The sequence below is a fragment of the Lonchura striata genome, chromosome Z (genome assembly GCF_050655825.1).
Source record: "Lonchura striata isolate lonStrDom1 chromosome Z, ASM5065582v1, whole genome shotgun sequence".
Lineage (NCBI taxonomy): Eukaryota > Metazoa > Chordata > Aves > Passeriformes > Estrildidae > Lonchura > Lonchura striata.
In genome coordinates this window covers 10,797,866-10,928,826 of record NC_140740.1, presented here as the reverse complement: position 1 = coordinate 10,928,826, position 130,961 = coordinate 10,797,866, and the positions used below count along the sequence as shown (strand labels likewise).

Genomic DNA, 130,961 nt, shown 5'->3' with positions numbered 1-130,961 from the left:
TGAAATGAAATGCACTGCAATGGAATATGAAGAGGCATTTGAGGAATCATGAAAAGAATGGAAAGGTGAACCTTCTTGCACAGGTATCATTCAGAGGTGCTGTTAATGACTATATGAACCAAATGATTGCATTTTGCTGGACTATAAACATTTCCATGTCTTGCCTTCTTCGTTCTTTCCTCCTTCCTCTCTGTCTTCCTTCCTCTTTCAACAAGGGAGCTCTTCTGTTGTGTAGTAAGTGCTGACAAGTGCTGACAAGGAGACATATCCTTCCTACAAAATGGTCTCCCAAGCACAATCACTATCCAGAATCAAAATCAACCTGCCAGACACCAGGCTCTGGGTTTCCTATCCCTCATGTGTGCATAAGAATGCCTGGGGGCTCAGTTCATGGTCACCTGGCAGAATTTAAGGACCCACTATTTCCAATAGCATTGATGATTAGAATTGGAGCTATGTTAGCCACTGGAATAATAGTAGTAAGGTAATGGTGTTGACAATGTTGTAGTTGATGTCCCATGTTTAGAACAGACGCCAACTTATCTCAGGAGACAACAGCTAAAGTACTTATATGATAAACATCAATGTTTACAGCCAGTATCTTCATGTGAGGTGTGACTGAAACAGTTCTGTTGAGACACTGCTGTGACCTCACTGTTCTTTTGATTGCGACTGCAGGCTCCATGTATTAGTCACTGGATTCTTACCTATGGGCTTGCATGATATGTGTCCTGAATTTTGTGACACTTACACTAAATATTTCAGGTGGTGCCACACATCTTTTTTGTAACTACTTTAACTGCAGTATTGAACTGCTATTCAGAACTGGGATTTGAAACTCAGCCTTTTGAGATTAGTGTTGCCTCTTTCAAGACTAGAAGAAAAGCCTAGAAAATGGAGGCTGCTGAATTGAATAGCGTGCCAGCTCCAAAAACTAGCTCAGGAATGCAACTTCTTGCACCCAGAAATTTATGGGTACTGAAGTTGAGGGGATCAGCCTGTATACCTTAATTTTTTAACAATGGTGGATGTAGGCTCAAAAACTGCCAGCTCAAAACCCTTCAGACAGCAGCTTAGTCATTCTTTTTTCTGCCCATTTTTTTTTGCTGCAGATTGAGTGGCTGCCTCTCCCGTGCTTTACTAGATGTCTCTCAAAATCCTGCTTGGTAGAAGCTCTCTACCTTATCTACCTCCACCTTGTCAGTCATAGCAGCATGCTGCCTCAGTGAGATGTGTGTGGCCTAGAAGGTAAATGAGAAGTAGACCTTAAAAAGCCAAGGTAGATGAGAGAGGAGCTGATGAGTTGGTAGTGAAAAGAGACCCAGAAAGGGCTTGCCAAACTTAAAGCAAAGCCTGTAAATTTTACCTTAAATCATGCCTTCTTCACACCTCTTTAAATCTTGATTTGGTGGTCCCTCTGTGGTTTATTAGTGTGAGTGAAGAGATATTGGTGATTTTTGATGTAGGAATGTTTTGTGCATACTCTTGAAATATGTAGCCTAAATAAACCCTTGAAAATAATGTCTGGCTGACCTACACATCGTCATTCAGGCATGTACTGGTCATTGGCCCATGTTTATGACAGATTACTTTTTATAAGGTGAATGCATCTATGTTAGCTTATTTTACGTAGATATCACAGGCAGGTGGCAGATAATATTTTCATTCAAAAGCTACATTCGATGTGAAGGAGCAGTCTAGACATGATGGTTATATGTCATTACAATGTATTTAATTCTCTTTTAAGGAGCTCTAATGGAGATAGATTCTTCTACATTGACAACACAGTGTGCTAAGAGGAGATACAGTTTACTTACAAGGTTAAATATTTACCTCCAGAATAGCTGCACTACTCACAGCTTTGCCTTGCAATGTTCTCACTAAGCAATAATTTTGATGCTTATATAAAAAAAATCAAGTTACCAAAACACTTATTTATGTGCCTAATTTCCATGGAGGTCAGCTGGATTTAACTTGATGTCTAATGTCTCTGTTTAGCTTGAAGCATTTAAGTTATAATGGAATTCCAGTTTGTCTGGAAGAATCAGGTAACTAGACCAGGCCACTGCAAAGCCATTCCCTGTTCAAAGTGTGCAGGCAGACACAACACCCTGTTCGTGTCAAAGAATTACGTACTTAGTAGTACTAAGTGAGTCTTGACAGATCATAGAGTTCTGGCTTAATCTGAAGTAGGTGTACTTAAATAAAAATTTGCAACACATGAAGAACTTGCTAACCACTTTGATTAGGTGTGCTGCTCCACAAACATTCAGAAGGCTAGATGTTTCAGTGTATGAAAAAGAGGAACACTTACTCAGCTTAAAATTTGTTACATATTTAATGGTAGTATGCAATAGCAAAAATTTTAGTTACATATGTTAACACTTACTCAGCTTAAAATTTGTTACATATTTAATGGTAGTATGCAGCATCAAAAATTTTAGTTACATATGTTAAACATTATTCTTTGCTTTATACTGAAGTAAAAATTCAGTTTTTACAAGATAATGTTTTAATATTGTCAAAAAGAAATGAATTTGCTTGAAGGTTCTTGTTTGCTATGAGTCTCTGTTTAAGACAGAGACATGAATTCTTACATTAATTCCTTAATGTCTATTTCAAGTAATCCTCACTGTTGCCATAAGGTGGTGCTTTTAGTCTTCATGATCAGAAGTTTGGGAGTTTTTCTGCTGGCTTTCACTTACTAAGAATATCAATGGTCTCGTTTTATACACTTGCTATTTTAAATCTTAAATTTTAAATATAAACTTTTTACAATAATATATTTGATCACCTAGTGGAGAATTGATTGATGATATTTATAATGGCAGTATTTCAAACAGAAGTCCTCTGACCCTTGATAGGTTCTTTCATGGTTTGTGTATGTTCTCATTGCCTATCAAGCAGTTAGAATAGTGAATTTACAACAAAAGATCAAGTGCTTAAATTTTTGAGAAAGTACAGATTTTCTCAGCAATTTATTTTAATTCTCTACACACATCATTATATTATTAGTGACTGTATCTCCTTTTTTCTTTCCACAGGATTTTTCTTGTTTACTGGAGGATGGAAAAAAAATTAATAAATAAACTTTCATTGTACGGTTTTCCTCACACATTTGCAAGATTTAGGCCATATTCCAGTTTTCAAATGTTTTTTGGCCAGTGAGCTAGGTGGAGTAAAGACCCTTGTCCAGACATGTTTGTAAGCGTGGTAAGTTTGAGGCCCCTATAAAAAGGGGTGCCCAACAATAAACCTTGGCTGTTGCTGCATGAACATCTGTGTGTTCTTGTCACACTCCTGTCTCCAAAACTGGGACAAAGGAATTATGCTTTTTCTTTTCTACAAAGGACATTTGTAACTTAATTGTGGTAGAATGATGTGTGTCAACACAGAAACTAAAAAAGTCAGGAAATAAAACTGGCTGATGTCAAAAAGAGATGGAATGTGCAAAAATTGGCAGTATTGGGGTAAAGATTATTGAGGCACCATAGGGAAATATCTAGAGAGGGAAACTTAATTACAGAGAAATATACAGCATCTTAAAGTCTTCTCAGAACCACTGCCTATTTCCCACCTGTTTTAATTTTTTTTTGCCTTTTATGGCAAACTCTTTCTAAAATGAGGAAGTAGAAGTGCAAAACTTACTTTATGCAAACCTGCAAATAACAAAAAACCCAGCGTTTGCTTTTAGTAAAATACATCAGGATCTAAGAACAGTAAAACCATAAACTGTGTTAATTATAGCATTCATAATTCTGCAGTTTTCATATATATCTAATCAAGCAACTGATATAGAGGCAGGCTACAGCACTAAAAGGTGATTTTAAGACAAGCCTGCTGGTTAACATGAGCATTCAGAGCAAGAATGCTAGAGATAAAAAGTGACTCTATGCTTGCAAGTAGAAATGCTTGGACATGGCTGAACCTGTAGCAAATCACCAACCAATTATGAAATTCTGCATTGCTTCCTCAAATGGTATAAATCAGGGTGCAGCAAGCACTGTGCAACTGACCCATGAATATAAAGAATACTTTTTTTTTAGTTTACAACTCTTTCTTTGTTTTGGGAAAGATGAAACCACAGAATGCACATAAAAGAAAATACATCAATAGAAATATAACCACCTTAATACTGTGTTGTAACCAATATCATATTGTAGTTACACTTGTCACTAAAATGTAATCGGCTTGATGTTTATCTACCATTGTTTTAACTGCTCGACTTTTTAGAGAAGACTTGTTTAAGCCTTATGCAGAAATTGACATCCTTTTGTTATCACTAATTATTATTTCAATTTTTCCCCCACCAGGGTTTGTGATTTACAAGGTTTTTCCTCAGGAATATATAGAATGGCCTGGGTTGAAAGGGATGCTAAAGATGACCTAGTTGCAGCCATCCCATCATGGTCAGGGATGCCTTCCAGTACCCCAGGTGGGGGTATCACCAGAGTGAAATAGAGTGACAGAATTCCCTGGACACTGCTCATCTCTGCCTAAGGGTGCATAACTCTGACATGTATTTGGCAGTAGTAACTTTCAGACATATGTAAGAATCAAAGTGCAGAAATACAGAGAAAGGTTTTAGGGACAAATGGAGCTTGCGTTGATGAGACATTAGTAGGAGATCATATATTCAGAAAAATGTTGGAAAAGCTGCTGACTGCCTGAACTGAAATTATGTTCCTGAGTTCAGTCTTATAGAAGTATCCATCTTAGTTCTGGCTCTGAAAAAAAATTCAAGCTGAGAAGAAAATGGCCTGTCTGTTTATTTCATATTTGAAACCACTGAGTTATGAAAACATTGTAAGGCATCTTACAATGCTGCTTTCTATTTCGTATATTTTATTGGAAAAGCTAAATGATATTTGATTTCTGTTCCTCTAAAACAAGTAAGTTGCACGTATCAATCTTCCTGAACCTTGAAGTAACTACAGATGGGAGGATATTACATAAAAAGCATTTGATAAATTGCTCTTTCTTCTCATTTGTTCTCAAGTGAGCACTCCTTTACTATCTTCAAATTTAGAAAAAGGATAGAAACATCTATCTGAATTATGCTGTATTTAGTGCTAAAAGTATGCCATGGTCAAGGATTCATATAAAGTTCCCTGAGTACAGAGTTCTTCAAACACCTTTTTAAGATTCTTTTCATCTCAAACACTGTCTTTTCTCCTTGCATACAGTTCTTTATATTTTATAACTGCAGTCACAAAAATTGATGGAAATTTCTAATATAACAATTCTACATATATAGATTAACTCCTTACAGACTCTTCTCTGAAAGTTCATCTTTCCAACGACATGTGCAAAAGTGTTTTTTCTGGAGTAGCAAGGCATGTACTCAAGTAAATATTAGTATAAGTTTGCATGGAAAGGAGTTTGCCTAAGGAGAATTTTCAGCTTAGTAAGGGCAGGTTTAACCAAACCTTTGTGGCTGTAGATGAAAGAGGAGTTATCTGAAAAGAATAATTCCAACAAAACTTGTGAAGGGAGAGAAGGTATCACATTTATATTATAGTGACTTCATAGTTCTCAAACCTATTTTGAATTTCTCTTCCATGGTCTATCCAATTTTCCATTACCTTTTGTCCTGGATCTGCCCATGACAGAGTTAATTTTTTGCAGTAGGTTTGGAGTCTTGTTGGGACAACTACGTTTGGGACTTCCATTCCTAAACCATGACAGTGTTTTTAAAAACAGTCTCATAATTTCACCCTCAGGGTAAAATTCTTTCTATATTTTGCTTTCATGAATGTTGACAGCAGAACAATTATTATTTGTGTGTACTTTAGCTGCTAAGATATAACTCAAAACAAATCCATCAGGTAGATTTTATAGAACATTTGCTTTATTTGTTTTATTATATTTGTAACTTTCAGTCAGTGTGTTTACATTATTAAATAACTTAAAAGTACAACAACATCCAAGTACATATCTTTGCCAATCTTCATTAAAACTGTTATTTCAGCAAAGAATAAAATTTCTCTGATTTGAAAAGATGCATTTTCCATATAAGAATTAAATTTTTATATTTCAAACTGTTTACTAAATTATTATTGCAAGATCTTATTATTTGTGTGGATCTCTCTAGTCCTTTGTTATTTAGCATATCTGCTTTAGTGTTTTTTGTTTGTTTGTGAGTTTGTGCCCTTTTTTTCTGTGTGTGTGGGTTTTTTGTTGTTGTTTTGTTTTGTTTCTATATAGTTGGCATAATCTTGTTATTCTTTTTTGAGATTTTATAATTCTCTTTAAGAAAACTTAGGTGCTAATTGCTCCAGTCCAATAATTAAATAAATATTTTTTATTCCTTTCACAATAAAGCATAGTCCCTAAGAATAACTGAACTTCATATCACTGTGATATCAAATCATCCTCATTCATAAATACTTACAAGAGAAATATCTACTTCTGTTTTAATTCTTCCCTTTCTGTTTGATAAATAACAAGTTTCTTCTTGAAACTTCTCTAAACTCCTCCTTTTCCCTATCTAGCTATAGAGGTTTAGCTGAAATCCTTACTTTAGCAACTTCTTTTATTTCAGAACCCATCTGCACCTGTTGCCATTTGATGCTATATTTCCTATTGCTTACATATTTCCCTTTAATTATATTAAATTTAAATTAATTATACAATAGTCTTTTAAATTCCTGATTCAATTCATAGCTGACCCAAAATGGCTTATCAGCAAAGTTTATTGATTTAATATTGAGCAGAGTTGGAATTCAACACACCTTATATGTGTTTCACCAGGCACTTTTCATTTATTTTGGTCTCTTAAGAATTCAGGAAAGGGAATTAGGATTTCAGAATGGAATCTATTTTTGAAGAAGGAATTGATGGAATGATTAAGCAGCTAAGACATAAAAAAATAATTCCAACAGCTGGGGAAATTCTTCCCAGGAATGCATGTGGCAGAGATCTTTTTCTTTAATGCACACATTGATCTAACTAGTAAGGCTGAGAGAAAAATTGAAATTTGTCATTACACAGTATTTAAATATTTAAGAGATGAAATAAAGTCAAGGGGGAAATTAAATAACTAACCAAACTAATGATCTCTATATCTTAGTTAATGGAATTAAAAGGTGTTTAAGAAAGTTATATTATGGCTTAGTGAATTTGAAACGAAACAGTAATACAGATTTATGTTCTCCAGGACAGAGTTTTCCCATATTAAACTGGAGTCTCTGAACTGCAAATGTCTAAATAAGTGAAAAAACAAAGATCAAAAATAGATGGATTTGAAAATGAAGGCAGCATAAACAATCTGTCATCCTGACCTGCCTGAAGGACTAGGGAAAATAAGAAGAGAAAGTTAACAAATACCTCTTTAAAGAAAACTTTATTAAAAATTTTTATGTCTGCATTCTCTGTTCTTGCAAAGAAGAGTGAGTAGAGCACCTGCTGGCATCCACAAAGAAATGATAATAAAGTTTCTTAATTACAGAAATACAGATAAGCTGTTACAGCTGGCTATACTGAATAAGTCTGATTTATAATTCAGATAAGTACTGCCAATCCTTGATTGCAGTGTGAAGATACAAAGGAAGCAGAATCCATAGAGACTGAGAGGAAGCTTTGGGATTTGAAAATTGAGTTCTTGTTTTATGCTGCTAGGCTTGAAATTGATGCACATGAAATCAGACTATTTCTTTTATAGTACAGAAAGATTATCACTCTTGATTTACACAAGAGAGGAATAGACAAGATGATTGCAAATAAAGGAGGATTGATATTCTGAATGTCCTAACACAGCCTTTCACAAGTCCTCTCAAGAACAAAGAGTACACAAGGCCTATTCTCAGGGTTACTTCTGTTTTAATGGTAATAGCCATGCAGGACACAAACATTTCTTGCTTCTCTCACCTGATTTAATATTAAATTATTTTAATACTATGATTACTCTTTCTCAAATACCTGTCCCTTTTTGGAGGTGCAGGGTACCTACTTGGCATATATTTCAGTAGGCTCTTGGACTCCTATAGAGTATGTGCATACATGCATACACCTGCATGTGCACACAGAGAAGAGACAAAGTCTCTTTCACAAGAGAATTTAAGCACATCCATCTCTTCAGCATTTCCAGGTATCAGTTTTAAGAATTTTGGTGGTCAGTGTGTTGGTTTTTGTGAACACATTTATGAATGTCTGTATCTCTCAAATTTCCATGGAGAATTTAGTTACTTGAACTCAACTTAGTGAATTTTACATCTGAGCAAGGAATCTGTCTTGAAGGTATCACAGTAGAAGGTATCACATTTAATCCTTCCTTGGTGTTTGATCCAAGACCTTCACAAAGTCATACAGTGGGAATTATCTGTTTTGGAGTCTCTCAGCCCAGCTCTTTCATGTTCACAAGCTGTCTCACTGGGTAGTGGTACCATTTTCAGGTATAGGTATTTCCATTTCCAGTTCTATTTAAGTTTTCTATCTAAGAATAATGCAATTTGAATAAATATCTTTGCCCTACAATTAAATGTGGAGTAAATAGTCTATAAATATTTGGTATTGCTCCTTTACTTGAGTAATGTTTTGACAGGGAGTTAATGGAAAGAGCATCTTTCTCTGTGGTAGCTGTGGCAGTTCTCCTATGGGTCAAATAACTGGAAATGTGATCAGATAGATGTCTCTGAGCAATTTCTTTTGAGCTCTGTCCTGGCTTGGAGCTCTGTCCTGGCATGGAACATGCATTTCTACGCTTTATACCTTATCATACCTTAAATCTCTCCAGGAGACAGGTAATATAATGGTCATTATATTCTTCTGTTTTCTATGTTCACAGGTAAATTGCTGAAAGTCTCCTTGATTTCCTTACAGAAGTAGAACAGATTAATTATATACAAAGAGTTTTAAAATGAGAAGTCCATTCTGTGGCAGCTGATAAATGAAATTGTTGTACCTCTTGTGCTGGTGTAGAATTTCCAAGCATTATGAACTTGCGATAATTTTTGTGTTAAAGGAAAAATAAGAAAGGGAACAGAGAATCAAGCAAGTGAAAGCTAGTGAAACTTCCTCCTAGTAAAAACTTCACTTGCATTACTACAATTTTACTAAGAACTCCCAAGTCCAAACAGATAAGCAGATTGAAAGGATCAAAGAGCTGGACAACATTGGAAAATCTTGTAGCAGTTTGCATCCCTTGTTGTGCAGAAGGCTATGAAGAAAAAGCAATCACTTTATTTACAATGAATTTCAACATTTAGATGTACCAGCTGGACTAAAAAGCATGTGTAGACATGACCTTTGCAGTCAGGATACAACAATCTAAAAGATGAACAAAGCTAGGTTCTTTCATTGTATGGGAAAGCAGCTAAAAAGCCCTAAGAATGCCTTGGAAAACACACTCCTCCAAAATACATATTCCAGATTGGCAAGTGTAATATACCCCAGTCCCACAGATCACTGAGTCAGCTCTGCATCATCTCTGAGCTATTTATTATACTGATTCTAAAACACACGTGACATGCTAGAGTCAGAGTTTCTTCATGTCAGTTAATGTTTTATGCATTGCCTTCTAATGAGGCAGAACATTAAATGTGATGGCTCAGGTATTGTACATTCACACAGTGATTTTTCAGTACACAACATACTATTGCTTTTATCGTCCAAGTACAAATACCATACAAGGATTTTGACAGAATATTGAGATAGGAGTTTTAGCAATAATTTTCATGAAAGAGAAGAAAAAGTTCAGCATACATTATCATGATTTGGTCCTAAAAGACACTGAGGAAATGCATTAGACACGTGACAGCTATTTTAATTACCAGTTTTAAAGCTTCACTAGTTCTTCTATACTTTGTAGTTAATGAGCTTTTATAACAGTTTTGTATTATCTCCAAATATTTTTTTCTTTTTTTTTAAATAAGAACTTATGAAGTAACTAAGATATTTTGTTTCCAATATACAACTGTTTAAAAAAATAATTCTTACCACAGTATTGTTCATCTGAATAGCTGGTAAATAGGAAGAGCTTCTACCACAAGACCAGTATTTCTCACTTAGTTATCTTTAGCTCTTAAATGCAAATAAAATTGGTTTGATACTGTGAGAGACAATAACAAAGTCTTTACTGAAATTCATAAAGATGATTACATCAACTGCTTTCCCTTGATCAGATTTTTAACAACTTTTTGAGAGAAGCTTCATGTGTCTCCCTAACCTAGGGATGCCTCTTAGTTGATTACATCAACTGCTTTCTGTTTCCTGATCAACAAGATCAGGAATCTTGTCGTGAAAGAAAATAAAATTTGTACAACAGTACTTTCTCCTTGTAAAGCGGTGCTGGCTGTGACTGATGACTATGTAATATCACTTATTTCAAAGCTATTAAGATTTATTCAGTGTGAGTGAGATCAAGAGTAAGATTTTAGTGAATTCCCAAAGAACTCCCTTGCCAAAATTATTTTCTGATCCTTTTCATGTTATTATTCTGTCTTTTCTTGAAGTGTCTGGCAAAATCTAAACCAGTGTCACTTCTTATATATCATAAGCATAGCCACAATGCATATCATAACCTGAAAGGTAAAGATCATTAAAATAAAATAATGTAAGGGTCTCCCAGGTTCTTAGGCTTACTAGAAGGCATCCAATATCTTTAATGTTTTGTATTACTGCTTAGCCATTCAAATTTTGATGCCAAAAGTGACTTAGATGCTGACAATGTTACTTGGATCATTCCCAAAGGTATTAAGCATATAAGATCTTTCCCCCATCTAAAATTGCTGAAGTATCACAGCCCGCATGTTTTTTCCATCCTGATATGCAATGAAATTTCTTCTCCGTGGGATATACTGTCTGACAATTAATATGTTTTTGTTTCCCTGGATAGCAAGGGAACATTGGTACTTCAATTTCTGCCTGTTAATGCAGAGGAGACTCGCCCAAGAAATAACAGACTGTGGTAGTGCGCGAAAGGTGAAAGGCTTTGTGAATCTGAAGTTAGAAAGTTTTCTTTCTGTAATCCCTGGAGCCTTCACCCCTCCTTGAGTTATTCCCATTGGATTTGACCTGTAATGTATTCAGGCTGGAGACTGTCCCTATTGGCTTCACCTTTTTACCTACACCCCCTATGAAAACTGTAACCAGACACCTGCCCGGTGTCACTTGTCCCTGCGGGGTTCGAGCAATACAACTTTCTTCGAACTGCACACAGGTGTCCTCTCTTTGTCTCTTTGTCTCGGGTCCTAGCAGTGCTCTCAGAGCAGCACTGCCCCTGTCACAGGGAACTCACTGCTACCTGGAAATCTCAGCAGAGACCCAGGGGCAGCGGCGTGTGTTGCTGACCACCGGCCACCCACGGGCGGCTGCGCCTGGGGCGCGGGGCGCGTGTGGAAAGCGAGCAACACCAGACTTGAGTGGCTGGCCTGGTAAGAGTCACGTTCCTCTACCTCCCAGTTACCCATGTGGAAGTTACAATCCAAAAATCGCATCTGGAGTTGATTGTAGTCTACCATATGAGCCTATGAACAAACTTGCAAGAGCAAACATTACTATGAATCCTACGGAAAAGGCAGCCAGGAGACATCTGTCCCTCCTTCCACAACTCTTGTTCTACGCTAGGAAGAAAACAGAAATAATCAGAATTGTTAGTCTTTCTTTAGGATAGCTTCACAACATTGGTAGAAATGCGAGTCTATATAAATTTTCCATGGTATTTTTTTTCTTCCATCTTCATTTGTCTCCTACATGAATTTCTGACAGCAGGTTTTCAGTAACACTCACTCATGTAATTACAATAAGGACAAAATAGCCATAAAAAATAAAAGTAATTCTGTGCTATTTTAGTTGCAAATACTAAATTTCATCCCTGTATAATCAGTAGTTTTATGAATAACATTGCAAGCAAGACTGTCATTCTGAATAAAAAAGTATTTTGAGGACTTAAAGTAGAATGGAACAGGATTAAAGCTGGATGTATTTGTGTTTGTTAAGAGCACTGATCATGAAGTCCCATGAACTACATTATCTTCTTTTCTATTTCTACGATGTGTGTGATTTTAATTTTTCTAATTCAAAGAATATAACTAACAAAACCCCCTGTTGCCTAAGCTTGATGTTTTGAACTTTCCTGGTCTGCTTCAAAAACGAAATCACTTGACAAAAGTGAAACAACATTTGACAAAAATGTCAAATACAAAATTCAATCAAATACACAGGCATCCAAGAAATCCACTTTGTGTCTACAAATTTTAGGCTCTTGGCTGCTGAGACAGCAGTGAAAGCTGTAACCTTTAGAACACTTTTCCTCCACTATGGTCAGAATAAGTTTTAAAACAATTTATCCAAGGAGTGCTTCTAATCTTCATAGTTTTTCCTAGATGCAGATAGTATAAATGTGACCTAAGATTGGTTTAGTCTTCTTTGGTTATCACTATAATCTATCACTGCAGTCAGAAAGATACAGTTTTAAAACCAGAGGAACAACAGCAAATCAAGGTTTATTTGAAAAGGCCCTTAAAAATAACTGTGACTGCTTGGACTCATTAAATCTATTTTTTTACTGTCTTTCTCTTAGATGAAAACTTTTAAGACCCATTTATCTGGAAAATTTTAATGTAATTGAAATAACCACCAGAACTACCAGGAATGAATCCTTTATGTTTTGTCTTCATTTTGATTTCTTTAGCTCAAATGGAACAGATTGTCAAAGTTAAGGGGCACACGTGCTAACTGTTTTATTTAAATTAATTATTCTTATGATAATAGGGCTGTCTGCAAAGCCCATTTTTTGTGCATTGAGAAATGCAAACAGCAACAACAATGACAGCTCTTCAGTAAAAACTATAACTCAAATAGCAAGATGAAGCATTTTGCTGGTGTTCACACTGTCATTGTTTCCAAAATGGTACTTCTTCTTATGTTTAGAATCTTCTGCTCACTTTCAATTTTTTGCTATTATCATATAAAAGCCCCCAAAACACAGGATGCAGAAATTACAATGAATTAACAGTCTAGTTCTGCTTCTGAGAAATGTCTTTTAGTTTCTTCCAGAGTTTCACTGTGTGAGAAGCATTTTCTATTTTGATACCAGAAGTACCAGCTGTATTTTCAGTCATTCACAGTTCTTGGTTTCTCTCTGAGCTGAAAAATTCTTTCCCATATATACATGTATTACTGTAGATAGATAGGTATAGATACATATCAATGTATGTGGAATTCTCAACTCCTTTCTTTCCTGATTTTTGATATTCTACCTGCTTTGTCATCCACAAAAAGGAATGAAGGAGGGAGGCAGGCATAATGAGAAGCATAGATATTGCAAACTGCATTCTAAGAGAATGTGGCTTCCAGCCTGGTGTTTTGTTATCTTTGTCTGACATACAGTGCCATGAACTCTTCCCAATTCTATGATTTTGTTATCAAGACACAGCTGGTCAGCAATGCCTACTTTGGAATTGTGAGGTAGGCATGGAGCCTGAGGGAGCCTACAGTATAGACAGGTGGTACACTTTTCTCTAGCTGAGTACGGTTACCTTGAAACCTGCAGCATCTTTGATGCTCAGTTCCCTTCCTTGGAGTGGGTCTATAGGACTCAGCACATAGACTTACAAGTCACCTGAGAAGACACCTGGCAGCAGCATTCTCTTCTTCGTGAGCAGATCCTGTCTCACAAAGTGAAACAGATGTCTTCAAATGCCTTTCAAGGAGAGCAGTGTGGTTCCCTCCAGGTTTAATTGTCATAATGTTATGTGATATAACCTCACCTGCACAAACAGAGGAGTGTGGAGAAACAAAGCAGGTGTGGAAGCCCAAGAACACACTGCACTGCCATTTCTAGGCCCATCACAGGACTCATTAACACATCATCTTCCTGAGCCCAGAAGAGTTCAGGGGCACAAATACAAATGGGAATCCAAGAACACAAAAAGGCCTCCCATTTTGGTCTTTCCCAGAGCTGTTTCAGGAGAGGCCCAGGTGCTTTGTCCAGGCATTAAATTCTTTAGTGTTCAGACATGAAACCCTTCAAGAAAAATCAATTCCAGAGCACCTTTCAGACTGCATGGTCACTGCCAAAGGGAAACAGGACATATTACAGAATGCACAACAGCATTTTGGGAAAAGTCTACCTATGGGATATATAGTGCAGGAACCACAGGAAAGGAAAGGGAAGGGAATGGATTTTAATGATTTGGGAGAAACAAGTGTGGGAAAATAGAGGAATAAGTTTATGGAAAAGCATCAGTTAAGTGTAAACCCTTTGCTGGGAAAAGTGAACTAGGAAACCTACTGTACCACAAACATTTACATGCTATTAAGTCAAGGGTTGGAAAAAACCTTCAAAATAAAAGAATTTACAATATGCAACAAGTCTAATAAGTTATAGAGGATAAGCTAAATGTATGTTTTCCTCTAAAATGGGAGAGACAGGACTGTGTTGGTCTTGTGAGTTACTCTTAGACAGCAAATGCTGTTTCTGTAATCCACTTCTTCAATTCCCCACCTTGTGTTAGTAGGTGTCTTTTCTTTGCAGAGTTGGTTAACTGGTTGCCCCTCTCAGCCACAGTTTGATAAACTCCATTTTATGGATTGAACTCCATATTTTGCAAAACCAAAGCAACAATTTCTAGTGCCTTCACTGAATTCCCTCTGGGTTTCCAGAAGAAGTAGAAGTTCTCTACAACCTACATGCAAGAGATCAGAAAAGCTGACTCTGCAGCATAAGAAACCAAGAACTGTATCTTAAAGATTGAGCATAGCAAGGGCAAATTACAATCTAACAGATTGCTGTTGTGCTAGTCTAACAGATTGCTGTTTCATAAAGGGTGTTATTGGTTTAATCCACGTAGTGTAATTTTATCCCCGATGTAATACATATGCAGCAGAAATAAAACTCACTAAATGTCCTCACTCAAATCAAGGTATGCAAATTTAAAACAGAAATGCAAGTAAGGGTGAAAGGCATTTCTTATAATTCATAGCTTGTCTTTGTTGAATTTTGTTCTAATACTTAAAGAGACTGGCCCTGCCAGATTCAGCAGAGTTTTTAGGCATAAGAAAGACTGTTTTGTTTTTTTTTTTAATTTTAAGATGCTACTCCATTTTATTTCATGAAGAAAAATGTCTCACTTTCCCATTATGGGTTGCAGACCAAGCTCTGAAGTACATTTCAGGAGTTTTTATAATTTTGCTCAATTTGTTCAATATTAAACCTATAAAGATAAATTCAAAAGTAAGAACAAAATGGTCATAGCACTTATTGTTACAGCCTGCTGCTATATAATTTTATACAGTATAAACCTATTCATATTAGGAATGTTTATTGTGGATTTTGCAAGCACTGTATGCCACCCTTTCCCTCCCCCTTCCCCCCTCTCCCTCTCCACCCCCAGAAAAAAAAGACATTTAAAGACTGAGTTTTATGTTTATATAACTACTACCTAAGAAGGTAAATTTTATATATTTTATATTCTTGGGCATTTTCCATTTCTAGTGTTTCTTCTGTTCATATTGCTATTATAGTGACCTCAATATAATGTCATGAAGACATTACTTTTGCACTTCCACACACACATCTAGTAAGTTTCTAAGTATGTGCACTCATTAAATCATATGATTTAGAGAGTATCACAAATATCTATAATACTACAGACTAATCACTTTCCTCATACAGATGTCCTTCTGTCATTTCTTACACTCATGACCACAATGGCTTAGCTGCAGGTGACAAATCATCTAGTTAAAGAATTTCAAGTTGGTAGAAGGTCCTCTGAAAGGGCCAGACTGCCAAGTAGGAAACACCATACTGAGGAACCCAGAAGGAATTTAAGCTATACATAATTTTTAAAACACAGACTTAAGTTTTGAGATCCTTGAAGTTTCAACTCAGAAGCCTTCATTTACATAATGAAGACATTAAAAATAAGCAACACCTTTTATTTATCTAAATTTCTCATCCTATGTCTTAAGCTTGTTCTATTGACAACAGTGTACACTAAACCCACATTTACTGGAAGTTCACATTTTTCTCAGGAGATTCTCTTTATGCTTTCTGGAGTCTATACATTTCTGTGTCTTGAATGCTATGAATATGTTTAAGATAAAAATAAAAAAGCTTCATTTCAGAACTAAAGACTGAGTTTAATTCCACTGTTATCTGAATTGTCAAGAGTACCTATAGAATATGATAGATAACTTTCAAGCCTTCAATTTTTCATAAGCTTTTAGCTGATAAATTCATCTGGAAGCTATTTAGAATATATAAAAACACAAAGCATGCTTTATAAGTAACTTATACAATCAAAGAGCAATTTAAAAAGAGAAAGGAAGCTATAATATTGGAGTATTGCAGTAAATTGAGAAAGACAACAATATACATTTGGAATCCAGATCAGCTTTCCAATGTACATATGGCATCCAGGTCTTAGAAATTAAAAAAATCACCTAATAGTTGTAAATATTTGTTACAGTCTTTGTTATATATAGTAATAAAGATAGATATGTATTTTTGTCATTGTTCTACAGAAAATTGAGTATCTGTTTCTGTGCATAGCTTGAAATTCTAGTGAACTAACCAATATAATTAAAATGAAAAAATACTGTCTTTTAATCTTGAAATCAAATCAATATATCAATATATGAATAACAAATTGTAATGAGTCAACTCATTCAAATACTGGAAAATTACAGGTAATGATGTTATCTGAGTTAGTATGACCCTTCTGAAACAGAAGGGCAGAGCTTGACACCAACATGAGGCTACAAATGCATGATTTTAGGCTGTTGTTTCCCAAGCCACAGGTACAACTAACTCTTACGCTGCCTAAATTTTCCTTTTTGACATGGAATGTCTTGCAATCACTGTTACTTGATGTGGTAAAGTAATTTCACACTGAGCAAGCACGGATTAGGCTGTGTTAGTCTTTGTCAGAGTTGGTATAGTGTTTAAAGTAGAACAAAAAAAATAGCATGATTCTGAAACGCTCTACCCCAAAGCAGCAAGGAAGGACCAACAGCTCCCTGCTGCTGCAATTAGGAGGGATCACAAGCTGTTCTTTTGCATGCCACATAGCACCATTTTTAGTTAGAATCTTCAGCTGTGGTTATCCTTTGGCTTTGGGCTTGGTACAAGGAGAATTTCTCACATTTTTCTCCTTTTTAGACTGTAAGGAGAGTAAAGGCTTCCAATATGATGTAGATGCTGAAGGAAGACATGTATTTTTGGTATTTAGGAATACCTAATTTAACAGGTTTCCATTTTCTATCCTTGGATACTTCCAGAGAATTCTTCAAAACAAAATATATGCTCAGTTGTTTGCTCTGGATCTTAAATCATATATTTCATAGTTTAATGATCTCTTATTTCTACTGTTTATTCTGATTATCTCTTGTTTATATCAGTAAAAATTACTTCAATGATATTATGAGCAACACCTGGAAAGGAGATGTCATCACACGCACAGCGTTGAAGTCCTCTTTGTAATCCTGAACCTGCCTAATTTTGTCTCTTTGTTTTTATTTTTTCACTGAAGAAACAACTAATATTTTCTCCACAGCCACAATTAACTTTCTTTACAGTTTCTTTACATTTCCATTACCCAAACAAATTGAAAAGCAATCATAACCTTTCTTGTTTATTTTGAGGAGGAAGAAGTAATTTTCTTTATTTGAACAAATAAAACTAATACTTGGGAATATATGTCGTACTTGTGAATTTATATTCCTTAGTTATCTGTTAAGTAATAAATTAAGAAACAGTTGGCTGATTTAATTTTACCTAGAGAAAGCCCTGCTGCTGTATGTCGGCGTTGTTATTGTAACAAAACTTGCAAAGCTATGTTATTCAAATATCAAATATGCAAATATTCATTTCTGTGGAATAGTTAGATTTTATTTTGCAAAACTGAATATGCGAAAATGAAAATGGGATATTTATAGAAGATTTTTATTTAACTAGTTGCTATAATTCTTCTGTGATTTTTTTTACAAATAACAGTTTACTTTCATAGTTTTAGTCAATATTTCTGAGTGCAAAATGTGCATTTTACCTCTGCCAAGACTTCAAGACAAGAGCATAAACTGTAGGGATTTTTCTTCATTCTGATTAGTCAGCATAAAATAGATATTTTTATTTATGAAGAAAGACAGAATTTCTGTGCTGAACTTTCCGCTACTGATCTGATTAACATTTAGGCTTCTTTTCAAAGTAAGGTCATCTATTCTTCATTTTTGCCTGCTGTGTTTAGGAAGTAAAATCAAGCAACATCAAATACTATACTACTTTCAAATATGCTGAAGAATTCTCAATTAGCCAAATTTGTTAAATCAGTTTTAAATTTAGATTTAAAGATCAATCTTATGAAGCAGGCAAATTTTCAGGCATCTGTGCAAGTGCTGATATGAACCCTATAAAAATTCTACTGCTACAGATCAGCACATTTTTAAAGTTTTCTCAAGTTAAATAAGAACAACTTTCATAAACTGAAGACAAAAATAAGTAATCTCACTCTCAGATAAGATGTGTTTTTAGTATCAGATGGAACTTCCAAATGCAAACTCTTGCATCATACGAAACCTCTCCTCCCTCACTCTGGTGTTTCCACATCATTCAGGTAAATACTGGTGGAGGAAGTGAAAGAAGGAGCAAGACTTTCATTTCTCCTATGATCATGTGGACCTTCTTTTGCAGTCTGATCTGAAACTGTTGACTTCTCCCTTTTGTTATGTTTTTTCTTCTCTTGGCGTAAAATCAAACAACAAAGAAGCAAAATGAGGTGAAGTCTGTCTGTGGGAAAGCACATATGGAGATTTTAACTCAGCTGGGGTAAATCAGCCCTTTTTCCAGGAAATCTCACAGTGCTCTGGTAATATACCCAGGCTGAGTACCCTGACTCCTCTGTTTCGAATAAAAATGTATAGAGAAGTAGGCGCTTAGCTAACAAAGGGGCACACCTGCTAAAGTTAAAACAACTGCCTTAGTAATGATTAACAGTGCTGTAGACAATACACCCCTAATGAAGTATTGACTAACAGACAGTATAATAAAAGAGTTCCTTTTTCACCTCAGTTTACACATAAGGGGATTCTATATCCTTGATGATGAAAGGAAGATAAAGCTTAGAAGGAAAAAATAATATCTGTTCTCAGACAATTAATTATCTGAGAACATGTCGACATATAAGACAAAATAAAGAATTGTCACTGATTTATAAGTAACTAAAAAATTCTGTGAGGAATATATATGCATTTCACTAGTTTTTATGTATAAATATTTAATATATACATATTTATCTGCAAAATATTAGTATTATATATGTGTTTTTATTTATCTGTGTATGTGTATGTTCTAAACCTATGAAACACCATAAGTGGAACAGCACATTCACAGTCAGTAAAGCAAGAAACTAATTCCATGTCAGTTGGGAATTAGCAAAATGTAGAACCTCTGGGGTAAAAATAGAAAAATATTTTAAAAAATGCTCTGTGTTATAGAAATCTTGATCTGAAACAGACTAGCATCAGCAGGAAGTCAACAGTTCTCGAGTATGTCATAATCCTGAGGTTAAAGAACATTAAAAATCTTTGCTGTCATGCATGTGCTGTCAGGAAATCCCATAAGTCCCTGTAGATGGGCAGGAGAAAAAGCAGATGTCAGATACGTAGTCAAGGGTCACAGATAAAACAAATTAAGAAAGAGTTGGCCATCAAAGCACACAGACCCTGCTTAGTCCCATAATTATTTGCCATTAATCATGGAGAAATAGTCTGCAATTACAGAGAATGGTCATCTTACAGTTCCCAGAATTCACCTTTTTTCCTTGGGATAGCAATGCTCCAGAGACCTGTCAAGTTAGATTTTATTCTAGTCCAGCTCAACTCTTTTGGGATCTATTCATTCCCTCCAAAACCAAAGCTAATCTCTGAGGCAAGAGGGAGGATTGTAGAATATTATCATTCCAGTCTAGAAAGCCATTTCTTCTTATCACATTTCATCTTATAAATTGTTTCATTTCTAGGTTTTGAGGGCCGTTAAATTTGGAGAAATGGAATAGTCTTACTTTAAAACTTAACATTTTTGGTTCAGGTCCTTGTACAAGTATTCATTACAGACCTAAATTCAGGTATGTACAACCAAAAGCTGAGCTGACAAAGAATGATTATAATATTTGGTCCCTGAAAACAGAAGGATTTTTGGAGTGATAAGTAAATGCTACCGTGTTTAAGTTTTCATTTGTATGATCTGTTTTTTTGGAAATATTTCCTGCTTATCCATGTGTGAATAAAATTCAGGAGTTTGTGAAGAAGTAAGAGTTATACATAATTTGGTAAAGGTTATGTAATTTTTTGTAAATTTTTCTTTTGGCACAAGTGAGGCTAGGGTGATAATGACTTCTTTCTGGCTTGCTGCAGATGGGTGAAAAGGCTTTGGAGACTTCAGAGATAGTGTTTAGAAAGGTTTTTAGCCTTGTGAATGTATTTCCTTTCTCATGCGCACAGTTTGCCAGGCTGTCATTTATCTGAAGAAAAGTTCTTTCCCCTTCCATCTCTTTTGGCTTATGCATACACAAAATCCACACAAAGTCTGAAGGGAAGTGAAGAGATTAATTCTGTTGTTATTGTGTGGCATGACCCTCTTGGGGTCTGTGTTGAGTCTGACCTCAAGAATGTAAAAGTCCTTGTTTCCCAGCCCGTGCAGCCAAAGGAGTTTGGAATGTGCAGGGTTGGCTTCTCAGAGTTGTTTATTTTTCTTTATCTATAACATTCTTTCTTTGACCTACTGAGCTCTGTCTAACAAGTCATCCATGGCATTCTGTCTGCCCTCTAGGGTGGTGTTTACATTTTATATTAAAAAGTACGTGTTCTATGTTGCCAATACCTATCACCTATGTTAGGCAGTGTGTCTCTACCTTAAACCAACAGAAAAGTATCACCATCACACCAAGACACAGGGGACAAGAAGAAGCAGAAGAAGGACAGGACATGCCCAAATTTCTCCATCTTGTCCCCTTGAAACCCATTCTAAAAAGCCCCAAACTTCTACTTTTTCACCCTGTGTTAAGTCAACTATCAAACTACTCAAACCCTTGTGGCTTGTAATTCCTCATACAAAGTTGACAGCTTTTTCCAAAGGCTAAAATCGAAGCCACAGGTGTTTTTGACTTCTTGCCAAGGTCACCAAGCCCCCTGCCAGGGTCTTGAGACAGCCAGGGCAGCCAGAGGGATGTCCTGGGTTCCCACATGACCCCTGTTTTGTTTTTTTTACCATCCATGGCCTCCTAGAAACTCAATTTCTTCTGACACTATAAACAAACATGTTCAGTCTTGGACAGCAGCACACATTTGTCACTGATGCCAAATAGCCACTTTTCCTTTGGATTGCCTAGCAGTGAGATATAGGACCTCTTTTCTTCTCAAATAGCTTGTTTCCTTTTATTGTACTTCATCTTGTTTCTTGGATCCCATTTTTCATTAGAATTCCTCAGCAGAAGTTAAATGAGCTTAAGACAAATCTGTAAAAATCAGCTAAAGTGAAGAAGTAGGAGCAACATCAAGATTACCTGATGTTCCAACAGAGCAACTTCATCTTAGTACTCAGCTGAGAAAGCAATATACTTGGTTGCAAAGCTAAACTAATTATAAACAAGCAAAAGAGAATTACAATTTCTTTATATTTCAGACACAACAGGTATTTTAAAGTATCATAATCTGGTAGAAATTACTGTTCAAGGCTTACTTATGTTCCTATTACTTCTTTATTGTTGTAGCTGTTGAGTAAAACTGGATTGAAGAACGATTTAAATTTTTTATGTACTCTTTAAGAAGAAAATCCTGAATACTCTCATTCATGCCTCTAACCACAGCTCCTAATAATATTTTTATTTAAAGAAAAAACAGACATATGAAAATTAGAATACATTAACACAGAAAGAAAAATTAAGCTAAGGAGATAGAATTTTAAGGGAAATAATCACACTAATTTTACACAAATAAATATGAAATAAACAGATTTAAAAATAAAAAAATAGATACACAATCCCAGACTCTTGAATGACGTCAGCTACATATCTAACTAAACCAGAGTCAGTTATAACTTCTTTAATTAGTTAAACAAAAAGCTTATCAACAAGAAAATAATCTTCTCTAAATATTGGCAGAATATTTTTTTCCATTCATGGCACTACTTGCATAAGAATTGTTGCCAAAGACATGCAATTTTTAGAATGGAGTTTTACTTGGTTTCTTGCATCTCACACTATTATCTAAATACAGTCTTGTTTACAATTATCCCAGAGAAGCAGAGTTATTTGTTCTGACAAAAACGGAATCTAAATCCAAACTGTTTATTTTGTAAATACTGTTTTCCTTAAATTAGAGTAAACAACTTAACTAGGTGACTTTTCCATTTCTTTACTTTCGGGTGAATTAGAGAGAAAAGGAAGTGGCTCTGGGGATGGGAAGAGGGACAAAGCATGAGGAGAAGGGGCTGGATACAAAGGGTATGAGAGAAAGTGAGAAACAGAGTGAGAGAGGCAGTGCTACATGAGAAAGGAGTGAAAGAAAGAGGGAGGGATGGAGACATAAAAAGAAGAATGGGCATGCATGAAGATAAAAAGTTCATGAGGAAGAGAGGAGCACAAGAAGCAATAATTTTCAATTTGTTAGTAAAACTAAGGAGGATTTATGACATCTAATGAAATATAAAAAAATATTTGGAAGGAAATGAAATATTTTCCTGCCATAAATTTTCTTATTTTTAACTTGAATTTCACCTTCATTCTTAAATTTTACTCAAACCCCGAATTTTCCCCCCTTTTGACATCACCTTCAAGATACTGTTTTCCCAAACATTATATTAGCTCCAATGTGTTATCAAGTGACCTGGTCAGAGAATAATGGATTTGTACTTACACTACGGCAAAGCTATGGTATCAGATGACTTCCAAAAATGCATTCCTACCAATAATCAGATCAGTGTGTCTCACTGTGACAGATACAGACCTTAAACTCCCTTCCACATCTTCTGTTATGAAACTGCATAAATATTTGGGTACTGCTATTTCAGGCACTGTGATTTAAGCATGAAAGAAGTATCTCTATAAAATATGAATACATGAGAATTACACATATTATGCTATAATGAGAAAAATCAAAAATGTTATTGTAATTTGGAGTACAGAAACAGGGTGGAAGCAGGAAAAGCACTCAAAGCCTCACAGACAAACTTCCAGACCAAACTCCATATGTCACCTTCCAAGATTCAGTCTACAAGAGGTGGTTCATTATATGCACCGTGTTCACTAAACAAAATAATCTCTTGTGATTGAAATGAAAACTGTTTCAACAAGGTGACTTCTGCTGCAGCATGTCAGCTGGGCTACAGCTGCTGTCTTTGAAAGACTTTGTTTTGGCTCATCACAGATGTTTTTCTGGGATGTTAACTGCAGACTGCAGGCTCGAAGCAGAAAAAATTCATTCCTGATGGTGTCTTGCTGCAGAAAATGTAGAACAATATGAATGGAGGCCTGAAAATTGTGACCAATGTGGAATTCCAAGCTTTTTTCTGAAAAACTGGACATCCTGCAAGTGAGCAACAGAGATGTGAAGGGTTATTGAGCACTTTCTGGTGAGCTGTCACTAGCTCTGATTAAGTGACCCTAAATTAAATGCTCATTCAATAATCTTCATTCATGTGTGATTTGCATACACTTTTCTAAAGGATTTTTCTGATCTCACCTTAAAACATTTGCTAAGCTGCAAGCAAAAAGACATGAAAATATCCTGAAAATCATATAGAGATCACGTTCTAGTTTAATCCAATTCTATGTTTGAACATGGTTAGTAAAAAAATGAAAATGAGACAATTTCTCTGCCATGTTCACCCTTTTTCATCTTTGTAAATGGATGCACAGATTATTCTGGGAAGAAATCTACCCAAATACAACTGTGCTGCTGCTCTTCATGTTGGTACTGCACAGTAGCCTCCGAAGAGACCAGAGACACCTGATGCTCAGGCAGTAAAGCTCAGTTTGCTGCCTTTGCCTTCTCAACATTGCTTGAACTTCCTCCAGTTCATCCTGCTGGCAGGGGGAAGGAAAGGGGTGTGTGTTGGATCAGATGCCTCGTGGGGTCCCGTTTGGCCAGCTCTGAACCCCGGCTTCACCGACAAGGACAAAAGCAAAGAAGTCCTCTTCCTTCTGGGAATGAACATCCCACAGGCTTTATTGTCCATGAGAAAAGGGAGCACCCAGGAGGAGAAAGAGGTTGGGTGTCTCATGTCAGGAGAGTTTAAAGGGAGGAGGTGGGCGAAGGAAAGGAGCTACAGCCAATGGGTTACAACTGATGGAAGGGATGGAGGGAGGATCTGACCTGGGGGAAAACAGAAAACACCACCACAGGACATTGGGGGGAACATGGAACAAACCATGTCATACAACATAAAATAACAAAACCACCTAGTGCAAAATAATAACTAAACTATTTAGTGCAATGCAACAGGTGTGGTCTTCCAATAAGAGCTATGGCAGCACTCTTATCACTTGGATCTTGCATCATGCTGACCCAAACAAACTTGAAGCCCAAAATATTACCCATATCAGATTAACCTTCCAGTTTTTTAAAAAAATGTATTATTTCAGCCAAATTTTCCGTCAGCAGGAATGCAAACTTTTGAAAAACATTGCTAAGGATTAAGTATTTTCACTCAAGCAGTAAGAAGCATCAAGTCAAGATGCATTTCTGTAATTCTTCCTAGAAAATAGAGTATTTTAAAACCTACAAGATTGCCTGTATGAATAAAGTTGTGACATACTCACCTGCCAAGCACCCTATTAACCTGAGGGAATTTAATGCCATGAGTGTCTCCATATCCAGCATTTCTCAGAAGCTGTCAGCTCTCTCAGGTCAGTAGTGGTAAACCTTCTTCCTATAAATACATCCATGTCAAAAGTAATTCACTCTATGGGTAGAGGGATCAAAAATTTTGCAAGAATTTGCCCAGATCTTCTTTGCATGCAACTAGCTCCAAAAGATTTTACTTATAGGTCTTTTATGTTTGGCTGCTGTCAGAAAAAAAAAAACAAACCCACAACAAAAAACAGCACAACAACACCAACACCACCAACAAAACCCACCAAAAAACAACAAAAAACCCCCACCAACCCCCCTGCCCCCCCACCAAAAACAAACAAACAAACAAACAAACAAACAAACAAACAAAACCAACCAAAAAACCCCAAAACAGGTGTTGAGTTTCCTACAGTGGTTCCCAGTCAGTTTCCTGAAGGCTGAGTGTAAAGATTGTGCAGACTGTACAGAGGGTGCAGATTAAAGGATTTAGTTCTTTGTAGCAGTTCAGTGACTGACAGCTCTCTCAAAGCCACTTCAGCTCAGCTTAATGGAGCTCAAATATTACTTTAATATTGCTGAATGGCTACTCCATGAATCAGAAAATGTAGAGATGGACAAATACAACTTAATAGTTTGTCCCTTTTAGCACACAAACTAAAGATACTAGAGCTGCAGCTGTTCCATTTAATTATATATGCTTGAAAATTACTGCCTTCTGAAAATCTGCATAAACATTCCTGCATGTTTTATAGAAAAAATGATTAAACAGTTTTGTGGAATAGCTGAATTGCTTGGTAGAAAAAAGATATGTACTGATACAAGATAATGAGTTAAGAAAATGGTGACATGAATGTTATCTGCTTTTTAAGGACAAAGCTTCTAGAAATACAAACAAACAAAAAAAATTAGATTATAAACCCCTTAAGTAACTTTTTTGCCCTTTTTTAAGACCTTCAGAATAAAGAAGTTTAAATTTTAAAATTTAAATATGCAGAAAAATAAGAAGAATGTAAGGAACATGACATATTGCAATTCTTTAAAATGAAAGTTTATTTTAAGCAGCACTTGAGCCAGGAAGTCCCTTTCCATTGGACTTGAAACATTTAAATATATTATTCAATTCTTTATTCAATTTGCCTGTCCTAAAATAAGATACATTTTTTTCTATTTTACCTAAAATACGTCTAAACAGCCAGAATGTATGTCTAGAACCCTAAAGCAGATTACTTCTACTGCCCCGGGAATTACTTACTACAACAGGAGGAAGTGTGTAACATCCAACAGCCTGCAGATATTTTATTCTAAGTATTTCTAAAATGAACACTTCTGTATCATCAAGTGATTCATATATATATTGACAAGATTACAACTCTCCTAGAAGGTGGGCAGAAATGCAGGACTTTCATTTAAATATCTAAAAATCAAAACATTGTCCACTAAAAAGCAACTTGTTGCACCTACCTTCTGACAGAAGGAAACAGCTCGAATCTACCCCTGCTTAACAAACACAACACACACTGCTGAAGCAGCTCTGGAGATGCTTTGTTCTGCAGTTGAGCACATACTGGGACAATGTGTTAATGACAGCTTAAAATACTCATATTGGCCATTTTTGGTTTCTATCTGAATGCTGAAAAATAAGAGGGGCAAAGGTCTAGGGCAAATAAGGGCTTAAAGGTCCTCATTTAGGATGAAGCATGTGATTTTTAGACAGTACATAAATTAAAAGAATTACTTAGGTTCTCAAGACTTTGCCTAGAATCAAGTCACAGCCTCACTATTAAAGGTCTCCCTTCTCCAAAGTGGCATTTTTCTGCTGAAGAAATACAGATTGGTGGTTCATTCTGGGTCCTGTGTTCTGACAGTATTCTTCTTTCTTTCCCCCACCATTGTTAAAAATAATGCCACCATCCTTTCAGCACATAATTTCCAAATATAACTGCCTTTACACAGAGGTAATATATTTTGTTGCTGACTATGTGTCATATGTCTCTTCACAAGATAATGTAATTCCTTGTCAGTAAGAGGATCTTACTCAGCACATGTCAATTTTATCTGATCACAGACATAAAATAGATCAGTGTAGAGACTTTTTGGAGAATGTTTTCTTCATCTACAGTTGCTTTGTACTGAAACTTTTGTCAGACTTCTGTGGAACATTGCCTGAGAATGTGAACATATGAAAGTTTGTCTTGCCCATATTTTGAGCTAAATAGGAGGAGTCTGCAGAAAATCAAAATATGTTTTGTGAGAAACAACATTCACTTTTTAAAACTTCGAAGGTTTATTAAAAAACTTAACAAAATACAACCGAGTCTGAATAAGGAAAAAGGACAAAATCACTGCTCTGCCTTTCATGCCCCTGGCAGGAGGGGGCTGCATTAGGCAACCCTGGCACCTCCCAAAGTCTGTCAGTCAACTCCTCTTTGCTGTTTGTTGGTGGAGGCTTTCTCACAACCTGCTGGAGGTCAGGGGTTGTCACTCCACACCCCCCTAGTAACAAACCTTCCCTCCTCCCAAATGCTCCATGCAAGGGGCACAGGCACATCCCCTCCTCCTGCATGTCCTGACTACCAAGGCTGTCTCTTGGCAAACATGTTGGGGGTGAAAGGGGATATGGGGATAACGGTGGGTGTCCAAACAACAAATCACAATAACATAACTATACATCAATAAAACTTCACTTAATGTACACATAATATTCATCCCTTAATTGCAAGAGCCAATCATCCCATTACTCAACTATAATATGTTTAGTTCTGTTAACATGTCAATACTAAGTTAATGAATTATCCTAAGAGGCAGAAAATACTGGTGTAGCAATGGATTTAAACTGCAATAAAAGATGCAATAAAAAATGTTTAGGCTCAAATTTGGCTCGGATTCTGGATACTCACAAAGTGGGCTGCAATTATGTCATTCCTCAAGTGTCCTATATTTCCAGTCCATGTATTAGGGCAGTTCATTCTCGTTGTGAACATTTTCCATATTACAAATTTAATCCCCTTGGTCCTGAAAGCTTTTAAGCACTGTAGAAGATCTTGTAAAATGTCATTGCAGGGTACATTGTAGAAGTGAGACCTACCCATCATAATTATTTTATGGTATGCAGGATCTGCTTAGAAAGTACCTAGGGGAGTAAGACTGATTTTCTATTTATTTCCTATCTGCCACAGAATTGCAATTTTTCCTCAAAAATAACAGCTTCTTTTCAGCTCAAAGCCCCTGTCTATATTCTGGTAATATAAATAGCTTCTGCACATCATCTGCTATTCTTTGAGTTAGTGTATAAGATCCCACACAGATCCTGCCTGTGCTGGCAAGGGTGGGAGCAGTGTTGAAGGCTTACCTGGTTCCTTTGCAAACAATAATCTCCCAAAGTTAATTCTATCTTCTGCCTTTTTCTCTAGATTCAGCTATCTAAGGCATCCCTTCGATGCTCACACATTCATACAGCAGTCCAAGCAGAAACTTTTTACCTCTTTAAACTAAAGAAGTAGTGGACTGATTTCTGTAAATCAAAAAGTATAAAAAAGTTAAGGCAAAGGCTTTCAGGCTTTTACTTGCTGAGGCCGAGGCTACCCTGCTGGACTGGCAAATCCTCAGCACTGCTGCTGGGCCAAGTGCCTCCAGCAACCCGCACCTTCCCGGGACCCTGGCACAACCAGCCAGCCCCCAGCCACACAAACCATGCCCTGTGCTGCTTCCACCAGGTAGCAGAACACTGGGAGTTACTGATTGTTTACTAATTTGAGGCAAGACCTACTACAAAAATCCTACATTTCTTAAAAGTATTTTTGGAGATACCTATCACATAAGGATGGTTACTATTTGGAAGGGTTTATTTCACGTACAGAACATATTATCAGGCAGCCTTGGCTGACTGTCCATGCCCATTCTGACACTGCAACTAATAACTTTTCCTGCGTTACATAGGTCTGGGTCTTCATTCCTTGATAGCATCCTTGTGAGTCAACAGGTGTTTTTTGGCGAGGGCATTCCAGGAATGTCTTTTGTTTTCCCTTAGATGGAGACTGTGCTTAAAGGCAGGAGTTGAATTTTTACTCCAGTATACTCGTGATTGTTCACTGTATGTTACTCACACATTAATATAATTGCCACACTATGTTGTCAATGAGTAGTTTAGGTTGCTTAAAGAATCACCATCAAACTTAATAGCAAAACCAGATTTGATGAAAATAGCAAGAAAAAGAGTTGGATGGCAAGACTCACTCTTCTGCTTACTACATGGATGAAACATACAGAGGAAAATCAAGTCAGAACACTGAAAGAAGAACCACTGCCTGAAATATCTCTGTTGGCTTCTGTTCTAGCAGCTGTTTGCTCTTAAAACAATAAAAGAGCACTGAGACTCAAGCAATGTCTCCTTTGTAGAGTGGATCATTCTTGTTAATTTTTCTCATTTTATGTTTCTTATTGCACTTCCCTTGGAATATGTTTTAGTTTCCAGGAAATAGGTATTCTTTTACTTTGGGACCACAGCCTCTGCAAGGGACAACAGAACAAACTGAAACACAGATGTTCCATCTCAGTATGTGGAAAAGCTTTAACGTTGAGGTTGATACAGCACTAGAATGGGCTGCATAGAGAAGTTGCAGAGGATCCATCTCTGGAGATATTCTGAAGTCACCTGGTCACTGGGTGAACCTGTTCTGGCAATGGAATTGGACTAAAGGATCTTCAGAGGTGTCGTCCAAACAGTTGTTCAGTGCTGCTCTGCTGACCACCTACCTGTGCAGTTGGCTAGCTTTGTTACCACCTGAGTGCCATAAACGGACTACTTAACCAGAAGTGAAAATTACCTGCTTTTTGCATTACTCCTTTCGGGAGTACTCCTTTGAAAAGCAGTTTTTCATCTTGTCAATCAGGTTTCTTAAGGCAGCACTTGAATCTCATCAAAAATCTTTGAAGTTTTGCAGTAAGAAAAGGGTGAAAACATCTCATTGATTTGTGCATTTATTTGGGGATACAAGGAACAAGCAGGAGATACGGCATAAACTGAATGCAGAAAGGAGAGGTTCATGAAGTCACTTGCAAAAGTGGCAGGAGAAAGCATGGCTGAACAGTGCCAGTGTGAGCAGGTCTTCATTTCAGTGCAGCAATTTTTCATGGTGGAGAACTGGCAAAGGGAAAGCCTGCTGTGCGCCGCTGGAGGGCCAACACCTGAGTTACAACCCTGTTGTTAGGGAGAGCAAGAAAATTGTCCCCAGAGCTCTTTGCACCTGTATGTTGATTTCTTCTACACCATTGGCCCTTCCCCCTCACTCCACCCCTTTGCCCTCATCCCACTGGCCCTGGTATTCTGTCCTGCCCCTCGAGATCCCTAAATCAACCCCTGCTTCCCCTTGCCTGAGTGGCTCTTTTGTCTCAGGACCCTTTGAGGAAGAAGCTCAATAAAGGCTCTCCTTGGAACCCCACACGCAGACCCTGTCTCTCCTTCTGCACTGCCCAGATCACAGAAGAGCTGAAATCACTCGGTGTGAGCACTGAGGTGCCTGTGCCCCCAAAGTGTCTTTTTTAAAATGATTCTTTGGGAAGGTCATGGCACTCTGGACAACCACCCACCGTGACAATTATATGATTGTATTTTTGCTGTAGTAAGCAACCAAAAGACACCACTTTGCAATAAAAATGGATAGCAATTCAAAATAATTAATATTACAGTGCCATAAGCAGAATTCAGCAAAATTTGCTGAATTTGCTTTTATGCCTGTGTAATGAAAAAGAACACAGTCATAGAATTGTCAAAGACAAAAAAGCTCCAACAGTGTGTGAAGACTGAAACTGCAATTACAGCATAGAAATATCCAACTCATTATAGAAAATGTTGGGGATATTTTCTAGTATCTATAACCAGAATGGAGGTGTGTATTTCCTTTTGTAACATGACTGGTTAAGATTTAGAAATCTATTATTGTTTTAATCTATTATTGATAGATGGATTTAAAAGGCTTTAAATACACTCCATGGTACTTGTAGTATTATCTATGATTTCTACATTCCTTCATACAATTACTGAGCACATTTTTTTTCCATTTTGTCTAAAAAGCTAAAGTGCATACAGAGTTTAAATCTAGGTCTCACTGAGTCAGTTTTGCTCTCCTGTGAATTGCTTCCAACATTTTATAATAGATTGTATTAATGGGGCATTTGGGTCAGGACCTCTCCTGCCTGGCTGACATCCAGAGCCTGGGGTCCCAGAGACTGTGCCCAGAATAAGGGCAGTGTTTTTTCATTTTCAAGCACACGCAGAAGTGAAACTGAGCACACATCCTCGTGACACACAGAGGACTGACGCAGCTGGTCGCTCACACTGGCACTGCACAGTACCCTGTGGCTCCTGCTCTTCCTCCTGGCTGGTAGGCAGAAGGTCCCTGGTGCAACACTCTGGGAACACTCTCCAGGTTCATGAGCATCTGCATGTTCATGGAGCCCCTTCTGCCTGCCTGGTGCCCCTGCCCCAGTCCCAGACCCCTCATCACCCCCATGTGTCCTCTACCAGCTGGCTGGTACAGATTGAAGTTTGCTGGTGATGGCCACATGCACCCTATCTAGACCAGGTTTAGAGAGAACAGAGGAACTTTGTCTTATCAGTTGGCACCACAAAGATAGACTGTGACGTGTGGTTCTACTGCAGCAACCAGCGCTGATCCCCGCATTGCCTCACTCATGCAAAGCCTGCCCAGCAGCTGGTTTTGTTAACACCCAGCATTCCCTTCCCCCAGCAGGAGGTTAGTCAACACTACCTGTTACAGTGATGACACTGAATCACAGAATCATTAAGGTTGAAAAAGACCTCTAAAATTATTGAGTACAGCTGTTAACCCAGCATTGCCAAATCCACCACTACAGCACATCACTCAGGTCTGACTCCAGCATTTCCCTGGGCAGGCTGTTTAAATGCCTACCTATCCTTTCAGAGAAGATTTTTTTCCTAATATCCAATGCAAACCCCTCTGGCATAAAGCCCTTAATTCCAGTAGTTGTAGAAAGTGACTGAGCCCCTACCACTCACTCTAGCAGCTAACCCCACGGGCCGGGGGCATCCACATCCTTCATCAGCACTCCAGCAGCTGGCACCCAGTCCTCTCACAACAGTCCCCCACTGTCTTGCACCGAGTCCTTCCAGGATGCACATGCATGGGACAGACAGTGAGATTACACAGACACAGAGGTAAGGGGAGATTTAATGAATGGACTTAAGATAGACTGGGGCAGTCAGCCTCAGGAATCTGCCAGACAAGTATACTAACCCACCATGGTTTTCACAAGCCACCAACCCCTTTTCTGTCTATTCCTCTTTTCTTCCTCCCTTGAACATTGGCCCATTTGCAAAGACCCACTAACTCCCCTCCAACATCCTAGTCCACCAGGACTGCATTTTTATCAGCTGCAAAGTACCATCTGCCCACAGTTTATTGACAACTGTTCAGTGTGACTGGTGAGGTTGGCTTCTTCTCCTTGTCTCCATTATGATTTGCCTGTCAGGTTTGGGTCTCCACATACTTTGCTTTCCCCTTCTCCTTAGTATCCCATTTGATAAAGTCCTTAATCAGAAAATCATACTGGAATAAAAAAATCCTACACTTGACCTTTGCCATTTTGTGTGACTCATCGGTTTTGGTTCTCATCTCTGCCTCCCTTGTTATTGGTCAGATAGGTTTGTGTCTGTCTCTCTGTTCCTGTTTATGGCTTCCTCCTTTTCTGAATATCCCCTTTTCTGTTGAGAAAGTCCCTGATTAGACACCTTAAAGAAGCAGATTCTTACAATTAGAACAAGATTGATTAAATTACCATAACTGTGTTACAAAGAAATATTTAACAGACTATAGCAGAAAACATGAAAGGAAATGTTTATTTTTCAGTTATACAAATAAAAAACTATCCCCATAACTGTACTTGAAATAAGACCAACAGTGTCAAATGTAGTAATTCTGAAAGAATATGTATCAATACTTTAAACAACAGAAATTGTATGACATACACTCAATAGCAATAGTACTCTCCTTTATCTACATTTACAACAATTGTGCTTTTCCTTACACAAAGTAACAGTGCTCTTAAAAATAAATTATGTGCAATTTCAGAGTTCCATCCTGAAATACGCTAATCTAGATCCCCATCTAGATCCTGGACATGTCTCTCCCAGGAAAGTCACTGCAAAGAGTGCTTAGCACTTTGCTAGATAAATCACTAAAAAAGTTACTGAACCTGCACCTGTTTATCTTCAAATTTCAATTAAAGAAAATGTACTGACCTCAAACATGTTGCTTATATTGCCTAACACAAGAATCTACACATCAGACTCAGATTTGAAAGGTTCAGTAGATCTTCTATCTGGAGAGTGGCTCAGAACTGTGGAAGAGAACTGTCCCAAAGCTGGAAAGTTAACAATCAAACATTTATCTATTACTTGTATGAAATATGAAGGACTGTCACAGAAACATTAACATGTATGTTAATAAGCAATTTACAATCAATTTATCCAAATTAAATCAAGTTGTTTAATGTAAAGCTGCCATAACCTTTGGAAAAACAGATACATTCTGCTGTCTTGATTTAGTTTCCAGTTCTTATTTTTAATGTACATTTAGGAACTACAGCAGGCAATTGATATAGCTGATGAGAAGATAAATTTGAGGAACACTCTGAACACAACTGATTGGCATTTCAGTTGTTACTTACCAGGGCAGATAACATTATAACATTAGGGATCTTTCTTTTTATCTTACTACTTTGTGTTAGTTCTTGATAGTATTAGATTATGAAAGTGGTAATTATAATATCAATTGATTATCTGCTCTGTGCTGTTGGCAGCAGATGTGTGAAGACAGATAAACAATGTAAATCATCCAAGGCAGCTATGAAGGCTTAAGCTGTTGACTGCTAACCAGTAAAGGACCACAAAATGAAATCCATTCCACCTCCAAGTCTCTAAACAGCAATTAAGACTTTGCTGCAATGTCCTGGGTCACCTTTAGGGAAAAAGTCACACAGTGGAAGTAATCTGTTTTTCCATTTAGGTTCTGGGGTGCCTTAACAGAAATGCTCCAAGAGCCCCAGGAAGTATAAGGGAAAGATAAGAGAGGTGTCTAAAATGAGTGCATTGCTACAGCTTCACAGCTGCAGAATGCAAACAAGGAAAACCCCTGGCATGTCTCACCTCAGGTCGCCTTAGACCAAGCAGTAACTGGTGGTCACAAACCATCTCAAAACAATTTGTAGCACAACAAACCACATACTAAAGAGCCTCCCAGAATCTTTGGACTCCACACGGACACAGGTCTTATACAAGAACAATAGCGTAAAATTACCCCTAGTCCTTGTGAAAACCTACGCAAAGACTACAACTGTCACTTCCCTCAGAGAATAGTCTGAGACCCACCCTTCACTACATCACACCTCAGCTCAGGATGAAGTGAGGGAGGTGAGAGAAGAGTTGGAGTGGAGTCCCATGGCTTTGGTAAGGAGGCACATGTAGGTGCTGGTTAAGGGGAGAGTGCTGTGAGAAGGATGAGTGTGGGTGACAGAGGAGTGCCCTGAGCCTATGGCTCAGTGTCCAAGAGTGCAGTACTGAATGTAGAAAGCCTGCAGAAGATGAGGTTAAGGCCCAGTTTTGAGGAGGTATGGGAAAACTCTTTCTTTCAAACATGTGCTACTGTCATGTCTTGTGCCAAAGTCAGAGAAATCTAGTGATAGGGTAAAAATCTGGACTCCATGGCTTTTGTACTAAAGTTAACTTCACTTGCAGAAAATCAAATGTGAAGCATGCAAAACCAAGGCTTAGGCCAAGGTTTAATTTGTCTGCTGCCTTTTAAAGGCAAATTCTCTCACCTATCCATTTACATTATATTCTTTTCATGTATTAGTTTGCAAAAATATTTTTTTTTACTGCTCAGGAATATGAGAATCCCCATTGACTTTGCTGTCACATACATAATCAATTGGAATACTCAAACTTTCCACAGGTGTACAAAATCACCTGTCAGTTAATATTTTAGACTACTTGAGCATGAGGTTTATCAATGCCCTGACACTAGAGAGAAGACACTCTCAGAAGATAAAGTTGAGCAGATGTTTCTCTGAGGTTCTGTGAGACTGGCAATCTGTGAATTCTTTATTTCAACAGCAATTTTGTCAACGTATATGAAATATGCTTTAGAAGATCAAGAGTAGCAAAACCCTAACAGCAGGAACAGGAATATGCTCGCCCTTCATTGAAGAAAAAGCCTTGTATTAAAATGAAGGTGTACACAGTAAACAAATAGCACCCTCTGGTTTATCAACATCAATTAAACACATTCCGGTCTGCATGGCTGTTTGGTTCCTAGTGATGCCTTGGTTTCCTTGAGTTTCATGTTAGGATCACTTATTGCACATTAGCATGTGGTCAAAGTAAACTGTTCTAAGTACAAGAGTCTGGTGAATAAGGAAAGATGTTACTGCATCTTACATATAACAGAACTGACTTTCTACTTCCTGCAATATTTGACTGCAAGGCACTGATTTAGCTACCAAATTTTCACAATCCCAGATGTCAAATCATGCATGATGAAATACATGAACTTAAGAGAAGAAAATGGGTAATAATGAGCATTTTCCACTAGTAAATGTTTGTGAGAGTGGTAAAACTTATGAAATTGCTCAAACTAATTAAAAATTCAGTAGATACACTGAATATCATATCTGGAGACCAGGACCTAATGTAGCTCTGAAAACATAACAAGAAAATATCCATACATTATACCTGCTCCTTAGCCAAGCATAACAGGAAAGATACGAAACCATGGTGTTCCCTATTTATGTGGTCCTTTAGCACTAAAATACATCATAGGATGAAAAGTTTTGTTTCTTAATGTACCCTGTATTGACACTCCACCCTGTCCTATGCTTGTGTAATTTCTTGTTTTCTTTTTTTTTTGAAAAGAGGAAAGTGAAAGAACTCAGTTTTTTTTTTTTTTTTTTTTTTTTTTTGCTAAATGAGACTGATGATCAAAAAACCAATGGTGAAGATAATGTGTTATTTCAGTCAGTTACACATCAGAACATCTAGATGATACAAGAGGTATATTAAATAAAGAGATAATTTAACAGCATTAGAAGTTTAAAAGAACTGTATGAGCTACATTTCTTTTCCATTAGTTGGCTAGGTATTTTCTTTCCCTTTAGTTCCACTGTCACCTGAGTTTCTTTAGACTTTTTCTTCCCACCAAGAATAATACTGTATATATATATATATGCATACACATATATATATTTGAATGCATGAAGTAATTTATTTACTCCTGCAGATTTTTCTGAAGAATTCTGTATGTGAAGTCTGTAAAGTGGGTGTGATTTGAGATGCTTCAAAAATATAAATAACAAAGAATATGTTCCTTTAAGCAGCAAAGAAACCTAAATCCACACCATTTCTCCAAGATAAGGTAAAAATGTGTATAAAAGTAATCTTTGGCACTGAAAACAAGGGCACTGTCTTGCATGTCTTCAAATCTATACAGAAGAGAAAAACTTTTAAGTCAGATCAAAATGCTATCTGTGTGATTTCGTGTAACGGGTTCTGACAATATTTGCTAGAAAAACAATTGGGATGTTAAGGACTGCGTGACAGCAGGATGCAAGAAAATAACACCTGATAAAATATTTGATGTTCCACTCCACTCTCCCATGCTTACAAATATTTTTTCCTTAAGACAATTCCATAAGATAAAAAATTTAATTACTCATAACATCCTTGAAATCTTCTAAGGGCTCCAAAACTTAAAAGCAACAAAATCCAACCAATGACAATAAGAAAAACAGCAACAAAAGCTGAGGTTATAATACAGTATCAGAAAGAGTTCTCTGACTGAAGGCATTTACTGATTTTTTTTGATTTTACAGACTTCACTTTCTCTACTGAAATCCATCATTACATTTTCTGTCAAAGCCTGATTAATTTACTCATGTAAATATTCTATCCACTGAGTATTCTTGTGTGGGCTGTCTGACCGCAGCTGCAAATTGGCAGGCTCTTTTTCTTCTTTAATTCATGATGAATGTGTCACTGCATCCTGTAGACACTACTGAGCATACATTCAAGCTTTGTTCTTCGTGAAAGTGGCACTTGAACCCTTGAAGTCAAGATAGCTTAGTTATATAGCACTTTACAGGTATAATAGCTGGTTATGTACTTCTGATATAACATCTTCTTCCAATGACGTAGTGGGTGTTGAAACAAATCCCCACTGTGGTCCCATTGCCATTTCACAACATCTTTATGATGAGGTGCGTATTCTGTATTTATTGTGCTTGTGCTTTATTGCTGTATGCATTTCCCTGTTGTTAATTTAAGTGCTCCTCTATTATGTAACACATACAACGTTTTAAACTCTAATGGCATCCTATGAGGACTGGCATTAGAAAAGTATCGATACTTCAGATCATCATAATAGTGATACTTGACTGGTTTTCCATGTAAATCCTTTGGGAATGGCCAAAATCCGTACAGGTGAATTTCATCACAAAATCTGGTGGCAAGTGTATACATGAGAAGACCAGTGCTGGGTCGTTTAATGTGGACCTTGTTTGTCAGCCAATAGCTGCAAAGAAAGAAAAAGAGCATTAAGAAACTCATATAACTTCATGTGAATAAATCCTGCAAACTTATTTTACTTATTATGCATTAATTTTACACTATAAAAGGTGAAAGCCTCCTTTTCTCTAAACTGAGATCATAATGACACTGTTTCTAATGCACTTTTATATCTCCTAAAAGAGTTTAAGGAAGACATTAGCACAGCACTGGAAAAAACCTGACCAGCTAAGAGACTTAGTTCAGGCTTTAATTCCAACACAGCATCATGTCTGCAGAAGATGGAAGACTGTAGTTAACCTCCTCAGCCAGATCAGGGAAAATCTGACCTGTTGCAGTATCCAGTTCATGTGGTCAAGTGAGCCCTATGCTGAACATTTGATTGGTCTGGGGGTTACTTCACAGATTGCTTCCCTAAATAGAAAGCAAATGGAAATGATAAACATAAGTTAAGAATGTAACTTTCAGAAGTCAGTAGAAGAGAAGCTTGATTTTCTTCCTTGTGATTAACACATAAAACTACCTGTTGTTAAAGGCAGTCTCCAGATAAGCAAAACCTTACACTACTGATTTTTAAAATGTTTTTTTACTCAAACATTCACTGGTCTGACTGAGGCTACAGGACAGTTTTCCTAAGCCAGCACCAAGAAGTCTGGTTCCAGCTTTAAAAGCAGTAGAGAATTTTCAACAACACAAATGGAAACTTAACTGGACTCCAGCATGTAGCTCACAATGGTACCCTCGAAGTCTGTCACCAACATTGTTCTACATCTCTAAGCTTTAAAATCAGAATGCCATTAAAACAGTGTCAGCTAGTGCTGGTAAAACACTTCTCCCAGGTCTGATTCAATAGAAAGTACACTAGTACTTGATGAAAATAAAAAAGGTCACTTAGATTCTTAAACCTGGTCATTCTGTTGACTCAGACAAACAACAGCCAGGCACACAGCTGTACTGATGGGACTGTGGAAATGTGTGACTGCAAGTAAGGGAAGTAAGTATGACTTCGCATTACCACACAAATGCAAAAACATTGCAGTGTGCCACTATACTCTTAGCTGTAGGCTGTGAATTGCTTCTACCACAGTCTAGGAAGAAGGTCAAGTGAGATAAACGTCACCAGACCAGAGTTAGCCTTGTTTAAAATGGGATTTCAATAAGGCTGAAACTTCAAATTATACATACAGAGTTCTACAAAAGCATTAATGATGTAGCAGGAGGAATGTCCCACCTCCCAGTATGAGATAGGACAGCAAAACTATGCCTTTAATCAAAGCTTAAAGTATGTTAAAAGCACCAGATAACATGCAACAGCAAAATAACCATCCCATTGAAACTGGCCTTTTCAGGCTCATTCTTTGCCAAAACCATAGCTTTGAATCATAGATAGGTATGCATGTGAAAGCTAGTTTGGTATTTTTAGTGGGTTATTTGGCTTTCTTTGTTCTGATGTTGTTTGGTATGGTTTTTTTTTTTCCTTTTTTTTTTTCTTAGTGGGTTTTTATTTTTGTTTGTTTGCATTATACTGAAGTTTATTTTTTGAAAGCTGAAGGACCCTGCAAGTAGAAAACAGTTCTGAGCTGAGAAACTGCTTCTCCAAAGCCAGCATAGAGCATGACTCAGAATTTCATTTGGCTATAAAACCAGGATGATAAAAAGCTATCTAAGGAGTGAATGCAATTGGCAATGGGTACATCTATAAATAACACATGCATATAGAATTTTTTATTGTCTTTATAAACACCATTTATTAGACATAACATGCTAAGCTGTTTTCACTCTGATAAACTACAACCTAAGACAAGATAAACCAAAGGAGAGACTCCATTCTAGAAAATAAATGTTTATTTATGGAAAAGTTGCTGGAGAAAGAAATCTGAGCACTTTTAGCACTTCATATCACAGATACAGCAGAACAGTTTAAAAGATAATTACTTAATTTTTGTAGAAACTGGTAGCTGTGTCTTGAGAAGTTGGTACTTTAATCTCATGCTATCATCCACCTAACTTGAGTGTTTCTAGCCATACAGCAGTCAAAACTGATGCATCTGGTACTACAGGGTACAACTACTATCATTGCAGCTGAATTTCAATCTTCCAGGAATAGGATGCTTAGTAAACAGGTAAATATTTGAAAAGGACACTACATCTTACTAACACACTTCTGATCAGAAATAAGTATGTAATGAAGGAATAAGATGCAATGAAGACCCTCTTAATATAAGAGTATAAAAGCATATATTCTCTTCTGTTTGTTATATTCAGGTATTATACAAACCAGAAGTTTAACTATTTGGTATTTCTTAAAATCAAAAAGACACCCAAACTCTCTCTATAGATATATATTGAAAATATAGTACTTGATATAATTACTATAAAAATTTTGTAACTTGGGATCAATTATAGTTCAGATAAAAAAATAAAATGAAAGCAACAAATAAAACAGTTGGAGGCACTCAGTGATCTAGGCTGGGCTGATACTTCCTAAAGATAATTTATCTCTTTGGGAGCAAATTCCTGACTCCCAACATCTGCTTGAATTAATAAAATTGTCAAGTGGTGACACGAATCTCAAGTAGTCTTTTGTGATTTTTGTTCTGAAACATATGTGTCAACTTTTAGTTGCTCAGGTACCTGTTCTAATCTCAAACTGAGTTAAGGCTGATTAGGGGTGACTGATGTTGTAGATGCTTTAAGCAATAAGTGTCTTTGTACCTGTTTTTAGTTTCTGGAGTTTTATTATAGCTTTAGTTAAAAGCATAAAGATACTCTCCCAATACACTTTTTTGGAATACACTCATTTTCTGTTTAACTAAGATTACATCATGAAGGAAGCAACTAACTATAGAACCAAATGAGAATCTCTCTTGTTTCTCATAACTGGTCTCTAGATTTTCCTGATTTTCTAGCTGGATACAGCATCAATCCTTAACTGACAGGACTGGGTGGAGCTCATCATGTTAGAAAACAGTCATCACTATGAAGTCTGTAACTGGCCATGCAGTGCACCACCACTTGTTTTCTTGATGTCTCATGCTAAAACAACTCCTTTGTGGGGCCTGAAGGCTGAATTTATTGAAGATTAGTGCATGTGCCAAAGCATAAACACTCTTTATAATTTCTGTTACTTGAAGTTGACTAGCTTGAATTTAAAGAGATCTCACTTCAAGTTACTTTAAAATTGAACTAAAGACATTGGCAAGATATCATGAATTTCAATTTATGCTCAAAAGTTAAAAGTAACCTCTAGGGGTAAGTGAAAAACAGCACAAATAGAGAGTACGTTGAATGATCTGCAAAGAAAAGAAGGTCAGACCAGTACTTAGGTTCATGTATTTGCATTTTATAAAACTGCTGTTAATAAATCCCATGTTTGCAACAGGTAACTAAAAAGACCCATAATACATGGTAAGAGTAAGGGTCACCCTGCTGACAGCAGGGGACTGCTAAAAGTGCCACTTCCATGAAAAGAAGGGGTATTTGAGCAGGTTCTGGTTCCTGTAACAACATCCTTGTGCTCCTATTATCTATTTTCACCTCAGCTCCTCATCCTAAATCCAAGCATCTCTGCCTCCAAAACTTCTTATCCACTTCAGACATATTAGGTAGTGAGTCATGGCCACATGTCTGAGAACACTTTCACACAGTCCAATATGGATCTCTCTTCCACAGTCCTTTTTACAGAACATACACATTTAAAATAGATTTCACATGATTTTAAAATTTGAACAATGATGTCTTGCATGTTTCACTGTATTTTGCATTAAAAAATTAAAAAATCAAAGACTTTTGGTATTTCTATTAGTACTAGAAAGAAACACTGTCAATAATGCATTTGTGTCAGCATTATTCTAGTAGTTTCTGATGCTTTAAATATGCATGTTTTTCCCTTCCTTTTTATTGTTATTACCTTAATGAAAACCAGTTCTTATATGCAGTTCCACACCATAAATAAAAGACATGTTTTACAAATTATGTATGTAAAATGTGTTTTTGTCAAAGACCCTTCTTTGTTTCTAGTAAGATACTACAAAAAGCTATAAAAATTATATAAAAAATTTATTTTTAATTGAGGCATTGGTACAAACCCTAAACTTCTCAGCATGAGGACTTTTAGAAGTATCATAAGATTATCTGTACTGGAAGGAATGTCAGCAGACCTCTAACAGATCTCAGTCTAATGTCCTCCTCCAAGAAGGGCTCTTGGCCATTGCTGGCTGGGCTTGAGCTCCAGCCCAACCACCTCTGTAGCTCACTTCAGAGCTTGCTTCAGTTGGCAAACACTTTTTGTGCTTTAGGGGACTCAAAGATGCTTGAGTGGGAAACTCTGTCTACATTACAAAAAAACAATGGAAAAAGTGAAAGTCTGCCCTGGTGAATACGAGATAAATAAACTGCCTTTAAAAATACTAAACCTGTTTCTACCAGATTAAAATATCACCTATAGTTAAATACACAGTCAAATCCACCAGAGTTTCACCTAGATCTAACAAGATATCCTCATATTTATAAAAATGGAATGTTCTACTATCAGCATGACTGCCAGGGGAATGTCAATTGAATAGCATGTCACTACCTTATAATGACTTCTTGCAGCTATTAACAAAAAGTAAATTAGAATAAACACATAAAACCATAGACATCTGCTTTAAAAATAGTTACTGTTAAAATAATCTTCTGAAGAAACTCTATTACAATGACTAATACACACAACAATTTATACCAATCATCATTACATTATATAAATGGAAATATACAATTACTTATCCTGCTACTGAGGAATAGATGACTTCTGACTAAATTAAAACATGAGATAAGCTTTCTCATGGCTGTATCCAAAGAGTGAAGTGTTGTCTCAGACAAAGAAAATCAGATATGATGTGTTACATTCAAATACTAGGTAATTTAGCATACTTAGCATCTTTATTTGCCTTATCTACAAATTCCATAAGATGTCATAGCACAAAGAGATTCAGAATCTGGTTGCATATATTTAAATGGATTTTTAATTCCTTGTTCTGGACAGGACTGAATCTGAGGAAACATATATGTTTAAACTCTGAATAGCTCAAAAGATTATACACCAAGCTCTGTTTCTTGAGATATGCAAGCTGATCTCCAAGCAAATCTACTTAACATACCTGGCTGTCACTGAAATTCTGTTCCTTTTACAGACAGAGAATATTTTTAAAAAGAGCTTTCTGAAAAATCATATATGGTATTGAGAAGTTAAAATATTAACATTATTAGGAAGATAGGGGAAAAATTATTTTGAAAGATGACAAAACATCTCAGTGTTACTCAAGAGTGTCTGTGTGAGGATGTATATTGTCTTGATTATACTTCCTCAAAAACTACTTCAGGACAAGACACAGAGTGAAGTAACATATACTATTAGAAGAATAAAGCAACTTCTGTATGAGGAGAGAACAGCTTGAAAAAGAGACAACTAGAGCAGAAGACAATAAAACACTCCAAAATTATGAAATGGTAAAGGTGGCAAACAGGAATTTAATGACTACTTTAACATAAGCACTGTAACATAAAAAGTAATGGACTCAGTAAAGTAATTTATCTGAAATAAACAAATGTAAGTACCTTTTACACAATATAACACTGAACTGGGAATTCAAGGCAATAGGATGTTTTGGATGCCATTGGCTAACTGACTAAAAAACCCACATCTTGTCAATGTTCATAAACCCAGTGGTGCTGATAAAACTCCTTCTCAAAGGTTTGCTAAGCTACTGGCAAGGTATATATCACAGGGTAATCTTTCCTCTGTTTCCAACTTTTCTTCTACATTTCTGTGTTGGCACCTGGCACTGGTAAGACTACAGACTAGAAAAGGATCTCTTAAATAGCCACTTTTATGTCCTTGGACCCAACATCTGTTTTCTAAAGGAAGTGTTAGGACACATATCTTCCTCAAATTCAAAGAAAAAAAATCCTTTCCTTGTGCTTTCTTGTCTTCAGTGGGATTAATCACACCAGTGCCAGGAACAACTCTTCAATTTACCCTCTCAATTTATGTGAATGCTTTAATTAAAAATGCACTATTTTTCTTTTTCTCACTGAGATATGCTTTGTGCAGAATGCTGCACAAGGAATCTAAAGTGTGAAAGAAACAAGGTGTGAACAGCAACACAGAAAATGTGACAGCCAGCACAAAAGCACAGCTGAGTGCACAAGATCTACTTGAAAGTTTTCAGTGTAAAATATTTTCAAAGAGCATACATAAAAAACCTCTTTCATTAGAAGGAATAATGCACTTTATGAAGAGCTGAAACTCCATCAGACCACTACCCGAAAAGTCAAGATTCTGTCCTGATCTGATCTGCCTCTTTAGTAGTTAGAAATGTTCTGTTTTGAGCTGACTACATCACACTACAGAACAAGGGAAAGCAAAGGCTACTTACTTGTATTTCTATGAAACTTGCAAAGAATACCCATCAATGTATTTTAAAAATTATTTAAGCCCTCAGGAATCCATTTACATGAACAAGAAACATGAGCCTTTGCCAGTAAATATGGTTAGTCTTCTACTGCATAGAGACTGAAACGTCTACCTTTGCTTCAGAGTAATGAAAGCCATCAATGACACTCTAGCATAGTATATGCCTCTGCTAAAAAGTGTTGCTCACCCAACTCACACACAAAACCATTTTCAAGAGTGAAACAAAGCTTAATTTTAGAAGAAGTCATCTATAAATAATTTCAGCTTACAGTTGCACTAGATGTGCACACAGACACATAGCAAAGATGCAGCAAAAGAGACCTAGAGTATATTTTACAGGCTTAGAAAGTCAAAAGGGAAACTTCTAGAGAAAAGGTTTTCCTTTCTGACAGATCACCTCCTTACTGGAATATAATGGAATGAGGTATCACATGCAGTGATGTGTTCCATAGCTATCTTAATTCTGTGACATACTTGGACAATAACATATGCCTACTGTGCAGATAATGGAGCAAAATATAGAATTCTGTGAATTAGAGACGCACAGAACTCATTCAGTTGGGAGGGACCTTTAAAGGTCAAATACTCCTCTCCCCTGGTTCGGGGCATGGACATACTTCACTAGACCAGGTTGCCCAAAGCTCCATCCAAGCTGGCCTTAGCAATTCCAGTGATGGAACATCCACAACTTCCCTGAACAACTTCTTCCAGTTTCTTAACACCCTCATAAAACTTTTCTGCCTTCTGTCTAATCCAAACCTACCTTTTTTCTGCTCAAAACCACTGTCCTTTGTCCTATCTTGGAGACATCTCCCTCTCCAGCTTTCTTGTAGGCTCCGTTCAAGTACTGGAAGGCCACAAAAAGGCATTCCTGGAGTGTTCTCTTCTCCAGGCTCAGCAAGCCCATCTCTCTCTGCCCTTCCTCAGAGGAGGGATGCTCCAGCCCTCTGATCATCTCTGTGTCCCTGCTCTGTACCCTCTGCAGAACGTTCCTTGTCTTCTTTCTGCTGAAGACCCCAGAACAAGATGCAAGACTCCAGGTGGGGTCTCAGCAGATCAAAATTGGGCAGGATGAACTCCCTCGACTTACTGGCCACGCTCCTTTTGATGCAGCCCAGGAGAGAATTGGCTTCCTGGGCTGTGAGTATATATTTCAAGCTCATATACATATGAAGACATGTTAATGTTTCCTTCAGGTTAAGAAATCCTAATCACTCAAAAACATTTTCTGAAATCAATCTGTAGCCATAAACTAGAATCCACGAGTGATAAACAGCAAGATTGCAACAATTTTTCTTTTACTCCACACACAGACATTATAAATTAATGAACTGCCTTCACAATTATAAAATAGAAATCAATGTGCCTTTGTGTGTAATTTCAAATAAATCTGGTTTTGATGAATACAAACTGAACCTGCATCAAGTAAACTGTTTTTTGCTACACATTTGTTGAAAACTGCCAGCACTTTTGTGCTTTTTAAATTCCCTTCACATTCTAACAACTATTCATTATATTGTATATTTTATCTTGTTTGATGGAACCACTTAAAAATATGGAAATATTAAGGACTAAGAGGAAACATTAAAAATGTTAGAGAACATTTGAACAGTGTGACTGGTGGATGTTAAAACGGTGATCAAGAAATATGCATGATTTTATGAGGATTTGAAATGTCAGATAGGAAATGTTTTTAGATGGTACATAAACAGTCAAATCCAAGTGAAATACAATATCTGTAGCAACATATAGTAGCAATGATAAAACACAAAAGAGAGAGTATCTGATAAACTAGTATGAAATAGGACCATCAGGTTGAATATCAAATCTAAGCAGCTATTTGCCATATTTTATAGTCATCCTTTCTCCTTTGTTTCGTTCTTTCTGCATGAAACCTCATTAGATAAACTATTTACCTATGTCTGTAATTATAAAGCACAGCTACAAAAGAAAAAATCTTGTCTGGAAAAGTTGTGCAGGATTGCCATTCTAGAAAGCACACTGCACCCAGTTCTAAGAAAACATTAATAAAAGTTAGTAAAAAGAATGCAACTATATTTTAAATAAATAAGGCTACAAATGGTTTCAGAGGGAATCAGTGGCTTTTTTTCTTCTCATGTACATTGGAAATATTACTTCTTTTCTTCTCTAGAAAGCGTACTGGTATTAGTTTGGATTATACAAAAGCAATGAAGCAAAGGGATGATTCATAATCAGATTGAAGATGACACAACAGTATTTTTTTTGTTTTAAAAAACCTAATTTTCAATTTTCTACTCAGTAAAGTAAGATTAGCTACCACTATTCCACACACAGAAACTTATGAAAAAGTGGGAGAAATAAGCTTGAAAGTAGGAAAAAGTGTCAGGTAAAATCCTCCTGTCCTAGATTGCAAGGCAAGATGTATTCTATTTGTATTCTCTCGAAGGTGTGGCAGTTATCTTCTGTTAATTGGGCAATTTTCTTTATCTCTTCCAGAAACCAATCCTCCCTCTGGAGAGATACCTGCTGTTCATGGCTTACTGCATGTCACCACATGACTGATAAAAATAACAGCATCCCATTGTCAGATGCTCTGCCCGGAGGGAGGAGCCAAACACTCCTAACTAGATATAATCTGAGTTTTTGGGACACCAGACTCAGCCTTTCCACTGGATTCCCACAGGAACAGCTGGGTTTTTTTCCACTGAATCTTTAGGGGAAGATCTACAAGATCACTGCTGCAACAGAACCACACCTGCCACTCCAGCAGGACTGCAGCCACTCCAATTTAGACTGCTAACCACACCCTAATAAAAAAAGGGGTCAAATTTTATTCTAACTCTGTCAGTGGTTTTTCTTTTGTATTATTACATGTATTTTGGGCTTTTCCCCCCCTTTCCTAACAAATTGTATTCCTGACTTAAAGTTTCTCACTGGTTTTGCTTTCAAACCAGAACACCCCCAAGTATGTATAGAAAAGCTCCAGTATTTCCTTACAGCAACATGAAAAGGCAGTTACAGGAAGGAGATATTTTCAGGTTTTTGGGACATTTATAGCCTAACCTTATATTTTGACTCATCTTAGTGCTGTGTCTGTTTTAGAAGTAGACGCCTCCACTGAAGAAAAAATTTGGCTGCAGGTGGTAACAACTGCTAGAAAGAATTCCTTTGCTCTCCACTTATTTTCTAGGGCTCCTTTCTCACCAAGGGGTGGCACATGGCTACTATGGAAAATTTTATGGACCTAGAGGTTGATCCAGACCAGCTACGATGATTTCCTTGGCAGGAATTTTGTCTGTGGCATCAGGAAGGTTTTTATCAGTAGCCAAGCTGAGTGACAGTAACACACGCCCACTCTGTGACCTCTTCTATTTCTAGAGCTAAACTGAGAAATCTGAACCCAAGAGTATAACCCACCTGACCCACAGGGCAGAGATCAGGTAGGATGATAAATAAATAGCCTATTTTCTATCAGCCATATTCCCTTCCTAAAAGTGCCTTTATTGTCTCAGAGTAGCTACTCAAGCCTCAAAAAGACTATTGAAGCAGTCTCTTGACAGGAAACCTTGATAATGGCTTGAGTCAGCAAAGGTATCACAGCCAAGAAATTAATTTGACCCAAGTTCTGCACAGTAACTTGGTTATACAGAACCAATGCTATTGGGTATGTAAAACCAATTGTTCATACTGATCTTGAACTTCGGTGTTTTGTCAAAATGTGTCCTGGCATTCTGACTTTTTCTGGGAATTGGTGAGGGCATAACAAAAATTACATTATATTCCACTAAAAATTACCACAAAAAAAACCCAAACAAACAAACAAACAAAAAAACTATCTCCCATGCCAAAGACAGACAAATGGAACGCAAGAGGAATTTCGTTTGTAAAAAGAGTGCAACTGATGAGATAAAATGCTTCAACTATATTAGTGAAAGCCTGTCTGGGAAAGCCATGTCAAATTAAGAACATGGAAAAATATTCAGTTGGAGCAAAGATATAACAAATTCAGTTTAAGGATAGTAGACTAAAAAAGAACAATGTAACCTCAGTGCACAGTTGTAACAGTTATTTGTACCAGAGTGACTGGGGACATTGCTAAGAGCTTTGAAACACATAGCTAACTTTGGATTAAATTCAAAACGTATGGATTTCAAAAATGTACATTAATTTTTAATATTTTATGACATAAAATTTGTAATATAAAGTATTAATTCCTCATATTTTACAAAGGCATTACAACAGCTTAAAATTTATTAGCATTTTTCTTATGAAAATTTGAACAGAATATTATTGGACGGCTGCAATTAAAATTAGTACCTTGCCCTAATTCTAGCTTTCACCATTAGATCTAGTCTTTCCTACTGAGTGAATATCTGTTCTTATGCTAATGGAAAATGAATATATTTCTGCAACAGAAAAAAATCCTAACTAATTTTTTCTCTTTTCAAAACAATGCAAATACAGTCATGTTCAGAAGCAAAATCTAATATATGAAGAGTAAGAATAAAATGCAGGGTCTGCTACACATAGTAGGGAATCAGGAAAATAATAATGGAAAGACCCATCAAATGGTTAAATTCTGCCTTTGATAATTTCAGAATAACTCATCTGTTGCCTAGAACAGCCATTCCACAGGTCTGTATTCTTGAAAGACCATTTTCTGAAAAAAAATCATCACTTACATCACCTGTTAAATCTACCATAAAAAAAGAAAAAGCTTGGTAGGAAAGGTTGTGTTCAATTTCCATTCTGGGCCCAATCCTAACAAAACAAAAATGTAGGTAAAAGAAAACAACTCAGTTTTAAGTAGGGCTACAAAAGAAAGATGATCCGAGGATCATAGTTATCATAGTTATTTCCCAGGAAATAGTTATCACTTTATGGGTTAAATCCTTACAACAAAATCTGAGCTGTCTTACAGCTACTTACAATGCTATCTTTGTATATTGTCAGTGGCTTTACTAAGTTACTATCAACCATGCAATCAACAGTCATTTGAAGTGAGATCTTCAGCCTGAATTCAAGCTACTCAACTTTAAGTCATCAATGCTATAGAAATAGAGTGTGATTACACATTGGTACATTTCCCAGATATTTTGTGCCCAGAACTTGCTTTGAGTATTATGAACAAGTTTCTAGGTTTGGAAAGACAGGTGTCTGCTAAGGAAGGCAGGAGCCTCCCCGAGATGGAAAAACGTAGACCCCTTCCCCCCGAATTGTTGTAAATCTGAAATTAAGGGGAGCTCTTAGGCAAAAATATGGGACCAGGAATAACAGTTCATTATTAGGAAAGAAAATAAAAAGATAAAATAAACAATGCAGTGAACCAAAAGAACACTGACAGAGCCAGAATACAGCAGAGCCTGACACCCTGCTGGTCAGGGTGTTGGTAGCAATCCAATTTCAGGCTGCAGTCTTCCTGGAGTGACAGGTGTGGTTCTGTTGGATTAGTGATCCTGTAGAAAAAGGGTGCCTCTTCAGAGGCAGTGGAAGAGGCAGCTGTTCCTCTGGGAAAATCCAATGCAGAAAAAGCTGTGCTGGTGGGCCAGAATCTCAAGAGTATATATGCAGTTAGGAATGCCTGGCTTCTCCATCTGGGCAGAGCATCTCACAATGGGATGTTATAGTTCTTATTTATCAGTCATGCAGTGACAGTCAATGATCTACATTTATCAGCAGATGTCTCCCGGACGAAGGGAGGATTGACTGTGGAAGAGATAAGGAACAACTGCCCACTTAAACAAGACAACTGCCATACAGATAGCATGTGGAATACGTTTTGTTTTTTTCAATCTGAGACAACAAGTTTATAGAATTTGAAAACAAAACCAGAAAGACAGATTTCCTCTTCTCTTTCACCTCTACTTCAGAGAATGATCATCATACCAAAACAGCAATGATGTCTTAGCAATCTCATAAGTTAACAAAAAGAGGTCTGAGGCATAATTTTGTGCTCTTCACCAGTCTTTATGTATTAGCTTGCTTGTGAGAAGCCTACTGTTCTTTTAACAGATTCATTTGAAAAGATATTTGCTACTAACATCTTCAGAAAGCTGACATTAACATATGCATGAACCAAATTTTCCTCTATCCATATCCTGTCAAACCTGTTCTCTCCTGAATTCATCCAGTTTATTTTCTAATAGACTCCAGAACTAGCAAGCATCATCCCTCTGGATCTGCTCCCACTGTGCAACATCCCTGGGAGAAACACACAAACTACAGCAAATAAACTCCTCTTAGGAAACAAACCCCTTGCAGAAATCCCAATTGCCACCAGTGATCTATGGGTCAAGCCTATATTTTGTTTCCAGCGCCAGCATGCAGCAATACTCCAGCAGCAGGCTGAGCTGTCCTATCTGCTTGGCACTCATTTGTGACAGCACAGCTCACAGCTGTGCTCCCAGGGTTTCACATACCCAACACAGCTTCCAGTGGATGCCTTTTAGAGAGGAGAACACACTGCAGCATAGTGGGAGGGCTTCTCTCCTTGACATTGTCTTTATCAGACCTCAGGATTTCTCTTTAGTGATTTTTAAATGACTGCTAGCTCTGCAAAGGAAGATAACATTGAGATTATTTTCTGAAACCTTGTCATTGAGAGCTGTGTAAACCACCTTTTTCCTATGGTGTTTCAATGCTCTGTCCATTATAGACAAAAAGGTGAAAAGGCAAGGCCTGTAAAGTTCATGCCACACATGTATCTTTCTAAAGCCTCGTTAGCCCATCTGTGTGTTATATTTCATCTGAGGCTAAATAATTTGATACAAACATATGCTGTGTTGGTTTCAATGTGACTGTGAATGACCCATTTACTTCCCCTCTGCCAATTCTGCTAGTGGGTGTGCCCACACTTACACTAAAATGGAAAAAAAAAAAGGAAACAAAACCCCCAACTTGTGAGCCTCCAAAATGTTCTGAAACCAGGGGCTGCACTTGTTTTCAGTACAGCTCTATCTCAGATTCTTTTACAGCTCTTCATTGCAAAAGAAAATGATTACTCATTTTCTTTGCAAAGTCCCCTGTATCCCAGAGGTAGACAATAAAGTACAAATAAATGTGAAATGAAAAAGCAAGTTCTAACAAAAAATTCTGCTAAGTCCATTTTCTTTGACTACTTGACTAAAGATATGATACAAAAATGCAAATTATGACACTTGCTTCCACTAAATACAGACTAGAAAACATCAATACACTGTTTCTGCAGTGCTCATGAAATATTTGAACTATAACATTTCTATACAGAAATACTGCTTTACAAAGTTAGAAATAAAAGTAATTCGCTTTTACCCATTATAGAAGTAACTTTTATTTTCTAATTTTTCTTATGGCCTATAAATTTACCTGTTGAAGACAGAAGGACAGAGCTCAGAAAAGGACTTCAATATAGCAGTGTTATAGTATTGAATTCCTAATGTAAATCCAAACAGCACTAACCTCCCACACACTCATAGATAGGTCCTCATGCCTACAAATGAGGATAAGGATAAAAATAAGCATAACACCTCAGAAGAGGATTCACAGAAGCAACTTCTGCTGAAAGAGACACACAAGACACAATGGAGACAGACAGAGACTTTTGTCTTGAATGGGAAGGAAATGAGTATACTGGTGAGAGACTTCAAATCTCATTCCATCCAAGACACATGTACTACCAGCATCTACCTCCACTATGGTGTGCCGTCCAACAGCAAAGGAGCACAATCCAGATTTATCACCTAATGAATCAGTAATTTTCTTTGAAAACATGTTCTGTTCTTAAAACACCACACCAGGCATGTCAGCACTGACCTAACCCACACAAGGGTCTGAAACAGCAATGCTCACACTTTTTCTCACGTTCTAATTCTTTGATGTAAACCAAAACAGGCTAACAGGCTTCCCTTAGCCTCTGAAAAGCCTATACATGACATGGGCATCAAATAAACAAATTCCTTCCCTCATATGGGGGCCTGACAGTGCCCAGATATTCTCGCTCCCCTCCCCACTCCTCAGTGGGGTGGGAAGAGAACAGAAAGAGCAAAACTGAGTAAAGTCAGTAATCAAGATAAAGACAGTTTACTGGGTGAATGAAAGAACTGCCTCCCACCTTCTTCTTCTGCTACCACAGCTGTATTGCTTGCTGAGCACGATGCTGGATTGCATGGCATTTCCTTTGGTAATAGGGAAGTTTTGAGGCTTTGCAAGTTCCATTCAGGTGCAGCCAAAACACTGGTGTGTTACTAACAACATTTTACCCACAAATAGAACACACAGCACCTATATTTTGGTACAAATGTTTGGGAAGAAAGTAGTAGCCATTAGTCTTAGTACTTGGTAACTCCAGACAAAACATCCCCACATATTTCTCAGTGCTTCTGATCTGAAACACCCTCTCCCTGTATACCATCAAGAATTCAGAGATTCAAACTAATCCATTTAAACATTCTTGAAGGAACTTGAGTATTAAAAAGCGAGGCTACAGAAGACACTAAGCCAAACTGCTCCTTCCTGTACTAACACCACTGTTTATGTTCGTGCCAGTGTATTATTTCACTGAAGCACTATTCATGTTAAGAACCCAATGACTTGAATTGACAAAAGCAAAAGGCCAAACCATATAGCACATATAGATACAGCTTTTTTGCTTATTTCCACATCACCTCAGTAGTTAACTAAGCATTTGAAGAAATCTGTTACTGGCTGGATGCTTAATACAACCTCTCCTCATCACAAAAAATCAGTAAGATTAAAATTAAATGTATGTATCTTTAAAAACTCTTGGAAGGCATTACAATCAAAATTAAAAGAAGCAGAATTTTTATTATTGTCTTATCTTGGAAACACCACTTTAAAAAAAAGGAAGGAAACCTAAGAATTTTCTCATGCATGCATATTCTAGCTAGAATCAACAGATAATTAATCTCATGTGTCAAAGAAAATCCCAAGAGAAGCTATTCTCAATTCTATTAATACTATATGGCCAACGTCACTCTCTGTGGATTCCAGTCCTGTTACTGGTTCATCAAAAATAGACTACAAAAAAATGTTTCTAGTTTGCTTCTCCATTGCACAGCTATAGGTTTTTTTTAAGAGGAGTATGAAATGATCAAATGGGAGTTATAACACATTTTTATGGTTTTCAGAAACACAGTATGTATGAATAAACAATGTGTTACTCCCTGCTTAGCTCCCAGGAGTCATTAGCATTAGTTAAGAGTGCTATTGCTCAACCTGAACAACAAAAGTTGGAAATGGAAAATTTCATTCCTCTTCTTTCTTATGACTAATTCTGTTGCTCTCCACTAGTTGAAACCTGAAATTCAATCTGCCAAGAGTAAGTTTTATAAGTGTTAGGTATATAAACATTGCTGATAAGGAACAAAGCAGTTGCCTCAGTAACAGATGAAACTGTTCTCCAAAACAAAGACTTACAGAACTGTATTGTCAAAAGGTAAATAAGAATTTTTAAAAATTTATAGAAATATCCCTATTATCATTATAAACTTATGTTGGTTTACCTGGCAGAATGGACCAGGGAGTGAAAAATAGAAAAAAGAAATTTAATGCTCTGTCAGTTATACTTCATCTCCTCTACTTCAACTGTGCCTACCCCCAATGAGAACTCTTAAAAAGTAAGATATCTCTTGACAGACCTTGCTAAATCTTTCAGAAATGTGATAAAACAGAAGAACTTGTGCAAAGGAAATAAAAGCTCATCCTGTGAAACTTTAAACCAGATCAGGGCATATCCATAAGAGATGCAAGGGTGTTGCTACTCTGGAAAGCAGCTGCTAGACTGAAAAGTCAACCCTGGAATGTCGCCACTTCAAGAACAGGAACATCACTTCCTGTTCCCTGCGCAGGACAGGATACTGGGATTAGACTAACAACTTTACACAATAGATTAGGTTCTTAAAATCCAAACTAAGTGGTTTCCCATTTGTTTGTATAACTTTAACAAAGCCAGTTCCAAGATACCTTAGGCAAGGGCACAAGGGTACTTTAATGTAAAACTCTTATTTTTAACATCCACATCTATAAAAACCAGAATTGTACTCCACTGAAAAGTAGCTAGTGTGATGTTTTTCCCCTAGTATTTTGAATATTTATATACATGATGCAAAAGACACAGTCATTTTATTTTTAGAATTCTGGTTTTGACGTAATGATAATTTTTTTTTTCTCAGATGATTTATTCATCCATGTGTTCCAAAACATCTTTTCTTAATAAATATATTTTAGCAGTTAACTAAAAAGGTAAGACTGTTAGTAGGAAGAAAATAAGCAGAAGTGTTGGCCATATAGATTACTCACAGTAGTTGTTTCTTGGTACAGAGCTGCTAGAAAACTACTTGATTTCGGCATGTTTCAGTTTCTGAAAGTATTTTCTCTGTAATTCCCAGAGTAAAGAACTCTGAAGATGTGGTAAAGTTACACAAAGGGTCACTACATCCAAAGAATAGCTGTTTGCTTTGACTAATAAAGAAAAAGAGACCCTGCACTGAGAAGTGACAATAAATAGCTACAGCATACTTCTTACATAGACAAAATACAGAGATTTCACTAGGAGTTCTGCCATGTTTAATGCAGGATAATAGTGCTCTGTCACAGGCAGGATCACAGAGGAAATAAACAGAGCACAGGCAAATCCCACAGGATGTCCACACAACTGTTCCATACACAGAAGATGGGAAGGAATCTAATGTGACTAATAGTTCAAAATACCCAGTTTCCTACTGGCTCCAGTTGGAAGAGCAGCCAAGAAAACATTCTTACACATTAAGATGAGCGTGAGAACTTTGCTTTTTGGATTTAAGAGAGGAAATACAAGAAAAAACTTCACAGAAAACTAGTGTATTTTGGATCTGTATTGCATGTCAGGGCAAGGAGGTGGTGGTGTTCAGGCCCTTCAACAGAGGTCTTCAAATACTCACCAGCAAAAGCACAAAAAAAAAAAAAAAAAAAAAAAAAAGAGCTGTGCAAGGCTCTGGGAGTAAACTGACCTCTGCTTAATATACCAACTACATGTTCAGTCTCAGAATCCTCTCTAATTCCTCCATGGATCCATGAGGTGGGATCCATAGCAGATTGTCCTGCTGATCCTACTTTTGAGTTTGGTTGTCTGCCACCAGTAGAAGTATGATCTGGACTCTAACCCCAGCAGGCTCAGCTCCTGTTTGCCTACTGTTTAATCCATATCCAATGACAGCTCTGCTGCTGAGACAAGCCTCTATGCAGACACAGAGAGTACAATTTCATTTGGAAAGTATTACTACAAATAATTCTAATGAAATAGTTCAGCATTAAATCTCAGCCTTCTTAATAAAGTTTCTGAAATTAGTAATTGAAGTCAATAATAAGAAATTATGTGATTTGTTCAGTGTAATTACTTTATAATTAAACTTCTTGGGAGTGACATTAGAGAACAAGTAGATGTTTTGAATCAGTTAAGATGTTCATTTAAAGATCTTAGCTCCATTTTGAACTCAAATACTGACTGCCTCATTTATTTTGTCAATATGTGCACAGTGATATTAAAAGTTCCATATATTATTAGCTTTTAGAGACACTTTGGGAAAAAAATCATGCAATGTCTCTCAAATTGCTCTCAAAATCTAGTATTCAAAACTTACTGATCAAGAAGTGAAAAAGAAAAATAGAAAAAAGTGATCATGGGTAACGAAATAAATCTACTGAAGAAAAAAATCTGAATACAATGGCCATTTATGATACTACTCATTTAAAAAGTAGTTAGCATGCTGGACTTTGCATGTATATAATCTGGTTTTAAAACCTAAAATCCTTCTGAGATTCTAAAGGAGCATCCACCACTCACAGCAGCATAATAAAGCATGAAATCAGAAAAACAGTAGTTTCTTTTTCCAAGACCACATTACCTTCTTTTTAACCCAAAAAGTGCATAATGGACAGAAAAAATGTTTTAAAAATTATCCTAGAATGCAGTCAACTCATCAATAGAGACTATCTGATCAATAGCGACTCCGGAATACTATGAAGCTCAGAAAGTTTCTTTCATTAAAAGAGAAAGAAGAACAGGATTAAGAATTTCAGTGCAGTGCTGTGATTGTAGCCAAACTGATCAGTTACTAGATAAAACTCTGATATAATTTTATACTGCATTAGAAATTAAGAATCTGGCCTCACTAGATCAGAAGTCTAAAAAAAATTATGCTCTGCCCTTAGAAAGTGCCTAACACTATATGCTTTAAAGGTTAATGAAGGAGAAATTTGACAGTTTGATGCATATTAAGAGGCATACGGACAATAATTTTCAAACCTTGAGCCTGCACCCTTCAGCATAAATCTTCTCTGTTTGTATTTTACATGTGAGGTTGGAATCATAAACCTTATTGATAATTAGGTATGAAACTATTTTGCCAAAAATTCATTTTGTCTCCATATTTTAATACAATTTTAGGTTCATTAAATCAAAAAGCTCTTGACATCAATTTAAATTTACTGTGGAGCTTAAACCGCAGATTCAACAATTGCATAAATCTATGCAGTCATATCAGATAACACTGCTAGGTATAACCTAAAATACACTTGATCCAAATTTTCAACAATTCAGATGGCAGAGCTTTTTTTGCCTCATTCACAGAGACAATGTATGTACTAATACATTTCTTAAGACAAATCCCCCTAAAGGACCTTCAAATTGGCCAGTTAAAAACTGCACATTCTGAATTACCATTCACATTTGATAGTTTTACCCAGATTTAGCAGATGAAAATTAAAACTGTTGTTTTTTAAACTGGAAGCAATTTCAGACAGGTTTATATACACATAAAAACAACCACAACTATGTATGACAGACATTTTGAATACTTAAAATTCAATACACTCATGGCCCATAAACTGCTAAAGTCTAAATGTTTAACAAAACTGAGTTAGTCAAGTAGTAAAGGTTTTAAAGTCTAATCGATGACACATAGCAAAATATCCTGAAGAATAATTTATGCCTAAGATTTATTCTCATACTACATTGGGGTAATGGTTCAAACATCCCTTCTAAACTCATCTCTGCAGCTGTAACAATAAGAACAGCTACATAATCAGTAACTGTTGTACAAGCCAGTAGCAATACTTTAAGGCATCTTCCTAAACGCCACAAACAGCAAGGAACTCAAGCTGAATATTACCATACTATCATAATTTGATGTACAAACACATTGCATCACCATCATCTTTTGAATGATTTTCAGGCATAGACCTATACATTTTCAGGCATAGACCTATATACAGTAGTTACAAAGACATTGTAGACTTCATCTGACATTTTTGTTTAATTATGGGGTTAAAAAGAAAAACATCTGCTTAAAGCATGGATACATCTTTTTTCTAGTAAGTGGTTTCATAAACATTTTCAGTGATTCTGATCAATGTTCTTCAATTGCCCAGGCATCTGGCTAAATTCAAAATGAGAAAGATTGCTCCAAATCCTAGATATTTTATGAAGGAGCTCAGTACTTTCATATCTGCCAGGCTTCATAATTTACAGCATTGCTTCCTTACCCCGATGCTATTTAGATTGTATTTTTTATCTTCACAATTGTTTCCCAAAGAAGACATGCAGAACTTTCATTGTACACTGAATTCAGACTATTTTTAAGATTAGCTTATCACAAAATGATGATACATTTTGTTACAAAGAAGTGCAATTGGAAAAGTTATTGTGCAAATGCATTTCAATTGTTTGCAGCAGAGCTGGCTAAATGAGTGGCCAGCATTTATTACCAAACAAACCTGTCACAAATGCAATCCATTACATCAATATGGGAAATACCGTGCTCCTTTGGACATGCATCTTTTTTTTCCTACCTGCTAGGAATTCTAGTTATGCTTTCATTGTGCTGAGGACAGATCAGTCTTTTCCATACACTTACCCTCTGACAGCATGAATAAGTCTCAGTGATGGATAGGCGGTTCGCACTTTCAATTTATTCTTAAGGATTAATGCATTAACCCACTCCACATGCTTCTCTCCACCTTTGACCATGAAAGCTGGGATCCAAAGGACACTGTCATTCAGCATGGATAGTCTATGCACAAATTTTTCTCTGTCACTCTCATTCCGAAAGCCTCCAAATGCTCTTTGTACAACTGATGGGTTCATGGTAATAAAATCAGATTTAGTTCCCACATCGGCAGCATACTCCACCACAGGAGCTAGATTGCACCTGAAGAGGAAGAAATTAATGGAAAAATGAAAACAAATATGAAACATTAACTCAGAAAAATGTGTGCATTAAGGGAAAGCTAAAAGAAAAGCTAAAAGCTTTTTTTTTTACAAAGCTAAAAAAGGAACATACAAGCACAATTCAAATTAATGTGAGAAAAAAATACCAGTATAAAAGGTATGATAATACACAGTATTTTACTCAGATTGGACAAGGATCAGACAAATTTTTAAAAATATTAAGTGTACAGAATGCTGTGACAAAAAAATACCCCTCTTTGGAATCATTTGGAAACCATATCATTATGCTCTAGACTACATCAACATCTAAAGCAGCACTTGTGAATAATATGCTTTCTTAAACCTATTACCTTTCATTATTTGTTTATCATCATGTTGCCAACAGCTCTCACACAAAGAAAGCCATGCTACCAAAATAAGGCATATTTTATATAATTAAGTCCATGCATTTTTATTTTACTTTACTTACAACACAATATTTAAATATTATTTACAAATTACCTTTACCCCATCTTTAAATGAGTTTTTAGTATGTTCATTTTTGGTATTAGCACTGCAGTGGTAAGATGTTTAGAAATTTAGTATTTTATTTGACTTAGAACTGCAATTTTTGGAAAAAAGTATTAAATTTTCAGTTTTTTGTTCATATCCCATTTTCAAACCTTTAATTTTGCGGTAGCTTTGTGCCTTTTTCCTAGGGTTGAAAAGTTCTCATTATGCCATTGTTCAGCAGATTTTTACTTCAATTACATAAATACATACATACGTAATCCCACATATGCATTGAGGGCAGATGACAAAATTCAGAAATCTGACTTCAGTGACCAGTATAATGTGACAGAAACAAATCTTTTCCACAATATCCTCAATGAATTAGCCTGTAGCTGGTATGCCCCAAAACCACACCCTAACAGAACATTATTTTCATAATAAACAGACTGCTCTGTTTGAGCAAAGGATGGCAAGAAGCAATGTTGGAACAGGCTCCTCCAAAACATTTGCACATTATCAAACTCCTAATATAAACAAAGTATTCCATTAATTCTGCAATTTTTTATCCATTAGTTTCTTCTAATGCCAGATGTCCAATGACATAAAAATAAGTCAGCATTACTTAACATCAACTGATGACTGAGTCCAGTCTGATAATACTAATTACCCAGAAAATAATTTTCATTATGTAATTATCAGGTTAAGAAGTGGTCCTAGCTTCTTCAGAAAGACATTCTGAAGACTATAAAGCAAATATATTCCTAGGAGATAATGAAGTCCAAATTTCTGATAACTTGTGGGCAGATGTAAGCTAAGGAAATAGATCTACATTCTTCATTGTCTTTATGCATCTATTCTACAAACTCTCTGCATGCATTTCAGGCTGCTACAAGTATCTTCTAGAAAATGGTAGTTAGGGCACAAGAAAAACTCCCACTAGCTTTTTTAATTTCTTGTGAAAACCTTAATGCATGAACTTACAACCTGCCATTATTAAAAGGTTTTTTTTAAATCTAAAAATAAATGTGATAAAAAAAAATCAAACCAAATACCTAAAACCAACCAATCAAACTGTCTGAATTACTGCTGCTTTTGAAAATAACTCCTTTAAGGGCAGATTCCACAACATAATGAGGGATTTGTATAGTGAGTTTGTTTTAGTAGTCATGTGATGAAAGCTATTAATGAAAAATGTAAGACAGATTTTGCCATTGCAAATCCTGCTCCCTCTGAGTCCAACTTTGAGAAACAGATCATGTATGTACCAACATCACCACGTTTAAAAAGCTGCCATATGCATACATTGTATGCCATTACTGCTACATCAGTAACTCAAATCTGTAATTTAAAAAGGTATACAGTGTAAGCAATATCAATTTGTAACTTATCTCATATTCAGATTTTTCAAGCAAAACTTCAGAAAATAATGAGCAATCCAAGCACACTCAGTAACAATGATTGCAATACTTTACCACACTTATTGTAAAATGTCTTGCTTGTAACTACTCTGAATCTACCTTCCTTCACTTTAAAATTATTGCACCTTGTTGTGGTGCAACAGGCTGAGCTAAAAAGTTTATCCCTATATTTCTTATACGTTTCATGGCTAATAAAACTGGCTATTGTGTATTTGTATATAGACCTGAGTGTATGTATATAGCTTTTACCTGTTCTGGAACTTTTACATTAACCTCTAACACATCTTTATGCTATACCACAGTTTCATACTGCTGTTGGAATTGTTAAGTTTATTTTGTTAGAAGATGTCAATGACCTGCCACCAATTCTCATGATTCTTTCAAGAAAACTTCACATTCAGAGGCAAACACAGATATACTAATTTTCTTTTAAGTGACATGAAGAAGCCTATTAACTGAACAACTTTTAAATAATCAAAGCAATATGCTTCCCTTGTTGTATTTTTTAATTCTAGCTAATTTGCCATAAGGCAGAGAATGCCAAATATAATCACAACAGAGAGGAGGTAGTGAGGGTGTTTCTGCACCAAAAAGCATTACATGCCTAGGCATTTATTCACCATAAATAAAATTATACTTTTCTTGAAGTTTTTAAGGAACAATATATAGAAGATTGTAATTTACTGAAATTCTTCTTTCTCACATGCCACATTATAAGTACCTTGTAACATATGAATGCATATGGACAAACTTCTTGCAACATACCATCATTTTCCATTCATTCTAAAAACGACCTCAGTGTTGTCTTCACATTAGCATGCAAGCAAGTAGGCTACATGAAAGCTGAGCAAATCAAACTTGCTATGCCACTGTTACTGAGAATAAAAGAACAGTAATGAAGAGACACACTGAGCACTGAAGACTGACTTAATTAAGCAAATAGCTAAGAATTTCAGTATTGATAATATATCACATTATAAAAATGTGATTTTGTAAATTTGTAAATGTCTTGGATCTCCTTCCCCTGAGCAAGCTATTGACTGTTTCCAGACAAAAAGATGGAATGAGCATTCTCCCAGCAAAAATAATTGTCTAAGATAATGGTTTTCATGGGTTCCTTTGGTATTTTTTCCCATAAAAAATGAGTTTCAGTGTATTGTTTAAAACAAAGAATCTCATGGGTATTTTTTTCAGTATAAAAACATTTAATCAGAAGCTCTAACTACTACTTCCTTCCCTTGTACAAAACCAGAAAATAATTAGTTATTTCTTCCTGTACCTCTTCTAAGCACTAACTATGGCAGAACTATTTAGAAAATGGTCTAATGAGACAAAAATTGACATATTTTAGAGAGGGCGGTTAGAAAAATACCTAAGTGTATGGGAAACACTCATAATTCATATGATTGCTAGTATCGTAGGCAATACTATCCATGGTACCTGCAATTAATGTTGCAGTGCCTGTTCTTCCCATGACATCAGACCACACCACAGACAAAACCTCTGCACAGCTATTTCAACAGGCTGGTTACTCTAAACTTAGTATTAAGCATCAATGATAATATTTAGGAAATTTCTAAGCTTACACAAACACTATGCACAACCATAATACTAAAAGGCAAATATACCTGTAACATATTCCCAGTAAAAATACAGGGGTTCCCATGCATGAGGTTTCAGTGTTGTAACAGAAGATTTTAAACTGAAAAATGCACTGCACTGTTATCACTAAAAGAGCTCTGGGATAAAAGGCAAAAATCAGATAATGTCTGTAATATCATGCAGTATTTGAGCACGCATAAAACAACTGAGATAATAAGACACGCAGACCAAAAAGTCTCAGTAATTGAAAGTCTGATTCTTTTACGAACACCTGCTGCATGTATTAGTTACAGCAGGATATGTTAAGAAAAAAAAATGTGGGGAAAAAAACTGCTGATGGCTGGAGTTGTATGCCATGAGAAAAAATTGAAGAACGGAGTAGGTGCTCCTATACCACACTTCCATCAAACTGGTGATCATCTCTGGGTTTGCTATGCCATCTTTGTGGCCCAAACATCCATAACATACATAGTCTTTTAGAAAGCAGAACTTAACAAAGAAAGTAATGCAATCAAAATCATAAAAAATACGCTCAAATGAGAAGTCAGTTATTCTTCAGAGATTCAGTTCAACTTGCTTTATTATTAATAAGTATACAGATAACTTATATGAATACAAAGGTCCAGCACACAGTATTCATAGGCCATATTTCAAGTTAACTTTAAATAAAAGCCATTAAAAATTTCCTTGAGTAAAATGGCTATTATTTCAATTTTATCTGACATTGAGAACTAAAACAATACTTTATCTACAGTAGAATAATGCAAGAAATGGCCATGAATCTGTACATTTCTTAATCCCCTAATAATGGGTGCACTTGAGGATTACAAATTTAAATAAGTACTTTAAAACACTATAAAGCTATGGGAAAGAAGTGCTTTATACTGATGCTTTGTTTCATTATTATCTTCTCTTTGTAGACCAAAGCCAAAAATATCAGTTGCACAGTAATAAACAAATACTTTCTGAGAAGACAAAAAATGAAAATCAGATTGTTACTGGCAGATATATCAAACCTTTCTGAAACATAAGGCATTACACTAGATTAGTGTCAATAACATGCACTCCTTCCTGAGTAGCCTGCAAGGTTTTGTATCCAGATTCATATCCAAATTCTTGCAAGAATCAAAATAGTAATCTTGAGTTCAGTGGTTCATGCCATATTTAGGAAATAATTGGACATGAAAGAAAAATTAAAGGCTTGAGGAAGGCTTAAAGGCTTAAAAAGCAGGAGAGGAAAAAAAGAGTTCACAACTGAAGAGAACCTCACAGCTGGGCTACACTCAATCTATGTGCAAGAAGCACACTGCCCTAATGCTTGTGTGCATATAGCACATATTCTCACCCAGTTCTCCAAATAAAGGTGTGCAGCAGTGCTGTGGTAACTTGCACATACGCCCAAAAAAGAGGAATTTACAAAAAAAAAAAAAAAAACAAACAAACAAACACAAACTTCCTATTTCCTCCAACAAATGCAATTATTAGTAAAGTGCATGGATTCTCACATGATGTTCTGCATACTTCTTCGGCTACTGAAAAGAATTAAAATTGCTTCAAATTAACCATAGGAATCGGAAGTAACAGTGAATCCCCTAATATATGCACTTCATCTCAGTTCTTATCCATAGTACGACAGAGGATTTTCATGAGAACTGCAAGGTGAGAGGCTCAGGTACAGCACTGCAGATTGTATTAATATACAACAATCATGAGGGGGTTTTAGTATATGCCATGTAAAATATTGACTTGATATATCCTTTCATAACAGAAGTTCACAAAAATACTAGATCTATGACTTCAGTATGAAGATGGTTTTTATTACATCACCTGCTAAACCACTTCATTAATTCCAGTTGTCCAGATTAGAACTTATATTGGTAATTGACAAATTCTTTCTTCCCAGCATCTCCCTGAACAGCAGTGACTGAAATCCAAGTTATCAACTGACACAGCACAGTGGAGTGTCAGAAGAAGTCTAAATGGCATTTTAGAAAGAGCTGCAAAACACATTATCTACATCTTTATTGTGTGTCCTGCTGCAAAATTACACATGTATTAGTTTTGCTGTTCTTCCCAGTACTATTCCTTTGACAAGAAAACAAAGCAATGAATTTCTATCACTGAAAGTTTTCTGCATATTTTAAAAAAATTATTTTAAAAAATCCCACAAAAACTACAGCAGTGAAATATTAAAAATTCTATTTTACTGCATGAAAAACTAAGAAATGGAACTTAGCAGTATCCTGAACACCTCTGCCTTAGCCCTTTTATGTGAAAATACCATCACACATTACTATCTATAAAGCATATTCTGTTGGGTAATTAGGAAGACCCACATAATTGTTATAAGTCTGATACAGAAAAAATAAAAACAAATTGCAACATTATCAGGACAGAAAGGGTTAAAAAATTATTCCCCTTCCAATAAATTCAGAAAAAATATGATTTCCATTATTTTGGATAAGCACTTTGGGGCTGTTAGAATGGAATGTAGAAAACTGCAGTAGTTTGAACTTTCCAAAACGGATAACAGCTAAAATGTTAGTTATTTAGATTAAGACTCTTCTGAACCTTTTCACCTCTTAAAACAGTCAACAGGGAAAAAAAAGCATAGTGTTCCTGAGTTTCCAACCATTTAGGAAACTAATATATCAAAGACTCTGTATTATCAACAACAGGGTTCAGAGTAACTTAAAAACAGTATCCTTTTTTCTCAGGACAGTTAAAAGAAGTCCACGGAAGATTAAGACTAATCCTATCTGCTCTACATTTGGATGCTTATAGGATATGTATTTATTCAAGCAGCCTCTTTAGAACCCATGATCATTTGTATATAGGTATAGAGAAGTCACTTTCTACTGGTATTTCTTGAACATTCTAGACTTCTGTCCTTAAATAGCCACCTAAATCACCTGCTTAAGGACTAACTTCTTAAAAAAACAAAAACAAAAAAAAAAAAAAAAAGAAGAAACAATCCTAAAATGTGACTACATGAGTCAATCCTTCTCCGTAGAGACCAATCGCACCTGGCTGACTGGAACAACTCCACCAGAGCTCCCCTCTTCTCAGACACTCAAATCCCCGAGCAAGAACATTGGAAGATTATGGCTTTCCTCTGCTTTCATTTAATGTTTCAATGTAGTGTGACAAGTTTAAGGAAGAAACAGAAGACAAAAATAGAGCTGCCACATTTGAGTTCTGAAAAGGGTCTAATGAGTCAGATATTATGCATTCAGATGTTATTTTTATAGGAAGACTCATGCTTTAAAATATGTGTGTTAAATTGGCAACTTTGCTTTCAACAGATCTCCTGGCTCCAAGGATTTAGCTCGACTTGCCATGATGGCCATGGTCCAAACAAGGTGTACTAAAAAAAATTTGAAGAGAAAAGCTGATATGAATAACAAAAACCAAGAATAAAGGCAAATTAATATTCCAAATACCTTTATTCTGACAAACTTATAATGTTTTTTTCCTAGTGCCTGAAAGAACAACACACAATTTAAATTGCTCTCCTGAAATAAGGTATCACACCTCCACAGCATGATTAGGTCTGTCCTTTTCTTCTGCCTGACCATATCTGCTGTCTTCTGCTCGTACCACATACGATGCTTGCCTCTGCATATCACAGAAATATTCACATATTGCCCAAAAAAATTAATATGCTAGAAAGAAAATAAAATCAGATTATCCTCACCTATGTACAGGGCAAAACAAGACATCTGTTAAAGGATGTATTCTTTCCTCTCAAAAGGTGAAAAAAAAATAAAAAAAGACAATAAGCTTTTTCATGTCACCTTCACTAACCACATGGGTGGTCAAGTTGAAAAACAAAAGTCAAAGTATGCTGGAAAAATAGAGCTGCATTTGCCCAGAAAAATTTTATCACCAGTCACAGCAAAAACATCCACTTGGTTCCTAAATGCTGGCAGAGTCACCAGAAAAAACTCCAGTGGGAAGAGTTGTAACATATAAACTAGGCACTTCAATACAAAGAAAAGAGCAACTAATACCTTCTCATGGCTGTTCCTTCTCAGAGCAGCCCTAATTTACTGAAAAAGCTCCACTCAACAGGCCTCTTCTCCATATTTTCCAACTGAAATGAAAGGGATTTTTCCAGAATTGGGGTCACCACAAGAAAAAGACACAATATGTTTGCTAGGGTTTGTTTGACTGGTTGGTTTTAACCAAATTATTCCAAAACTGAACTTGGCCTCTGCTTTTGCATAGGTCTCATCACAAATGTCAAATAAATTATTTAAAAAATAAAAAATATATAACTACTTACTCTGATTTTTTATATTGTTCACATTCTGAACCCAAAGCTGAACTGTTTGGTACATACTGCTTCTAGAAGTAATTCCAAGTTATTACTTGGCAATACTTAGCATTATTATTTTAACACTTGCCCAAAATACAGCAGCATTTCTCAGAAACTCCTACATAACCACTGCATTTCAAAATATACCACTTATAACAAGTTCATCCTCTCTATAAGATGCAACAGATAACTCAGCCATGGCTTGGTAATTGCAGCGTGACAAAGTGCAGACAACGTGGAAACAAGATGTACTTATTCATCTAATCAGATATTTTGGAATGCTTCAGATTCTCTCTGGGTATAGACCAAAGTGCAGCACACTGAGGCTCGTCACTAGAAGAGAGTAGTAGGGGCACACAAATCAATAGCTCCTAATGGGGTATAAAAGCATGAGAGGTAAAAAGGAAAGTTATATATGGGAATCAGAAAATAGTTCATAGTCATCACAGTTCCCAAACAAAAATCAAAGACTCTCCTTGCTTCCCATTTTAATTAGACTACATTTTCTACTGCCAAAATAAGCACGACTTCACTAATCTTGTGAAACTTCTGCATTTTGCCCATTAATTTTAACATCTTCACTACCCTTATAGGATCTTGAGTTAATCAGTACTGCAAATATTGCTGGATATCTGTTGTGACCTCTTCATTATCACAGACATTCACTGTCAGTTTGATCATTAAATTAATGGTATTGTTGGTGTTAACTCTAGCTTAAGAGCTGCTCCTCTAAGAAACAGCTCTCAGAGAAAAAAATTTTCCTTCAGATTTCCCCCCCTTCCCCTCTCCCCCAAACCCCCTCACATAAAATACAATCAAAATCAAGGGAATATATTTAACCAGAATAGTATGACATACTTGTCACAGCACATAGGCATAAAGCACTTTGTATCAAAAGACTCTACAGAACTGTCCTTCACCAGCCTATATACTTGGATATATTCAGAAACTCCTTTCAAAAATACCATCAGGTGGCACATAAGTGAGGACATTTTACTTCTAAAAATAAAAGTGAAAAGATAAACAGAGTGTCATGGTACATTTTAATACCAGAATCCTAACAGCAAAACAGGTAAAGTCTTATGAAGCACTCCAGAACTTCATAATTACACCATGTGACTACATATCAAGAGATGTACAATTTTTTTAAATGGAAGATGAGTAATGCAGGAAACCAACTCTGATGAATAATTTGTTCTTTCTTTAACTTCAATTATAAACAAATTCCTTGCTATTTAAACAGATGCTATATAACTATATATGCATCAAGACTTAAATAAATAAATATTATATAGTTTAAATTATAGTATGTAAATTCTAAAACATCTTAACTTTCATTTGTAAATTAAAAAAAAAACCAAACAAAAAAACACTGCCCTTATAGGCAGGAGGGCCAAGCATGTATTAATCAGAATATTGTCAGACACCCTAGTTGTTATACAGATCACTTCAATTGTCATACACCATATGAGAGATGTTTAATGGAATCACAGAATGGTGTACATTGAAAGAGGGCCTTAAAGATTATCTAGTTCTAAATCCCCCACCATGGTCAGGGAGACCTTTCACTAGACCAGGTTGCTCAAAGCCCTATACAACCTGGCCCTGAACACTTCCAGGGATGGGATATGCACAGCTTCTCTGGACAACCTGTTCCATTTCTTCACCATCTGCACAGAACATCCACATTACCTCTCCAGTTTAAAGACCTGATTAGCAAAAGTAACTGCCTACTGATCCTATGAAGCTCCACCAAGTCTTTAGAATATTATCCTTCCTCTGTGTAGTTGAATTAGTTAAAACCTCCTATCAGATAAAATCACCTAGTTTCCTGGCTGGTTAAAATGTGTGAAAGAGCATGGGGATGACTGCAAAGAAATTCAGCACATGATTTAAAATAAAGTGTGTACCTTGCCTTCTCTATGCAAATTTTAATTTAGAAAATCTAGCATCTAATGTTTTCTGTAGTCCTGTGTCCTGGAGTTTTGTTATTGTATCCCCAGTTGCCTGCTTTGTCCCCAAAAATGGGTACTATAGCTTTAAGCTAAACCCAGAGATAGAGAAAGAGGAAAGAGAAGCGGTAACGATTTTTGCCACCAGTGTTTAAAAACACAGAGATAAGACTCTTGGTTTCACCCAACTCGTGGCTTTTTCTCTCCAGAGAAAAACAGATTAAATAATTTCTTTGCTTTTTAAGCTAGCTTTTCATTTGTTAATTGAAACAGAAGTTTTGCATGGAACTGTAGCTTCATCTTCTAGAACTAAGCAACTTTTCTCCAAGCCAAAACACCAAAACACTGCCTGGGCACACCCCTCACCCCCAACATTGTGCTGTGGCCCAGAGGCCAGCTCCTGGCTCGGAAAAAGACTGAACCACACCTACAGAAAAACTTCTGAAACTCTCCAAAGCAGCAAACAGTTTTATTATTTAACATTATTCATTCTTTTCATACCTGTAAACAACTTGCTTGTTAAATAAACAATTTTTTCAGTCTCTCCAATAAAAACCCTTTCAAACCTGTAGGAACCCATGAAAAAAAAACTTGCTAAAACATACTCTTCATTAAAGGAAACACCTTTTCAGAACATTTCCTCCTAAATTTGTCCAAAACCAAGACATCCTGTTAAATGAATCCCATTTTGTCTCAGACAGAATACAAAAGCATGCCAAAGGCTCAGTGAGGTTTAAAACTGCGATAATTACTTTTAGATTTCCTCTGCAGTAAGTAAGGATGCTAATTTCAATAACTAGTGGTACAAGTAAGACTAACAAAGAAAATGAAAGAGAAGTGTGTTATTGCTTCAGTTGCAACTTGTTAAAATAACTTTTCAATTAAATACAAAACTCGTGTATATTCTTCTTTTATTTATGTACTGCAAAACCATTATTTTTCTTTTCCATGTCCTTTTACTATTTATTATCCCCATTATTCTTTAAGGTGAAAAAAGAACAAGCAAGTAACTCTCAATAACTAATATTTCTATACTGCTTTCTGTCACAACCCTCCTGTTTTCTGCCCTTTCACCCTTCTCAAACCAAATCAATTGAAACTTCTGCTTCAAAAACCAAAGTACCCATCTCTTGCTCAGTGTTGTCTACATAATGCCAAGATGTCAAATGAGGTCAGCATTGGCATGATACATGAAATCCATAGGCCCTCTACTGTGTGTGTTCGAAGAATGAATAAATAGTGAAACATATAATTTTCCCCCAAACTGGAAGAATAGATTCTTAAACCAATGCAAAGGAAGATATTAGGGTGACTTCCAGCTACCTCAGTGGCATCCTGGTTTAACATCAATACAGCACACTGAAATTTTACTACATGCTAAATAGAAAGAATGTAGTAATTTACAAAATGCCATCTGTGCTGACCAAAAGCTAAAATAGTATTCTTAATAGAGAAACCATTTTGCATTTCTTCTACCAAGACCTCTATAAGAATAATTTTGTCTGGAATAAGCACAGCAAAAAGCAAAATTAATTAATGAAAACCTCCCTCTCTTGTTTTATTTTCACAATAATCTTCTTATCAATAATATAGGCATGAATTTAAATTTAGGGAATCACATGCTGGTGGATACCGTTTCAGATTAATTTCAGATAATGACCTTAATATGTACCTCAGATTAAAATATCTCTCCCAGCTTTTCTGCAAGAAACATAGTAGCCTACATCTTCAATAGCGGATAAAACTTACCTTATTACAAAGTCATGGCTGTCAATCTCTTTTCCACAACCACTGTTTAGCAGGATGCCAGAATTCCCAACAACAGCACAGGTTTTAAATCGGCGATTTTTCATTGGGGAAACTTCAGGGAGAAGGCTGTGCAAATTCTGAGAGATGTTCAGAGTGCGACGTCTGTCCAGTACATAATGAATTACATCTCCGGGCTTGAAGCTACTTTTGACCACTGAGACATCTCTTTCGGCATCCAAGAACTGAAGAATGTTCTTCCTGCATTGACAGAAATATGCAGAGACAAAACCCAACACGCTGCTCAAATGGAATTTTATCTAGCAGCAATACAGACTGCACAAGCCACACAACATAAAGCAGAGGGCAGACAGTGCCAGTCCTGCCAGGGTAATTTCCCATGCTCTAGGATAGAGTTAGAGCAAAGCTTTTAGGATCGAGTTAACTCTGTGATTACAATAGGACACATAAATATACAAAACTAGAGCATAATGACTTGTGCACACAAAGACACAGAGAGTCCAATAAAAGACAACTGAAAATTTGAAGGCATACTATGCTTGACAATCTTCAAAAAATTTTGGAATTAAGACATTTTTAAAAAGAACTGAGGCAGTTTGTTTTCATAAAAACAAACTTAAATACATGAAGCATTTGTGATCAGGAGATGTTATATCTTACAAATCAGCTTGGCTCAGGAAGGGCCATGTTTTCTTGTAGATTCTTATTTCACCATAAGAGTAATCTATTCAGTTTAGCATAAACTTCCTCCTAATTAATTCACTATGAGAACACACCTAGTCTTTTGTACCAATTTGAACAAAATCGGCTTAAAACATAATACAAATTAAACTACTGCAGCTCAGGGTCCAGTCAAGCTGTTAGCTGAACTCAGAACCTCTTACAAACTCATCAATACTTTGAAACATTGATCATCTTGTCAGCAAATGTTTAAACTACTATCCAGGTTAAGACACACATGACCAAATATTAGGGTTTAATAAACTACCATCTATCATGTGAACTATGGCAGATGAACAGTTGTATACAGTTGTATACTCCCAGCCCCCAGCAAATAACTGATGGAGAATGTTTGCTTTTATGTCAGCTGAAAAGTGAAGTCATGGTATATGCTTATGGGGACATCAGGATGCCTAAGTGGAGGTAAAGCAGCTCAAACTTGCCTCATACCCAACGTTGAGGGGACAGAGAGAAAAACTGTGAAAAAATCAGTAACAGTTCTTGAGTAACCTAATTTTTGTGTTTTCTATATAGAAACCTCATTAAATGTCATAATGTGGTCTAGCTTACCCTGCTAGGGTAAGCACATGGGTGGCACATAGTCATGGCTATACTTCTCCCATTTGCAAGCCCTTATCTAAACATGGGTCCCATAACTAAGGCTGCTGTGGCTATTATCCACTTTTCTTTATGGGTTAGTAAGGTGAGGAACTCATGAATTTTTAACTTTCTCAGGAAGGCAGGCACATGGATTCAGCACTATCACACACTAACTGTATGTTTTTGGGGTTACTTTAATAAAGGTACCTACTGTGCGCAAACGACACTGGGGGAAATTTTCTCCCAACACTTCAACCAGCTCTTTGGGTCTACCCAACCAGTTTTTGAAGGATTCAAATCTACTCTAAATGCTAATAATATCATACATTAGCTAGTGTTGCTGATATGCCTGTTAAGCCTGTTATATTTAGCATTCAGAGAAAAGGGAAGAATGACTTGGATAACCACCCTGATAATCTACCCCAGAGAAGAGGGATGCTGCCACAGAGCCTGACACTGCCCCAGAGACTAGGGATGCTGCCCTACTGCCTAAACCAGGGTGGGTGTTCTAGTAAAAGAAATACACGAAATATGCCAGATGGTGAAGGAGTACATTTCCCTAACTACTGAAAAACTCTCCCCCTGCCTTGAAGGAGAGTCTAATACTGCACCAGTAGAACCCACATATGTTACAACTGTCCAGGTTTCCAACTAAACCACAAGGGCAGTTACAGGCAGCTGCAATTGCCCCTGTAGAAACAAAGTTTAAGATGAAATCAGAGCACCCAGATAATAAAGATAAGAAAGAAGAGCCCTCAGAAGCCAAAGGGGAGCCAGAGGTTGCAATCATAACTGAGTCCCTGACGTATAAAAGTCTCCATAATCTGCACAAAAAACATTGTACAACAAGGGCATGAGCCTTATACAGCCTAGTTACTTTGGGTCTGGGACCTAATGGGTACAAGGATGCAAGTAAATGGAGGTGAGGCAAAGAATTTAGGAGCCTTGACCCAAGACTGACATATGAATCAGAAATTCATAAGGGAGCCAAGAACCCTTTCCCCCTAAGAGCAGCTTTAATGAGTATAAGAAAGAGGTTTGTCCTCAAAAAGAGAATGCAGGAGCACCATCATAGAATGTGCTAGAAAACCTTTGAAGAAGGGATTCAACAACTAAGAGAAGTGGCAGTATTAGAAGCACTCTTTAGAAGGGATAAACAGCACAATAATGACACTGACAAGGTCAGGTGCATAAGGCAAATGTAAAATCTAGCAAATCTAGGGCCATCTCAAAACACCACCTTCATTACAGCTATTAACACTGGTAACAACCAAGAGACAGTGGGTTCTGTTGACAATAAGCTTAGAAATTACAATAGTATAATCAATAGCCCAATGCAGGCTCATATCTCTGCTGTGATTAAGGACCACAAAGAAGAGATTAATTAAGTAGTGAGAGAAAAGGTGAGGAGGAACAGTTCCCATATGGCACCAGTGCAAATCACAGGCCCTGAAGTCAGAGCCAATGTCCGCCAATTAAAAAGAGAGGGTACACCTCACAAGCCAACCTGTGGCTCTTCCTGCACAATCATAAAGAAGAACATGGGAAGACAGAAAGAAAGAACTACTTCTATCCTGGCACCACAGGTGCATCAACTCAAGGAGAGAAACACCAACCGAGAGAGCTCCACTAAAGTGAAATTAGCCTTAGCCTCCCATAACCAAGCTGCCAGGTATCATCTGTCAGGTACCCTTGAAAGAACCTCTAATATGCATGCCCAAGAAGAAAATTATAACCAAGGCTACAGCGGCCCTGCCTCTAGCCAGAAAGAGGCACAAGAAAACCAGGTCTTTTAGACAGGGTAGATCCAATGACCTGGCACATCAGAGTCACAAAAATATGAAGTGTTAGTTAATACTAGTGCGCAGTGTACCCTAATGCCATCAGGATATGTGGCACGGGCAGAGCCCGTTTCCATTGCCAGGGTAATGGGGTGTCATGGTTTTGACATGGGAGAAATTTAGGGAAGTGACATAAAAGCTTTTGTGTAACTGCCAGTCTGCTGAAACACTGGGAAGCTGGACACACCTCTGGGAAAGTGACATGTTAAAGGCAGAAGAAACCTGGGAACATCCTCTTACCTTCCCTGCCGCAAGAAGGTAACATGCCCCATGCCCACCGGGTCCTGTCCTGAGCTGGGCTGGGCAGGCTCTGCCACAGGAGGGGCTGGGTCCCTCTCTGGAGATCCAGGGGACTCCAAGCCCCATCCTGGCCGGGCTGGGCCCCAGCAGCTGCCAGGCAGGAATGTGGGGGAGGCTGCGGAGCCCTGGTTGGAGCAGGGCCAGCTGCAGCTGTTAAGATCTTGCCATCTTGCATTCTGAGACCAGAAGCAGCCCTGCAGCCAGGCAGAGTGGCCCAGAGGCTGGAATTGAACTTTGAGAAAACCAAAGACCAACCAAGAAGCTGACCTTGACACAGTCCCAGCTGCTATTCCTGCCGTAAGTTCCTGCCATAAGTCACCTGCGGGTCAGGTGAACATTTGAAGGGCCCAGGCAATGTGTTAACTCTTTCAGTGCTTCAATCTTCCCTTTAGTGAGAGAAAGGGACAAGATGAAAGCATGTGAGGAACAGCATGACATCATGGTCAGTGAGGAAGAAGTCCCAGATGCGAGAGATGAAGAGATGCCTTGATTTTAGAGCTGAAATCCTCTTGTAAGCTATGGAGAAAGGACTTTTTTCCTATAACACATGAAACCATGTGTTTCATGATGAAAGTGAAACCCTTCAGATGAAGGGCTCAAACTGATATTGATCTAAGGCCTCCATGTTAAAGTAAGCAAATGTTAAAGTAGCTGGGATCCCATGAGAAGTCTGAATAGAGAAAAGAGAGTAGTCCTGTGCCCCCAGGAGATCTCTGTTCCCAGGGATGACAATGATTTTAGAAATAAATAATGAGAACTTTTGCCTTTGAACAGCTCATCTTCAAAATAATACTCCGTAAGTCGATATGGCCAATCAACAAGCTGTGGGAAGATTTGTGGGAAACAGGAGGGACTTTGTGATGGCAGGGTTCCCCAGGCAGCTGTTATTGGTGAGGAAATTAAGAGCCACGAGAGAACTGTTTTTTTCCTCTTGTGGAGAAGTCTCCATAACCTTAACAAGAGGGACTTCTCTCTGTAAGTGAACTGAAGAAAGACTATTCTAGAGGTGGTAAACTGACTGGAAATTTTAGGTTTTGTTTCTTTACATTGTCAGTGGGAAAGGAAAGGTTGTGAGGGGAGGAGAATTGTTCTGATGGGTTTGTTTTGATTCTTACTACTTTTTGCTTTTAGTTACTGTTAATAAAATTTTCTTTATACCCTTTTAAAGTTTTGAGCCTGCTTTGTCTTTCTTCCTGTCTGCTACGTCACAGCAGGAAGTGAGTGCAGAGGTGGTTGGCCGCCGAAACATACCACACTCTTAAGTGCATTAGGCTGGGAAATCTTAAAATTGCATAAATATTAAATTCTACTACATGGGGAGATCACAGCAATTGACCCTGTTAAAAGTTAAGGTGAATCTTAACTTAAAAAGTGTGGCAGAAACATCCTATTGTAACCAGCCCAGAAGCCCCGTGTATTCTAAGCATAGACTTCCTCCAAAACAGCTGTTACAAAGATCCAAAGAGACTCAGGTGGGCTTTTGGAACAGCTGCTGTAGAGGCAGAGGACATTAAGTAATTGAACACCTTGCCTAGACTATCAGAAAACCCATCTGCAGAAAGACTCCTGAGGGTAAGAGAGTAACAAGTACCAACTGCCACCTCAACAGCGCACCACGCGCAGTATCAAACAAATCAAGATGCCGTGATCCCCATCCACAAAATAATCCATGAACTAGAGAGCCAAGGGGTCATCCATAAGACCCACTCACGTTTCAACAGTCCCATTTAGTCTGTGTCCAAGTCTGACAGAAAATAAAAATTGACTGTAGACTATCATGGCTTAAATAAAATAACTCCACCACTGAGCGCTGCTGTGCCAGACATATAGAACTCCCATACAAACTGGAGTCCAAGGCAGCAAAGTGGTATGCCACTACTGACATTGCTAATGTGTTTTTCTCCATTCCTCTGGCAGCAGAATGTAAACCTCAACTTGCTGTCACATAGAGGGGCTTGCAAGTTCATCTAGAAACAACTGCTCCAAGGGTACAAACACACCTCCACCATCTGCTATGGACTGATCCAGGCTGCACTAGAAAAGAGTGAAGCTCCAATGTATTAATGAGATCATTATGTGAGGGAACATGGCAGTAGAAGTATTTAAGAAAGATCATCCAGATTCTACTAGAAGTTGGCTTCACCATCAAGAAGAGCAAAGTCAAAAGAACTGCCCAAGAGATACAGCTCCTGGGCATAAAGTGGTAAAACAAACTGCGACACATTCCCACTGAGGTCATCAATAAGATCACCACAATGTCTCCACTAACCAGCAAGGAGGAAACACAAGCTTTCCTAGGCGCCATAGGTTTTTGGAGAATGCATACCCCTGAGTACAGCCAGATTGCGAGCCCTCTCTATCTGGTTAGCTGCAAAAAGAATAATTTTCACTAAAACCCTGAACAGCAATAAGCCTTCACCCAAATCAAGCTGGAGATCACTCATGCAATAGCCCTTAGCCCAGTCAGGACAAGACCAAAAGTAATGAATCTGCATTACTTTGCAGCTGAGCACAATGGCTTATCCTGGAGCCCGTGGCAGAAGGTGCCTAAAGAGACTTGAGGCCAAGCACCAGAATTCTAGACCCAAAGTTAACAGAGGGTCCAAAGTCAATTACACTCCCAGAGAAAAGAAAATCTTGGCTGCCTATGAAGGAGTTCAAGACACCTCAGAAGTGACTGGCACAGAAGCAAAACTCCTCCTAACACCGCAACTACTGGAGGATGGATGTTTTAAAGAAAGGCTTCCTTTACCCACCATGCCACTGACGCCACATAAAGCAAACAGATTGCCCTCACCATACAGTGTGCCCCTATCTAAAACCCAAATCACCCTGAGATTTTAAAAATAATTACAAACTAGCCAGAAAATGAAAACTTTAGTCTCACTAACAAAAAAGAGCAAGAACAAGTGACACGGCCTGAATAAGATCCACCATTCAACCAACTACCATCAGAAAAAACACAATACACTCTTCACTAACAGTTCCTGTCAAATCATAGGGATGCTCCACACGACAGGTTGCACAAGCTACTGAAAAAGGAAGTAGATCAAGTCAACTTACTGAATTCAAGGCCATTCAGCTGGCTCTGAATATTGCTGAAAAGAGTAAAGTAGCTAAAGCTATACCTTTATACCAATTCATGCATAGTAGCCAATACTCTGTAAGGCTAGCTAGAAAGGTACAAAAAGGCCAACTGGCAGCATAAAAGAAAAAACAATCTGGGCTGCTAATGAGTGGAAAGACATTGCCACTCAGGTAGAAAAGCTATCTGTGACAGTCCACCATGTAGATACCCCCAAAATTCAGGATAATAAAGAGTACCTAAACAGTAAATAAACAGATCAGGCTGCAAAAATAGAGCTGTCACAGATAAATTGAGATTGGCAGCATAAGGGGAAGTTGTTCATAGCTCAAAAGGCCAATGATGAATCAGATCATCAGGGCAGAAATGTTACGTGTAAGGTAGCATGAGATCCAAGGTTAGATCTAACCATAAACATTATTTCTCAGGTTATCCATGACTGTGAGATGTCTGCTGAGATCAAACCAAGTGAGTGAAGCCCCTGAAGTATAGTGGGCAGTACTCCAAATGTAAGTGTGGGGAAGCCTAGAAAATTGACTACATCACCCTTCCCTAAATCTGCCAAGGAAAGTGCTATGTACTAACCATTGTGGAAGCCACCACTAAATAGTTAGAAACCTACATTGTGCCTCATGCTACTACCCAAAACACCATCTTAAACCTAAAAAAGCAAGTCCTATAGAGACATAATACTCCTAAAAGAATCAAGTCAGAAAACAAGACCCATTTCAAGAGCAACTTTATAAACACCTAGGCCAAAACACATAGTACTAAATTGATATATCATATGCCTTATCATCCACCAGCTGCCAAGAAAGTTAAACAGCACAGCAAACTACTTAAGACTGTCCTAAAAGCACTTAGTAGTAAAACATTCAGAAATTAGAAAATGAACTTAGCAAAATCCACCTAAAAGGTGAACACCCAAGGGTCCATGGGTAAAGCTAATCCTGCCTAATCTAAATCCTTGTACATATTAGATGAAGTCCCTGTGGTACACATGAAAGGTATTTTAGGAAAGAGTATTTAAATTAGTCCCACCTCAGGCAAAGGAAAACCCACCTCTAAGATTGTTTTTTGCTCAAAGACCTAGTTACAAGTATTAGGTAATGCAGAAAGATAGAGAAACACGTTGTGTACCACAGGAAAATCTTCAGTAAGAACTGTATTGAAGATTTCATTGTGTAGAGTTTATTGATTTAGGTATGATGCAGATGGTAATAGAATAAGGGGGAGATAATGTCTTAGGCTGCAAATGCAAGATGTGTTTTCTACTGCCATCTGTTAAACCAAGTGGGACACTTTATCTTTTCCACAACCAATCCTTCCTGTAAGGAGGTATCTTCTGTTAGTGGGCCACTGAGTCTCAATGTATGACTGACAAAATTACATCATCAGATTGTGAGATGCTCCACACAGGAGGAGGAGCCAAGCATTCCTACCTGGGTATAATCTGAAATTTAGAATACCACAGGCAGCCTTTTCCCACTAGAATCCCAGAAGATAAGCCTTTTCCCACTAGATTCCCAGAAAAAGACCAGGCCCATCTACAACAGCACTGACCTTCAGAGGAAATCTAGACCCTTTCTACAGAGTCATTGTTTCAACAGGAATATATGTATCTGTCACTTCTGAAGGACTGCAGCCACAATTTAATTGGACTGCTATGAACACCCTGACCAACAGACATCAGGTCATAATCTGACTCTGTCACTGTTGTTTTATATGACTTCATTTTTATTTTTCCTAATAAAAAAACTGTTATTCCTACTTCCGTATCTTTACCTAAGAGCCCCAAAATTTTACAATTATAATAATTCAGAGGGAGGGGGCTTACATTTTCCATTTCAAGAGAAGCTCCTGCCCTCCTTAACAGACACCTGTCTTTTCAAACCAATACATGAGTGAAGCTCTACAAGCTTGGGTCCATCTGTGAAGCAGGTTTGTTTCTGAAGAAAGATCAGATCTGAACCAAGTACAACACTCTTATGGAACAGGCAGGGAGTGATGAGCTGGAGCAAGGAGTTTAGTTCATAATAAATCTATTAGAAACTTTTGCCTCTGCAAGTCTACCAAGAAGAAAAAAAAAATCACTGTTGTCAGTAGGTGACGTAGAATTTAAAACAAAATGGATATTTTGTTTGCACATTAAGCTTCTAAAGAAGAACTTCCATAGAGCACAACCAAACAGGAAAAGATAACTAGAAATGCTATTCTAGCAGTTGCAACATTCAGTCACAGCAACAAAGGTAGAACAATCCCCCACACATTAAAAGGGATGAGCTATAGAAACATCCATGCTCACTAGCCAGCTCTTGTGTTGCTGCCTCAAGAAAGAAGAGTATGCCTCAATCTTGCAACCAACGACATCAAATATGCACCATGGAACTGATCTTAAAAGCTATAGGAGAAGTGAAACATAATAAATTTGGTTTTTAAGTAATTCCTCTCATTTCCTAAAGTTGGCCCAAAAAAAAAAAAAAAGAAGTAATATCTGTAATATGTTTGGCTATCTGTTACAGCTGTCACATATGAAGCAAACAGTCTCAGAGCAAAGGCAATTTATGCTGAGGCACATGAGGAATTAATATAAAGCAGGATAGACAATTTTAACATCCTTAGTTTAGCTTTTAGTAAGGCCAGGCAAGATATATCTGTAAAAGGAAGATTAAGATTCAAATTTGGCCTTTAAATTTAATGGACTTTAAATCTCCTTGGGTTTGATAGCTTAACTTCATGGGCACTCTGCAACAGATAGATCAATTGATACAAAACAAAAAAGAGCAAGAAAGAGAGAATTGTCCAATCTAGAAGTATTAAAAATTACTGCAATTACTCATCACATAGGAAGAGAGTTACCACAGCTGGGGCTGTAAAGGATAATCTGAATCCATCAAAAGCTACAAACACCATCAGCCAAGCTATCAAGGATTTCACATGAACTTTGACTTGAGAAGGGATGACCACTGATGAGTCTCAAAACCTCAAAAAATTATCTGCAATGCACAGAAACTAGATTTCCAACTACAGGAAGTCACATGATCACCAGAAGATTTGCTTTAGTCCCTGTTATCTAGAAAGAATTGGCCTAAAACTGTCCATGTTAGCAATCTGTGCATGAACACAGTATCTGCTGTATTATTTTTCAAAGCAAGAGGAAGACAGTGAAGTTATGCAAACAGTGTCAAAAAAGGAAATGCACATTGGCTTCCATTATTCATTTGGTTGCTTACATTCAAAACTTATTTATCTATATGTTTATAAAAGTCCTCCAAAGAATTTCATGTGTACTTGAATTAGAATCAGATATTCAGCCACGCACTTAAAACAGCTGCAATTTCCAAAAGGTCTATGGAATTTATTTTTCAATCAAATGCTGAGGTGGTCAGAAATCTCTAATCTTAGTATCTTCTTACATATTTAAAAATGTTTTCATATCTGAAGCTGTCATTAGCATATTTGTTAAATGTGCACACAGGTATTGCAGTACGCCGTAGAATCCTTATATATGAGATACACAATAATGTTAACATTAAAATATTTTTTGTTGATTCATCTGACTGTATCCAGATACCTTCTAATACTGAAAGTAGTATGATTAATAATGCAGAGTCCATGATATTGTTTTAAGTTCCTTCATGCTACTGACTCGCTGATACCATGGCGACAATAGTACTTCCAATTTTCACATAAGTGATAATGGAGAAAAAAATACTGAGGGACATAGCAAATACTGAGTGTACAAACATGAGTGTCTCAGTCAGTCTTGATGCTGATTAGTAATAACAACTTTTTTAAACCTCTGCTCTGTCCCACAAAGAGTACCAAAACCAGGACAATAAGGTTATTCTGATTAAACAGACATGACAAAATAATTACAAGTGTTAATCCACTCCAAACTGCATATTGAATTCAAAAGTAAACTCAATTCCACCAAGGGAAGAAAGAGCATTATTTTTGGCAAACCTTGAAGAAATTATGTTTTGCAGCCTAAAGCTAAACTATGCAAACAAAGAGTTTCATTTGAGGTAGTTTTCAAGTTTTTTTATGACACATAAAACTGTGTCAGGGTGTGACCTGAACCATTTTCTGGGCAGGTGAGACTGATGTGATTCATGCTTAATTGTAGCCAAGCCACTGCTCAGAATATGTTTACACAACTCAAAAAAACACAGTCATAATCAGTGGCTGACCTGTTGTTTTTCTTTGATAAACAGACACAGATCTCCGTAATATTTAAGTACCACCCCTAGCAAGTCCTGACTCTGCTTTGCAGTCTGCAGCTGGAAGGTGGCTCTCAGCCTTTAGAATCACCAGGGACTACAGCCTAGTTAAAATATGATTTTTTGCCAGGTAAATAATTTTTATTAATTTTTTTTTTTTAATTTTTATTATATTTATTAAAAACAACATGAAATACCAAACTCTGTGGTAACAGAAGGTCACAGCTTGGTCTTGTACATGACTTAGAGTTCTACCTCCTGTTGGTTCCTTGAGGAGGAGCCAGTGGTGACCACAACTATTTGCACCTGTACTAGGTTTTACTTTAGTCTGAAAGGAAGTTTCAAGAAAAGCTCTTCCAGGAAAGCAGCCTTTAGAATTGTAGTATAGTTTGTGTTGGAAGAGGACTTGAAAGACCATCTAGTTCAACCCTAATTTGGATTTGTTAAAAACATACCTGGCTGCAAATAACCCTGGAAGGGTTTCTAGAAGCTCCCAGCTGATGGAGGCCACACAAACAGAAATGCTGTAATACCCGAGAGTGGGCATGCAAAATGAAGAGGGATTTTAAACAGACCATGACTCAACTACTGCTTATCACAGGAAGCTCATCCATATACCAGCTTTTCAAGAAGATAAGCAAGGTAGAGTAAGATAGATTAGCAAGCAAAAACGCCCTGAGGTTTATTATGACTAAACCAGGCAAGAGAACCCTGGATTCCATGTCTTTGACACAAAAACAATCAGAAAGAAATAGTACAAATGGGTTCAGAACATTGCTCCAAAAGCTTCAGAGCAATTGTAGTGCTCCATTGCTGGTTCCATATTTAATGCTTGCACCTCAGGGACTTGTCACAGCTGTTTCACACTAACTTGTAAGACAAAAATTGATAATAATCAGAACCTTTTGAAGGAGGAAGATGCTTTTTTTTTTTTTTAGATGCTGCTGACATCTTACACATTCTCATGCTTTTCTGACAGGAAATATTCTCTGTTATATTACAGAGATAAACACATTCCCAATGTACTCATTTAAAAATTTGCCTTCCTGCAATTCATAACCATCTTCTTCTCCTTTCAGCATAAATACACATATTTACTTAAAAGTAAGTAGAAAAAAGTCACAGACATCCAACTGTGATTAATTTCACACAGGTCACAGATGTGCTGTCATCAGTCCTGTGTGGAAGGCTTTCCTAAGGAGGTTTGTTACCATCTCAGCCACATCTCTACTTTCTGAACTATAGCCTTCATTACAAATGAAGTCTCCTTATTTCTATAAGCATAAAAAAAAACTTCACATTTCTACAGAGAGTAGAAAGGACAATGACATAAAATCTTAGCAGATGGTAGACTCCTCTTCGTGACTGAAATAACTCAGACAGAAAAGGGAGCAAAAAAGCAGTCTTCTTCCCTTTGTCACAGTAATTATCAATTCTCCTTCAAAGAAATTGCCAGCAATGAGAAGGTAACATCAGTTGCAAAAATCAGTCTCCCACTGAACCAGTCATGGTAATGGCAGCACATTTCACACAGTCCCAAGTAACTAGTAATACCCATAACTTCTACCTCAATCACAGGAAGTCTAGCTCTTTCTTCTTAAGCCTGCTTATTATCTTCACAAGGCTGCTGTCTTCCCAGGAAGGCTGCTACACTCCACAGACTACCTTCTCTGGCTGTGAAGTTCTAGAGCACCAGAAACCCACTGGAAGCTTTTCATCCTTCTGTGGGGTCTTGATAAAGAAGATTTACCACTCATTGACTCCTATCTGAGCTTGGCCTTGCCAAGAATTCCTAAGGTCTTTGAGGCTGATAGACACATCACTTAACTAGAGCAAAAATAAAATGGCCAGAGATGATGCCCACAAAGTCAACAAAGCAATAACAAAGTGCAATATTCTAGATGCCAATCAACAAGATTTGACACATCACTGACCAATAGTCCTTATACAAAGCAAAAAAAATACTTTCTACATTTGAAAATTGCTAATGTGGGTGGCAAGCTGATCTAAGACACAAAAACATTTATGGGTAACTATAAGTTTTATGAAATATCTTTATAATGGACACTAATGGCTTACAAATTATTTTTCCACTACTTAGCACTGATAACATTTTAAACATTACTCAACAGGCTCTGGCTTGTTTATTGTTTCTCTCTTACTGTTACTTCCTATGGTCACACCACAAGACCACCAACCACTCTTCACGTTAACAGCTGCAATTACAAACAATGAATCATCTTCATAGTCTATACAGTGCATGTAACATATTACGGAGGGTTAAGCAGTTAGTTAAACCACAAGAATACTGTATGCCTTTGCTAGACACTTTTAAAGTTAGTCCTGGTAAGTGTGTAAGTGTAAAACTACAGCGAAAATGCTTCTTACTGCTGTAACATGGAAGAAAGGTGCATAGCAAACCACCTGAAAAAGTGAAAGATGTACTTAATTTAGTCAACATCAGACTGAAAGACATCATAAGAGGTTGCATGCAGCTTCCTCAGTGAAAAGAATGCCTGATATACCTCCTTCACCACTGAGAGCCATAACTGAATGTGGTATGCATGTCACAAAGAGGATTTCTGGAAAGATTACACCTGGCGAGTAGCATTGACTCCTTTTGTAGAGTTCATGTCAACTTTTGGCCCTAAGTCACATTAATCTAAAATAATTTTCTGGTTCACACCTACTTTCTGCCCCATCGTTCATTAAGGTAGCCTCTGAAAACAAGACTGGCAACAAGGACTTCTAAATAATCTCAGCTTTATGCCCACTCTGATACAGAAACTCTTAAAATGGAAGAATTTCAGTGGAACCTCTACTTCTAGTACTTAAACCAGTGTACAAGATACACTGTTTTCTTCACAATACTAATGAGACAAAAAAGAGCCCCTTCCCTGCACAATATTTTAAAAACCCCCACATATAAAAGTGGTTCTTTAGTACACAATGGTGATATATTAAATAAGAGAAATTTCCCCCTCTGGAAACAATAAAGAAAAAAAGTTATTTTGAATCTCATTAATCTCCTGGACTGAAATGATACACATGTATTAACAGGATGAAAAAATGCTACAGTATTCTCTACTGTTTTACCTCTTTGTCTGAATAATATTTTGCATTTAGAACAGGTGGAAAATTGGCAAAACCCAAACTTAATTTTCTCTCGATTTTAACCAAAAGGGTATTGTAATATTTTTCTTTTTTGTTGTTTGGCTTGAGCAGCAAGGCGTATCTGTTCTGAAATATGATACTCAAATTTTCAGTAAAATGACTGAGAAAAATTGTCTCTACTTATAGTCACTCAGTCATTTCCAAATCAGCTTACTTCACAAGTAGAAAAACCTATTTTCTCCCAACTTTTGGATCCATAACTTAAGATACATACATTTCTGAGCTACCTTTATCTTCTGCATGCTTCAGAATTAGGGACATAAAATAGCAGTCATTTAAAAAATCCCTAAATTTCTCCTTCAGAGAAGTAATGCTTTTAAACCTGGAAGCAATGCCTGATTAAGGGGTTTGTAAACTGTCCCTTTAAGTAAAAAAAAAAAAAAAAAAAAAAAGTAGAAAGGGAAATCACAGAGAAACCTCATGTTAATTAGAACACATTAAGATTCAAAAATCATAATATTCAGAAATCAAGTCTAATCTGCTATGTGATTGTTGTTAACAATAGTTACTTTCCCTCATTTTTCATAGAATGTGACACTCCTAGATCTCCACTATGCCAATCCATGCTCCACATGCTTCTCTCATGGGCCATCTTCTGATGGAGATGGGGAAGATACGAATGACACACTCAGAGGCACCTGTGGCCCCAAGGCACAGACATCCACTGTAAAGACACATCAGACCTATCACACAGCTCAACCTGCTACTGGGCTGCCCCCTCAGCACAACCCTACAGCTCTTTTTGGCCTGACATCAAGAAAGGTAACCGCTTAAGACACAGTTATTGTCAGTGTCTGGCTCTGTAGCATGGACCAGGCACAGCCACAAGTGGATTCACAACACTTGATGGCCCAGCTATTGCCTCCTGCATCCCAGTGGTCTGCCTAAGCTCCCTCTGCAGTCAAGGGAGGAAAAGTAGTATGGTTAGAATACTTTCACCTGTTCTATATCAAACCTTTAGGATGAGAGAAAATCATATCCTAAAAGCACCAGTTTCTCACCACTGACTGTGAAAGAGTTCTAGACAACCAGCTTAAATATGGGGATGAATAATAGAGATTGATTGCACAGGTCTTACAGTCACAGCCAGATGAAAACATTTTATTAATTCTTATGAAGGATGACTTGACTTTGAAGCTTAATGTCATACAGTTGCAGTTAACACTGAAACCTAAGCAGATACAGTTTGAAAACATTCACCTGCAAATGTAAATCAAATTTCTGTTTGTAGACCAAAGAAATTATAAAGCAACATGAATGAAAATAATTATAGGCAAGGTGAAATTAATTGCTTTTTAATTTGAGAAACTCACCTTATTTCCATTACCAAAGAAGGATTGATTTTCCAACCTTCTGCAGCATGTTGGAAGATTGAGGAGCCACCCTTTCGAATTATTTTATCAGAGCTATTGATCATTGATCTAGTCAAACTCAGTTCACCATCTCTGCAATGCAATATAGAAAACATACAATTATGTCAAGGTTAACTCTAGTTTAAGTAATTTACATCCCAAGCATCAGCAATATATCCTTTTATTCACAACAAAAATAAGCAACTATCTTTGAGCTTTCTAAAGAAAATAAACTGTAACAGGAAAAATTTATGACATAGCTATCTGGAATAGCTGAATATGCAAATTAAGAGCTTAAATTTGTTTATATTTGTAATAGAGTAGACATAACAAGAACTACAATAAACTCCAAATTTTGAATCTGGACAAAACTTCATTATGATTGTGAGGCAGATTCTGCTCTTCTAGGTTCCAAATTTCTAGTACTAGACTAAGAATCAAGTGTTATATTTAGAGCGTTTTCCCAGTTCATAATTCTGTCCATCAGTCTCTTATGATTGTAACTTTTTAGCAAGGTAACCTTAAAATAAATACAGTAAGCTTTGGGTGATGACCACTGAACACGTGGTGAACACAAGTTGCAGTGATATTAGCGAACAGGCTAACATAAATGGGACAGAGAAGTCCAAACATTACAAGCACAGTTTAAGGTGTTACGACTAAAACTCATTTTTATCTCCACATCTTTCCATTATCATCCATAGTGTATCATCCATAGTCTTTCAGATGCCAGAGCAATGTTCACCTGAGTTCAAATATGGCCGTTTATCACAAATATATCAAAGTTGTTGGATGTAAAAGTTCACCACAAAGAAATGTCTTATAAGTCAGGTGTGCACAGGGCAATCATATGCAGAAATGTGTTTGTCTGTTAAATAAGCATACTCTGAAATATTGCCAATAACAATAACTTTACTTGGAAACAGAATATCTGACCACAGCTCTTCAAGGAACAAAATGGTAAAGATGTGAGACTAAAAGCTTTCCAGAATTGCTGAGTTTTGTTTTTGTGTGGCTATAAGCTTTGATAACAATGGTATCAGTGCCCTTAGTAAGAAACACAGCAACATTACTGCTGTATATAAAGCAATAATAATTAGGAAATCATACAACAGACTAAATACTCGCAGCTCCCCCTCACCCTCATGCCAACATCCTGCACCCCAGATCTCACACTGATGCAGAGGTAAGGCTGCCATCAACCAAGAACCTGCAACTTTAGGTTCACGACCTGTACACAAATTACCAAAATCCTGCTAACCTGAAGGCATGGGAGGATGCTGCAGAAGACCCTAAATCCAACAGACAGAATCCAACTAATGACTTTAGCTAAATTAAAATTTTTTATTCTCTAAAACTGTTCCAAAATTGTTGTAATAATATTAACAATAAATCTATTCCTGCATGTGTTTTCAACATGCATTGAGTGCATGCATCTAAAGGAAAATGACCAAATTACATACAGATAAAGCTCTCAGTCTAAGGATACTTCAGGGATGTCTCTAGTTTATTCTAGATTGAATATTATTTAGTACACACTTGAACACTGAAACGGGTGACAAAACTTAGCAATAAAATGTATTGCCAACACTTCAACTTAGCACTTGAAATGTGGTTGATTTTCATAGTCACCATTTACAACTGCAGTGAGTTACACAGATTGTACATTGAAAAAAATGTTAAATATGTTCTTATGAAAGAAGGTCGTAGGCACTTTGCATTAAAGTTGTTACTGTGGACAAAAATGTGCTCATTTAGATGCTCATTAATATTAAATATTAAATAAACTAATAAATAAACAATATTAAATAAACTAATACATAAACCAATACATAAAAATTAAAACTTTCTCCAGGTAATTCTTCATTGTGTAAATAAGTAAAAGAAATGTGGATTATTTTGTATCTTCTAGAATCACTGCAAATCCTCTCTGATGTAATTAAAGAGCTGCCATACTATGGCAGCAACTTACAGCTGACAGTGTCGGCCTTCACTTTGGATAACCTTGCCTTGGTGACCAATTCAACCCATATAACAAAACTATCTTCTCATGAAGATAGTTCATTAAATTAGGTAACTGACTTCAAGTATGTTCCATATCAGACTGCTTAAGCAACGCTACTCTGCACATAACGTGCCATGTTTCATTACTTGCTTAACCTTTACAGGACATTACTATCTATTTGACGTAATTGTCCTAGCACACTTTTCTATGAAAGTGCACAGCTGGTTTAAAGTTTCTCATGTAATTTGGATCTGTACATAGCCAGTACATTTTGGATTCTCTGGTGCCACCAATAACCATAAAATGGTCCACCTCAAACATCTGTAACTTCTGGAAGTAAAACAACCCAAAGAAAACTGACTCTGCTGGCCCACATGACCAGTCAAAAACAACCCAATGTCCCAAACCCCTAATTCAGGAGAAAGGCAAGTGTAAGATCAATAGAGATACCAGTTATGAGCAATAGATCTTTAGGCTATTTTTTCTGCTTCAGTGAATGGGATGACAGGCTATGAAGAGAAAAAAATACTTCAACTGCGAAAGTGAGTAGTATCATAAAGCACAAGAAGTCTCCCTTATAAAGAAATAGATATATCACAAATAACTAGTCAGAGGGCTATTACAGCTGTATTTTGAAAGGTTTGTTAGGAACACACATATTTATAAATAAACACACTTGTTTCCTTCCATTTAATATTAAAACAACAGTTCATTTTAGTAAAGTTTTAAGTTCTCAAACAATGTGCAGTAAGCTGAAGGCAGTTTTTCGCTTTGCACACTTTATATAAAGTAATTTCTGAATAATTTCATCAGCTCCTCCTATTCTGAGAGGAAGGAGTACATACTAAGAAACATGGGTATCAGTGACAATTCTGCCTCACATGTTCATTTTCATCTCTGTTTTCATACAGATGTAACCCCAAATTTTAAACTTCTGTACATCTCCTAAGAATAGAGATAGCTTTGTGGTAAAAACCGGGTTACACCCAGGCTGAACAAGAGGAAGAGATACCAGCAAGTTGTGAAAAGCTTGAATAACAAAGGAAGCAAATACTGGACACACAGGTGAGGACTGCCCCTGCCCTCTGCATGTTGTGCCAGGGCCACAGCTGCCCAGCTGTGCTCAGCTGCCTGTGTCCCCTTGCCTCACTAGATGGCCTGAGAAGGAGGGATGTGCTTTCTCTCTTTAACTCTGGGGCCAAGTAGGCTCTAATTGCCTCAGCTTCCTCCAGGCCTGTACGGGCACTTAAAATTCCCTTATACCTCCTCCTTAAATTAAGGCAAGGGCTTACACAAGAGGACAAAAATCAGCTGTGAAAGAATTCTACCCAAAGCTGACATGCGCAATCAAACAGAAAATGTGACTTCTTACTTAGCTTTTTTTGATTACATTGAACAACCAATAAATTTATGCATTGGTCCAGGGAAACCAAAATCTTATACACCTCCATAGAAAAACCAGCTTGGCTGAGAACCCAGTACCTCCAGAGAACAGCTGAAAGTCGGGAGAAAAATGAGGAATGCAGGCACTCACGTACATAAAGAGAAATCTGAGGTGCAAAGCTAAAAATGGCAAAGAACTCTTTGCCTTTCGTTTTGAGTCAACCACATGCAGCAAAGAGAGAGTACGTAGCAGACGGTCTCAGCGAGGGACCAGACTTTCCGATGGAGGAAGCTCGAGAGCTAAGGGGGATGACCCACGCTTCTCCCAGGGCAAGAATTCTTAATAAAAAGCCATGTTAAGCAAAGCTTCCGGGCAAACTTCAAAGACGGGAGCAGGCGCTCACCTGCCCCGCGGCATGCCTGCCTGCGAAAGGAGCGAGACACACGCTGCTCCAGAGAACGGGACAGGGCGCTCCAGAGAACGGGACACAGGGCGCTCCAGAGAACGGGACAGGGCGCTCCAGAGAACGGGACAGGGCGCTCCAGAGAACGGGACAGGGCGCTCCAGAGAACGGGACACACGCTGCTCCAGAGAACGGGACAGGGCGCTCCAGAGAAGGGGACACAGGGCGCTCCAGAGAAGGGGACAGGGCGCTCCAGAGAACGGGACAGGGCGCTCCAGAGAACGGGACAGGGCGCTCCAGAGAACGGGACACACGCTGCTCCAGAGAACGGGACAGGGCGCTCCAGAGAACGGGACTCAGGGCGCTCCAGAGAACGGGACACAGGGCGCTCCAGAGAACGGGACACACGCTGCTCCAGAGAACGGGACAGGGCGCTCCAGAGAACGGGACACAGGGCGCTCCAGAGAACGGGACAGGGCGCTCCAGAGAACGGGACACAGGGCGCTCCAGAGAACGGGACACAGGGCGCTCCAGAGAACGGGACACACGCTGCTCCAGAGAACGGGACAGGGCGCTCCAGAGAACGGGACACAGGGCGCTCCAGAGAACGGGACACACGCTGCTCCAGAGAACGGGACACAGGGCGCTCCAGAGAACGGGACACAGGGCGCTCCAGAGAACGGGACAGGGCGCTCCAGAGAACGGGACAGGGCGCTCCAGAGAACGGGACACAGGGCGCTCCAGAGAACGGGACAGGGCGCTCCAGAGAACGGGACAGGGCGCTCCAGAGAACGGGACACAGGGCGCTCCAGAGAACGGGACAGGGCGCTCCAGAGAACGGGACAGGGCGCTCCAGAGAACGGGACACAGGGCGCTCCAGAGAACGGGACAGGGCGCTCCAGAGAACGGGACACAGGGCGCTCCAGAGAACGGGACAGGGCGCTCCAGAGAACGGGACACAGGGCGCTCCAGAGAACGGGACAGGGCGCTCCAGAGAACGGGACACACGCTGCTCCAGAGAACGGGACACAGGGCGCTCCAGAGAACGGGACAGGGCGCTCCAGAGAACGGGACACAGGGCGCTCCAGAGAACGGGACACAGGGCGCTCCAGAGAACGGGACAGGGCGCTCCAGAGAACGGGACACAGGGCGCTCCAGAGAACGGGACACACGCTGCTCCAGAGAACGGGACTCAGGGCGCTCCAGAGAACGGGACAGGGCGCTCCAGAGAACGGGACACAGGGCGCTCCAGAGAACGGGACACAGGGCGCTCCCCGGCCCGGCCCCCGGGGCAGCTGCGGACAGGTGGAACTTCCCCGTTACGGCGGCTGAGAGGCGACCTCGGAAGCAGGGCAGCTCCCGTCCTTTCCCGTCCACCCGCACCCGCCCCACGGCCGCCGAGCCCCGGCAAGCCCCGCAGCGGCCTCCGGGCCCCCCGGCAGCCGAGCTGCGCTGGCATCGCGGCTCCCGGCCCCAGCCGCCCCTCGGACCGCCCCGAGTTACCCGGCGAGAGCTCCCTCCTGGCGCTCCTCGGTCCGTGCTATTTCCTTCGTCTTGTAGAAGATGAGGAGGAGACTTATGGTGCACACCGTCCACCTCTTCCTGACGGAACGCATGTCTTCTGCAAAACGCGGGCCCCCTCCCTCTTTTCCTTTGTTTATCAGGGGTTGTGCTGGGAACAACTGCACACGCGGCACGAATTCTTAAAAACGAAGCGATGCGTTTTTTGGTTATTCTTTTTTCCCGAAATAATGACAGACGATAAAATAAAACCAGGCAGGAGCAGAGGCTGGGGATCCTGGGTTCTTTGGCGTTTGGAGTGTCTCTCTTTCGCCCCGCCAGGCAGCTGGGCGTGCGAGCTGGGCAGCCTCGGCCGGGGAGACGAGTCCGCGACGTGGCTGCGAGCAGGGCCGAGCAGGGCTGAGCCGGGCCGGGCCGGGCCGGGAGCGCCCCGCGGCTCCCCGGGGCTCCGCCGCTGCCGAGCCGCTGCGGCGCCGCTCGCCCGAGGCGCGGCCCCGCCGCCCGCGCCGGGCGGGGCGGGGCGGGCGGAGCGCGGCCGATCGAGCGGCGCGGGCGGGCCCGACGGGGAAGGAGCGCGGCTGGGAGGGCTCCGCCGGGCTCGGGGAACGCGTGCGCTCCTCCCCTGGCTCGCATCCGTTGTGCCCGAGCCGGGCGTCTGAAAGGGAGAGCGTAGGACTGCCAACGCTGTGCCGCAGAAAAGGAGCGCGCTTCAGAGAAGGGTTTTGGTCGCTCCCGCTGTTCTTGGGTGTGGCTTGAACAAGGCACTGGAGGTTTTTCCCGGTCTTGCTGTCCCAAAGCCGCAGGAGAAGGCGGGAATGCAGAAGGGAAGCGACGTGGCCCCCGCACAGACCCGCCTGGAGTCCGGCCAAATCCACCGCCCGTGCCCCACTCCCCAGGGATTTGTTCCATCCGCGCCGTCTCAACACGGCCGTTATTATCCCAATTTCTGCTGGGACAGTTGCTCTGAAATGCACAAAATAAAAGGACAAACCACGAAACCCCAAAACAAAATGAAAAAAAACCCAAACCTTTGAGATGGATAATGCAACACGAAAATTAAATTATTGGCTGTATCCACTTTTCTCAGTATTGTTTTGCCATTGTCAAAGTGAGTGAGCTGCTCTGGAACTATGCTGATTCTGTGTGACAGGGATCTACCCGCAGCCCAGAAGTTTGCTCTTACAGAACAAGCAAGACCAATATGAACGCTTCTCCCATGGGGGCCCAGGAAGGTTTGTGGTAAATCTAGTGTGACTTCTCTTTCCTAGCTTAGATTACAAGCAAGAGCTCATGGGATGACAGAATCTTCCCTGGGTCTATTTGGTCCGGTATCTTGTATCTAGAACTGATCATAACAGACATTTCATAGGAAGATGCAAGGAAATTTGGAAGTACAGATTTTTCTTTTCCAGCAGAATACTCCCTCGCAGGCAGTAGGAGTGAAGAAAGGTTAGAGAAGTTGTTGAAAAATCTTAAGGCTGCTAATAGTTGTTATGTTGGAAAAATCAGTTGTGTGTAGTAAAATGGTTTTAATTCAGTCTCTGTGGAACGGAAGGGATACCTTAGCCTGCTTAAACCACACCACTGCAAATGGGATTTAGCAGCATCTTTCCCTGAATCTTGAGCCAGGCAAATTAATCCTGGACATGTCTCATGTCCAGGACTCCTAGCATTTCTGTCAGCATCTCAGATTATCAGGATTTGAGCTGTGCATCCTGTAAAGCAGCATTGTTAGGGCAATGGTTTTAGAATTCAGGCTGATGTTTTGCAATAAAAACTTGCTTATTTGGAGGGAACTTAGTACATTTTCAGTCTGAGGAAGCAAGCAAGTTGAGCTCAGACTTGCTACCAACAAAATCCTTGTTCTTTGCTAGTTTAACTCTTATCACATGCCATTCTGTGCTCTTCCCCTGTGAAATTCTTTCTACAGGGCAACCCAGAAAGCAATTTGATGACATAGACTTACATCAGATGAAACGTTGTAATGTATTCAGAGTCCTCCTTCTCCACTGACAGATCCTACACCATACACATGCTCCTTGCTTTTTGTCCTCAATAGATTCACCTTTTCTGGCAGGCTACCAGTTCTTTGGGTTTGTAAACACAGTGTTTTTTCCTTTGTCTTGACACCGATATCTAGTCAATTACCCACGGGATTTCATATTGGTTTTGCTCTGTCTCCTCTACAGCATAGGACATTTTTTAACTAACTGAGTTGTGTGTCATTTGCTCAGTTTCATCTTTAGATTTGGCTTAGTGATGGCTTTCTAAAGACTGGAAGACATACCCAAACTCTGGCAAATCCAATTGAATCCTTTACAATCAAGTGAAAGTAGCATTTTCATAAGGTGAAACTTTATAGCCATGCTGAATAATACTTCTTAACAGTAGAGTTCTGTATTTAAGCATTGGCAATTCTTATATTCCACCAGAGAGATGAAAGTAGAACTGAAAACATGACATTTCAGCATGTTCTGCAGACCCTTTTCTCAACCTACCCAGCACATGCTCAGCAGTACTGACCAACCCACACAAACTCTGACACATGGCTTGCACCTTTGTTTCCATGTGTCATGTAATACCCTGGTTTCCTGGCTGTCACAGCCTGTATCTCATAATCTCCTTGATACTGATATTTACATTTCAATACCAGAATTTTATTTTTTGAGCCAATTTGAACTCACAGATGTTGTATCAAAGTACTGTTAATTCTTACCTCCAAGTTTCTTCTTGGCTTAGTGAGTTTTACAAGTCTTAGCTATCTTTCTGTTTTAGTTGTCAGCTCTGTATTCCAACTACTATCATTGCTCTCAAGAAGGATTTATTTAAACCAATTAAGGCTGCAAGACTTACTCCTTTGTTATTTTAGTAACTTTTACTTTTCAGTTGAAAACCATTATATTCCCGTTCCATATTAAGTAAAGCAGATCTTCAGTTTCTGTCACAGGTCTCAAGTAAATATTGAAGCTGCCATTTCAGTCAGCCCCTCATAACTACCACATTTTAATTCTGCTGCAGCACTTGCCTGTCCTTTCCTTCCAGCCATCACATTTTTATACGTCCTGTGGGAAGGCTCTTCTGTGGGCAGTCAGTCCATAGCTGCTCTGCCCTTTTTCAGGCAAAAGTGAAAGAATTTTACCAGTCTCCCTGTAACTTGTCTGTGTGTTAATGATATCTTTTCTTAGAGTTTCTTTATCTAAGAAGTGAAACACTTTAAAACCAGATGTCCTGATTGAAACAGTTCCTACTTTTGCAGTTGGTCTTCTCAGCTGTTCAAATGAGGTTGAAACAGAAGGGAAGGACTCTCAGCAGAAGCCAAAGTGAATAGTTGGGCTTTTCCTTCATTCCTCTAGAAAGACATTAAAGGTGGGAAAGAAAATTTAGCTTCCTTGATCTTTTGAACTTGCTTTAATTCTTGGTGATCTTCTTCAGTGCCAGAACAATGCAATCTTTTGGATGCTTTTCTCACCAAGGTTCTGGACCATGTGACTAAGGACATCTGTAGCAGTAGATGTTTACTTCAGCACTTTCCAGCAACAGAGACTCCTTATGCTGTGAAACATTTGACCAGATCCAGAAAATTAAAATTTTTCCTCTCACTATCACTTCTCTATGCTATATTTCCATTACATGGTTTGAGAAACAAAACAAACACTTAGCAAAAGTGGTAAAAAACCCCTCCACCTTCCCTCCTAATTCCATCAGTCTGACCCTGTGTAAAGTTTTGAGTTTTTTTCCTATTTAAAGCAAATCGCAATGTAAAGAAATTGCATGTGTGAAATCCTACATGTCTAAAAATTCAGGAACCTATGAAGTATTCAGTAGGAATGGGAAAAAATTGCTAGATTAATTTAAACAATTCTTTGATCTGTGCATAAGAGGTTGTTTTGAGGGGGAAATGCAAGGTGGCCTGTGAAACTGCAAACACATCTTTCCAAGAATCTACAATATAACTGTCATACATATCTGAATATCCCAGGCAGAATTTATTCAGGGACCATATTTAGCATGACATGAAAGGCAACATACAAAGTTAGTGTGAGGAAAGATGCTTGATCTGCAAATCTTGAAAAATACCTCCAAGGCTAGTGAAAACTGTGCTTCAAAATTGCTCTTGTTAGGAAGCAAAAGAAGAAAGAAACTCTAGATATCTCAATATAAATATTATAACCAGAATCACAGAAGGGTAAATCACTAACTAGAACAAGGTGTCTCTGCAATACATAGGTCAGTTCTCATGTGCTATCTCAAAAAAAATACAGCTGATGAAAAAAGCAAAGAATTTGAAGTTGGTAGTGATACAGAAGTAATTGTTGGTTAGGATTCATTGTAGATATACAAGGAGATATCCTGCAATTAACTCATTTATTACAGGAGCACAATATAAGTATGAACTAAAGTTTTTACAGAGCATCCATGATTGGCTATGGAGATGGTGAAGGGCCTTGAGGTGAAGATTCATGAGGACTGGCTGAGGTCACTTGGCCTGTTCAGCCTGGAGAAGAGCAGGCTGAGGGAAGTCTACAATTGTAGACTTGTGAGAGAAGAGGAGGGGCAGACATTGATCTCTTCTCTGTGGTGGCGAGTGAAAGGACGCACGTAAATGGCATGAAGTCAAGTCAGGAGAGGTTTAGGTTGGATATCAGGAAAAAGTTTTTGACCAACAGGGTGGTGTGGCAGTGGAACAGACTCCCCAGGGCCGTGCTCACAGCACCAAACCTGACAGAATTCAAGAAGTGTTTGAACAATGCTCTCAGGCCCATGGTGTGATCCTTGGGGATGGTCCTTTGCAGGCCCAGGAGTTGGACTTGATGATTGTGATGGGCCCTTTCCAACTTAGAATATTTTGTAATTCTGTATAGACTTAAAGTTCTCTTTGTCCTGAATGCATTTTGCTTTTTGCGAGATAAGCTATTTTATCACTCTTCAGAATGTTTTCAAATTTTAAGCAGAACAATGTCTTGCTAAAAGAGAGTCCATTCCAATAATTTTTACTCTTGGTAGACCTAAATCAGTTTGTCACAAGAAAGATTGAGGATAATGCACCATTTATAGGAAAGGGTTTATACTAAGTTATCTTTAATATAGAGGTTAACTTAGGCTCATTTAAGAAAAATAATTCTCCTACATAGTAAGTTTTTAATATATACTTAAGCACAGATTTACTGATGTTGTAACATTTTTATTTGAGCTGTAATTGAGTCTCTGAAAGCTGATGCTTTTAAAATATTACCCTGATCACCTCCATTTTCTCCATGTGTATTTTAGGATTTTCAGTTCAGCCTAAAATCAATTACATTCACTTAAATAAACAATATGAGGAAAATACATCACACTGCTGCTCTGCATACACGCAACAGCTGTTAAAGAGGTTTTTTAGAAGAAATTTCCTGATGATGGGCTTTGTGGACACTCTTCTGTACCTCTAAGCATTACATTAACAGCATATTTATAGACGTGCATATGTATCAAGTACTACAGTTGGATTTTATATACTGGCCAGTGACTATAAGTGTGTTACCTAAAGTGATTATGAGTCAATATCAAGAGTGTTGTTTAATGCTGTTTATAGCTGGTGTAGGAACAACAGCTGCTGTGTTCTCTTAGAACTCAAAAGTGGTGTGACAGGTACTTCAGAAAAGATTCTACCACACTTTATAGGCAGCAGAGAAAATCAGACAGATTTAATCTTCAGTGTTCTTACTACTTTTTAGTCCTAACAAATTATATTTTCTTTATATTCATTCTCAGGTTTTATTGGGTTTTGGTTTTTAGTAATTTTTTTAATGAGTTCATTTAAGAACAGAGAGAGATACTTTTAAAATGGCATAGTTCTTGTTACAATCTAAAATTACTAACAGGATGCATATGTGGCCCAATATTTATAGAAATAAATACGGATTAAGGAGATATGCTAACTGTAGGAGGAGTTTTGTGCATTAAAATCCATATTCAATTTCTATGCTTCAAGAAAACCTAATCTAATGCATACACTGGAACAAGCTGGAGGCTACAGCTATCACATTATTTTTAATAGTTGCACTTTGGAAAGACTCTCATAGTGCACCTATTTAATCAACATTTAACATTACTTATATGAAGAAATTTAACAAGCTGTTGAATTAATAAATCAAGAACTCAAACCTCTGAAGCAGAGCACCACCCAGCTATCATTACAGAAGCTCGCTCAGTCTACACCTGTTCTTGCCACGAGTTTAAAATGGCAGAATCAAGTCACATCTCACTTGGATTTTACCTTCATGCATCTACTGTCTAAGCATCTACTCATCAGTCCTGGTCAACTGACTGTGGACATGCTTTCCATTCTGGGGCCTGGACTAAAGCCTGAAGGATGGATAATAGTTTAAAGCTAAAGTATACTTACTTCTTAATTAATTCCTGCTATAGAGGAAATACTTGTGTTAATCTCACCATCATAGATTAAAAATGCAAAAATACAAAAGTAGACAGGGATATTGATAGTACTGCAACAGGATTACTTTTAAAAGTGATACTCTGTTTTGTTTGAACATTTTCCAAAAAAGCATACGCTGAGAATATCTGTTATGTCAAATCCTAAAAATCAAGATGGGAACGAACTACAACCCCGGCAGTTAAATATACATAAGGTCTGAATAATAACTCAAAAAACATATAGATTTTTAAGTAGAGTCTAAACATACTGTTTTAACATTAAAGTGTTTGAACTCTTCTGCCCAGCCTCATACTCCTCAGCTAAGTCATCTGATATATCGGCCTCATAAGTTTTTTTCAAACTATTGCTAAAGCATTTTAGCTTCTTGTTAAATTTTATATTGTGATTTATTTTTAATGTGTGAAAATTAAAAATTGCACGACTGTTTTTTGTTTTTTTTTTTTTTCCTGTGTAGATCTAATTCAGAGAATCATTCACACAATAACAATTTTCTGAACAGGAATTCTTTTTTTCCAGTCAAGACCAAAAAAAAAAAAAAAAACCCATGTAAAAAATGAAAAATGTAAATGCAAAAAAAAATTATTTATTGAACTGCTGAATCTCTTTCTGTTTTCAAAATATCTTCCATATGTATATTAATAATTATTAGACTCATGGTGAGTAATTGCCATGTGAGTAAATTGCAACTCTATATTAATACACAAAAAGATTATGCATGTCTGCAGATGATAGTGCTCTTTGAAGTAGCATAACATGAAATATATCTCCCCGTTAGATGAAAGGTCTCCCCATTTGTCAGATTCAGCTGTCTAATAACTGCAACAAAGAAATTCCATACTGTTTTTCAAAAACAGACTCAGTGGACTGTTTAGACTTCTGGTGGTTCATATCATCCAGACAGTATTGAATTTTTGATGTTCAAGTAGAAGAAAAAGAAAAAAAAAAACACAATAAATGCATATCTTCAAGTTCACTAATAAACATCTATGTACGTTCCACATTATGGGCAATTTATGATTTTTTTTCCTAAGTTATCTGTAATGCCATATGACCTGTACAGCTCTCTATCTTTTCTCTGCTATAAGTGCTGTAAATTGCTTTTTCAGTTAAATTTGAAACCACATTTGTATGTGCAACACTGACAAATGAAATGGAAGGTTTTTTAAACCTTAACTGAGAGTCAGAAATTAAGTCAGCACATCAAAAAGTCCATTTTCCATGAAAAAAAAAAAAAAAAAAAAAAACCAAAAACCAAACCAGAGTAAGTTTTTTCTTTTAGTAAAGTTAAAAGAGTATAATTTTGTCAGGAACATGAGTAAAACAGGCAGATGATTTTCAAATTTGTCAGGGCTTCAATTAGTCCTAACTCTTACAGTAATAAATTCTCAAGGGGGCTGACCTTCTAAAGACGAAATAAGATTTTTGGGCTCTACTTTGCCTTTCACTTACATGAAAAAAATTCCAACTTTTCTGTATTTATTTATATAAATGTGACAATTTTAAACATGCACTCTCAAGATCGGAAGAAAACCTACACTGTAAATTGGACAATCTTGCAGTTAGATAGACTTAGCCTCTAGAGCCTTCTATTTTTGTACATTACCATTTTTACTTCTACAAAATTTTTCCTAAGTGGCCTACACTGAATATAAGGTGACAACAGATTTTTAGATAACCAGCCCAGGCAATCAGAATAAATCTAATTTATGCAAATTAACCTCTAGTTTTTCCTTTTTACAGTTGCAGTAGGGATCTCATTCTTATGCTACTTAGTGCTAGCAAAAAGCACCCATAAACCCATAATGGAAACTCAGTTACCACACAAAAACCTCTAGGACTGGAATGTATGAAAAACTAAAACCAAATCCAAACCTCTTTAGGTATTTTACTGCATGTAACTAGCTCCTTTTGAAATAAAGCAGATAGTTACCAGACTCTGAGGGGTTTTTCTGATCTACTGTGAAACCTGTATTTGGGTGAGAATGATGTGATCAATGAGCACACTGAAAAAATTAATCATTATTACTTACCAAGATAACTGTTTATAAAGTGGTATTTAAAACTTCATCATAATCCTTTTTATTTATGCTATTCAACTCCCATTCCAAAAGCTGCATTTACTTCCATGTCAAGGAAGTGTAAGGGGAGTAAGTGCAGTAAAGCATCTGTTTGAGAGTTGCAGTTTGAGAGAATACATTCATTACACAATTTAAGTGCTTTACTTTCAAATAAAAAACATGTTATAAAGTTAATGGTTTCAGTTTATGTTCTCATTATATTTGTATTAAAAGTTACTACTATAGGAGCACAGCATGAATATTGAACATTAAAGATAATAATGTCTGGAGCTGACAGCCAGATAAGTGCTAAGTGCTGGAGCTAAGGAATACATATTTTAGAGCAAAGTTGTGTTCTATGCAATTTCCACTATTTTCTTTCTTTGTGGAGAAAAAACAATATTTTCAGTCATTTTTAGAAAATGTTTGCAAAATTGCTGTATTTTCTGATGGGAATCTTTATTTGTCACTGATCACTGCATTGTTGTCCCACTTAGTCAAAATTTGCTGTCTTAGACAGTGCCTTATATGTAATGCCAGGCTCTATCTTCCTTAATTAATATGTAATGAGGTTTATTCCTAGCCATCATCTAAGTACCAAGAAGTCACTCAATCACTCACTCATCCACAAAAAAAAAAAAAAAAAAAAAAAAAAAAAGGGAGCCAAAACCAAAAAACAAAACCAAAACCAAATCAAACCAAACCAAAAGAAAACAGAAAAACCCCTCATGGGCTGACATCAAAACAGTTTGATAACTGGTGGATATCTTTGGGATTTATTAAGAATAAGGTATGAGTGTTTTGAGTGAAGCTGTGTGAATAGATAGTACTGAAAAACTTCTGCTGAGTAATATTTACAGAGATAAAACCTATGAAATCAACATAGAACTCCAAAGTAAATAGGTTGAGATGAACTCTATTTTTGTCATAAATGATAAAATAAATGTTCAGAAAAGACTGTAATTTATTTTAGTTATTTATTCATCACACTGTATACTGAAAAATAAGCTAAAATTTGGTGTTGCAGTCAATACTGTACCTACAAAACCATCCAAAATGGAAGTAAAATGTGATATTTTCTGGTCTACCCATCCCTAACGTTTCCTAGATGTTTGGACTCAGCTGCCTACCATTCCTGACAAAATCATGCTATAATGAGTAGTTCTCAAGTGACAAACCAGAGTCCCAGGTACTTTTCCTTTTGTCCTTTTGTTCATCATTGTGTGTTTTTCATTTCTGCTTGTTCTCTATCCTGCTATCTGATCACCAGCTAGTTTCTAGACCCATTTGCAGAGAGAGATTCCTTTGGGAAATTTCCTCCTAAATTTTGTCCCAAAGCAGGACAGAGAGGTAAGTTTTTCTTAACTGTCTTTAGTGATTGATATGTTAAAAATTGCTTTAATATGGGAATAGTACATTATTTTGCTTTTGCTTTATTCCAGTGATTTCTCTTTTTTTGTTATAATTTCAAACCATTTCCCTAGTAAGTAAACCAGAGTCAACAATTCTCTACAATACTATGAAAGCCCTTTTTAAGGTTGGTGAATATAGTTTTGTTTCTGATCTGATGCTGAGGATTCAGGAAACTAGAAACTACGGCTATTTGCAGTTGCACATTTGAATTTCTTTTTTACTTTTAACTCTTCCACTTTGGATGCTGAGGATTTTTTTACTGTTTATTTCATTGGTTAGATTGATTTCAATAATATCATTAATTTGATGATGGCACTGATTACATCTAGTGTAAGACACAAACCACTTCCACAAGCAGCTCATCTTACCTTCCTGACACAAGGATCATTGTTCTTTTTGGGTTTTGTGTTTGTTTTCTTTGCTGCTTTTTAAAATATTTTAAATTTCCAGTATCTTCTGTTTATTTTGACTACAGCAATTTACAATCTTTGTTTTTATTCCATCTTACCCCACTTACGTATTACATATATTTTACTCTTCTTAACTGATCACCTTTTCACTTGGAAAGTGACATGGCTTTTACCACTGTATATATTTTCTAACAGCAATTTTTTAGTATGAATGAATATTTCAAGGTTTATTTTTCTCACCCATTAATTGTTATGAATGCATATACTTGCAGCACAAAGAAGGTGTCGGAGTCCAGGACATCCCTCTGGCTGCCCTGGCTGTCTCGAGACCCTGGCAAGGGGCTCAGAGAACTTGGCAAGAAGTCAAAAACAGCTGTGGCTTCAATTTTATCCCATGGGAAAACCTACCAATTCTGTATGAGGCATTACAAGTCACATACGAGTAGTATGACAGTTGAGTTAGCACAGGGTGAAAAAGTAGAATTTGGGGGTTTTAGACTAGGATTCAGGAGGGATTTGGGCATGTCCTAGCCTTCTTCTCCTTCATCTTGTCCCCCATGTCTTGCTGTGATGGTGACACTTTTCTATTGGTTTCAGGCAGAGACACACTGTCCAATATAGATGAGAGGTATTGGCACAACACTGTAAACATAATATACGTAACTTCTGCTATAAAATGTAAACGCCACCTGAGGTGACAGGCAGAATGCCATGGCCTTCTTGCTAGACAGAGCTCAGCAGGTCAGAGAAAGAATGTTATAGAGAAGGAAAAAGAAACAACCTTGAGAAGCCGATCCTGCACGTTTCAGACTCCCTCTTTGGCTGCATGGGCTGGGAAACAAGGACTTTTACACTCTTGGGGTCATCCCAGCACAGTAGCCCCCAAGAAGAAGGCATCTAAATAGATATGCCTATATATTATTTATATACAGGGACAGAAACAAATAATAGTATAAATTGTGTGAACAAATTACCTTAAATGCCAAACACATTCTGCTAACATTTTTGCTCCTTTGTGGCATGAAAGATGTGAGAAATGGAATTGTAAAGGATTCTCAAAACCTGACTGAAAGATCACACAGTCTTGTACATCTGTATGCAAACACTGAGATAAGGAGTGCTAACTTAAGAAGGCCATGGAATAGAGATGACATTGTTCAGAGAGGGATTGAACTAGAAATGAGTGTTTAAAAGTTTCAAACTATGGCCTTGGAGAAGGACTAGATATTTTAGAGTATTAGAACTGTGAAAAATGCACTGTAGCAAGACCACTTGAGGTAAAAATACAGGTGATTTGTGTTAGAAGTATTAGCAGTATTGTGTTGCAAAAATTAATAGGCTGAAAAACATTTTTAAGGTATTGTAACCAGGAAATAGGTTTCTGATAGAATGCCATTGAGTTTTAGATCTTTTATATCTCACCCTTCAACAAGACTGATAATGGAATAAAATATTTTAAAATGCCTCTCAGTTGCCCCATCTCTGTAAAGATAAGATTTTTCAACAGAAAGACATTAATTAATCACCACAATAGTCTGTAAGAAAATGCATTATGTTAATTGGTTTCTTGAATGAGAATTGATGACCTATTAGTCTTAACCCTAGCAGACTGCCAACAATACTCTGATGAAAAAACAAGTAATATCACAGCAAATACAATACAGAGAAAGTTTTCATCCCTGTTAACTCTAGTCAATACACACTGCAGCTTGTGCTGTTGTGCCTAAGGAGTAAGACTAATATAGTAAATAACATGGAAATTCACACCATACACTGCAATTTATGCTGCTGCTCCTTTCTATAAATGTCCTTTTTTCATGTGGCCCTAATTATAATCAGAATTTTGTCTAAGCATCTTATGATGGGACCTATACTGTTCTGAAAATGCTGAGCAAGGGATTTAACAGACTTTTGCAAGGTAAAATTTGTGGTAGAAAAAATGTTTGTAAAAATTATTCACTGTGTTTTCATTAAATGTATGTAAAGGGTTCTTGTAAAGTGGCCTAATACCACCTTAACCGCACAGTGAGTTCACTCTCACTTCTGCAAAATACTAGAGATTATTTTATACTAATTGTTTAAAATTATGCCTAATGATTCTTCTAATCTAGATTCTGTTTGGGATCATTTATTTCTGAAATTTTAGACTATTGGTCTAGATAAATTTGTTCATGATGTCTTATAACCTAAGACCAAAGAACTGGAAAATTCAAAAAGTTAGTCAAAACTGCTCAGTCCACACAGCCTTGTCCCACTAATTCTACATGAATTAGAGGAATGATAATTAATCAAGGTACTAGAATAAATTCTTCTTCTCAGACTCCAGTGAGCCACTGGGAAATGCCCAGTGCTAGTTGATAGAAGGATGCAGTTCACTGTACTCACTGAATTACTGAATCACAGGATGGGTAATGTTGTAAGGGACCACAGAAGTTCATCTGGTCCAGATGAGCCTTCTCCTCCCAGCTCAAGCAGGGCTATCCCATAACACATGGCAAGGATTCCACCCAGATGGTTTTTGCATATTTCCAGTGAGGAAAACTTGCAACATCTCTGGACGACTGTGAGGATCTGATTTAGTTTTGATTTGTCTCAACACTCATTGCAAGAGGCGTGTAGGGGAGGGAGTGCACATGTGCTGCTTCAAGGAGGCAGCTAGAAGATGGGCAAAAGCCTTGTCTCTCTTGGGGGACTTTGCCTGGTAACACCTCCCATGGGACAGGCAGTCAGCAGGAGGAACTGTACCCTGCAGAGACATTCTCCAATCAGATGGCAAAAAGTCTCCACGAGTGGACTGCAGTGGAAAGGTTGGACTGGCCCAATGGTCTCCTGTCAGCAGGTGAACTCTGGGAGGAGCCAGGGGCATAAGAGGTAACTCCACCACAAGTCCTGGGGTCTTTCGAGATTTGTCTTTTTTTTTTTTTTTTTTTTTTTTTTTTTTTTTTTTTGTGTGTGTGTGGGCTTTTGTGTCTTATGCTTTTTTGCTTTTTGGGGCTTGGTGAGTTGGGGCTTTTGAGACTTGCCTTTTTTTTATTTTTTTTATTTTTTTGGGGCAGGGGGGCTTGCTAATATTCGTTTTCTGGCTCATTTGCTGGCTCTCTTCTTTGCCTTGACCTCAGCCTGCTTTTTGGCTCTCCTGCCCTTGCTGGCTCCTTCTCACCCTTGCACCTGTCCTGCCCCTGTATCCCTGTATTCCTGTATCCCTGTATCCCTGTATCTTTGTATCCCTGTATCCCTGTATCCCTGTATCCCTGTATCCCTGTATCCCTATATCCCTGTATCTCTGTATCCCTGTATCCCTGTATCCCTGTATGCCTGTATCTCTGTATCCCTGTATCCCTGTATCCCTGTATCCCTGTATCCCTGTATTCCTGTATCCCTGTATCCCTGTATCTCTGTATTCCTGTATCCCTGTATCCCTGTATCCCTGTATCCCTGTATCCCTGTATCTCTGTATGCCTGTATGCCTGTATCCCTGTATCCCTGTATCCCTGTATCCCTGTATCCCTGTATCTCTGTATGCCTGTATCCCTGTATCCCTGTATCCCTGTATCCCTGTATCCCTGTATTCCAGTATCCCTGTATCTGTGTATCCCTGTATTCCGGTATCCCTTGTATCCCTGTATCTCTGTATCCCTGTATCCCTGTATCTCTGTATCTCTGTATCTCTGTATCCCTGTATCCCTGTATCCCTGTATCCCTGTATCCGTGTCGCTGCCTGAGCTGTCTCTGTCCAGCCCCGCCGCTCCGGTGCAGCCGCTGCTGCCGATGCTCCCCGCCGCAGGTAACGCCTGCTTTTTCTCTGCCTCCCCTCTCTCTCTCCCCCCTCTAACCCGCTCCCCCTGCCAATTCCTTTTCCATTTTCCTTCATTCTTTTATGTCTTTTCCAGCCCTCTTTCACGTGGGTAACTTCTTTTTCTTTTTGCTTTTTGCTACCAATAAATGATTCTCAGATACAAAGTTTGTCTCATTTGGCCTAATTTTGTTCCTGACCACCTAATTCTAAAAAGAACTGCTTGCAGTTTCCCTCAGTGGAATGCAACATGTTCCAGTGTGGATGTAAAGCTCTTCTTCATATCCAGGCAGACCTTCCCATGCATCAGTTCCTGCCCTTTGCCAATAGTTTAGCTGATATTTGCATCTTATTGGTCTGAGAGACTCACTGCTGAATGCATGGAATCACTTGTTTTCCACTTGTGGCACTGGGATGAAAACTCTGAGTATGGTAGATGGATGGTCAGCCTACCAAAGAGAAGAAAATAGCTATTGCTGTCTGTTGCAATCAAAGAGAAAATAGCTCACAGATCAGAACTCCACTGATGTTTTAGTTGACAGTTAAGGCAATTACCTTAAAAGTTCAGTTCAGTTTTAGTGCTGCAGATAAGGAAACCTCTTCATAGATAAGTGTCCAGGTAGCTGTTTCATGCACATTCAGCTGCATAGTCTGGTCTGGGTGAATTGGTGATAGCAGCCTAGAATCTTTGTAAGTGGTTTGGGCTGCTGAAATTAATATATGTAACTTCTGAGGAAAATTTTTTTAGTTAGCCGTGCTAACCAAATCCCACTGTCGATGCCACAAAATATAAACATCTATGGCCAGTCTATAAACTCATACTTACAAATACAGACTTAAAATATATTACTACCTCCGTCTCTGGAGATGTAAGGGGTTGGAGGTCTATGGGATATCCCAAGCAAGCAAAAACACACGGTTCAAAGGGATAATAATTTGTTCTTAACAAGTATAGAGAAAACACCAGTATGTCCTCCAGTATGTCTGACTGAAATGAACCCAGGTCATAATATAAATATATGTATAACCCATGGACATTGTCCATGGACAACAAGGTATTTCCACTCAGCAGTCCTTACTGGAGCTACAGTTCAGGGCCATCTCTGCTGGCTTTGAATGAAATCTGTTATATCTTCCAGTATGATTAGTGCCTGTGCCTCCCAGTAAAAAACAGCTGGAACAGCTGCCTTGAAATCACCAAACATAGCATTGCTTACTTTTGGATAGGGAACTATGTCTGCATCTACAGCATTTTTTTTTTTTTAACTTCAATGAATTGGCTATAGATTGCTGAAAATTAACTGTACTTACTGTGGACTGTAATTTTTGACCCTGAATTCTGTGGATGACAATGAACATGGGTTGTTTTGACCCTATAAAACTTCACAGATTGAAGATTTTCAATTTTCTGTCTGCTTGACAAAGTTCTGTACATTTTATGTTTCTGGTGAAATGTGCTGAATTCTAAAATTATAAGCTAGGAAACCTGTCCATAAGATTATCTTTGCTTTTTCTCCACTCTTCATCAAGGTTACTTATTTATGTTTCATTAAATTACGTGCAACAAAGTTAGACAATTATTACTGTATTTTACATTTCTGTATTTTTAGGGGAAAAAACTGTTTCTGCACAAAAATCACCACAAAATGGTATAGAAGTGTCTTGATTTGAGACAAGTTTAGGGGGAAACATCCTGAAATTTTCAAACATCTCCTCTAAAGAAGGCAGCTTTCAGCACTCCCTTCCCCATCTCAGCTAGGAAAGGAGTTTATTGGTGGAAAGCGAAAAAAACTGTTTATTGAACAAGCAGAGTGAACATAGGCACAGGGAAAAATGGTATAACTGTTAATATTTTAAGCCACAGTTCCTGAGAAAAAATTTTTGCCTCAGCTAATGAAAAGAAGCTAGCTGCAAGTAAAGGATTTAGCTCTCTCTCTCAGCAACAGAGCAGAGCTGAGAACAAAATGTGGGGGAGTATCTGTGTTTGAACACAGACCTCTGAAAGGATTTCCCCACCCTGCTACCTGTTCCTCTCCCAGACCTAGCTCGAAGTGACAGGACCCATTTCTGGTCATAGAGCAGACAGAAGGACATAGAAGATATTTAATGGCACTCTTACTCTCATGGAAAAGCCACCAGTAAATAAATACTAACCAATACTTACAAAGCAATCACAGTTGGACAGAAATTAATTCTTTCTCTAGTACAATTGAAGCCAGCTTTAATTTTCTTAAAGATCACAGAAAAATATATTTATAGGCTGTGGAAGAGCCATCACATTATGAACTCTCTCAGTTCTACTCTAAGGTTTAAATGCTGCATGAACAATGTGTCACCCCTCAGCCACAAAGGATTTAAACATTATTTTATATTACAGGACTCAAACAAATAGAATTTCTGTAATGGAATTAACTTAGTAGTGATTAAAGGTTCATTTGATCATACAAAAATCTTTTCTGTTTATTAGGAAAAAGACATGTGAAGGACAGAAAAGGACCTTTTGGGAGGTTCCATTAGGCTTGCAAAATAGTCAGCATGTTATTAAAAATACCCATCTGAGGATGATCTTCATTTACATTTTCCTCCAGATTTAGTGTTCTGCCTTTCTCTACAGATAGTAGAGAATTTCTTTGCTATAGGTGGCAGGGATTACTGACATAAAAGGCTTTGCAAATGAAAGCAAGAACACACGTCACACACTGCCATTGCATTTTATTTTCCAGTAGCTAAATCAATTATTTGAATAGCTGATCTTTATCTAAATTATAGCATTAACATATTGGGATGTAGAGATTAAAAAACAAAATATTGGGTTTTACCCCATTTTTCCCAAAGCAGTTAATAATTTTGGCCAAATGTTATTAAGGCCATAACCATGTCCAGTACATGTTGTTCAAGTACTATGACCATCTGCTACCAAACTGTAATTTAATAACCCAGGATATAAATTTTAAAGAGATTTGACACCATTGTACAGTTAGAATTCTGTCATGAGCAACACACAAACTGTAGTATGAGAGCAATTGTTTGTATTTCCAAAATTCAGCTTGCTTCAAAATAAATATATATGTATCATTTTGGCCATCATCCAGGATGTATAATACATTTGGGGTTTTTGTCCTACAGTTTCAAAGACAAGGGTCATTTCTTCTTCTTGCAATTCCTCCTTATTTCAATGAGTGGTAAAGCTATAGATATCATACCTCACAGAAGAAAATGCATAGAATTCACAACTGGTTTAAAGAAATTGTCAGTATCTGATCAGGCATAAGCCAGATAGTCTTGGGAGTTGTGAAAGTATCAAGTACTTCACCAGAGAGTTCACAGGGATTCATATTTAACACTGCTTTCTCAAGCATTGCTTCAAATATCTGTATGTGGCACTTACAATATTCTTATATAGGGAGCGACAATGTAAAATTTAATAAACAATCATGAAACCATGATAACACAAACTACAAAATATTTTTGCACGTTAAGATTTCTACAAGGAGCAAAATGCATAGAAAAGAAAAATAGAAATAAAAACCATTCTCGTTCTTTCCTCAAGAAAAATTTCTTTCCTCAAGTCAAACTGTATCAATCTCTAGATCAATCAAAGAGAAAAACAAAAATTATTGATTTGTAAAAGCATCTATCTCAAAGAGATTTTAAGGCATTGCGCAAAAAAAAAAAGAAAATTTTGATCCCACATTAAACAGAAACAATTACTAGAGACATGTGGTCATATTAATAGATTATTTGAGGTACAGAAGATATGTTAATTTTTTGTAACATACAACAGAGTAGATTAACGAGAAAATTTAGAAAGCTAATGCAACAGACATTACTTCCACTCTGTCTCTACAGTTTTTTTAATGTTTAACTGCAAGAAACCTTTCAAGGATATTTTATTTTATAGGAAATTTTAAGGATGAAGTAATTTATTATATATATTGAAACAATAAATGCAATTTAAATTTTAAAAAGCACACTATTTAAAAATACTTTGGCAAATTTGGAATGTTTAAGGTTACTAGGAAGGGTTATATTCTATAGTTAAACCTTGCATATGTACTTGTTAAATAATTATTTTAAAAGAATGAAGATTACATTTTCCAATTCCAAGAAATCCATTGAATTTCATGTTATATGTGACTATCTTTTATTAACCACAAATACAAAAGTAGTGAATGGTAAAGAGCAAAACATCTGAATCAGATATTCCAATTGTTAAAATTTATTTAGATATTATTTAATCTTGTCCTTGAGAACAGCTGCAGATAATTTTTGTGGAAGGCAGAGAAGGATTGTTTGGGTTGTGTTTTCCATATTCTGTATCAAGAATCTGTATCAGGCCTTAAAATGTTGTTTATCACATTCTGAAACCGCCTAGGTTGTTAGCATTTTCTATCATATTGAATGATTAATGATTGCTTTCAAAGTTCTGAAAAGAAATCTGCAATCATTTCAACATTCATATGTCAAAAGTATATAAAATGGAAAATGTATAAAGGAATATAGTGTTCAGCAAAGAGGCAGATGGTGAGGTCAAGGGCTTTTATCTACTGTGTATAACTGAGCCTAAATTTGCATGCTCAAGCTTATTCCCATGACAAATACATAAAATATACTGATCAGATAGCCTCTAATTGCCATGCATTTGACTTTTAACCTCTAGGATTAACTCTATACTGTCTAAAATGGAATGAATGACAAAATATCATTAGACTATATAAATGATAGTGTGTCTCAACACAGGAACAGTAACTCTCAAAATACCCATTTCAGAAAAAAAAAAAAAGAGAGTTCAGTAATATTATTATGTACTACCCATATTAATAACAATACTTTGGAGTATTATTAAAACAAGTTTACATTTTAGAGTGCTTATTCTCAGAATCTGTAAAGCCTGTGGCTGACTAATTGCAGGTGTTTAGTACATGTTTATGTATAATGACCCATGTTTAGTACATGTCATCCTTTTCTGTGTATCACAGTGAGGTAGCTCTTTCCCTTTGCCATGTACACTGCATAGTTTTAAACAGAGCATTAATTTACAGTGATCCAACAAGGGAAATAACTGAAGGAACAATAGACTAATAATTTAGTAACAGCCTGTAGAAGTTATTAGATCAGACTGCAGGAAGAGAAAATTAAAATATTATTTCTTGTCCACTGTAAGGGAGTAAAAACAATTTCCTTGACACTTTTCATATGCTAGTTCAAGTTAATTAGTGCCCTTGTATTTAATGTAAATAGAAATCATTATCCTTGCTCAAATTCATCATCATTTTTCTGACTTGTCTCCTCAATGCTGACTTTAGTATTTCTTGCCTTAGAGAAGATTGCAGTTAAATTCTTCCAATTACCAGAAGACTAAACATCTCATGAATGGAAATATTCCAGTAATAGGAAAGAATTATCTGCAGATAATGCTATTTCTTTTTATTACTAACTTATGTCATGATTACTTATAGCATGTTATTGCAACAGTTATCAAAGTGAGAAAACATTGACAGGGATAGTCTTGCTTTATGTCTATTTCTATGAATTTCTGATTGCTGAGGATAATGACCCTGTCTTTCCAGTGCCTAAATGCAAAAACTCACATGAATATACAGAAAGGTTTTTATTTCTAAGTGATGCTATATGTTGATAACATGTGACATATTTATCACAGTCTCCTTTGTATGAAGCTATGATTTCAGAAAAGAGAAAGGAATTGCTGTCCTCCCTTCCTATATATAAATACACAATTAGATAACAAAATGTGGTAACAAAAGGTCTATGCTCTTAATAAGGCAATTACTCTCAGTAATTCTCTGTGAATTCTCAGCAGCATAAACATTATCATTAAGGCTGTTACAGAAGTGGACTGAAATAGAGGGACAATTTAGATCTGGTACTACAGTATTTAAGTGGGGTTATAATATGATTTAATGAACTAACAAGAGAGTAAATGTACATGTACAAGTTAAAAGTGTTCATTCCTTCCACCATATGCTTAAGAGCTTTTTATATATCTAGAGTTTTTGTGTTAAGCATTCAGTTTTCTGGCCAAAGTAGGGATTCCAATGAGGAATTGGAAATGTTAATGCAATCTTGGGTTTAATGATTTTTTACTCTCTTAAATTCAGAAATGCCATAAGGAGTCACAATAAAGAAATCATCCTATTTTAATGAATTATTTTAATTGTTAACAACGTAGCTTTACATGCAGCTTAAACGAAGAATAAAGGAGGAGAGCATTATTCTGAAATCAGGAGAATTTTTCAGGCAGTGTTAGGTTCTGTGATTTTGCTTATTAAGCCCTGTAATCCCTCAGTAGTTCTACACAGAAGCTATACTAGGCCAGTTTTCAGTACTTTTTTATATACTTTTGAAAGCTTCATGAGAAAAGATCTGTAAAGTAAAATGCTCCCTCTTCTTACTCTGTCACTACACACACCACACATCCTGCTGCTGGATTTCTGAGTAACTTGCACGCATGGATATACTCCTTTGATACAGAAGTATTAAAAAAAAAAAAAAGGAACGGGGTGAAACTAAATGCAAGAATAGAGCTTTAATTTTTTCTGGGAAGTTTTTTATTGGTTTCCATGCTGTTATAACAAGAATAAGTTTGTTGCTGGTAGTTCAAAACACAATCTCTCAGTATCTTGCTCAGGGCACTAGAAAACTATAAAGATTTGGGATCAGTTGATAGAGGAGAGAGAGCTCCATGTTTAAGGAAAGGATGTGCTTGGGGCATTGTAAAGGAAGTTGTTCATGGGTAATTTAAAGTCAGAGAGGAAGATGTATTGAGTGAAGAGCTTGTTATGGTAGCACGCTGACTTATTTTGTGGAAATTGTCATTGGTCATCCGAACAACCTATCTGATTACTTTAAATGGTGACACATGAGTAAATTAAATGTTATTTTTAGCTAATATAATATATTCAAAAGACATATATAGCCAATGCTTTCCATCATCACAAGTTCAACAAAACTGCATTTATTTCCAGCAGGAAGCCTACAGCTTGGTGAAGCAGCATAAGAACTATGACACCAACACAGATCATCTGGTTTAACTGGAAATTAGCCACATTTCACCTTGTCTTAGAAATACTCTGAAACAGACCAAAACAGATGAAAACTGTAGGTGTAAATATCTTGATTTAACCATGCTGTTTGATGTAATCCCACTACCAGTAGGATTCAGGAAGGTTCTAATCCCCAGTATCTCACCAATGCAGGTGTAGCAGCTGAAACTAGAACAGGCATGCAGGTAGGACAGAGGTGGCAACACACCTGAGGTTAAAAATCATGCTGCCATGCATATGTGGTGATATTCTATTTTTCTACTTTTTGCAAAAAATTTTGAAAGATGAAATGCAGTGATTTTGGCTAGTGTTTCAAATGGGTCCAAGATGACAGCCCTTTATATTAGCATAACTTTTCCAGCTTAGAAGAGTTATGAAACCTGCAAGGAACACCATTTTAGCACAGTTTAGTATTACTAAAGGTTTTCCAAAATCTAATAAATGTGCCAGGTAAAACTGCATATTAATATTACTGATTAATATTCTATTAATCAGTATCTAACCCTAGTTCCATTTTTTGCCCCAAAGCTCCCCATCTTCAAGGAGCTCAGCAAGGAGTTTACTTTGCTTTTGCACTCAGTGTTTGTACAGAACCAATGACATGATTCCCTTTCACAAGCTGCTTCACAGACTTTTGAAAAGGCGTATATGAAAAACAGTGGGGCATTGAAAGTAGTTGATATATTTATACTGGAAAGAATAATGTAATTAAGTGCATTATAATCTCTTTACTATGCCTCACTATCCTTAAATGGGAACACTGGAAACACCACAATGTTAAAGGAACAATGAACTCTAATAAAAACTTGTTTTCAGGAATTATTATTTAGCCTTTTGAATAAATTGTGAATATTTTTTTCCCAATCATTAAAATGTAATATGCTTTATGAAAGACCTAAAGATAGGATGTTTGTTCTATGCAACAGAAACCTTGATTATATTAAAAGTTCAGTATTTACTAAAATAACATAAATATAAACTGAAATGAATAAAAATAAGGATTACAAAATGTTTGTATTTGCTCAAGATGGTTTATTTCTGGAACCAGTGAGTACTAGGAAGAGAAAGCTTTTTAAAAGCCTTTTGTATGGAGGTCTGTGAGCCTCCTGGAGAGAAGGCAACAGTGATGCTGTGGAGAAATGCACCGTAGGCTCTGGGCATTCCCCACAGGTTAGAATGAGAATGAAGGCTTCTCCCATGGTGCCCTGCAGCATTATGTTAATTTATCCCAGTTCTGTCTTCCAAATTGGCCTTCTCTACCATTTTTACCCTTATTTTTACCCTTTATGTTCCAGTAAATTCTCCCTTCCCTGTTACCCATGGGCCTTTATAACCCTGCCTATCCACCAGCATTCCCTGTTGGTCCCTTCCCTGTGTACCATCCCTGAGCTCTCACTGGATCCCTGATGCTCTTCCCCTCCCGCTCTTTCCCTGTATTTATGCTCTGGACCCTGTTTAGTCTTCTGCCCCTGGATCCCTTCGTTGTGTGGCCGCAATGAACCCTTGCCAGAGCTCTGCAGAGATGAGCCTCCTGTGTCTCATCTGTTTTCCAGCTGTGCCAGAGCGCAGGCTGGCTGTGTGCTGTGCACTCTCCACCCACAGACACTGCACCTGCCACCCTGCCTTGCTGCTACACTTATGATTGAATACTCAGAAACATCTAAAATTGTTATGAGAATATCTAATTTTGCTTATGATCATGAAACTCCACAAACAATAAACAAGATATCACTAACAGAAGTCCTTTATGAGTAGTTTAATAAAATCTGTGCATTGCTTGTAACTGTGTCTTGAAAAACAGCCTTGAGAATAAAAATTCATATAGATATTCTGACTCTCTCCAATTGATGTTCTTCCTTATTCTGCTATTTGTTAATTTTTGTACAGTTCTGGTGAAACTGAGAATATCTGAAAGAAATTAAAGCTGCCTAATTCTACTTGGAAATAAAGGACTGAAAAAATTATACCTTCAGTTTCATAAATCTCTGAACAATTTTAGACATTAATTTAATTTTTTAAATATTATTTTAAACTACAGATATTCCTTTAAACTTTTAGAGCCAGATTGTAAGTACTTCTTTTGGGTTTCTAGTATAAGACTGATGTCATGTGTACCCATCTACAATACATAATATTTTGCAGTTTTGATGAAGTATTGGAAAGGTTTTCTTTTTAGTATTTACAGTCACCCTTATAATCCTGCTCTAAAAAGAATAAAACTTAGACAACTTAGACTATGCAACTTTGTTTTGCTTGTCTGATAGATTTCTTTTAAATGTTAAATTTATGCCAGTTGCACTAAATATCTAATAAGGTCTCCCTTTTGTAGACTCATCTACAGCATTTCAAATTACTCTGGTTGAAATATTTCAGATCCCTTATTTCTGAGTGAAAAATCAGAGTAATAGAAACCTCATATTTAGTACAATACTTTTTGTGCAGGGACTGGACTACTTAATGTGATTTTTAAGGAAGGCCTAGCATACCATGAAGTAGTCTCTTCTGTAGGGGCCAAGTTCAGTTGGGAAACCTCTGAGTTCACAGATTTGTCTCTCCATACCAGCCAAGGACACCTGCCCTGGACACCCAAAAGCAGTTAAATCATGTTTTTTAAGACTGATTTCTAAAGCAAAGGTGAGTCCAATCTGGCTATGCCACCTTGGAAGAATTCCAGGAAGGACTGGAAATAATTTCAGAAGAAATTCCAAAGCATAGTTATCACAAGATTTAGGCACAGGGGTCCAATGTGTTGCAGATCCTGACTTTCCCCAATCTGCAAAGTGTATATCATTGTCCTTCCTTTCCATCCACTGTGAGAATCCTTCATGCTTGTGTATAATCAAAAATTTCCAATTTTGTGGAAATACAAGGAAAGGTCGGGGGAAGGCATATTGAAATAGGGTAGGGGGTGAGGGGACTGAGACGCCTTTTGGATCTGCCTAATGGCCAAAGAATATAAACAAATGTAATTTAATAAGGCATCAAGCTATAGTTAGCTAGCTGAAGACAAAAAGTTCAGGAGTAGAAATATTGATAGCATAAATATCCTAAACTTGTAACGATTTATTTTAAAAGACAGAAAATGACAAAGAATTGATGAGACATCCATGACTCAGTAAAAATTGTTTGAAAAATTAAAAAAATTCTTTATCTACTAAAGCATTTCTTTTCCTACAAGAAATCTTCCCAACAACCATTTCTGATGAATTACATAACAGAATTATAGATGCAGTACAATAGTTGCTGAAGAAAACACATCATAGAAAAACCAAAAGCCTTGCCCAAACTGACAAATTCAGAATAAAACTTAAACAAGGAAGAAAATAAAATAACACAAAAGTAGCCAAAAAAAAAAAAAAAAAAAAAAGCTCCAAAATTCTATGTGTAGAAAGTGTAATTTAAAAATTGCTGCTTTAAAACTCAAAATATTTATGTAAAGTGGTTTCCCTTAAATGGAAATATCCATGAACTTAATTCCACAGTTCCAGATAAACTATTTGCTTAAAAGAAAAACTTACTCAGTTTAAAATTTACTCTGGAATATAAATGGACTACTACATAATTTGCCACTTTAGTAAACAATAATATATAGATTGCAGAATTCTGCAATTTTAGCAGTCGTCTATGTGATTCTGCAAGGTAGAACTCTTGCTTTTTTACTTTAATTGACCTAGTTTTATACACTTATATTCAATTTTTTTCCTGTGAGACCCTGTGCATCACGACCAAGCTACCCAGCCTACCTGGGCAACCTCTGCTGACCATCTGTTGTTGTCTTTACAATGAAAAGGAACTTCATGACACTCAAATGGAAACCCCTGCATTTCAGTTTGTCCCTATTGCCTGTAATTCTGCCATTGGACACTACTGAAATTGGGGTAGTATTGAGACTGTTTCTCTCAAACTTTCAAAGTTTGAAACTCAGCTCCTCCCACACATGCCTCTGACAACCAGTGTTGAATCAGAATTCAAGATTAAATTGGCTCCTCACAGTTATATAAACAATAAGATGCTTGGAAAAAATCCATCACCTTCTGTGCTTATCCATACTTAGAGTTCATAAGTCGATTACAGAAACTAGTCCCTCAGAGCAAAAAAAGCCCTTAGATCAATGGAACATAAAATTGTTTAGAAATTATCCTCAAAGAATTTAGGAAGACTAGAAAATTGAAGACTTCCTGTTGTAAAAAGGATCAGAGGTCAGTCAGCAGAGTAAGATAACTTATGTAGAGATGTACCCAACTTAGAACAAATCTCTTGACATTAGCTGTTTATTCAAAAGGAAAACACTTCCTGTGGTACAAGCATGAAGTGCTAGTTGTCTAGTAGCTAGCCCCTCTCACAGCCTGAGAGCCAGTTTCAGGATTCAGATTGTGTAAGATATCTGGATAATTGTTTCACATGTGAATGAGATATCAAGATTTATTTTGGAAGATATCAAATGAATAAACATACCTAAAAATTCAAATAAAATTGCATTGGAGACTTTTAATTCAGATGGATTAAACAGTGTTAGGTTGTGACCAGTGACTTCACATTGCCCACTTCTAGAGGTTAAAAAGGAGATGTCAGGCCCTGAGAACTGTTCCAATTTCCCAAATCAATTGTGTGATGATTGTGTCAGATTTATGCATATGTCGGATTTAAAATGCAAGTGTCGGACCTTGGTCACCTTGGCACATGCCCATTACAGACTCATAGCTGTTTCAATTCACTGCTAGAAAACAAAATTGAATCTAAATCCCTGCCCACCTTATTTACCTAAAGTTATCTAATAAATCCAGATAATGCAGAGTTCAGGTCAAAGCATGTATGAGAATGTACTATCAGTCCAGGTCAGAGCACGTAATATCATTTTATAGTAACAAAGCCACCATGTCACAGGTAAGAATTTGATTCCTAAGCTCATTTGAACTTGAAGTAAGCTCAATCTATTTCCAGTTGCAGAGAAATCCTCCAGGGTGCAAAATAAATAGATCATTCTCCAAGTTTTTGTTTGAAACAGAGCCACTTCACAAAAAGACAAGTGTAACCACAGTGCTAGAAGAGAACAAGCTAGAATGAGAGCTAGGGATGGCAAATAATTCCCTGCTCATCCACTCACTAAATCACTTGCTCAATCTGTCTCAGCACGATGGGGAAGAAATAGGAAGGGCAAATGTTGGAGAACTTTTGAATCAAGGGACTGCTTAATAAATAAAAGGGAAAAAACCCCAAACCCTCAAGTGATGCAAGAGGAATCATCCACCACCAGCACACCAGCACACTGATGCCAAATCAGTCCCCAGGTGTGGGAATCCTTAAAATCAGAAGGTTTTAGGCAAGCTGCAAAAGGCAGGCCTCAGAGGCAGCAGAAGTGTGGTTAGAGCTAAGCAGAAGCCATAAGATTTGTCAGCAGAAAAAATATACAAGAAGTAGAAAGTAAGGACAAATAGAACAATGGTCAGTGTATTAATGCTTGGCTAGAATAACTCCCTATGTTGCAGAAAAGTACATCTAGCAAGATATTAGGAAGTTCTGAGCTCGATAATAGAACTCTGTGCATTGTATCTTAAGGCATACAAGCAGGTATTGTATTCAAATTAAGCAAACATTGTTTTAACCAAAAATACATGTCCTTATAGTAGTTAGATACAATTACCATCAATATGCTTTTGCTTTGTGTGATTAGTCAAAAAGTTTTTAAAGTAAGCTGTAACATTAAGTTCTTGGTCTGCTACTGGGATGTGAACTGCTGGCATCATCCCATTGTCATAACCATGTAATGAGACTGATGTTGGAAAATAAAACAGCTCGAGACAGGTTCCTCAGCAGTCCTGTCCCATTTGTGATTTGTACATAGTCCCCTGGAGATACCCAAGCAATAGTTATTAAGCAAAAACTTCCACTCCAGTTTCATTTCTAAGCAAGACCTGACATAGAATATCTCTTTGGTTAGCTTGGGTCATCTGTCCAGGTTGTGTCTCAGGCTCTTGCTCACATCCAGCCTACTTACTGATGGGGCTACAGTGAGAAACAGAGATGTTGTCCAAGTGCTGTTCAGCAGTAGCTAAAACATTGGTGTATTACCAACATTGTTTTGGTGACAGATCCAAAACATAATATGCCGCGGGCTGTTATGAAGAAAATTTTCTACATCCCAGCCAGATTCAGTACACCCATTCTCAATTAATAACTGTCTACAAACTTCTTGGAGACCTCAGTCAGGGCCTACAGTCATGCTTCCAGCATTATTCATCACCGTCTGTAATATACAGACAGAGAACACAGGTGACACATGTCCTGTCCTACAAAGACATTCCTATGGACAGACTTCTGACTCAGGACCTGCTCTATAAATTCAGAAATTGTGGGAAATAAGAATAAGTACCCATTTCACTTGGGAAGGATTCAGCTGCAGAGAATTGGCTGATAGTCACCTCGTGTGTGAGGTAGGGATGGGCTGGGGAGATGTGTGGGCACCATATGAGCAGAGAGCTGATGGGATAAAGGGATGCATGAACAATGACACTACAGAGGCAGGCAGCCAATGGGTGCTTGTTTCGGTAAAGTTTAAAGCATAAAAAGACTTGGTTTGCTACAATAAACAATCTTAATCAGAGCAGCAGAGAAGTCCGTGTGTCTTTGCTTCTCATTCCTACAAAACTATTTCTTAGTATCAGAGCTTTGATGAAAATAAAAACAAACAAAACAACAACTACACCCAAAACAAAGCAAAAACAAACAGACAGGGTTCTGAAATATAATGAGTGTTTATATAAGTGTTTTGAATGACAGGATTAAAATTAGGGACATGAATACCAATCATCCCATGCAGTGCTCTGGTGCATTCTGATGGCAGATGCTATTGCTTACTTGATAAAATATTTGTCTAGCAAGGAAAAGAAGCCCAATTCAAAAGTCCCATCTTTAGTTACAAATGTTGATTAAGGACTTCCTAACCTTTTCTTCAGTAAGAGCAAAGCAATAGAATTCTACATTGTATTTCTATCAGCGCCGCTGTTTTGCAGGCGACAAGCAGAGTGTATCTCAGTGTAGGCACGAGTCACTGCCTATTTTGAAGTAAATTTCCACAAATGTTGAAGATGCAAAGTGAAAGTCTGAGCTGTATTTTTTGTCTAGGTTAGCAATTTACTTTCTCAAGGAAAAGATATTGATTTTCTTACTGCAAGTCAGCATTTTTTTAAAGCAATATTTTCAAAAAATGTCTTTGAAATCTCTGCACATTACAGGAAATATGCATACCTGGTTTACCCTACTTAAGAAAGTGTGGGTTCCTTCCAACTGAGCATATTCTATCATTCTATGAAATTATTTTGGTAGTCTTCTAAAGAGAAATAAACACCTCATTGATTTTCTGGTGCAAAGCATACAAAGTCAAACAGAATAAATTTGGTCTTACTTTAAGTTTACAACTTTCAAAAATTAATTCTTCTGGTGTTTGTCAGGTCTCTATACTGAAAGAAGACATGATGTGTCTGATTCTAGAAAATGAGTGCAGCAGCAGGATATTTCTTTTCACAGTGCCAAAATGAGGATGGGAATAGAGCAGTCTGATGGTACTACAGCTTCTTGTAATAAACATTGCTCATTCTTCAGCATCTGCTAATTTTAAATTGCTATTTACTATAACGTGACAGCTCACTAAAAAAAGGAAAAAGAAGGCCAATGACATCACAAAGCACTTACTTTAATTAAACTCTTTTGGGAAACTGTTGCAATAGCAATGGCCACATGGAAACTAATATTCATGTAGAAGACTGCTGGACTGGTCTATATCAGTTACATATGAACCTCAGAGCCACATGTAATTTCTGTCTGGCCATTCTTTTTAGCTTCTTAAGAGAATCTGGAATTGGAATAATAGTCTCATTCTGTGTTCCTCCTTAAAAAATATTGTGTAAGTTGATAGTGGAGGTCCAACAGACAGCAAAGAAGGTTTCCAGCATCAGCATTTTACTGCTTTTCAGTACAACCTTTTATACCCTTCATCTTACATGCATGACACCTGTGTGCCCTCTCTACCCTTTTGAGACTGGTCAGTAACCTCAGCACTCAATGTTTCATTGCCTTCAATACTGTTCACCTGTCCTGCACAGTTGTAGCCCATTAGGCATGAGGGTCAGCCACAGCCCCACTCCCAATTACCACAAACTGTGTGCCTACATTATTCTTATACAGGCTACCCATCTCTCCACCAAAAAAATTCCAGAATCACTCAAAAGAGCAAAATCCATTATTACCAAGATTTACAACAGCTCTGTGATGGAAAAAAAAAGGCTAAAAAGCCCATACCTTACCAGTAAAACATAGAAAAGAATGGAAATAAATGCGGATATTTAACAGTTTCTTCAGCATCAGAATTTACTTAATATTTGTTTACTGGAAAAGTTTTGAGAATGTACTAGATGCTTCTCTGAAATATTCAGTGTTTTGAAAGTCACCAATAGGTATTGTGTATTATAGTGCATTCTTCCCAGCTTCTTTTAGAGCAAAGTCCAATCAAAACCACTGAACAACAAAACTAGTGTCTCCCTAAAAATCTTGTAAACTTTAATAAGTCCTTGTGTTCCTCTAGTCTGTACTATATTCCCAAGTAGTGGGCAGATCACCACTTTCTTTGCTTTCCTTATCCCTACAACAGTATAAACAATAATTTTGGGGAAAGTGTTTGTAAACAAATATTCTGCTATTTTATTCTTCCCTAATATACAGGATTTGCAACAAAACACGTTCCATGAGACATAATTGCTAAGAGAGCCACAGGGCTATCAAACAAATCTTTGACTTGGCTTTTCAGAGGAATAAAGCACTTTTGATTATTTTGATCTAATGTCAAACTGTGCTAACACCCATAAATACCTTCAGATGGGATGTGCAAGAATGCTACTTTGTTTTCTTGGCTGAGAATATTATTTTCTACAATCCCTCTTACTGTACATAATTTTTTAATCAACAACAAGAAAAAAAAAAACCAAGATAACTCTCTGCAATAGTGTCATTTGGCCCAAGAGGTAAAAAACCACAGGAAAATAGGTTGGCCAATTTTTTTTTTTTTTTCAAGAGGTATCACTGTTCTAAACGTCAAGTGTAATGACTCTAAATATCTATATGGATACTTTCCTGAGAGGGGGCAGAATTTTCTGTTTCACTTTCTTCTGATTTCAACAAACATTTTAGAATACCTGGATTTTTTAAATATCTGCCCATTCATTTAATCAACAAGCTGGTAAACATAGGCACTTGACACAATTCTAATGAGCCTGTATGTGGTTTCAGACATACAGATCATAAACATGTGTGTGCATGTGTAGAGAGGAATTCCAAAAAGGCAGAAACTGAGTGAATAGTTTATGTTATAAACTTTTTTCTGTAAATATTTTAACAATTTTTAAAATATAAAAGCTACCATCATGTTGTGAAGAATAGTTTATCTGCCCTGAGGTTTTATGTATATACCTCCACAAGGAGGCATAAAGTCTCATTAACATTCATGGCCGCAATGCTCTAATATGGACAAAAGGTTTTATCTAATGTCATCTTATACTTTGAAGTTTTAGTAAAACCATGTAACCTTACTTGTAGGGTCATATTTACAGGAAAATGGACATGTACTGAATGAACCAGCCTAACATTCTGGAACTAAAGAACTGGGTCATCTTTGTAATAAAGCTGCATTCATCTTTGCAGACAAAAAAGCTGATGCTGCAAGAAGAAAGAAGCAGAAAAGTTGCTGACAGACAAAGGGGTGTCAACCTGAGTAAAATGACACAGCTAATCTACCAATTAGATTAAGAAAAAGATGCATGCTTGCTTCATGGACAAAATAGAGCTACCAATCAAGAGATGCATGGACAAAGCGAAACAACCAATCAATGTGTGACTATGTAGACAAGATAAGAAGCAAATATAAACAATGCCTAGAAGCACAATAAATGGCTTTTGCTTGATTCGTGTTGTAGTGCACAGAGTCCTTTGACTTTTCTCCACATTTACTGAATACAATTGAACTTACTACTCCTAGTTGCCCACATTTACAGGGTGATTTGTCAATGTAATATTCCACAATGAAGAATATTTCAACTAGAGATGACGAGCTCAGGAAGTCCCCTCTGGGCTGTAGCTCAGCTCGCTCAGTCTCTTCTCAGTCCCTCCGGCGCTGGAAAATGCCGTGGCCCAGGCCTGGCCCGGTGGGTTCAGTTCAGACAGGTTTAAACGGGTCAAAGAAAAGGAAAAAAACACAGTCCAGGGAACTCCTTTGCCTCAGCGAGCTAAAACTAACTAAAAGCAAAGGAGAGCTCTGTCCCGCTATCCGCCCTGCAGACAACGCAGTCCAGGAGAAGGATGTGGGGAGCAAGTGCAGTTTCTGAAAACAAACTTCATGCTTCTTCCCTCCCCCACTTCACTCTTGGAACAAGTCTTAAAGGTACAAAACTTATTTGTGGGTTAAACCGACAAATGGGGATACTGAGTCCAGGTGACCCCAGGACACAGTATATGCTATTTCTCCTCTAATTTAAGTATGTTTGCTCTTAACATAATTTAGTGAATAAAAGAGTATTGGTTTTCTTATGCACCTGACAGATCTCTTTGCTTTTTTCAAGACTCAAAATTTTCTCTGTGTAACTGATTTCGGTTATACTAGGACATTCTCTCATACACATATACAGTTATTTTTATTACTTGCTTTGGTCTTTTTATTAAGCCTTTATCTTATTATCGGTTTAGACTTCTTTTGGATCGTGGGTAGAACTTCAAGAGGCTTCATTTAATCATCCTTAATTTGTCTTTCCAGTGTTAATCTAGTCAGCAGTGAAGACAGATGAGTCATTGTCTACGGATGTCAAAGTCAGTTATTTAAATAAATAGAATAAACTCCTTTCTGAAGATAATTTTCTGTTATTTCACAAATTTTGTAAATAACTTGAAGTAGTCTGGAAGTACATACTCAGATACTACATTAATGAAACAGAATTATATCTTCTCTCTAATTTGTGACTGTAAAACAGTGAAGTAAGATTTTGGTGTTAGAACGTATCAACGATTTTTAAGAATGTTTATCTTTGTAATACATTCTACCCCTCTTAATGTCACAATATCATCATAGTCTCTCTCCATAATCTCTCTGAAATTAAAACATCAACTTTCCAGAGGTCATATCAATAATTTTTATCCATTTTCAGACCAGACCCTCAGCTTGAGCAAAAGAAGGTAAGTACAAAGTACAGTGTAGTCAAGGGCAAAGGTTTATGTTGTCAAGGGCATAATAAGACATGAAAGTTAACATCAAAGGCTAGAATGCTGGTTCATCTGAGCAGGAGAATAGAAATATACCTGGAAAGAAAACTGAATAAAACAGGCATATTAGTAATTATCAGAACAATATTTAGCTCTTCTACCTCTACTATATGCACTGATGAGAATGATTATGGATATATCAGGTGGTGATTTACCAAATTCCATATTCTGAAGCAGTGGGATCCTTCTCCTAAAAATAAATGGTCCAAAGAATTACAAATATTTCCTGTGTTTCTTTGTTCAATACTATATAGATTTGATGTGGATATTCTCAGTTCAGTCAAAGAGAAAAGAGAGAGAATTCTTCCAGGCCTAGTCTGGGAAAGTTAGGAGAAGGGATGAAAACAATTATTATCTCTCTTTCTCTTCATGTTGCTTAAAGATACATTCAACCACAGTATGCTATTTATAGTGCACCAATGATGTGAAAGGCTTTGAGACCAATCACATTTCACCTTAGTGATCCTGGTTATAAAAGAGGAATGCTACTTGTTAATAAAGTTCCTTCTTTGCCTTCTGAAGATGGAGTCTCTCCATTTCTGTCACTGCCTCAAAAGCAAAAGATATGAAACAAGATGGAGGGTATAGGGTGTTGTCTTGAGTTCCTTCTTCTTCCTTCTTCCTTCTTCCTTCTTCCTTCTTCCTTCTTCCTTCTTCCTTCTTCTTCATGGGTTTGGGTGGTATCTTGCAATTGGAGAAGTCCACATTGCAGGTCTTGAGGGATCAGTTATTGGGTTAAAAGGGAAAATATTCTAGGTGTCATTTCTTGATTGGGTAGTTTAGTTTTAGTTCAGCCTTAAAAGACCTTGAAACTGTGTATCTGGGGCCATTTTTTGTGCTGTTTTTCCTGCACGCAGAGTCTGGTGCAGACAGCCAGCTGAATTTTTGGAAAGTTGATGAAAATAAATAAACAGAAACTGAAGACTGAGAAAGTCCAATGCATCTCTCATTCCTGACACAGAACTGCTCCAGGAGGGTTTCCCCATCAGAAGTGTCCTCAGGGAGAAGCCCAACATGGGGCCAGTGAAGCCACACTCTAACTTTGTCTTGTAATGTGGAAGCACAGTGTTGTCTACTGTAAAATGTAGATACTATAAACTTGTCTGTGGTAAAAGTCTAAAATTATACCTCAATGTATGACTTAAACTAGCCAGGAATTAATGTGGTCATTAGTGAATGTTGCAGAAAAAAAAGACAACCAATACCATATCCTAATTTTTCTTTAACCTCAGTGTGCAAACATGTTATTTCACAGGAAAACTCAGGACCAAGATATGCAAGAATACTTCCAATAGTACCCAGAGGCTGTTCCAACCTTTCCAAAAAAGTTGATATTCAAAATCAATTTGAATGCATTTGCAGTATTTTGAAGATAAAACCATGATAATACGAAAGCAATGAGAAGGAAGAACTAAGTGAGGGGGGAAAAAGAACAACCTAAATGATGAAAGAGCTTATCTTACTATTTTGAGCATGGCAAGAATAGCTACAGATTTGAATTTTCTTGTCAACTTCAGGCCTGTTATTGAGACTTCAACAATAATTTTCATGCAGAACACCCAACCTTCTGAATCCCTGCCAAGCATGCAGCATCAGTATGTGATGCTTTCCACAGCTTTTCAAGAGCCATTACAGCTTTTCAAGAGCCATTTGGACCCACTACGTACACAGCACGTGACAGAGACTCAGCTTCCTGCTGGGAATGGGGAGACAACTATTGTGTGGTACTATACACCTGTCAAGAGCTCTGGCACTGGTGAAATGTATGCCACTACAATGTTTTGATTTGCCAAGGAAAAAGGGGTATGCTGACCTGCCATGTTTCAGATTTTGTTCCCTCTTTAGCCTGTGAAAACAGTAAATCTGATTTGTAAGACGCTTTATACAGGGAGAATCTGAGGCTAATGCTGTAGAAAGAAAAGTGAATTTTGTTCAAGCACATAATTTTTTAATAACAGGCAACAGGGTTGAACTGAAAGTGTTAAAACAAGTAAGTAATCTTCATCACTGCTTTCCCTCTGCAGAGAGAACAAGAAGATATAATGGTTATATTGCTCTGCATCAGATGATGACCGTTACAATTTTACTTCCATTTTAATCTCCTGCTAAGAATATGCTGATCTCAGCAAATGAATTTAGTGTTTGAAGAAATAAATTCCCATTAGGATCATAATTTAAGAGAGCAGAAACTGCATATTCTTGTATTGTTAAATCATGTAGCCACTACAGTCTAGTTAATTTAATAGTTCAGAAGGATATGCAGAGGGAAGGGAAGAAGAGGATCTCAGTGCCCCAGTTTGTCAATCTTAATTACTCTTACTCTCTGAAGTAAGAGAAGAATATCCTTTCTGAAGAGAATTTACTTACTTCAACTAGACCTGGCTCCCTGCTATAGTAACAAATAAACACTTTGAATGCCAGATAGTGGAATCACAGAAGACTTTGCTTTTTAATGGAAGTTAAAGCTCTGAATTACCTGAGATCTGCATTGAAAACATCTCAAGCTGCCTGAATAAACACAAGTTGGATAAATGCAGTTGCTTCTACCTTGAGTATTTAAAATGGAGCTCTGGTACCTGCAGGTTGTACTCCAGTTGGGCACACACATAGGTAGTGCCTTCAGATATCTCATTAAGTGAACTTATTTTTCAGATTGCTGAGGACATAAGTTTTTCAGCAGACCTTCACCCCAACATTCTGAAGAATCTCCACAGTAAAACACATGGCTCATGTTAAAATAAGCAATACGCCATTTTCCTAATAATGCTATTTTACCATCTACAAGTGATGTTAAGCACTATTATAAAAGGACAATATTATTCAGACAAATAATAATGCACCTAATGAGCACATTTTTCTAATGTTTTTTCTTCCTCACCCCAAAAATATATTCTCCCTATTTCTAATTCCATATAACACATTACAAATACCACTTTCTAAACCAAATCATAAAACAGAAATGCAAGGAAAATATATTGTCTGACATACATAATGCGAAAAAGTTATGGGATAAAACAAAGAGCTAGCACTTTGATAGTTTCAATATGAAAGTGAAGGACAACAGAATACATATTGGGTGCACAAGGCAATCCATACAAACCACTGTGGACTTCAGGATGAATGAAATGTCTTCAAAGTAAGTCTCAATTATTCAAACAACAGAGTCTTATAAACAAGACACTACCTACCATTCACTGTGTATAAGATTTCACACTTTTTCTACAGAGCACAGAATAACAGCATTCAGCCCTACTGAGCCCAGGTCAGTTCTGTAACATATAATTATAAAAATGTAAGGTAGTACATACCAATGGAATGTTCACCAAACCTATCGCATAATTTTTTTTCCCCGTAAGCTTTCCTGCACCAATTTAATTTCTTCTTTCTTTGACTTCTCTTGAAATTGACTTAATGATACAATAATCTTCATTAGAATGTAGCAAACAATAATAGTATATTCTAGCAGAATAGGAAACAACACTAGTGCAAAGCTAATTGAATAAAAACACCTAACTGGAATGTGTAAATAACTTTTCCCCTTTTTATTCAGTTTTATTATTATGGGAATATACTTCTTGTATTCCTGGACACTAAGTACTTTGACTAAGTAACAATGTGCTATAATTTACCTATGTGTTTCCCATTCTCCATTATTTATGTAGCTTTTGTATTTAGCTGACAAATATGTCTTAACTCCAGCATTTGGGACAGATGTGCTACTAGATCAAGCTCTATCCAGTCCACATTTCTCATCACGTTCACATGGTTAGACAGCCGTGTACCCTCACTGAAGTCATGAAGCCTATAGGAAAGACTATGAAAGCTACTGAAAACAATTGCAAAAGCAGTCAGATATTATTAATTCATTTACAGCAGTAGTAAGTCTACCCTATTTTATGGATCTTACTGCATTTTTCAGCAGAACAGTTTTTGGCACATATCTATTTTCTTGAGTAGTTGAGCTGGTAAGCAAAGTCTTAAAAAGATAAACAAAGCTCAAAAAAGAGCTTTTTGGAGTTAGAAGAGTTTTTTGGAGTGTAGAAAAAACACTATTTTTTTCTTTGGCTGTTTTGCTAAAAAGCTCTATTGGGCATTTTCTGAATACTGAAGTTACCATTCTGGGAATAGTTAAACAGGTATTTTGTTTGGGTTTTTTGATTTTTTTTTTTTTTCAAAATTCTGACACTAGTTATGTAAGCAGAGCTAAGCAAGTGAGATTCATTAGATTTCAGAATGACACAAGTCTAATCAATTTTTTTTCTGTTTAAAAGTTAGAGTTGGCCACTAAGGCATTGAAAAAGACTAAATGTCTTAGCCCAGTCTAAGAAGCTACTCAAGAATTTTTAATATGTTGTTACTTGGTCTCCCTTGTAAACCTTGAAAATGCTTTACAGTTTTCAGAAGCAGTCCTTAAACTATGTGGAGGGATATTGACTAATGTAATGAAGGTTCTTCTGTGTTCTCATAGCATCATAGAATTATCAAGATTGGAAAAGTGTTTTCAGATCATCCAGTCCAACCAACATTGCCATGGTCACCACTAAACATCACCCAGTGCCAGATCCAGGTGCCTTTTAAGTACCTCTAGGGATGTTGAGTCTACCACCTCTCTCAGCAGCCTGGTATAGTTCCTGACCACACTAAAATTGTTTTCTAGTATCTAACCTGAGTCTCCTGTGTGTCAGCTTGAGGCTGTTTCCTCTGGTCTCCTCTCTGCAGAGGCACAGTAGTAGAGACCACCCCCTATCTCAACAATAGCAAAGGGCTTTTTTGCTTCTCAGCCCACCAGTGAGCAGGCTGGAGGTGCACACGGAGCTGGGAGGGAACACAGCCAGGACAGGTGACCCCAGATGGCATCATGCTTTAAATATGAAGTTTAGGGAAGAAGGAGGAAGTGAAGGATGTTCAGAGTGTTCGGCTTCTCTTCCCAAGTTATCATTACATGTGTGACATAAACCTGTTTTCCTGGGGATGGTTGAACACCTGCCTGCTGATGGGAAGGGGTGAATTAATTTCCTGATTTGCTTTCTTTGCTTATGTGACTTTTGCTTTACTTATTAAACTGTAGTTATCTCAGTCCTAAGGTTTTTTCACTGTTACAATTCTGTCCATCCTCCCACCAAAAAAGAGTAAAACATTGGCACTTTGTGGCCTAGTTGTGAGATGGGGATAAACCACAACACCTATTACACGCTGCAATGTTTCCACTACCAGATTTGTTTCCAGATTTTGTGCCTAAGCAATCAACTGTAAGTCCTTGTGTTCTGGTAGACGCAAATAACTGATTTACAAAGCTCTTCAAATGCAGGTCATTACCTTGACTAGGAAGAAAAAACATCACCAGTGTAACCTTCTTTATCTCCTATATGAATTTGCAACATATTTCAGGTAATTTTGTTCAGGTATTTCAGTCATGTGCAAAGATACCTCAGAAACCAGGCATGTATGCAAAATATTTTAAAGTTTTAAGTAATTATATTTATGGTAGCCACATGCAAAACTAAGTTCCTATTTTCCCTTTCTCAGTATTCATGATACCAGAAAAAATGTACTCTTGCCATTGCAAGTAAATTTTGGCGCTATGGTATTAAATTTAGAGAAGTTTTCAAGCAAAACCTTTTTAAACAATGGCTTGCTTTCACTGTCCAGACAGAGGCTGAGGTTATCTTATCATCATCCTTCCACTTCAAATGAGAGAAAATGCAGTTTGCAGTCTTGGTTTTGAGATTAAAAAACATAGAATAACTGAGAAAGTTTAGATCAGTTTAATCTCACCTGTAACAGTAAATTACAGTCACTCTCTTGTAACGCATGAATTCTATATATATGCTGGGCAGCAGCTCCAGTAAACTTTTGGATAATTATTTGCTCTAGCCATACATGGCAATGTACTTAGTTTTAGAAACTTACTTCTGGTTCACAGATGAATTACAATGTTTGTTCTACTACTATTTAGTTGGACAGTCTTGTTCACAGTAGGATATGTTTCTAAAAGTAATCATGCTAGTTAGAAGACATAACTTTCAAAATGTCTTAATTAAACCATCCCTATTTTGGAAAATACCTGAATTTCTTTAACTCCAAATCTGTGGTAATTCATAAATCTCAAAGATAAAGATAAGAGTCTATGAATTTAGCAGTCCAACTACTCTAAATAGCAGTTCACAGAGCATGTGAAAAACACAATTTCTATTTGAAATGTTTTATCACTGTTACCATGAAAAGAACTACAATCATGGAGCGAGCCATACAGAGAGTATTAATTGCCGAGTTGACACTGTGTCCAACCCCAGGGGAGAGAAACTTTCAGCTGGCTGGCTCTCGCTTCCTCCCCTGGACACACGCCATGAGTGGGCACTCCCCACCTCAGCCACCGGCTGGCAGAGGGCAGTGGTTTGGCCACAAGCTGGGACCTCTTAATACTGAAATCGGCTGATGAAGCAATCCACACCGAGGGCTGTGGCAAAGGAAAAGAGAAGGGCCCCCGTACGCATCTCCAAACTGCCTTTATTCCACCGAACGGGATGGAATAAAGGCAGCTTGGAGACACATACAAGGAGGGGAGAGAAGATGACACACTGCAGCAAACAGAGGCAAACTCAAAGGCAGGCAGTGACAAGAGCCCTGAATAGGGCTGTACAGGAACTTATAAAGGGAGGTGGTAACAGGGGTGGAGATTACAATCAATTCTCAGGGGAGGAGTAAAAAGCGGGATTACAACGTGCCATTATCAATGAGGGGATAAGGGGGAAGAGAAAATACAACCAATGAGAATGCAGGGGTCACATAAATGGCAGGGAAATTTCTGAAGAAACAGATAGGGTTTACACTGATTGATGAGGAAAAAGGGTAGGACTATGGAGATTGACACAGAAGGGGCTGGAAAAGGGGATATGTACTTAGGTTGATGGATTGGAACAGGGGAGGGTACAACATTGGGCTAAATGATTTGAAAAAGCAGAAGGGGGTGCCTAGGAGCAAAGCTGTTAGACATTCTGAAGAAAACACAACTGTAACTTGAAATATTGCTCTAAAACCCACCAGCAGACTAAGTGTTGTTTAATACTAATATGAGATATGAGCTGATATTAAACAAACAGCCAAAAAAGCACCAAAACCCAAGAAAAGAAACAAAAAAATACTGTGAAAATCCAGATAGGTCTCTGTCCTTGTAAGAACACATATAGAAGCTTCACATCATACAGTGAATGGGGCAAAAGTCTCACTGACGACCATCTCACAGAAACACAGAATCATTTGGGGTGGAACATTTGAGATCATCTAGTCAAAACCCTCTGCTCAAGGAAAGTTAGCCAGAATAGATCACTCAGGATTATGTCCAGTCAGATTTTAAAAATCACCAAGAATAGCTTAACAAATTCCTGAACAACTTATTGCAATGTTTGACCATCTTCACACTTAAAAAAAATTCTTGTCTTCAGAGGAAATTTCAGGTGTTCACTTGGTGTGCACTGCCTCCTAACTCTCCAGAAAGCTGGAAATTAATAATGGTGTGGTTTCTACCTCTTTAAGGCTCCTTGAGCCTGATCTGGTGGGCAGAAGGAACTTCCCTAGGTCTCAGTATGAATGATACTCCTGTCCCTTAATCTTCTCTGTAGTCCTGCACCACACTCATTCCAGTGAGTCTGTAACAGCCTTGCTCTGAATACCCCAGATATCCCAGACCTGGTCCCAGCACTCCAGATGCAATCACACCAGCACTGACTAAGGACAGCATCACTTCCCTAGACCTGCTATCAGTGCTTTGCCTAATTCACATTAAAGACATTCCTGGCCTTTTTTGCAGGAAATGTGTATCGCTGCCTTGTTTGTGGTCAGATTGTGTCCACCATGAACTCTTGGGCTTTCTCTGCAGGGCTGCTTTCCAGCTCTGTGGTCCCGTACATATTACCAGTGCATGGGATTATTTTTCCCACAGGTGCAGGCTTTTGTACTTTGTTGAAATTAATGAGGTTCCTGTTTGTCCCTTTCTCAATCTTGTAAAGCTCCCTCTCAATGGCAGCAATCAGCCAGTTTATCAATCACTTCTCCAGAGCACAATATATCCCACCATTCAGGTCACCATAGAAGAGCTGAATTTTACTAGCCCCAGTATTGATCTGTGGGGTTCAGCACTAGTTGACTCAACCTGGACTTTTTGCTTTGACACTCTGGGCACATATATTGGGACACTTTTAGCTCACCATCCCTGTCTGGATACACATAACACACTTGTCTGTGATGTTTACCTTTACTTTGTGAAACCTTTGACACAACATCTACTTGCCTCCACAACAGAATACA

At 37.5% G+C, this 130,961-nt stretch overlaps 1 protein-coding gene across 6 annotated transcripts; it reads right to left on the bottom strand.

The window, feature by feature from the left end:
* Positions 1-32,639: 32,639 nt before the first annotated feature.
* ST8SIA4 (ST8 alpha-N-acetyl-neuraminide alpha-2,8-sialyltransferase 4) lies at positions 32,640-90,675 on the bottom strand. Of its 6 annotated transcripts, none has more exons than XR_014951441.1 (7): positions 90,169-90,667; positions 84,835-84,966; positions 82,736-82,771; positions 69,561-69,818; positions 57,713-58,006; positions 50,243-50,375; positions 37,252-37,391 (listed from the first exon to the last, which is right to left on the bottom strand). XR_014951441.1 is itself a non-coding variant. In XM_085567204.1 (6 exons), exons 1-6 carry the CDS (start codon positions 90,279-90,281, stop codon positions 37,109-37,111), a joined length of 1,116 nt encoding a protein of 371 aa, XP_085423330.1. In that variant the 5' UTR covers positions 90,282-90,663; the 3' UTR covers positions 32,640-37,108. The 6 variants fall into 6 exon arrangements, 3 of the variants coding, with proteins under 3 accessions (XP_085423330.1, XP_021399669.1, XP_085423331.1); XR_014951442.1 differs by lacking the exon at positions 37,252-37,391 and adding an exon at positions 51,913-52,082 and having other exon boundaries at positions 50,244-50,375; XR_014951443.1 differs by lacking the exons at positions 37,252-37,391; positions 50,243-50,375 and adding exons at positions 50,386-51,291; positions 51,913-52,082.
* Between the last annotated feature and the right edge of the window lie 40,286 nt (positions 90,676-130,961).

Coding starts and splice junctions, on each gene's coding strand:
- ST8SIA4 (XM_085567204.1), bottom strand. CDS start 90,281: ATGCGTTCCGTCAGGAAGAGGTGGACGGTGTGCACCATAAGTCTCCTC. Junction 84,967..90,168: donor CAGGAGGGAGCTCTCGCCGG/GTAACTCGGGGC, acceptor ATTGCATTGCAG/AGATGGTGAACTGAGTTTGA. Junction 37,392..57,712: donor CTTATTCATGCTGTCAGAGG/GTAAGTGTATGG, acceptor CTTTCTTTGCAG/CTATTGGCTGACAAACAAGG.